At 42.4% G+C, this 144179-nt stretch overlaps 1 protein-coding gene across 9 annotated transcripts; it reads left to right on the top strand.

The window, feature by feature from the left end:
• Positions 1-39946: 39946 nt before the first annotated feature.
• Positions 39947-126730, top strand: epha7 (eph receptor A7). 9 transcript variants are annotated; one of them, XM_034579770.1, is made up of 17 exons: positions 39951-40176; positions 41803-41867; positions 42495-43164; positions 61198-61353; positions 69575-69910; positions 104119-104243; positions 105905-106073; positions 108748-108856; positions 111856-111911; positions 114647-114760; positions 115224-115409; positions 115775-115836; positions 116057-116266; positions 117211-117426; positions 120787-120980; positions 121603-121758; positions 122685-126730. In XM_034579770.1, exons 1-17 carry the CDS (start codon positions 40083-40085, stop codon positions 122797-122799), a joined length of 3033 nt encoding a protein of 1010 aa, XP_034435661.1. In that variant the 5' UTR covers positions 39951-40082; the 3' UTR covers positions 122800-126730. The 9 variants fall into 9 exon arrangements, with proteins under 9 accessions (XP_034435665.1, XP_034435666.1, XP_034435661.1 ...); XM_034579769.1 differs by having other exon boundaries at positions 114635-114760; XM_034579768.1 differs by having other exon boundaries at positions 108748-108892.
• Positions 126731-144179: the final 17449 nt, after the last annotated feature.

Genomic DNA, 144179 nt, shown 5'->3' with positions numbered 1-144179 from the left:
TGTAATTAATTATCCATGTTGCGTTCTACACTTGCAGCCAAGGCCAATGCTGTTGTTCTCTTCTGGAAGATGGTCATGTGATAGGAGCCTGACGAATCAATGAAGGCGTCTTTTACGGCCAAAAATAACCAATCGGCAAGTGCTTGTGACTACATCCCCATTTCCAAACATATCTGTTTCTGCCCGTCCAGACTAAAACACTATCCTGTGTTTGAGTTGACCTCCGTGTGATGAGGGCGTCACTAACATTTTACCCCTTAAACCTTCTTGCCAGAGTGGCAGTCAGTACAGACTCGTGCTGCGCAGTAAAACACAGTGAAACCCTCAGAGCTCTATCTCAGATTGTGGTGCAGATCAATCCCGGGCTCGGAGCCAGGTCATATCAAAGGACAAATCAGGCTTTGCTCGGGTTCTTGCTCAGGCCTAAGTCGGGACAATAGTGATGATCTACAGACATGTTTTGCTGTGCTGGGAGCCTTGTCATTACAAAGCACACGGCAGGAGAGTCGTGACAGCTGCTCTGCAGAGGAATGCATCTTGTGCGTGATGGATGTGAGGAGGCAGGATTCCTGCCTGTGTGGCTCCCTTCACTCCGTCTGGCCATTGAAGAGATGTCAAAACAAATCTGATCACAGTCTGTAACCTAAGCTAAGCATAATGGACTTATTTCAGGTAATTTACTCTCTGGTGTTCATACCAGTTAAACACGCTTGAAGAAATAGCTGACTATAAGCATCAGTCAAGACTGGGAATTGCACTTGGTTTCTTTTGTTATGAAAAGCTCTTCAAGCATTGACTGCTGGCTATCAGATGACAATTTCGGTCTCCTAATGCCCATAAAACCTTGTGCTTTTGAGAAAGGTGAATCACAAATCTCTGAAAATTGGTTGTTCAGAGGAAACTGCAGACAGAAAGGGAATCCTTTGGGTCCTTTGGGTTCTGACTAAAGGCCAACATTTGTTATACTCACTCAGGACATAACATATTATGCATCCTAGTATGTAAACTGTAGGTTACAAGGAGGGTTTTTTGGTTTTATTTGCCTATTACAAGAAGAAGATTTGATAGATTTAGGGATATATTGATTAGCTAACCATAGCATATATAGATATAATTGTTGTATATCTGGCACACTGAGATTGGCCTGAGCCTGGCAGCTGGAAGCAAATCAGTGAATATGAGACAGGGTTCAGATCACATTTTGAACTTTGGATTATTGAAGTGAAATGTTGTCTCCCTCCAACAGGGATTTATACCAAATATCTCAAATTGAATATGGTTATTTTGGCTATTTTCTAGAAAACAGTATTTATTTATAGTGTAGAGGAAATTTGACAGATTTATAACATCGATCAAAGCTTTTAATACCCACGACCGTCCTGCTGGAATGTGAATGTATCTATCAAACTAGGTTCAATGGATCAGCAAGCGCAAGCAGTTAGATAACAAGCAGATGGTAAACAAGTTAACACATTAGCCAGATTGGTGGATTTTAAGCAAACATAGCATCATGGTTAAACAGCTGTAAACTGTGATTGACATTTACAAGTCAGTCTAACATAATTTCACTCTTTGTCTTTTTTTTTCACTTTGAAATCATTTAATATAACCTGGGGGTTTGTTTTCAACATGTATCTGGGATTTAAAGATCTAAACAATTATGTTCAATGCTGTATTATTGAAACTCACGTTGCAATAAAACATCCGACATGTGCTTTAATATTTTATCGATGGAAAGCCCTTTTTTAAGTTTGAGCTTTTGTTTCAAAAATCTTTCTGTACATTCTTTGGCATCACTATGAACTCAAGAAAATGCCTACAAAGCTTTGTCAAGTCTTAATGATTAAAGCTACATTTGTGATCTGAATTTGATGCTGAAGGGAATGAGGGGTAAAAAAAAAACTAATGCTTGGTATTATCCAAATGTTACAGCTAGCAAACTACGGGTTTTGAGTTTAAATTGCATCGTTCTACATATACCCAGAGGAGAAAAAACACTCCTGACTGTGAGCAAACCAAGGTTGGAGAGGACATACTCTCACCAAACACATTACCAAATACAATTTGATACAGCCAGTTGTCTCATTTACACACTTTAGCTGTCAGCATTCCCACACGCCTGTATTACAACCTGACAAACTAATCAAGTGCCATGGGAACAGGGTGAGCCTGGGAGCCATCTGCGGCCGTATGGAGGGTGGGTCTGAGCAAAGCTACTCTATTCTCTGAGCCTCGTTCTGTTTCTAATAAGTCATCAGGCACTCCGTCCCGCAGGCCTCCTGAGCTGTTAAGCTCTTGCTCAAACATGATCCTTGCCATGTTGGTGATTTGCAGGACAATCGGTCCGCTAGGGATGTTAGAGGTCAGGCTGGGGTGCTTGTCCGGTCCCCCCACTTTAAAGCTGATACACAAGCAGCACTAATCTCCCTCAGACCGTGCTACTGGCCACCTAGCTGGGACCGGGAACCTCCACGTCTGAGTTACGTTCAAACCCTCAGTTTGGTTGGTTTCAAAGCAGGCATGTTACAGTCAGTGACAAACAGCAAGTGGTGCTTGTTTACTTGGTCAAACATCGCCCACCTAATACACATCATACACACTTTTAAATGCAACCAATGTTATTATTATTATATTTACTGTCGCAAATACTGCTGGTTTAAGGGAATACTATTTGTTTTTAGCCCCCAAAAAAATTTAATAATAATTTAGCCAGCAGAAATGTTATTCAAGTCCAAATTAAACAATAAAATCAAATAGAATTACTTTATACTGAAATGCCCACTGATATTATAATCAATGCCATGTGAGATCATACTGGGCATGGATCATACCAGTCTTGCTGCTCCTCCAAAAGTTCATAGATGATTCTTCACATTCTTCTTTGCTGGAGGACTCTAGATTCAGGACATTTTGTTTTATACAACAATTTTTTTTCTTCTATCATTGAAAATTCCTCTCCTGTCAGGCTTCTTGAGATTTCATCTTTGCTTTAATAGTGCCATCAATAAATGTCATCTTCCAGAAAACCTACACCTCGTCAAGCTTGATATCAGCACACTCCCTCCTCCATGTCAATCAATCAATCAAATTTGATCTGTATAGCCTATATTCATCTGATCAACAAGGCGCGACACCCTCTGTCCTTAACCCTCAACGAGAATAAGGACAAACGTCCAAAAGAAACCCTATTAACAGAGAGAAAAACATAGAAACCTCAGAGAGAGCCATGTGTCTCAGTCGGCTCTGTCACTGTGGTGGTCCTGGACAGGTCCTCACCAAACAAGCTGGACTCCATCTGATCCAAACTCATTTGTTTTGGTGTCATGTGACCAGAGAATGTGCTGCCAGCATTCATCAGGCTTCTCTTCATGTTCTTTGGCAAAGTGTAATGTGGCAGTTTTGTGCTGCTTTGTGAACAATGGCTTTCTTCTTGGACTCCGTCCATAGAGGTTGACTTCGTGCAGTGAAGACACTGAAACACCAGTTTCCACAGATAATCCTTGTGCCAAGTCAGAAGCACTTACTCATCTGTTCTTCGGTGCATGATTATGTAAATAGTGATTGTGTGAGGATGACCACTGCACCTTCTGTTGTTAGTGGGGCTCTTTCTGTACCTCCTAACTGAAACTGTGTTCCAGCTCATGCTCAGTAGTTTACTGATGCTCTTGTACACTGTCCATCTTTATGAAATCTGGTTTCTTTCTGGTTCAGACAGTTCCTCACCATGTGGAGTCATCTTGCATTAGACACAACCCAGGCCAAAACTGAGGAAACTGTCAGTCAAGTCAGATTTAATTGAAATGGCCCAAAATCACAAAACGCAAATCTGCCTCGAGGGGTCTCGACAATCTGTTCAGCATTACGATACGCTCTGTCCTTAGACCCTTAAATCAGACAAAGAAAAACTTTGACGGGGAAATAATGTGGGATCCTGCTTCCAGGACAGACTGACATGCAACAGATGTGGCATGTGCAGAGTAAAAAAGGAGATTTACAGTGTGGACAATCGGTATGACCTTGGGATGTGGGAGTGGTGAAAATAGGGGGGGTTTGGGTTGGCTGGAGACAATCAATGACTCTACTAACCTAAGCTGCTTTCAGACATGCACTGAACTAAGGAGGTTATCCAAAGTTTCCCAGCAGGAGGTGTATGTGTGAATGCAAATGTCTGAGTGAGAGCCCTCTGGAGATTCCGCAGACTTTCTCTCCCTGGCTCCCTAGTACAAAGTCTGCAGAAACTCAGGAGGAGCCCATGTGGGAAGACAGCAGGAGATCCTCTGCAGGATTCACCACAAACAAGTGGGTGAAAAAGCGCAGCCAGGAGACACAGATGAAGATGTCAAGCAAGAGTTTTCGGTGATTCGAGCCGATGCTGGTGTTGACGTGCTGTAAACACCAACCCTCACCTGGCTGTTGCTGTTGTGAGCGTATCTGAGAATCTCCTGCTGTGTTGTTCATGTGTGAAAGGAGAAAGTCAGCATCCAGTTTTCCACAGTTCCTCAGGAGGTCACGTCTGAAAATGGCTTTATTGTAACTCATGCAGGCTACAATGAAACTGCACTTATACTTTCTCCTCTTATCATTTCCTGGCAACGTCTCTCTGCAGTCACGTCTGAGAAATTCCTACACAACTAAACAAAAATGGCAAATCATTTTTTTTTGTTTGTTGTGAAGGGATTACATTTTCTAATAACGTAATGTTGGTAATTTATGTGTTCGGCAAGTTGTAAATACATTGATGCTGAACATAATATACAAAATATCAGTTGTGTACTTTGTACGCCCCCCCATCCACCTCCTGGCTCCTTCTCCGCAGGTAATACACGTAACACATCATTCAAATCAAAAAATGCCTCTGAACAGCGATTATTCTTCCGTTAAAATATATCTGATGCTGCGGTTCAGTTGTAAAGACACGTCATTTTTATGAGATAATGCTCTCTGACCAAGGGAGACACAAGCGTGTGTGTGTGTGCGTGCGTGCGTGTGTGCGTGCGTGCATGTGTGTGTGTGTGCGTGTGTGGTGGGCTTGCTTTGCCACCGCCCTGGAGAGAGGCTGTGTGTGGCCCTTGTGTTTTGCACTTCATTCTCGACTGAGCGAGACGTGGAGGAGCACGTCGGGAGCTGTTTACCAGAGTAAATTATCCAAATGATATTCAGTCTAATCGGGTCTATTACAGCTCTTAGGCCTGTATTACAATATGTGTTACTGGATCTAAGTGCACTCTCTGTCACAATCATGTAGCATATCCCGCTCATCATAACACACAGGAAGGAAATGTGTTGCTCAGGCTGTGAATTAAGAAAGAGAGGGAAGTGAATTAGAGGCCTATCCCACTGCTGCCAGTGTTGTTTCTCTCTGTTTGGGTCTATTCATATCCCCTATATACTGCTTATATATGGACCTGTTTAAATCAAGTGTGACTGTGGCTGGGCCCCCTGTGCGCTGAGTCTCTTCTTTAGAAAGTCAGATTGTGTCCAAATGTTTGGACTATAAAGATCTTCCCATCAGCTGGTGAAGGCCCCTGAACAAGCAATTAAACTGTCAGATTAATTAGGACCAGAAAACTAAACTGCTTCTTTTTTTTTACTAGAATTTAAACCATTTTAAACCAGTGACCTCGTGTTTACGTTTGTTTACACAGTATATTACTGATTAAAATATGTGATTATAAAGTTTTTTACAAACGGCAGACATGAAAACAATTTACACTTTTTATTGTTATCATTAGAAATACAGCAACCTCGAGCATAGAAGATATGGTAATGTATGTACAGAAACACAAAATATAGGGTGTTATAAAGGGTGTACAGCATAATGGTACAGCTAAGTATTCTTAAAAAAAAGTATTATATTAGAATATATACACACAGAAATGTTTTATGTATACATTCTTACATGCATACACATTTAATGCACATTTAGAAATGAGTGCGGGAAAAAAAGCATAAAATAAAATAAGAATAAAATACTAAATTAAAATGAATTATATAAAGGTTGCAACATAACACTCCGAAAACTGTATTTTGCCATTGAAGTAATTCTGTGAAAAAAGTCCTGAAGTGTTATTGATGTGTGACATATTTGACGCCACTGTAAGGGAAGTGCCTGGTGTGATAAATAACATCTCTGGGCGGATCAGAAAGTGTGTATCTGCTTGTAGTAGTGACAAATATGAAGAGGGAAGATATTCAAAGCAGCGTTTGCAGGTGATGTGCTGTGAATAAGCGATGGAAAACATTCATGTGATTTCCATTCTGCCAGCAGGCGCCCAGCCTGTTCAGAGGAGGAAGGCAGTTCGCTCTTCATATGTTTTATGGATTGCCATAACTCTGATACTGATACTGACTATTTTGAGAGTGTATTTTGTTTCCCCCCGCTCTGCAGCAGGAACACAGCCACTGTTATTCCAGCCCTGCATGCCTCCACAGCAGTCTGCGGTGTGGGAGGGCACCTGCAGGGCTACAAATGATATTGCTGATACAGGGTTCTGGATGTCCCCAACCTTGACACGCCCGGGCACCTCCCTGTGAGCCAGCGCAGGCCCCCTGTCCCCTTCCCCCGCCCATAAACTTTGAGCGAGGGATTATGGGCTCATTTGGCTGCACCTTTAGCCCCACAGAGCGGCAGTTGGCCTCTGACTGGAGGGGACTCCAAACAACATGCGCATGGTCTGCATGCTGAAACCGAGCCCGGGATTCAGGAAGCAGCCCCGTTTCTCCGTGACAGTCCCTGCCCCGGTGCTTGACATGGTGTCAAGCCCGCGTGCCAAGGTGGCTCAGCTCCTCTCCGCGCTCCAGACAGGCCAGATCCAGGCTCTGACAGGCTTGGTCTGTGGGGAGAGGCTGAGTCCAGACGCTGCTCTGACCCCGCCGCCCTCTGCATGTTGTTTACCTTCAGGTGTTGGCACCTGCTCAAAAGGGAGGAAGAAAAAAAAACAGGGACGTCTGCTTCTTCCGTTTCCCAGACAGGATTCAGAAATTGACAACGCTGGAGCTCATAACACCTCAGCCAGACCTTGTGGGCCCTGTGGGGCTGCCAAGAACTGACTGGAGCTTGACCATGGCTTAAGCACGTTCTCCAGGCCAAATGGACCTAAATTCATCTTTCTCCTATAGACACAAAACAGAACTAGTTTAATCACAAGTTTGCAGCTCTAAGGGGGAAAAAAAGCTCTTGTTAAGCTTGAATAATTACAGGTGTATAATGACTGACTTTCAGGTATTTAAAAAACGAAAAGAAAAGAAAAGGCATGTGTGAGCTCATGCTGAATAAACACCAATGTGGGCAGGACCAAACTGCCACCTTTTGTCACCTCACCTCGATGTGAATGGGTTCCTCTTCATTGGTTGATTTGATATCATTTCCTGCATTCTATTCAACAGTGTGTTGTCCAAATGAGAATTTGACAATACAATGCAGATTTAAATACATTTGGCCTTTCAAACCAGGGGGGTTAAAAAGACCGGACGGCAGCAGATCTGCTTTCTTCCCGACGTGTTGCCGCACACTGCTGTATTCTCACTGAGCATTAGTGCATGAGTAATTATGGAGAATTATTCAACGGGAGCATAATTATGCAAAGTCTCTCAAATGACGGACAAATCTGTCGCCTTATGTGCATTGTTTTGCAAATGCGGCTGATGATTCCGTTATCTGTCTCATACTCTGCAACACCTGTTTTGTATAATTAAAACAAAAACTTTGACAAGGGATTTTGACTGAGGCAATCCAGGCATTCACGACCACAAGCCGAGGAGCCGGTGAACGGCTGTCCGCAGGTGATCTCTGTTTCAGTGTGAACCTGGTGTCTTACAGCTGCGTGGGCGCCACACTTCAAACTAGGTCAGGAAGTGTGGATTTGAATTCGTGCATCCTGGTTGGAGACTTCAGAGTTTCAGAATCCCCACAAAGAGGATTTTTTTTTCTCATCATTTGCACATTATGTTTAGAATTATACATGCCTTCATTTTACGTTATGCTCAAAGACGCCCACAGTCCTGCCAACCCAGCCTCACTCACAGGTTTATATAAGGAGAAGAAGGAGTGCTGTTTACAGCCTGGTTTGGACTCTTTGATCACGACAGTTCATTGGCCCTAGCTGCCACTGAGGACACTGAGGTCATGTCCACAGTATTGTGCAACCACAAGATTAAATGTTACATTTACAGACATATTATATATGAACATTTGCATTTATAAGTAAGCAAATAAGTAAGATAAGTGTAGCTATGAATATTTATATTTGTATAATTCTTCCCATGAAATATCAACAAGTGGTGTATTAATTGTTATTAATTCTTAGAACATCACTTGTCACCAAACCTGCAGGGATCTGAATACACAGTGAGTCTACGACCACTTTTAAGTTACGTTACAAAACCTTGAGATCGACAGTAATGGACAGGACAGGACTTGAGTCCCCATTACAGCCTTTCACACAAAACATTTGATCAGTGCATTTTAAGACACTATTTACATATCTAACAATCCTTACTGTGACTGCCTCCAATCCCTACATAGTCTTCATCTGCAAAATTCATCAGAGACTACATTGTTGACGTATGTCAACCTTTTACACTTAAGTGTTTAAGGTCAAACTGAAGATCCACATGTCCTCTCAGGCTTTGATTGTCCTTAGTTGTTTTTATTTACTTTTTTATCCTTCTATATTCCATATTTGTCATAACAAATATGGAAAAATTAAGTCTTTGTAATAGTGAAAAACAGAAATAAAACATTCATGTGGAAGGTCCAGAATGAAGTATGGCCAACAGGGCCCTGCACACTTCATTACTCTCAAATTGTACACTTACATGGTGGTAGAGGCAGTAGTGGTGGTAGAAGTAGTGGACGGCTGGATTTCTACTATTTAATGGGTGCAAAACACATTATGTAGTCCTCTCCAACAAAATGGCTTATCTCCACTTGTGTGTCAGAAACCTAAACGAATGAGAGTAAAGGAGAGAAAATAGAGGTGCAGATCCATTTGGATTGTTTTATTGCTTGAACTGTAATGTAAGTAAAAAAGAAAGTGTCATCCGATGTCTGCAAATATATTCCCCCTGGGGTCAAAGTCAATAACCCATTACATGGATTAAAAGAGCCTCTTCTGTCCTTCACCGCTCACTTCTGGACAGCAAATAGCATCTGATTTTTATTCATTGGTTTCTATCACAAAGAAATAGTTGGTAAAGAATGTGTCAAAGCAATTTACTACCTAACATACACTCCCAAACTGAAAAAGACTCATGGAGGCATTGGATTTCCTCACTCACAAAGAGTAATAAAAAACGAGAGAAAAATCCCATCTTGAAGGAAATCTTAAGCAGATGCATAGAAGAAGGAAAATCCCCCTGGATAAGCTGTTATGGTGTGAAAACCTCTCTCCGGTTATGAGCTGACAACACACTAGCGTTATTAAACACGGGTTTCATCTGTGACAGATCTAGAAAGGTTTTTCAGAGATACACGGTGGGTTGCATCTGGTCCAAGTGGCGGATCCGCAGGTACAGGCTATTCACAGCAATTTAGGTGGTGCTGCAGACAAGTGAGACGAGATCTGTGCCTCCAGTCCCAGCCTTGGAATTAAAGGTTCATGCTTGACAACATGTTTACGACTGAATATATGCTCAATGGACATATCAAGTGACTACTAATAGACTTAACACTTCGCACCAGTGTTACATGCACAGGGTCCAATAATGATTTCAGATCTAGAATGACATCGAGTCATCTTGAAACCTTTACCACTAATCCTCTACATGTGTCATACGAGGGGTGTAAATGTTGCTCCTGAATGTTGGACCCCACTAAAAGGATACATCTGGTTTATTGCATGTAGTCGTCTACTATTATCCAAACTGTCCACATCAATCCCTGGGTAGACAAAGACTTCCTGGTTCGACTTCAGCAGGCGTCTGTAAGGACAGTGCAGTGAGGGATTGTCGGAGTTCAGGTCCAGTTTAAGTGGGTTAGATGACCTGGATACACTGTAAACCTGTACGATCGAGTGACTGCTCGTGTTTTTCTTGCCCCATTGGTTTCCAGATCTCAGCAGGTATAACGTTGTCATGAGAACTGCTGTGGTGAAACATGGAAAGAATTGGAGAGGCGATGCTCACCCTGCATGTGCACTTTACATACCCCAATCAGGCAATGTTCTTTATTCTTTTAGGAAAAAAAATGGTGTTGGTGTTGGAAGTATTACTGTTCTCCCTTATTGCCTGAAAATTGCTGTGTGGCACATGATGAATTTCTGAAAGGACAAATAAATCTATCTATTTATTTTCATAATAAAGTCATCATGACGTAATTTATTCCATGTGATGAGGAATTATTGGTTAATCCAAAGTTTATGCATTACTACACTACATGATGCATTTTCTGACTTCATAGTGATGTCATTCCTACGATTGATCATACATTATTTTTCTATCTACAGTATATAAGCTTTAGGGCATGTCTGTAGTCCTATAGGATGTAGAGATACCAAAAGTAGATTTTTGAACTATGCACGACATTGTGACTCCTTCATGATGTCACTTATCATATGACATCATATGATGGAGAAAAAAATATATAAGCTTCAGATTAGCTCTTTATTATTCATGGAGATAACTTGAAAATTTGTTTTTCGGATCCATATTTGTGTTGTAACCGATCAGCTCCAAAAGTTAATCATGTGGAGATTCGCTCCAAAGTAGTATTCACACCAAATGTGGTGAAAATTTGTCCATGGAGTCCTGAGTTAACATGTAAGCATACACACCCAGAAGTACAGAGAGAGAGAGAGAGAGAGAGAGAGAGAGAGAGAGAGAGAGGTAAAACAATACACTGCTTCCAGCACACAGGATAATAAAGGTTGTGGCTGATAATAGTGACTTTAAGGACTTTGACTATTGGCATTACAATGTTAGCAAAACTCTGGCTTTACAGTCTAAAGGTACTGTGCATAATTTGGTTATAATGACCCATCAGCCAACATCAGCATTGGTCATAGCAGCAGTTCAGACCCAATGTTTAATCACCGACAATTATTCTCTAAAACCCTGTGAGAGCTCAATAAGTCCAATGGCAGCATAATAAGCCACACAAAACCTCAATTATTCAATCAGTAACATTTTATTTGTATCAGCCATATCCACAAATCACAATTCACCTCACAGTGCTACCTCACTGAAGGGAATTCTCCACTGGTTCCCAGCTTGCCCTGATTCGGCCACAAGCTATCCAATTATTTGGTTATTACTAGTTGGAACTTTAGGTCAGATTTACAATATTGAAAACTAACCTGGCCAAAACCAGCTGTTTCTCCAATATGTCCACAATGACAGCGAATTCAATATCTTTATTTGCCTGTTTAGCTGAAGACATGCACCCCACGCCAAAGTTGTTAAAGCAAAGCAGTGATTTATTTAGCCAATTAAACTCTGGGATAATTAGGTGGAGACGGCGGAGGGAGCCAGGCTGGGACTTTGTCCAGTACACAGAGGTTAATGATAATCCTCTTTGAGATAAGTGCCATGTGACCAATGGGAGTTCAGACTGGAGTGCCTGATCCAACCGACATCGCTGCGGCCTCTGAAGTGCACAAATGAGCATTGGGCAAGCCCCTGGCTGATCCACTGCAACTCCTGAGTGTCACGCTCATTACTGTAATGTCTTCTCCGCACCACAGTACATCCTTCCACTTATTTGATCACGCTTATTTCAACCTGATTAGCGCTCTTTTTTTCCTTCTTTTTACACACAATTATGAATAATGGAACATGGAAACGCAATTATTTTCTCAGGGCACATGGTGTGTGTGGATTAATTGAATGAAGAGAGACAAGGCCTGCAGTGTGTTGTGCGCTGGGATGACAACAGCACTCGCCCTCTTTTGCACATTAGCACATTATTGACGGCGGTGGTATAATAATGAAATAATCGTCGCCTAATCAGACAGATGAAGACAATTTTTTTCTGCAGTTAGTCAGGATTCGATGTGAATTTCGTTGATTGCATATAGATGATTAAAATAATAGTAATTAAAAAAACTGCCAAGCTCGGCAAAATTGGCATCAGTCGTAATAATATATCTGAGTTAAGGTCGAAGTTTCAAGTACTTTTACATAATCAAAATTAAAAGCCAATTCATTTACTATGATAGTGGGTAATTTAATTCATTAGCTGACATTAGCTGGCCAACATTCTCCTCAGCTGTTATGTCATCACTGCTGCTGTCAGCTCAAAGGAGCATATATTTTAGCTGTGTCATGCTCAAACATGTTTTATCCCACCCAAGTGATGGTGTACATGTGTGTGTGTTTGTATGTACGTATAAATATATACATCTATACTGTGCGTATATGAATAAATGTATATGTACGTTTTATAGGACATATAAAAGAAACTTTAAAAACATACCTAAGCAAAAGGTTTGTGTAAAGTGAACACAGTATTGCCACTATTTACGAATAATAATCACATAAAAATCGCAGTGACATTTAAAACCCTGACACATACAGTACGTACAGTATGTGAGCGTCTTCATGAATCTGACACGCTGACTGGCCTCAGATTTCACTGTCGCACCCCCACACACACAGCTGCAAAAAACTGAAACTTAGGCAATGCATATATATATATATATAAATATACATTCACTCAGCGAGCACCATACTCATAACTGAGGGAACTGACTCAACCAGATGTTAGAATCTTTCCTTTGAGATTCATCCATGTTGACATGACTGCATCACATCATTCCTGCTGTGTGTGTGTGTGTGTGTGTGTGTGTGTGTGTGTGTGTGTGTGTGTGCATGCATGTACATGTGTTAAAATCTCAGGAGATCAGCAGTTTCACCAACACTCACAGTCAAAGTCACTGAGATCACTTTTTTTTTTCATTCTAATGTTTGACTTGCATGACTTCACACATTAAACTTCAGATATAATTTTTCACATCCTAATTGTTTTTATTTCATTTGCTTATAACAACTTTATAAAGCATCAAACATTATTATTAGGTTATATTATAAGATATAATATAACCTAATAATAATGTTATATATAAAAATATATAAGATATATATTTTTGGGTCTGGTTTAGTTAGACTGTAGAGAGCTGTTTTTTACATTCATAGAGAAAACCTTCAGATAAAATATTAAAAAAAAACATACACACAATAAACAGATTTCTTCTGACACTGGAGGTGATTCCATTGCTCTGCTGTAGCCACCATGTGTACGAGAGAACAACATGTTGAATGATCTAATGTGATTCTAATGTCTTGGCAAACATGTCGATACCTGTTAGTGCAGTGTTACCGTCTGTCAATAAAGCGTGCCTCATCCCAGCTGCTCGGGATCCACAGAGTTCACACTCCCAGCTCCAGAACCAGTGACTCACAGCTTCAGCCGAATGAAGAGGGGACACACCTTGCCTCTCCTGTCACACGCCAACCAGCCGTGGATTCATTTGAGTCAGAGTGAGACAGGTGAGTAAGGAAGGGATCATCATCTTCTGTGGGGACGCGTCACAACTGCATGAGCCGCCGTGACGTTCAAGTGCACGTCTGGACTGGAGCAGAGTGAAACATCAGACTGTCTGCGGTGGACTCCACGCTGTGGGAAACAGCTGATGTCATGTGTTTGGTGTTACTCAGGCTTAAACAGGCACAGTAGCCTGCCTCGTGATGACAGGTTACATGATGCACTACTAAGTACTGATCATTAAAACACACCCTCTTAAGTACACCCCCCTCCTCCTTGCCCCCTGTGGAAAACCTGTAGACCTGCAGCAGATCCAAACAAACGAAGGAAGTGCTATAGGAGGAGCAGCTGCTTATTGGAACACACACACACACACACACACACACACAGAGAGAACACTTCTCTCCTTTCTGCAGGACTTCCTGAACGCCTTGCAGCAACATGAGCACAGAGTGAGAACTTTAATAATAATATCTCCATATTCATATTCCCTTGTTTTTATCAAAGTAGGGAGGAATGAAAAGTAATGCATTCATAGCTGAATAAAAAAACTGGTAATTTACTGAATGAATAATGTGCTTTTTGCATATTGATGTGCACTTATTCATTCCAAAAACAAATGCTAAATTAGCCAAATGTGAGTTAGATTATGATCTGGTCCTGCTGCCGGCGACTAAAGAAATGCAACTATTACCAAACTATTGAATTATTATACTTTGCAAGGTCTTAAATGGGTTTCCACTCACACAACAAGAAGGTTTTCCGGTTTGAATCCCGGTTTGGCCAAGGTCTTTATGTGTGGGCTTTGCATGTTCTCCCCGTACTTTTCTCCAGGCCCTCCAATTTTCTCCCACAGTCCAAAGACATGTAGATTGGGGTTAGGGTAACATGAGACTCTAAACTGAAGGTAAGTGTGAATGTGAGAGTGAACGGTTGTTTGTCCCTGTAGGTCAGCCTGGTGATAGACTGGTGACCTGTCCAGGCTGTACCCCTCCTCCGGGCCAACGTCAGCTGGGATTGGCTCCAGCGACCCCACGACCCTCAAAGGATGAGCAGTATAGTATATAACCATAATGTTATATGGTAGCAGTCTTCTAGTCTTGATGACCACTCAAAGTGCTTTACAGTACAGCTTCTGCCATCTACCCATTCACACACACATTCACACAGTGCATCTCTGGGCAGCACTTTTCTATGAGACGGGCAATTTGGGGTTCAGTATCTTACCCAAGGACACTTCGGCATGCAGATAGGGAAGACTGGGTCTTAACCACTGACCATCTAGTTAGAGGACGACCGCTCTACCCCCTCAGCCACAGCTGCCCAAATTATGTACTTATAATCATGTGTAGTGGCTGTGAAAGGGGACAGGAGACATCACTGTATAGTAATGCATTCAACAGGGCATCGGCCCCCGTCATGAAAGACCTGTGAGCTCCACTACATCTGTGCTCACTGTGGATTGTGTGTGTTGATAAAGCACAGAGCCACCGTGGAAGCACAAGATACTGGGACAATGAAAGCTTTAAAAGTTTTTCTCCGGAGCCTCAAGATAACATATACGCAATTACAGTATGCAATAATGCAGCTGTCATCTCAAGGCACATATCATTTCAGTTTAATGTTCTTTAGTGGTGGCTGCGGTGCTAACAAAACAAGCCGTGGTTAAATAAATGATTTTCCACACGGTGAATCTGGAGGCGTGCAGTGTAAAGTGGGCTGTCAGAACTTTGTCACTGAACTCTGAGCAGAGGTATTCAACAGAGATAGGGATGATTATTTGTGGGTTCATTACTACGAGGGAGCACCTTTTCATTACACTTCATTGATTCATTATTAATATGAAAATATTTAATTGTGCAGCTTTAATCACTTTTAGCTCTCTTATCTCTTAAAAAAAAAAAAAAAGTATTTTATTCCGTAAAATTGATCCATTTTTCACTTTCTAGTTTAGACCACTTTGCTAAAATCAGATCTACCCACTAATTCCACAATCGTCTGTCTGTCTGTATGTTTGTGGAACACATATCTTGGGAAACATTCATTGTTTTGGCTTCACATTTGGCATTAGTAATGTAAATGGCCCAAGGAAGTGCAGTGATGAATAAATTACGGGAATAAACAGCAGTCAGTGGGGGCGGGGCAGTGTGTCTTCAGTCTGTGGGTGAGTTTTCTTCATTTCTTCTACGCCCTCTGATAAACTACAGCAGTGGTCGGTGCCTGGGGCCAAACCACAGGCCTGAATCACAGCCATTCCATTTTGATAATTTGATTATATTTATTTCACCATATGGGACGGAGGCACAGACACATTCTTGGGAGTCTATGCTGCTGAACTCCGTCATTGCAACACCATTCTTAGCATCACTTCCTCCTAGCAATTTGTCTTCAGAGTAAAAGCACAATGTTTGTTTTCTTGCTGTAATGGTTTGAACTGAGCGGAATTAGAGAATTTTTATTTTGAAAAGTTGTGAAATTGGGTCTGAAGATTGTTTTGATTGCTTAGACTTGTGAAATAGCCGAGTGCAATGGATGAAAAAACCCACAGCTCTTTATTAAATCATTCAAAGGGTTAGAACAGTGATAATTAGTTTCGTTTTATGAAAAACATTGACTCTAAAGTTGTCTCACTTCACTCTGCACACAATGTCCAGCACAAAAAAGTGACAGTATATTGTAGAACTGTTTGAAGAGGACCCACTAATGAAAAGGAGTAATTCTGAATTGTATAACAAGTGGAAAGGACACATCTGGCTCGATCAAAGCCATCGCCCTGTCTTCCTGATGCAACATGTTAATACTCAGTGAGTGTACTGTCTACACGCTTGTGTGTGGGGGCCTTTTTTAGACTGGAATGGTAGAAATTGATTTCTTTTCTGTCAGACGGGCCCTCTGTGTTGGCACTCCCGCTGTGCCCCATGCGGTGATGCTGTGTGTCTGAACACAGCTTTGTGGGCCTGATGTTGGTCTGCTGGTTGATCAGTCATCGCGCAGTATGTCAAATGTTGGAAAATATTGACCACACTGCCATGAAATTGGGTGTGGGGTATTTGACACTATTCTCGCCATCGTCATCGGGTCAATTGTTGACATTCTCAGCGAGAGATCACCATCTCTTACCAACAGTCTTTCTTCGAACTAAATCATTTCATAAGCTTTGCGTGCAAGAATAACAATAAAACAATAAAATGCACTCTTGCTCTTATAATAGATATGATTTAACACACTGAGGGGTTCCGCTGTTACAGCCTTACCTGGTCTGCCCAGTAGCTCATGTTGGCTAATGCTTGCTAAAGCTAGCCACATTTGGGAAGACTAGTGCAGTGACCATTCTAAAATGCCTGTGTGGAATTGATTGTTTGCTTGGATTGTGGTGATGATCCGTAGCTACTTCAGAATTATTCCTTGTCATTAGTGGGTTCTCTGTATAGTTATATAGTATACTACAATATAATGGTTCAGTCAGTTCCAGGAGCCTCGTTCAGAATAACACAGCAGGAACCGGTCATGGGTGTCTTAGATCTACAGCAGGTGATAAAAGGATCAAGCACTGACCTCTGTTAAAAGAACTGGAGGCTCTGAGGCAGTGCGGGCTCTCAACTTGAATCCTGCTTTGGGCCCCATAAAGGTTTGCGCTGGCCCTGACCTAAACTCAAACATCATTTTTTAGGCTAAATCTACACTTGTATAATTTAGTTTTAAAACACAGATCTCATCACATCTGATAATGCATATTACATGAGCATTAACTTACACTGAGCATGAGCGTGCCAGTGTAAACAGGAAGTAGCACTTCAGTCAGAAAGCATGATTGTCTTCAAGTCTCTTTTTTAGTCTTTCTAGACTAAAACAAAACCTCATAGGGTTTTCTAACTAAAATGGGGCCAGCAGCGTTTCCAAATGCCTGGGGCTCAAAAACAGGAAAAGGCTACTTTTGCATAGTTTACACTGAGCATCCACACTAATCCAAACTAATAAAAATGATGCTGTTTAAAATCAAAACTTAGTAGTGTGGATTAGTTGCCTAAACCTAACCGAACCTCATGAGTGAATAAATAAATAAATGATTAAATTTAAAGTTATTTATTCAGCAGTTAAATTGGTCCTTTTTGAACAACAATGTAATTTAATGTTTGATGACTACTTTTTTCATGAATCACACCACAGGTGTTACCCTCTGGCGAGCGTGAATGTGCCAATGTCTTTGCTATCAATTCATTATGCTTTGAAATTTTAGCCTGTGGCTGTGCTGTAGAGAGGGTCAGGGGGATCATCAACATTAGCCTGAATGGTCCTCTGGGGATCTTTAAAACCCATATCCTATTTCACGGCAATCTGGCCTGTAACTTGTTGAAATTTCTTGCAGTGGACCAAAGTGCCAGGTGGACACACCAATGGACATCCAACGGACAGCAACATCCTTATCTTATTACTTTGCTCCGAGGGAAGGGTCGTATCTGCAAACCCCTCTGGAGCAGTGCCCTTATAAAGATCGTTTTCACGACATTTTCGTTTTATTACACAGTTCACAGTCCATCGAGATGTAAAGAAAAATGAGAAATAGAGCATCAAAGGTCTAAAGATGAATTTGTACCGTTGACATTACGACAACACCTCCAGGACATCCCACAAAAGTTCCTCAGTAGTCTACAGCTTGTCAGTAAATGCCCCCAGTAAATTTATTTTGAATAGATATTTGTTATTTGGCAGGAAAACATGACCTGGAATGAAATCCGAAGGGGGAAATTTGGGAGCTACAGCGTCTCTCTCTCTCTCTCTCTGTGCATGTGTTCCAGTTCTTGTGATGACAAAGTGCAGGTAAAAATAAAGTTGACAGTAATCTGATGGGATGTCTGAACTGTTTAGTACTGTGAGACTTCAAAAAGAGGAATGATTGCATGAGACAGATGTCAGCGTGGGACATGTGGAATTCTAAACAAATGATTATGAGCTGCAATGAAAGACAAGTGGGGACATGGAAGGGAGCAGAACTCATCTGTGCGAGCAAATGCTGTGGGTGGGACGAACAAAAGAGTTGATGCACCCACTCTCACAGCTCGCACTTTCATGGCTGAGCGCTGGTGACAGGTCATGAAAGGAGAGAATGCTGAGAGATATTTATCAGGGTTTGAAAGACGAGAGACGGTAACAACGATCGGGACGGGGGAAGAAAAGAAGAACAAGGTAACAACAGGACTGGTTAAAAGGGGAATTCCTCTGAAGAATGTACTCATGATGACGCCACGATCAAATGAAATAAAGCAAACAGATACAAGAAAGTTGTTTTTCCTTTTGCAGTGCGGAAAGAGGCACTGTTCAGTTACTTCATGATAATTAAATATTATAATAACTTTTAGTTAAGTCTTAGTTTTACTTGTATTGTACTGAAGTAGACAGTCATCCAGTGAATTTAAAAAGGGAACCTGAGGACTATAATCACTGACATTATGACTGAGAAGAAGAACCTTCAACTGTATTGACTAAATATGATCATGAATATGATGCAATTCATGCAACTAAGAAAAGTAACTTTAACTCTATGTACATAAGTGACAATTCCCAAATTATTTGTCAACACTATTTACCCTAGAACCCATTGAGAGGTTTTTATCCCTTATCTCAAACTGTTCAGTATAATTTGCTGTGGTGATTTACCGCTTTTACTTTGAAACAGGTGGAGGAAGAGTTGAAAATATGTATGTTTGTTACACATCGACAGGTATGGACAATGGAACTGTGGTGAAAGATCCCTGTCACTGTCTCGAACCACATGCGGCACAAGGAGACAACAGGTGAGACTCTCTGAAGTTAGCCCAATAACTGCAAATCCTGCTTCGTAGCACAGGCCTCTGGTTCGAAAATTGCTGGAACCATTAGGGCCAGTGTGACAAGAACAACCAAACAACATATATAACACAATGGATGTCTAGTCGAAAGTGGAAAAGCTGCATATTATTACTTTGAGTCATAAGATATGGAGAAAAAAACCTCGAAGGATCATCAAGCGCTGACAGGAAACCAAAAGGGAATCAACACATTTGAAAACACTGCATCCAATCTATCACATCCTGCAGAAAAGTTTTTGGACTGTGAGACTCTGCAGCAGCAAGACTAATGGGGATTATCGTGAATATCATGTGGTGATGTGGCAGCTCCACTGATGACTAGCCCAAGGGTGTGGAAAAACAATTATTGTGCAGAACCACCAAGGGGAAAAGCCTTTTCTAAAAGTGATGCATTTTCCTCCCTGCTCATCTTCATAAACCTATGTGGCGAGAGATGCTTAGGAGCCGCGGTGTTATAATAGCTGTCACGGGATGTCACTCATGTATCAGCACGTCTGACAGGTCGAACATTATCCCTCAAGCCACGAGAAATGCAGAGCGCCGCGTGTGCCAGCAGCTACTGTAAAGTTTATGAGCTGTTAAAGTGACATTATGATTTCAGATGCCTTATCTATAATGTCAAGGGAACAGGATTTCAATTTAACGGGAAATATAACTTTACAGCAGCTCCAAGCCCATAAAAGTGCGTTTTTCACACTTACTTTGTTATATGGCGGCTATTATTAAACAAAGCTTTCAGAATGAAGACTACGTGGCCGCTCTTGTTCTTTATAATCCTCTGATGTTGTGATATGTCTGGGAAATAAAGTGGCTGCGTCTGCTCTCGGGCTTTTGTCCGTCAGAGTGGCAGTTTCGATTTCACATGTTGAATCCGACATGTGAGAAGATGCCGGGCACAATTGCTTTGAGATTTAATTATCTGATATCATTGTATGAGGTATGCGTTTTCCCGCTGATTGTGGATCCACGCGTGCTGCCCCGTCTTGTAAAGGTCCTGACTCTGGTCAAGCTATCGCAGCCTCCTCTGAGCATCTTTCGGATCGTAAACTGATCATTATCTCTATCTCATCCTGTGTCTGCTGTCTCTCCATCCTCATATTTATCCTCTTAGTCACAAATCATACCGTCACTTTGCTATTGCTTCTATCTCTTAAATCCACAGTGTCTGCCCCCCCTCCAGGTCTTTCTCTGAAACAGAGGAAACTCTATTCTGTATTTCTGTTTTGAGCTGTGCAGACTAAGGTTATTGTCATGTAAACAGAAGCAAACTCCCTAACCTGTCACACACACACACACACACACACACACACACAACTCTGAAAGCTACAGCACTGCAGTTGTGTGTTTCTGCGACTCTTGGTAGCTTGTTAAAAGGATTTTTTATCCAGGGCCATTTACAGCCCCCCCACTGCCACTGATTCTGTTGTACTCTTTTTACACCAAATAAACCTGCTGTTAAAACGAGGGTAAAGCTGCCAATAAAAGGTGATTGACTCCTTTCCTCTTAGATGTATCTTTTTATTTCTTTCCATCTTGAACAAGCTTGATGTGACATGTAAGACAGGGTTAGTAAATAATTACAGCAAATAATTACAGGCAGCACGGAGGCCATGTTATCGTGGTTATTATTCCTTACACAACTTCAAACTCAATGCTGATTGGACAATGTTCAAGTGCTGGTTCAGCGTAGGCGGGCCGGAATTTGATTCTGACTTATGGAGCAAACTTGGTGTGCGTGTGCAGCAGGTGAGCGTCTGATGTGCGCACAGGGAGCGTGTACGCAGCGGAGCAACTACATGAAGTATCTGGTATGACTACTGTATTTCATTCAATAGAAGTAGCCTATGTAAGACCCTACAATATGAAGTCATGCATCATCCTAAAATAACATTAACAAACTTTTTTCAAAACAAATGAATGGAATCAGTCAACAAACACGCTAGAGTGTTTTTTACTTGGAAACAGGTACAGGAAGTGTTGCAAATATTCATGTTTGTGACATTTTCGACAGATAAGACATGTGGTAAAAGATCATTTTCATTATCTATTTTACTGTCAACCATGCGCATGGGCAGCGCGGCTACTCTTCTAGATGCAAGAACAGTGGCCGCTCTAACGTGCTGGTGTGTGCATCGAAGTGAAAAGTACAAATGTTCCGCAACACACACACCCTCTGCTCACACATCCAGTGAGTTGGCAGAGAGTCAGGGGTGAAAATGAGCGCATGAACCGGGTTTCACTTCTGATCAGAGCTGGAGTCAAGACACACGAGCCGACTGATGCAGAGCCATGTGACCTGGGAATGAATTTCTCTCAAACAAATCTCTGAATCCCTCTCACAGAACAGCAGCTGTAGCACCTACGGTAGAGGCAGTGCAGGTGTGTCTTTTTTTTTCGCATTTCTAAAATCCAAACAGGGGAGGAAGGTGTATAAAAGAATGTTTTCTGTAACATGAGCTGCAAAGGTTAGCATGCCTCACTTATTAGCTAAAATGAATGTCAGTTCCCTCTGTACCCGCTTAATGTGTCTCCAATAATATGTCAATGTTGTGTCCCAACTTGTGTCCTCCAGGTGCCTGAACAAAAAAATCTGTCAACCGGTGTTTGTACCAGAGGAACTAAATGATGTCTGTGGGCTGTAGTCCCTGGTCCACAAACAGTCCCAGCTCTGGTGATGGTGTGTGGACAACCAAGGGAACCTGTGGGCGGAGTGTGATGTTTGTTTGTGTTGCTGTATCACTCAGCTCCGGCCTCGCTAATGTGGTTATGTGCTGAAGCAGAAAAACACAACTATTAAAGACTGCTGACTCACTAACTATGTGATGGTGTGCCGTTGTGAGCATTAATGGTCTATTTCAATAAGGCTCATGGATCTTTACATTCAGTGAAATTACAAACACAAGTGAATAAAGGGAACTTTTTTCTTCACGAGCTTCTGAGGAAGATAAAAAAATACACACATAACCAGCTTATTTAGAGAAAATTAGATCTTAGAGAGTGTGAATGAATATTTAGCTTCTTAACCAGACAGTCAGACCTAACAGAGCAGAAAGGAAAGCGGAAGGTTACCACAGCAACAATCCTTTTATCCTCCATCATGGCACTTAAAAAGTATGATGGCGTATTAAGGCCACTTAAAGGTAAGAAGAACCAGAGATATAAAGAGTAATGTCGTAAATGTACGAGAATTAAGTTGTAATTTTAGGCTACGTGTCACTTTTGAGGTGAAATATCAGATAAATATAATATAAGAAAGAGCAAATTGCATAATATTATAACTCATCAGCTCCACATCATCTTAAGTATCAGGACTAAGAAACTGTCTATTCTGAAGAAAGAACCACACAGACTTGGAGGAAATGTTTATAGTGGTCGTCTGTGTAATTTTGGCTTTGTCTGTGTGGTATTCAACAGGGTTTCGTAGTTTCACATTGGTAATCAAGGTTTTAGATCCTGAGTCAAAATATGATTTTATTTCAGCAATATGACAAGTAGTACGACTTTATCCTCCTAATATTATGAAATTAGGAGCGGCGTGTAGCTCACCTGGTAGAGCTGCCGCCCCCACGAGGCAAGGCCTTAACCTTGGGTTGGGTTGGATTCCGACCCGCGGCCATGTATGCATGTCCTCCCCCTCACTCTCTCTCTCTCTATCCCCCCTTCACATTACTCTGTCCTATCCATTAAAGGTGATAAAAGCCCCAAAAATACATTAAAAAAATATATATATATTATGAAATTAGTTTCTTTTTAAATTACAACTTCATTGAAGTAATATGACATTATTAAGTTTCAACATTATATCATAATATGACTTTTTAATCAATAAACTGACCTCATTTTTATGATGTTTTCTTGTTAAATTAGAAGTTTATTTTGATATTATTATTTCCTTTTTCTCATGAAATTACAACTTTTTTCTACTTAAATAATGACTTAATCCTCATAATATGACTTTTCACTAAATTACAACTCCATTTTCATGCTATTGTGACTTTATTCTCAGAATATTACAACTTTATTCTTAAGTACTACTTAAATCTCATATTCGTCTTATTCTCATTGGATTACTCGAAATCTTAGATATTTTTTTTCATATGGCCCTAACAGCCTACTCTGCTACAACACAATCTACAGCAAAAGTTGAACTAAGCTCAACTTCATCCAGCTGTTGCCAGATGCTGTTTCCACAGAGCTTATATTATACTGGCAACACCACGTTATCAACACTGTGACCTCATGGTATTAATGAGGAGGCTGCATCTTTTTACACAGTCTCTCTGAACTCAGCTTCGGTTTGGTGATTTGTGGATCTTCGTAACAGTTGACAGAATTCATCAATTCTAAAGAATAATGTCACAAAGCTCCAGTGTAGCTAGCAGACATTGCTTTAGTGTGGATGAAGTGAAAAGATAGGCTTTCAGCTTTACTCACAATAGTGTGGAAATGGTCTAAAAGGCCCATAGTCATGAGCATTTACTGCACAGGAAGGATCAGGTGCTATGTTCCATTTAAGGGTTGAGTTTTGCTTCGCAGAGTTTTGCCTCTGCTGTCCTCAGGACGGGTTTATGCTAGTTTAATTCTCTTCCTTTTTTTCTCATTGTTTTCTCCCTTTTTTTAAATTAAGTAGCTTTACATCCAAGCTGGGTTAAACACAGTGGACTGTGTAAATCTGCTCCCTTCCTTATCACCATCTTATAACAGTAAACCCACCACTGGTTCCTCTTGGAAAGGCTTATTGGCATAGTGACAGGATTTATTTATTCAACGGCTGAGGTTGTGCGCTTCACATTACTTCACACTGGATATGTTTGGTGTCAGTGAGCTGTAATGGATTGGAAGGTGTAAATCCTAATGGATTTACTTTGGGGAAAGTAATAACATGTTGGTCCGTTCTTTCCTGGGAGTGTGGTGGGTGACCCAGCTGCAGACCCTGGAAGATGAACACTCTCTTTTGGCTTAGCAAATGGGCACATTTACTTCTGCCTTCTATCAAATATAATAAAGACAAGGCCTCAATGGTTTTTACAGTTCTACCGTACAACGTTAGCATTATTATTAATAAAGGTCCTTTATTTAAACTTCCTACATTTATTAATTTAGGATTTAAAAATGAATGTCTCACAATTCTATCTGTTTCTTTATTAATTGTTATTTCCAAACTATTTTTACTTACTGTATTAAATCATTCTTTCTCATACACTGCTTTTACCAGTTAGCTGTGTGTTGGCTTCATGTATTGTAAATCCATCAGTTTTGCTTGATTCTCTAAACCTTTGTCCTTTTTGCTCCCTTGTAGTTGAAATGTACTGTATGTTGGTGGTCAATGGTCAAAGGGCCAGAGAGGTTTCTGTCTTTCACCCACACACTGGTTCACTCTTTCAGTTGTTTGCCAACAAAGTGAAGATGCAAAGCTGTTATTTGAGATTAGAGCACGACAAACTGGGAATAATCATTGAATGACATCGGAGAAAGAAGTAAACTAAAAGAGAAATTAAAAAATCAGGACCTGTTGTTCTTTGTTGGATATCTATAAATATTGTCTACAGTCTGTGAAGGGGTCGTCCAAGGACATAACGTAAATGTTTCCATTGTCTTTATGCAGGTTTTTCTGTTTCAACATCTCATACATTTTTTATTTTTATAACCATGCAGAAAAACATCAGCTGAAATACACTCTTATTTGTGACTGTGTGAACATTTTCCCTCCATCGTTTCTTTGCCCCCACCCCCCAGCCCCTGCACACAGCACCCAGCCCCCCCCCCCCACCCCCCTTTATCTACATCACAAAACAACAAACAAAGTGTTGCATCTGTGCTTCTGTCAGCACCAGCGAACCCAAAGTCACACAAGTTAGCATATTTCCACACACTAATTCAGTCGCTCTGGGAAGTGGGCACGCAACACTGACCTCTCTCTGAGTCAAAGTATGCCACCGGCATATTAATGCCAACGTAAACATAGTCGAGGGCTCAACGCTACAGCTGTATCCTCTGCATTTTAATCAAAATGATGCACTGTTAGTACTTTGTGTTTGTTTTCACTGGAGCGTTCTCTAAATCCCAAAGGTCAGCGTGGTCAATCCCAGCTATAATTGTGAAAGAGGCTTGAGGGTACATCACACATACCTGGCAAAAAGGAATTCATGCAGCATAGTCACTGTATCGGTAAGTGACAATGAGATTGAGATCTAATTTCCAAGGGAAACAAGAAACGATACTGGATGCTGTAAAATGATACTGGATAAGATATATAAGCATTTTAATGTTGTAAAAATTGTGGTGTGGAAGAAAAGACAAAGTAAATAATAGTAAATGGAATAACATAAGGCCTTAATTCAAGTGTAAACCGCAATTCAATCTTCCAAATGTAATTATTTCATGTGTTGTGTAATCAACAGTCTGATTTTAAAAGCTGAATATGTTTCTTTTGCAAAACCTTAGTCTGCAGAGTAACCAGTAATTTTAACTGTCAGATAAATGTTTAGTGGGCTGAAGGTGAATATCTCCCTCTGAAATATATGCAGATAAACGATTTGATGAAACAGAATTTGTAGTTGCTACGTTATGACGTATGATCAAGCAAAACTATATGTAGAGAAGTGCATCTGTATCACATTATGAAAATCAATCAATCAATCAATCAATCAATCAATCAATCAAATTTTATTTCATTTAACAAGGTGAAATATTATCATAGACTGTCCACAAGTGTTGCTACAATGCCAAATACAAGTAGTAGAAATGGATATAAAAGTAAAGTAAAGAAAATTGCACCTCATAACAGCAAAGATACGATACATGTTACACAGAAATACCAGTCAGCAGTAGTGGGTTGAGTTAACATAAAAAGGAAAAAAACAAAACTCCATTAACATATAGTTGGAAATATTCATTACCTTCCCCTTTTACAAAATTGACCACTGCAAAATGATCCCGTTAACCTGGAACGCTAATGTTGATGTGCTAAATGCTAATCCCAGTTCACACTTCTGCATAAAATGAACACCGTATTAAAAGGTATAGCCGTCACAAGCTCCTCCCTATAAAAGTAATTACACGACGCATCAACTCATACCAACTGTAATTGGTCCAGTTGGTTGAATCGCCATCCATGTCTCCCAGTGACAGACAAGCACAGAAAACTGCCCTTCATTTTGCTATTGGTCGTACGCGTCATTCCTCCAATGCCTTCTCTTGTTGATGTGTTATAGTGATTTCAGCTGTTCAACATTTATTCACCCCAACTCCAACATGAGCCACTCAGTTTCAGTTATATTGTTTGAGGAGCTCAATCTCGACAACTAGTGTTTTAATGGTGTAACTTTTTCCATCAAAAGTTGACGGAGAGAAACAGAAGCTCAACATGATCAAGTAGAAGAGGCAGGGAATTTAGAAAGTGAGTTACTTTCCAGAGCTTTGTGTGATTGCTGTCCATTTTACTGCTTCAAAGCCACTAAGCATTTCTCCCTGCGCCCTCCTCCGACCAATAAGGATCCCAATCAGAAGATGAAAAGGAGCGGAGGGGTCGCTGCTAGATGTGGGCCGATCCCTATAAATCTTACATAACCCCATTGTTTCCCTAAAGGGCAAAAACAAGGACTGAATTCGGAGTCAAAAGTGCATGTGGGGTAGTTTAATGACAGAGATGAGCTAAAAAGTTTGGAGTTAGCCAGTGGCGTCTCATTAATATATACACACAGGCTGGAGCTGGTGTTAAAGGATGACTACTTGCTCCAATACTCCGTCTCCGTCACTGCTGATGTACTGCAGTTGAAATGAGTGGTGATGAGAAAGGAGTTTAAGAGAGGCGAGTGGCGATTGATGTTATAATGATAGCGGGTTTGTCCCAGGGCTGCAGTCTCGTTGCTGGAGAGCAGTGAGTCTTACTGAAACCTGCTGAGGACTTCACACATTTCCCCTGAATTGTCCGAGCATGGAGACATTTCTTGAGGGCTTAATTGTAAGGTAGCAGTGTCGTGTAATGTGCGAGCAGAGACTGTCGCGGGTACGGCTACGTAACACAGCGACGATCATGAAATCCTGTTGTGCAGCAATAAAGACACAGAGTGCCGCAGGGTTCATCTTCCAGATTGAATCTTTGTATCAACTTCAAATGCAAATTTTGCAACATTTGTCTGTGTATCACAGTCTGTTAATGTCCCTAAGTGCATAGTGAGTTCAGTGATTTGACACAGAAAACATTCATGTCTATTCACTTCCAGTGTATTTCTTACACTTTTCTACTTCAAGCAACATTAAAGTACATTTGTACATAAGTACCTGTGGATATGTGATAAAGGGATAGTATAGTCATACAGTACTGCACCTTTCAACACCTTGGATGTCATGAACACAACGTTTTATTTGCCAAGTACGTTAATAAGGAAGGGGTACATCTCCTGGAACTCTTAGAAAAAGCTTGACTGTCTCGTTGGCGTGACAGCAAACCGTTACCTTACTGACTGTCATCTGTGAGAACGCAAATGTGCGAGTCAGTAGCTGCGGACAGTCTCTGGAGTTGCTCCTGTCAGAGCCCAACGAAAAGATCCAGAGGATTCACCACGGGTGAGTGGGCACAATGATGAACACAAAACTAAAAGCTAAACAAATATCTTTGGATGAAAAAGGGGTGACATACACATAAAAGTCACAGACAAAGATGTCAACTTGGAGAGATAGGTTTTAGTGATGCATGGCGATGTTATGTCCTGTCTCCTTCAAGCTCGAGCCATCAACTATGCCTGAGCGGAGAATCTCCTGCTGCGGTGTCGGTGTCTGAAAACGGCTTCAGTCTAAATCCAAATCATGATTTAGGTTTCACTCATTACAGCCCTACAGAGGTTCTGGTAATTGAAATACATTTCAAAAGACAGTAATAACATGCACAAGTGATTATACATGTTTTATGTTTTTATCTAAATCTCAGCAACACTGCAACCACTGCTTGCTTGATGCTCATATGTAGTGAGCCCTGCTCAGCAGAAGGTCCAGAAGATGTGCAGAGGAAAACATCTCTGAGTTCAAGGTTAATATTCAAATTGATGTGTGCCTCTCAGCTATATATTTGAATGTCTTCGTAGAAAGAACACAGGGCATGAACTTTACAGTACGTTCCTGGTATTTGCAGGGGCATGAATCTATCGGCATGCTGTTGAGTATGCAAATATTTCACACAGAATGGCCTTTTTCTGTTTGTTGTTACAAAACTGAGAAAAACACTAACATTCAATTTCTCTCCAATGGCAAAATGCAAAGACTCTGGATAGCAGAGCTGGACACGGAATTACATTTTCCCATGCTCAGAACAGCTTCAGCTGCATGTTAAAACAGGCAGCCCATTGTGCAGGCCCATGATTAAAGAGCAACTGTTAAAAATAAATTAAAAAGAGAGAGAGAGACATCTATTTCTCAGGGGCTGGGAGAGCCAGACAAGCAGTGTGGCTGAAGGCTGTGTCTGGGAGGACGACAGCCGCTGGTCAGGCTGCCCGGGGGGGGACACAAGCCAAACATCGCCTAAACTGGATGCTGTCAGCATTGCGACACGGGCAGCTGGAATAAAACACCTTACCGCTCTGCATCCTTCACATTCAAAGGGGCCACCTTCTTCTCTTTCTTGCAACAGACACCCGCAGTGAGTCCTTCACCCTGCAGCCTGAGCGCTGAGCTCTCACTGACGACGTTAACTCAGGTTGAGACACGTACGTAACACAACACTGTTGCTACATTTGGATTTGGGTGATATATGGTACAGCTAACAGTGTAATGTGTCCAGTACCTGAACAGGCCAATGGGAGCCCTGTGAGCCTTGTTAATCCGATTTCACTTCATAAAAAGAGATTTACTGCTGAAGGAGCAGCTGAACAAGCCCATCACTGAACTGGGTTTGCACTTGTGCCTTGACATCTCCAGTGTTGAGGAACTCAAAATTCAATAGGACAGCATGAGCAACCACAGGGATGAATTATCCAGTCAGATTTGAACAAGAAGTATATTATTAACTCTAAAATATTGTACTTATTTCAATGTGAGCAAAGTTGAACTGGAATTTGCTTTCATGTAACTGTTGATTATTTTCAAAGGACCCTGAATGTCTTTTTATTTCTCAGTGGTATTTTTCAAACCAAACACTAAGGCTCTTTTAGTGTTGGATCTGAAAGCTTGAGTGGAATGTAAACTGTATTTAATGTATTCACTTTGTGAATGTAGCTCAGGTATAACCCGGGAAATTATTCTCCAATTATAATAATTCCTGATATTTGCCAACGTCTGGACTGAATACAATCATATGCACACACATGCTAGCTAGCTTACAGCTAACATCCCTACGGACAGAAAAAACAATCCACCATTCAAACAGTACAATTAAAGTAAGGAAATAAATCTACTTTACATTAAGTCCTTGTACACTTGAACACATTTATTTAACATTTATTTAATATTAATATCTTAATATTTCAGTTGTCACCACTTCCCACCATCTCGGCCTCCTCACTAGCCCCTGTTGGCTAGTTCAACTCTTCATTGAGCTGATTCAATGAACTGAATATAATATGATTCAGTCGTATTTCTGAATTAACCGACTTGCCACTGCTATTAGTTTGTCTTTACTCAATAGGGTTCGCAAGTTTGTTAGTAGGCTGAAGCTGTAGCATCTGTTGCATGTTTTAATCGTAAAAACAAGAAGATTTAGTTTGTTCATTGTGTTTGTGCGTCATAGCTACAAATAACAATTCTCATTTTGTCTTCAGTGTTTCTGTATCTAACAAGTGTATCATTTGTTAGGCTGAAGAGTTACTGGGCGCATGTGATTGGCTGAGAGAAAGGGGGTGGGATTAGGGGAAGACACATATCTAAAAGTGACTTGGGAAATAAAAACCTGCAATAAATCCAAATCTTGTGAGCTGTGCTAATGGCATTCTATTATGAAATAAAATTGACTCACTAGACCAGGAATACAATTTTAATCTTACTAATTGATCTTTTTAATATGATTTTTTAAATTTTATTTATAACAATTTACCCCTTTTGGACTTCCATACTAGCATCAACATAGTGTAGAAAACGAATGCGATACAATGCCACATATTATGCATTAAAACCTATCTCATGATATGCGTACAATCTCTGCAGGCATAAATAATTACACAAAATAATATCCGTACCTTTGATTACCACTGTCAAATTTGCAGTTCCGGGCTTCTGGCGCTGCTCGTGTGTCATGTTACTGGGAGTTGTTTTGAGACGTCTCTACTGTGGGATTCTGGGAAAGCTAAAAGGAAGCCATTTTAATCACCCCTACATAAACAAACAACACAATGACCGTGGAAGAGCCAGTACCGTCGCTGTGCATGAATGAGGTTAAGTGAAACTTACCACATTTCTCCCTTAAGTGCGGACGCCTGGATGTCTTCATTTGTCAACTCTGATTTCTACAATTCCTCAGTTGTATTGCAAAGGAAAGGAACAAATGAAATGAAGCAGCCATCAGAGCAGGACGCCGCAGCATCGTGATAATATACTGACTGAAAGTGATTTTTCTGTCTCAGACATTGTATTAGTTTTAACAGAATAAACAGCCACGGTGATGGAATAACTTGGAATCAGACATTTGTGTATTTGTGTGAGCAAGGTCGATGAGTTAATACATTTCCACCTGCATGGATATATCAAACTAGAATTCAAAGGGTTGTCTTGGAATAAATTGTCTCTTTTTAGATGAACATATGAATTACTACAGTTGTCATTTATGAATAGTGATAATGTTGAGTCATTCGAGGCTCCATTAGTCCTGTTTGTGTCTCATTATCCATTCTGGCTGCTGTTCTTTTTGTAATTACAGCAAAATAATTTTCTTTGTGTTGCATCAAAAATTAGTTAGTTATAAAGCTGTGTTCACTGAAGTTTCAAAATCACACATTGTGTGACCCATTAACTAAGAAGCAAGACACCGAACTTCTGCTGTACCCACATTAACTAAAAACTAGAGCAACATGCCAGACAGAAACGTGCTTAATAAATACAACTGCATATTTCTCTCTTTGAATCTCCTAATTGGATGACAAAGAAACGTGGATTTCTGGTGTACTTCCTTGTCTCCTGATGAACCAATTTTCATAATTGTGACCCAAGGCACATGAGTTTAAACACAGGGGAAATTTTGTGTGGAATGATTACCCCTTCCTCAGTGCTTTGCATTTTAAAAACTTCACCAGAGTCGCAGTCCGACTCCGGCAGGAATGTGATTATATCAACAAAACGGTGTCAGGTGCAAATGGCTTTGAGCTGCCCCACAACAATACAAGTTGAATTTTCAACACTTGAGATTTCCTCTGGGATCGCCATTCCATATTACTGATCTATAAAAAGAAGCAAATTGCCTGCTTGCACAACCAAACCGCCATCTGACAGGGCCTCTGCGCTGCCTCTCATGGCCGCTATTAAAGCTCTGGGTGGTGTTTTCCTCCAGGGCCTGACAGGCAGGCTTCAGACTGCCCCCACCCTGCCTGGTGGTTGCCAAGAACAGCCTACACATACACACACACACACACACACACACACACACACACACACACACGCACACACACACACACACTTGTACATCTATCTTAGTGAGGACACTGCCTTCCCTAGCCCCTTACCTTAACCATCAAAACTAAATGCCTGAACCTAGCCCTAAAGTAAACATAATTTTAAACCTAACCCTAAAAAACAAGTCTTAACCCTGACACAGCCCATTAAAAGAGGGTCAGAAAGTGAGGACCGGCCAAAATGTCCTCACTTTCCCAAAATGTCCTCACTTTCCCAAAATGTCCTCACTCTGTAGCCTGTGGGCTCAACATGGTCCTCACAAAGATATCTGCACAAGAACACACACACACACACACACACAGCCCCACCGGCTGTGGTCGCCTTGTTCGCTACCTCCCGACACAGCCTGAGAGGTTCATGGGAACAAGATACAACTGTGTACATAAGTATTTCTAACTTCTTTACACTTTGCAGCAGTCTGTGAGACTCTGTCTAAGACATGTAATTTGAGCCTGGGGGAGGAGACACTGACAGAGGAGTTAAGTGCTGCCTGCTGATGAGGACACTGGATGAATGTTTAACAGATTTCTCTGGAAAGGAATACAATTCATAAGCGCGTGTGTATGTGCTCACTTCTACACCTAGTGCAATTCTTTTGAGAAGGAAAAGGCCTTCAGACATTTCGACCATCATGGAGCACTGAAACTTCCCACTGACACCAGGCATGGATGACTTTTTTTATTTTTCATTGTGGGTTGGAAGCTCGCTGCACAATTCAAACTGGGGGTGACTGGTACGGTGTAAGGGATCACTACAATAGCCAATGATTGGTAAATAGCAAACTGAGTTCAGGAACCTATAGTGAGAATTGTAAATTAAATTCTGCCACTAAGCAAAATCAGTGCAGATTAAAGATAGTTTTAATATTTGGGAAAAGCACATCATGCATTTTATGAATTGTATTCCTTATTTTCTTGTTTTCTGAAATACATTTGGGAAAACATATCAACAAACCTCATCATGTCTTCTGTATTTATCCTCTGTACCCTGGGGGTAGTTTACATTCTATAGTAAAACTACTTATTTTACAGATTGAGTACAGTATTTATTTTCTACTGGAATCATTTTGAACATACCCAATGGGTTTAACTTTGACTCATTTTAGGCCAATAAAATAATGTTACAGTTAATGAATTCAGTAGACCTGCTTCTGTACAAGAATCTTGTGGGGATGAGAGGGTTGTGGAAGCAGTTGGACGTCCCTGTTATGAGATAAAGTTTTACAAGAAATGCTAAAACAACAAAAACTTTTGAAACAAAATACCAAGTTATTTCTTAGTGTTCAAATAGTTTTTGGACTGAAATACAAATATAAGCCGATAGATTGATATAGTGTTATTGTTATACTGTTTATTGAAGCTGTTTATCTGTCGTTTGTGTCCTGTGATTATTTTTATACTTATAGCAATATCCTTAAATACCTTTATCTTGTTTTTATTGTAATATACATTTTCTTCTGTATTCTTTTTCTATATTTTAGCGGGATGCTTTAAAGGACAATACTGTATTTCACTGTAGGTTACATAATAAAAATAAAGTTGAACTGAATTAAAACACTGTTTAACAGTGTTTGATAGGGTTAGGGTCTGTGTTTGAGTTGTTCACTGGTCAATCAAACACAGAATAAAGAACCATAGGTTAAAAGCTGTATGTGACTAAGTACTGTAATACCATTGGTGTCATTATTGAAAATTGATTGTAAATCAATTAGGATAGAAAATTGATATCCCAAAAGAAAAACTAAAACATGTCATAGATGTGAACTGGTCCTGTGGTGGTTATAATTGAAGTTGTGTCCATGTCAGTGATATCAGGCGTTTCCTACAAATGAACTGGATAGTGTCAGTCTGCAGTCTGCAGTGTGGCTCCGAGCGGCTTGTTGCGACAGCCGTGTCGTCCTCTCCCTTGTTGCTGTTGCCATTTATGGCAGATCGCCCACTGAACCTAAACTATCTCCACTGACAGACAGCCGGTTCACGCGGACATGCAGAGTTCCACAGCTCCAGCCGCCTCCGAGTGACCCTCTGACATGTGGCACACTGACACTTTCCTCTGGTGGCCAATCAGCTTGGGAACAACAAGGCAAGACAATAGCAGCTTCATTACTGTCAGCGCGGATCATAGCACTTCTAATGCTTAATGTCACCTCCATACAAAGATAACAGAGATGCTTTAATCAGAGGAGGACGTGGCAGCAGTGAGCTTGTGTAGGTCCGCTACAGTGATGAGAAAGAAACAGCTTCTGTTTCAGTGAGACGTCTCACATTTGTCAAGCAGTAAGAAGTAAGAGCTTCTGAAAGACAGAGTGCTGGACTTCATCTTGTTTTTTCTGTATCACTGAAAACAGAGTGAGCAGCCTCGCGATCCGATGTGTATCACATAGCTCTGGAGATTTGTTACGGGACGACTGATAATATGAACACAGTGTGCAGCAGATTAATAATAAAAAAAGACAGGATCTAATCTGACCAAGAATGGTCTTTTCGATTAGAGCCAAAAAGCACTTCCACTGGTGGACAACGTGTACAGTACATTACAGCAGGGATGTGCAACCTCTGTCCTATCAAGAGCCATTTCAATTTTTACAACATTTTCCAAGGGCCATATTGAACACACTAACCTAACACACTAACCTCTCTAATGCGTCGGCTGGAACCGCTTCTCTGAAGTGAGGCATCTGATGTCAGATGGTAGTGATAATGATGATGATGATAATGATAAAGCTCAAAGCTGGTTTTGGGAAAAACTACTTTCGTTAACTAAAATCCTCAGCTCTGGTAAAGTCATGGGTGGCTTACAATAGTTGCTTCCAGACATGCACTGAACTACGGATGAACCACGGATCTCCTGATATTCTCTAGAGGGGCTGAATGTGAGAACGCAAATTTCTGAGTGAACGCCTCCAGACTTTCTCTGTTGTTTCTTTGGCCTCCGCAGGATTCATCATTAGCAAGTGGCTCTGTTGATGTGTTTCTGACATGTAACAGACTCAAAAATGGAAAGACCCCAAAAGAATACAAATATCTCAGGATGAAAAAGTGGTGCCATATGCGATGAAGACTCCAGCGAAGATATGCTGTAAACAAAATCATAAATTATTACATTATTACAATTAATACGTTACATACCTGCTGCACGACCCCTCAGCTGAAGGCTCTGGAAATATCTGTGTGAAGCCAAGGCAAGCTCCAGAGAAAGTCTGCACCCAATTGTGCGGCCATCCTCTGGAGTTCATGTCTGAAAATGGCTAAAGACAGTATTTCCTCCCTTGAAATCAAACTCAGCAGTGACCCCTCACTCAGAAATGTCGAGATGTTCTGTATGTAATGTCCGTTGTTTAATCACAGGCTATAGAGAAAAATGTCTTGTAGAGTCCTTCAGTGATTTTTCAACTTTCCAACAGACCTTTCTCAATCATGTTTTTGTGATTCTGACATCGATTTCATGAATCAAAGGTTGCTCTTCAATTCAAGTGTTGGAATTTATTACTGCAACAAATGTAATGAGGGCCTCTGTGAATAAAATGTCAAAGTTATAAAAACGTGGGGATCCAAAAGCTTCCCCTGTGTTTAGTGTGAAGTGGGTTCATGCTGAACTTTGAGGTTCTGCCTTGGATCAATTCATCCCTTCTGTACACATTTTCCTGTGGCACTGGCTGGGACAAGACCCCAAAGCAGAATATTTCCACCCCCACACTGAACAGTCAGCACACTGTTCTTGTCATCAAACGCTGCTGCTGCTGTTTTTTTTTTCCTCCACACACACACACCTTTGGTGATTTTTGGTCAGAAAGCTCAATTTTAACTTCATCTGTCCACGGAACTTGTTTGCAAAACATTTAATCTCATTCAGATGTTTCTTTGCAGACTTCTTAAGAATTTTATGATGAGGTGGCAGGTAAAGTTTCCTCCCGTCTGTTCCGTGCAGTTTATGCATCGCTGCTGCACAAAGGAAAGGTGCACCCGGCTCCTGTATCAGCGAAACCTCTCAGCAGCCCTTTGCTTTGCCTGTCTGTCCAGTTTTTTCTTGATCTTCCAGGTATTGTCTTGACTTCCCGTTTCCTTTAGTTGCCCTTTTGTTTGTTTACATGTTGAATTTTGAAAGCTGGAAACACTGATGTGTTTGTATTGCTGCCCCTGATTTGTAGGCATTGGTTAGCTTCCTTTCCACACCCACAGTCTGTTTCTTACAGGAGCCTGTGGCTGTTGAGGGGTTTCACAAGTCTGAGAATTTATCAAACTTTGAAATTGTCATCCGCTGACAGTTCCTAATTTCAATTCTTGACCTGCCTCCCAAGTCTTAATGAATCAAGGAAGGCCTCAGGAGTGTTTCACGAGTAGAAGGGTGTCCAAACTTTTTGCCGGAAAACATCTCAGCACTTGAAGTGATCATTGAACGGAGGGAAGAGAAAGACTCTGAGCTGGCTAATGTGTTTTCAAGCAGTAATAACTTCCAAAGAGGCTGGTCAACAAGTTCTAACTTCATTAGTTGGTTTTTTTCTAACTTTACAAAATATAAAGTCACAGTGGATTATCATGTCTATGTCCCTTCGCTGCAGCGGAGGTATTTACTTCTTCTCATCTCAAGGAAAAATATGCAAATCTGCCCAGCAGTGAGTGCTGCCAAAACTTTTGCATACAACTGTTTTTGGAAAGAAGAAATGCAAAGACGATGGGATTAAACATATAAAAAAAAAAATCTGTAGCTGAATATCTGAAGCACATGCATGTTGCCATGAAGCAAAGAAATCTGATATATTAAAATACTGTTGATTTAAAGCTTGAAAAAGGAGTTCAGTGTGTGTGTGTGTGTGTGTGTGTGTGTGTGTGTGTGTGTGTGTGTGTGTGTGTGTGTGTGTGTGTGTGTGTGTGTGTGTGTGTGTGTGTGTGTGTGCAGTTTCAGTAAACACACACGGTTTTACTGAATATGGGTGTATAGCGGTAGTGTCATGCAGACGCTTTGTGATAAAGGTAGCATTAATCCAGATTAATTCAATCATTACTTATACATTGTATCAAGGGCAAAAAGGATTAGTCACAATTTGCATCATAAATAGGCCAAATAAACAAACAAACACAAAAACAGAGTTAAATAAACCTTGAAGTGAAGTCCTTGTCTGCTTCTGTCCGTTTTATGTACACTCTTTATTAATCAATATTTGTTGGCCATAATTACAGCTGCTTCGCCTGTTTCTGAGGTAATGGAGATTAATTAGTGACCTGCAACAAACGCTGTACGTAGAAAGGGCTAATGAGCTCTGCTCTATGCTTTCATTTTTAAGTGATATGCCAAGTCATCTGAGAAAGCAGGGAATTAACTTCACTCTTTAATTGTGTTTTTTTGTTCCACTGTTTATCTGTGTTTGTTAGTTAAGACCCCCGGCGGGTCCATCTTTATGGTCAGAGTCTCTCAAGCAGCAGAGCAACGATGAATCAGGTCCAGTCGTGTGAACGGCCTGTCTCCGTGGGACTTTCCCTTACTTAAGGTGACCTTCCACTAATAAAACAAACAGGATGCAGTGTCTCTCCGTCGGAAATCATGTTTTATATCAGAATCCCGTAGCTGAATGAACAGGCTTTTACACAAAACTCCATAACTAGTTAGTTATAATTATACATTTGCTTGTTTTAATAATGAATGCAGCCAGTCTGAGGCTCCATGTTGTACTTCTACCTTCTTCACATTCACCTGCTCTGGAGATTAAAATAATAGTGAAATACTTTTTCTTTTTCTTTCTTCACTTGCTGCAGGTTAACAGCGTAACACTGACGTAAAGATAAGTTACCAGACGGTGAAGTCATTAAAAAAGGCTTTTCAAATAGCCTATCAGGACTTCCTGACAGAGTTCGTTTGTAACAGTGACAACACTTCCGGCTCAGAAATCTGGAGATCACGATTACCTGCTCGGACTCTGCAGAAATGTACCATTGTGTTGGCTTAAGTTTACAATGAAAAATATAGAAATGAAAATAAAGTAATATAATTCAAGATTAAAAATTCCTTTGTCAACAAAACAACAACATCAAATTAACCAGCAAAACTTAACAAAACAAGACGAGCCGGCTCACATACAGTAACAAAAAACTGAAAAAGACTCAAAATATCTCTGATAAACAACCTTTATTGTAACAAGAATAGAACAACACAGATGAGGTGGGTTAAGTCAGTGGCTTCAGTAGTGTTCATGTGGATGTGTGTGGACAATGTAGTGCAATGTGTTATGTTGTGGAAAATAAAGTAAAGACCGAACAAAAAGCAGAAGGTTGTGGCTGGCTGGGGCGGGAGTTGACTGCAATTGTTTAATATTTCACAGCAGAGCAGAGATTAGAGAAAAGAAAAACTAATTTGTGGAGCAGCGCTTTTTTTTTCTTTCTCTCTCCCCTCCTCTCACATGAATCATCTCGTGCCCCCTCAGATTTACCTGGCGACAGTTTGGAGGGGGTGTAAACCAGCTGAGTGTATATGAAGCAGTTAAAATGAGCTGCACACAGTAAAACTGCTGCTCACACATCAGTGTTTACAATCTAATAAAGTCACACAGTGTCAGTGACTGTCTACATTTGACTACAGAGCAAGTTATTTGATGTTTAATACTGTGAGAACATTTTGCTGATATTGCATGAAGTAGGATTTTGAGTTATGGGTTGTTTATTTAATATTTATGTCGTGATTATTTTACTTTCACTAAAGGATATGAGTACGCTCACTTCAAATCAAGGCTTTCTCCAGTTTTCACTCTCATTGGCTGCTCATCAAACTAAAGCAGATCATGCAGACATCTCTGGGAAGTGATGAACAAGGGTGTGGAGACCATGTGACAAACTGCAACAAGTCATGTTCCTGTTTCTGTCTTATGGTACAGACTTCAGTCTTTCTACAATCTAAACGGAGCTTTTATTTTGTAAATAACCTGAGCCCGTTTCGTATTGATTGTCAGTTGTCACTTAGATGTGTTTATGTTGTTGGTTTCTAGAAGTGCTGCCTCGGCTCAGGTTCACAGGTTTGCCCCTGCCAACACCTCCCTCCACCTCCTCCTCCCACTGAAGGGAAAACCTGTCACTTACACAATGCAGAATTTGCAAGGAACCTGATTTCTGAAACATAAAGTATGTCAGAAAAATATAATAATAAATCAAAGACTATATGAATCCCTGCTGTAGATAGAAAATGTATTTGCTTTCCAGTGTTAAAGCATGGAGTTTTGTGTCTCCTGCCCCTGAGGACACACAACTCCTTAAAGAGATGGGGAGGTGAGATGGACTTCTGGGCATGAGGCTGCCTCTCTGCTCGCACAATACCGACCCAGTGTTACTGGTTATATTAGCCCTTATGTACATGTGTTTAGTTCAGATTTAAGGGGACGTTCTCTCCATTTAAGTTTTGTATTTTTAATTTATTTTTAGTATTTTTCAAATAGCATTTTGACATTTTCTATTATGTAGAGTATTGTTATGCCTGGTCTGATCATAACTTTGCACTGTCCTCTGTCTGCACTGTCTCATACTTCAGCACTTCCGTAATTCTTGCAGTGTCCAGTTTAACTTTTTCAGATTGAATCTATCTATCTATCTATCTATCTATCTATCTATATGTCTGTCTGTCTGTCTGTCTATCTATCTATCTGTCTGTCTGTTTGTCTGTCTGTCTGAGTGAGTGATAGACAGATGAGCTTCTATTTAACAGAGGTGACATGACAGGAGAAGGATCGTTTGTCTGTGGAGCTGCTTCACACATCTCTGCTGCGGTGTGTGTGTGTGTGTGTGTGTGTGTGTGTGTGTGTGTGTGTGTGTGTGCGCGCGCGCGCGTACTGGAGCATCTCTTGGCCTTTTCCTGGAGAAAACCAAAAATATGTGATTCAAGTTGTGACAACACTTCCTCCGCCGAACACCCCCCCCCCCCGCTCCGCCCTCCCACCCCCCCCGCGCCCAGTGGCTCTTTGCCTCCGTGACGTCTCCTCCTCCGGGCTGCGATTGGCCCGTGCCTCCGCCTGTGCCCGTGACTGACGTGAGCGGAGCCACAGTCTCCTCCCAGCGGCGGCAGACGCTATTTGAGTGGAGCACTGGCGGACTGTTGTACACAGAGCCGGGCTTGGTGTCGTCAATGGGAAGCGTGCGAGACAGTGGCAAAGCGAGTTACGGTCTAGAGTGAAATCCGCAGGCTGCACCATGCTCTCCAGGTCCATCCCGTGCGTGTGGATTACAGTTTGCCTCCATCTGTGCTGTTACGTGGACAGCGGGGACGCACAAAACGCGAAAGAAGGTAAGTTCCCTAAAGTTTCGGACTCTCCTCCATCCCGGCGCATTTGGAAGACATGCGTCAGAAAATGACAAGAGACGTGTCCAGATCCAGGAGACAGTGTCCGCGTTACCTTTTTAATTTCGTCATTCAGATTTTAATCGCACGTAAATGTAACGACCCAGAAATGTGGACGTGTTCCCCGCGCCGGGATGAGGCCGGTGTGCGCGCGGCTGACAGCGCTGTGGTTGCCTGTTCGCGGGCTGTTTGTCAGCGACCTCTCCGGGTTTTTACGCACCGCGATTAAAAGCCGTAGGAACACGGGAGCAGACGCAGGAGCTGCTGCTTGAATTCCCCCCCCCCCCCCCCCCCCCCCAGTGAGCCGTCGGGATAAGTAGCCTGTTGGTTATAGATTCACCAATCTATTACGGCAAACCAAAGGGAATATCAGCGGATCGATCGCTCCGGCCGCCTGGGAACGAGTGTGCCGCGTCCGAGCATGGACGCAGTTTCGTGGGGGTTTTACTTCCTCCCGGCCAGTCCCGTTCACTGGACGCAGAAAATACAGCAAGACTGACGCGGAGTCGTCAACTGCATCGGACGCTCAAGTTGGCAAGAAAACAATAAAAAAACACCAGAGAAAAGAGGAGAATTTAAAAACTCCAAAAATGACACTTTTAATTAGTCGGATTTTTAGCTTAAAATCAATGTCACGTCATGCGTAAAACCCGAAATCGCGATTCTTATTTTCTCGCCAATAAAACTACATTAACCTACAATAATAATAATAATGATAATAATAATAATAATAGTAATAGTAAGGGAGCGAATGTGTTCGCGGATATGAAGTGAACATTCTCGGTGTAAGGGGGGGATTCCGCAGACCTCCGTATCAGACAGTCACCTGTAAGACATTATTTTTTACGGCGATGCGTCCTGACTCCTGCACCCCCCCCCCCCCCCCCCCCCCCTCTCTCTCTTATAATATTACACACAATTAAAAACAACTTCATTTCTGAAGCCGCCGCCGCCGCGGTGCCGCTTTGCGCTCTCTCTCGCTTCCAGAACATAAAACAGACTGGTGTTATCCCCCCCCCCCCCCCACCCGCGCTCGAAAAAAATCTCTTTAGCTGATTCAAACCGCAGAAACATGCCGCCTGTTAACATAATTTCACTGTAGTTTTTATGGCCGCTTTGAGCCGAAAATACACTCGCCCGTGTTCTGCAGCCAGTTTGCGCTGTGGAAGCAGCTGCTGTGGCGTTAACGCACAACAACTTCCACGCTTCTCCCTCAAAAATGAGTTTTAATAAACTGTTGCGCGGAATAAAAGCCCAGTAAGAAGATTCAATTCGCGCAAACCTGTGCGTAATGGTTCCCACCACATTCGTATACGTGTGTTACGCTTTGTTCTTTATTTCTTCTTAATGCGCGCTGTCGGTGGCTTCATTTCCCAAAAAGTTCCCTCCGCAGACAGCGCTGCAGTGTATGTTTATTCTTGTGGGTTTTTTTTTTTGTGCTTTAGCTGCTACAACTAGAAATTGGGTCATGCTTATATGCGCTATAGATATAGATGTGTGGCCTGTCACTAACACCCAGCCCCGGTGCCCCGGTGAGATTTAACCACCTGCCTCTTGGTTTCCTGTCACTAGTGATTCTGCTGGACTCCAAGGCACAGCAGACAGAACTGGAGTGGATCTCCTATCCTCCCAACGGGGTAAGTTTCCAGGATCTGCGCGCCACAGGCACACAGATGTACTCCTTATCTATATTTATATATATTTCTTGCTTTCTCTGATGTCCCACATCTGTGATAGGAATAATAATATTTAAAGAAGGTTTGAAATGAATACATAACGGCCTCGTATTTCTTTGCTCCAAAAATTCCTTTCCCGAGCACGAGATAAAGAATACAGGTGGAAGTTTCTGCCACTAAACTCTCCGGTCTTTTGACATTCAGAGCACAGAGGCCTGAAGCAAAGCGCTTCCAACCAGCTAGTCTGATTAAAAGCAGGCTGCGAGGAACTTTTTAAATAAATAATGTGAGCAGAGGAAGATAAACTGAGCACAGTCATCCTCTTAAGATGTGTTTGTGCGATAAAAATGCAGCCACTAATCTCCCTTAATTCACTGCAGTTTATTGTACAGAGCACCGACTGAAATGACTGTATTTCATATACCTTTGTCAGTTTCATTGCGGAGTAATCGTCCCCCCCCCGTTTGGTTTGATTGCTGATCATTAGACTTTTATGCTATGATGGATAGACGTCTGTTATGTTCGAATTGAACATGGTGAGGTTCCCTGATGGATGTATTCATCAAAATGTATGTTTTCTTTTGACAGTGGGAAGAAATCAGCGGCTTGGATGAGAACTACACGCCTATCCGCACGTACCAGGTTTGCCAAGTCATGGAGCCCAATCAGAATAACTGGCTTCGGACTAACTGGGTAGAGAAGGGCGATGCTCAGAGAATTTTTGTGGAACTGAAGTTCACCCTGAGGGATTGTAACAGTTTGCCTGGTGTGGTGGGCACTTGCAAGGAGACGTTCAACTTGTATTACCAGGAAACGGATTCAGAGGTGGGCAGGAACTTACGGGAGAACCAGTACGTAAAGATTGACACGATCGCTGCAGACGAAAGCTTCACTCAGGGTGACCTGGGCGAGAGGAAGATGAAGCTGAACACAGAAGTGCGCATAATTGGCCCCCTGTCCAGGCGGGGCTTCTACCTGGCCTTCCAGGATGTAGGGGCGTGCATCGCCCTGGTCTCTGTCAAAGTTTACTACAAGAAGTGTTGGTCTATCATCGAGAACCTGGCCACATTCCCCGACACCGTGACGGGATCAGAGTTTTCCTCGCTGGTGGAGGTCCAGGGCATGTGCGTGAGCGACGCCGAGGAGGAGGCCGACAACTCTCCCAAGATGCACTGCAGCGCCGAAGGGGAATGGCTGGTGCCCATTGGGAAATGTATATGCAAGGCTGGATTTCATCAGAAGGGAGATGCGTGTGAACGTGAGTGCCTCTTTGTTTCTATGATCAGAAAGGAACATATTTTTAGTATTACTTTAATTTACTCATTAGCATTCCCAGAGTTGTTTTTCTTGCTGAATTAACTACTGGCAATCTGTCAGGGGATTCCTGGATTTCACACAACAACAAAAAAAAAAGATGATTTGATAATGCAACGCAGAATAATGACAGTTGTGTTGGCAAATGGGATTAAAGAAGCTGATGTGACAGCAGTACAGATGGATAAAGTATTGAGGACAAACATCCTGATTATTATAATTGGAATCCGTGACAATTGATTACGAGGCTCTTAATTTATAGCCATGATTCTGTTGACACTGGGATTAAATAATTGGAGTTTAGCTGCTCGGCGCAAACACTGCTCTGTTTCTTACTGGCAGGCGGCCAAGACAATCACTTGCAGAATACACCGGTCCTGAGGAAGTCCAGCCAGTCAGTCACTATCTTACTGCCCCAGCCAAATGACCAGGACAGGGAGGGGAACAAATAGCCGCCGTGCTTTGGCATTTAGGCCTAAGGATATTTATGAAGAGCCTAACAGGAAGGTCAAACGCAGCCTCGCCGTGGCTCAGTTACGAATACGACGTTGAGTTGCTGCATTGTGCAACTGCCACTAACAATAACATGCTTTCTGTCACTCTGAACGCTCAGAGGATTATTTTTTAGTGGCCACCTGATTTCAAAGATAAAAATCACTATGGATTAAAAGGAGGTGACTTAGGTCACAGAACTTAAGTGGCCTGCCTTGTCAGCGAAGCAAAGCTGTTTTTTTTTTTGTTTTTTTTTGCTGCTGCAAAGAGGGCAGCCTCATTCTAAGCAGCTTATAGGGAGCAGCAGCCAGTAATAATTGAACGGAATGCGTCTAAGAACAAATTAGTGTCCCTCGCAGACAAGCTTTTATGCCACGCTGTCTTCCATTAGAGACCCCTCTGAGGGAGGTGTGTTAATGAAATATATTAGGCCATGTAATTTAGAGCAACACAGCCCACCTCAAGTTGTGCTATGTCTCCGGTGTTAGCAGGCTATCACTGATTTAACCCCACGGAGCTCCTCTTTATTGTTCTTGTTGTTTTAATATGCAAAGATGTAAGATCCAGTTGTGCCCCTAGGTGGAAAGAAAGCCCGTGATTTATTTCCACAGGGAGACTGATGCAGTGTAACAGCAAACAGCTCCGGCTTGTCAAACTAATTTTAACCACCTTTTCTAATTATGTCTTAATGCAAAACCCTCAGAACAGAAGACTGTTGCGTGTCTCTATTAACCAATCAGTTCACGTGTCAATTAAAACAAATGCCTGCAGATATAATGGACCTACCTTTCGGGTGTTTAAAGCCTGAGGAACATGGTTCCTTAATGTGTATGTGGATCAAGTTCCAGTCTTGATGCTGCACCTTTATGAGCTTTATCTCCACCGAGGCATGAGAAGCCTTTGTATTAAGGGGTAGTTAATCTAAATAAAATGAGAATCACGGTGCACCATCAGCACTTCTTCCAGCAGCTCCACTGACATTAAATTGTCCATTCAGTAGTTTCTCCCAGAACAATCTAAAAGCTATTCAGACTATATCTACCAGCTCAACAGCAGAGCAGTAAGTCCAAGTGGCTGTGACCATTAAAAATGGGAGATCCCGGCTTTTGGACAATGGGCCGACTTGTCTCAGTGCTGTAAAGGACATCATCGTTCAGCTTAGGGGATTTTGTCTCATGGTATGTCATGGTGCATGATGCCGCACCTACACTGTAGAGGGTTCAGCCTGCTTCCAACAAACTGGGCTGCCCAGAGTGTCGTCCAAACATGTCTAAAGGCAAAGATATTTATACTTATTCTGAATGTTCAAACTGGGAAGAATAATGATGGACACTTTTCAAAAGCATTTGTGAGGTCGCACTTGGTTGTACACAAAAAAAGGAAGATTTTAGTTTTGTGACAGAAAAAAATAAAAAATGAATGAAAAATCCCAGCAAGATTTTTCACACCCGGCCACCTGGCCAACGGCTGCGTGAAATGGACATGCTTGTAGGATTGTTGGTTTCAAGAAGTAACAAATGTTGTCCCTAATCCCCCGATTCCGACGCTGGAATGAGGGTTTTAGATCCTGTTAGAGGACCCGATAGGCACTTTGTTTGAAGCATACAGTACTGCGGCTTTTTGGGATTAGTGCCACGTTCGTTTAACTTTTCAAACAAAGTTTTCTGTTGGTGTGTTCTCCACATCACGTGGGCGGCAGGGTGTAGCCTCACTAGTTCACGATATCCCAAATTTTACTTCAAATGCAGTTCAGCAAATTTGATAAACGGCTCCACACGACAGTCCTTAACCAGCCCGTTATTTGTTATTGGCAGTTTGCTGTGGTTATTAAAATGGTCACCAAGTGAAATATTCCGAGGGCGGGTGCAGGTGGAGTAAGCATGTAGAGCTGTCGGTGATGACATTTGAGGAGCTGCCTCTGGGGATGCAAAGGCCTCTTCTGAAATGTGTTGTGATCCACTCATTCATCACCGTCAGCGAAGAGGGACCCCTTGTCTTTCACCCCGACGCCCCTCACTCCCCCTGTCCCTCTTTAACCCTTTGTGTGGCAATCTGTGGCAGTAAATGTCACTCATCCTCTCGGGCCTGCTGTGTTCGGCGGGCCTCAGCGCAATGGGTGCTGAAAAAGGCCAGTTGAAGTGTCCCCGCATTCTGCGCAGGCTTCATTTTGCGAAGAAGTGCGTGTTGTGAAAATAGCGCCCATTCATTCGCTGGTCCTGTTTAGCACTGGCCACTGGTTGCAATGGAGCCACAGAGTCGTTAAGACAGAGAGAGGGCCCTTGTGGGAGGACACTGGTCTCTTTGTGCCGCTCAATCCCGGGAATGTATGTTGTCCGATTTTTGACACATCAGATCATTGTGGTGCTAAATAACCAGTGCCTGTGACATGATTAACTATTGACCCTCGCCCCAAAAAAAGGGAGAGGCCTGTATCCGGGGTGGAAAACAGATAAAACAGGCCAAATCGTGCGGCTATCAGCGCATGCTAACAAGAAAATTAATGAGAGGATATAGCATCCTGTAGAAGCTGGCACCATCCATCTTGGCTGTCAGGCAGCTGGACAGAAGTTAGTTGGAGACTGATTGATGATCGAGTCCCCCCCCCCAGGGAAGGGGCTGGGCAGTAAGGGTCTGACTGTGGCACCTAACGTGTTTGGAAGCCACCAGGCGGCTACCCGGCCCAGCGGCCGGCTGGAGACAGAAAGCTGCATTTAGCATTTCAAATGAAGCCAGGACGCCAGGAGTCAGGAGGTCCTCATACAGCTTGACGCTCCCTTGATTGATAAGGTGTGAATTTAATACACCAAATGCCTGTCTTTTACAACAGCTCCAGCGCTCAATTATGCAAATGACAGGTGTGCACAATATCCACAGGAGACCCAAATGGACTTAAATCAGTCAAGACTGAAATAAAGTGTTGATCAATGGGAGCTCTTCCTGTCACTGCCAGTGTCTGCTTCCTGTGAATGGTAGCATTCTTGCACAGCCCACGGCTTTATCTCCTTGTTGTCTCGGCCTGGCAGGTAGCAGTCGGGCACAAAGATGGGCCATTCCCTGCTCAGGATGTTGCTACCAATGCAGCTGACAGGGTCCTGAAATTGATCGCTCAGGGGAGGACTTGAGACATGAGATTTGGAGGGACTGAAATGCTTAGTGCGAAGATGATTAATGGATTGATCGTTTAAGTCATTCGTCTAAGTAAAATGCCAGACACTCACTGGTTCCTGTGTCTCAACACTAGGATTTACTGCTCTTCTCTCTTGTTTTATTGGAGCTGGAATATCTTGGGCTTTTGGACGGTTGGCCAGACAAAACACATTTCATATTTGATAACATCGCCGTAGGCACCTCAGAGTCTGAGACAACATCTTCAGATGTCTTGTTTTGCACAACCACTAGTCCAAACCCTGCAGATATTAAATATATTATCACAGCAAACCATGAAAAAACTGAACTTTGCACTACCTGTTTTTTTGCTATCCTTATTTCCAAATTACTTGAATTATCAAAATTATTAACAAAGTTGTTACATAATAATTCTTGAAGTTAACTGAGTAATTAGCTCAACTTAATATAGGTTTATATTTGAACATGGTATAACTGTCTCAAATGATCGGGTTCCTACTTTTTTACATTTTGCATTTTTACAATTGAGCTTATCTCTGTACTTCCTCCTTTCAACTTTTTCAGTGATTTCCTCCATTGAAGGAGTTTTAGTTTCAGCCCTGCCCCCCAAAAGACTGTCGAAATAATAATGATAACACTACTACTACTAATAATAATGATTGCATTGGTAGGTTTCTGCTGGAGAGAACAATTGCTGTTGAAATTACAAAAAAGGGGGCCAGTCAGAAGGGTGTTACATTTCAATGGAAGTACCACTGAGATCAGATGCAGACTTGTCTTCACGACTGTAAGATTATTACTGTATTACTGTGCAGATCCTTTGCTCTATCTGGTTCCCTCTCATTAGTGGAGACTAAACCACAGCTGCTCCCTCAGAGGATGAAGAGAAAGGCACAATGTTTGAAATCGTGATTTGGCAAGCTGTGAGGATGAACATTTATTTTACTTCCAAATCCAATGACCCGATTTAAATGTACACGTCCAAATAAGAGGTAAAAAAGCAAGAAGTTGTTTCCCGGGATACGCTCACTTGAACCGGTGCCAGCAGCGCTTTCTGCGGGATCCAGCTGCCCTGTCAACACGTCAAATTAAGTACAAATGGCTCATTTTGCTTAAGAAAAACATTCACTGGGAGGCTCATTCACAAAGCCATTGGGTTTGGTGAATATTTTTCACAAAATTATACACATATGAACTGCACTTATTCACATGGCGAAGCAAAGGCAAGGAAACAAAGGAGCTGCCATGGCTAATTATTTGCTCCGGCTGCTTTTCTGCATCTGTAGATGTCACACTGAGGTAAAGATGGATCTGAAACCATCTTCTAAGCACAGAGGGCTCAAACTTGGAGAAGGACTGGAGGCTGCAGGGGCCTGGTCACTGGTAATGGGGTTTGTCTTTCCCCTCTGCTAATAGGCTTCAGCTACTGACTCATGCATACATGAATATCAAGCAGGTCATGGGAAAGCTAGAATCCAACTGTTGTAAGCCCACAAACCTTGTTCAGAAAACTCCACTGGGAACATCTATACTAAAAAAAACATCCTTTTGGAGTTCCCAAATACAAGCATCCTCATGTTTCTTTACTCTTAACTCTTGCATGTTGGCCTGTTGTTTGCTCATTTCCTTTACTCTATTTACAGGCAGACTTTACGGTATAATCACAAGTTGTCTTTACCAGGCATGCCATAGTCTGCTATTTCTGTACTCATTTAGCACACTCAGACACAACAGCAGTTGGCATGCCAGTCCTACAATACATGTTTTTTTAAAAAGAAGAAATACAATCTAATACAAAAACATAAATTTTGCATCATAGGACCAACATCTGTGTATGAAGGGACAGAGGAGAGAAGAACATGTTGATAGGACTTTTTAAGCCTTAAACCTGCTGACACTATGGAAGTTCAGACAAAAATCAACTGGATTTGTTTTGATTCCAAGGAGAAAGGTTATGGTTCCTGAACAGAGGTATTAACAGCTGCCCAAAATAGAGACACTGATATCAGCAAATATGTTGAGTCCAGGGTGATGTTTTGACAAATAGAAGAAAAGCTGTGATTTTAGATGCAAATTGCACCAAGCAGCTATTTAAAGCTGTTTCACGACAGCGCACAGATCATTGTGACGGTCTTGGAATCTGACCTGCCAGTCCAAATTTGAGACCCTACGTCGCATCTTTTGAAAAGGCAGAATCCAAGTAAGCACCCCTCAGTCTCACGCAAACAAAGCCATATGGTCAGTTGTACTGGTGCGGGACTTTGTTAAGCCCCTAAAAGGGAGACCTTTGTGACTTTGTGTCAGATAGTGTTATTTCCAAGGTGACATCAGTGTCCACATTAGAGGTCAGTGAATATTAACTTCATTTACACATGGCTGCAGACCAGTGCAGCGCCACAATGGAGGCCTGCCTCTTGTGTTTAGTAACGTGAGCGCCCCGGCTGACAGGACACTGTCAAGACGGAAGATGGATGATTGCAGCAGTTGACCCTTGATCGCCGGTGGAGTCACCTCTCCGCCCCCCCCTCTCTCTGCATGACAAAGGAGCTCTCCCCATGGTGCAGCGGCCCTCGTCTCCACTTGCACTAACAGGTTCAGACATCTCCATCGATCCCTGCTTCCACATCTCTTGCAGTTCTAAGCTTTTGCCCTTTTTAACTACCCAAACTGTGGCACAGATGTCTTTTTTTGTAATTGCGTGCCAGCTGACTGCTTGAGAGGGATGTGATCAGACAGGCAAACTCCACGTCACATCAGAATACAATGCCCGCGGTGTTCTGCGTGGTGTCCCTGTGGCAGGAGGGCGAAAGTGATATGTGAGTGGGGGCCCAGGGTCTCGCCACCTAAAGAGGCAGCAGGGAGGGCCCTGTTGTCAGTGGAGCTGCTCCTCTGGGAGGCCTCAGACCACTGGTTCTGTACTTCAATCTTCCTTTAAGAGGAAATAACTAAAAATCAATAACTTGTTACATAACTTCACTTTTTTTTTCTCCACCACTTAAATCCGGTGCAAAAGGAAGCAGAACTTAAAATGTGTTTCAGATGGCTCCGCTGGCTGGAATTCTAATGTTGCATCCAGAGAGTGGAGTTAAAATCAATCATTCGCAGCAGGACAGGAGTGCCAGCGTGGGGTTGTTACTCTCCTTCACTGACCTATCTGATGATGATGTTCTAGATTATCTGATGAATTGTTTTGGTGCATAACATGTAAGAAAAACGAGAAGATGAGAAATTCACATGACAAGTTCACATGGAAAAAATGACAAACTCAACTTTCTGTATTTTCAATTTGGCTTGATACCAATTTCCATTTAGTAATTTGGATGAACTGAACCTTTAACAGGAGTGCAGATTAGCACCAGCACTCATGGTCATCAGTGGCCAAGTGTCAAAGTGTCTTTTGTCAGGGCAGGGCAGGGGGGGGGCTGGCTGGCCACAGCAGTGCTGTGTGGCAGGTTCGACATTGTTCTATTTCTACAGCTCTGCAACTGGAGAGGCTGTGGTGGATTTCAATGGGCGGGGGCTGGGTCAGGAGGGTTTGGTAGGAGTTGGCACAATTCGGAGATAATGCTCAGTTGCTGACTGGGGACATTTTCTGTGCCGATTTTGCTTTGGCAGCAGGGGGCTGTGGATCAGTCAGACCTTTGGACCCCGTGCTTTCATCCCCAGAATGTAGAGCCCTTGCTTCATCGGCAGCGTCTTTTAGCACCGCTCCCTTTCAGAGCTGACCACCTCATCCATTAAAGGAAGGTTGCTGCCTGGCTGGCCTTAAGGGCCATCTCTCCTGTTTCCATGTGAGTTAAATGAACTAAACAAAAGACGATTAGGCAGGGACATTTTCCATGTCACAGAGAATCCATTTCAGAATGCTCACTCTGCATGATAAGAAGCAGAGGCCTCTTAGTGCACAGACTTAAGATACAGCTCAGGCGGAGTGAGAGGCCGTAAATTCCCTGATGTAATGAGTTTAATCTTAAAATGCCCTTCATTTTCCACCTCCAAATCCATGCAGTAAATCAGCAGGAGAGCAAAAAGCGAGAACAGGTGTTCGCGTTTGTTGTTTGCAATTTGTATCGCTGTCAGCGGCGACTCCAATGCAGCGGAAGCAGTTGTCTTCTGTGAGATCCTGTTACCTCCTGCTATATATTTCACTCATAACCTTATTAGATGGATTTGTTTGATGGTCCTAAGTATTAAAGTTTGCAGGATTACACTGAAGTCGTTGCATATATTTCCTGTCAACAAATTTCATACAAAAACAATACCAACTTTAGTCTTTCTTTAATACTGTGAATTCACCACTATTTCTGTGGCGCTCAGCCCGAAGCCCATTAGTTCCTACTAAGATGAAAATAAATCATTAAAGATGAGTCATAAATATATTTTTTAAATTCTTAAATAGGGGCTCATAAATTTCCAAAAAAACAGCAGCACACTGCAGTTTTTAGCAAGCATTGCTCATACAGCAATAAATAGTGCATTTGTGGGGCATCGTTAATACACAGTTGTTTCTCTAGTGAGTAGTTACAAAAGCAAGATGGTGTATGAGGAGGACGGCCTGTGGTTTAGGTCTTAAATAGGGTTTGTTGTCAATAAAAGTAGATTATCTCCAGCCATATTGTTTATAGGGTCGGTCCACTCAATTACAAAAAAAATGACATATGTTATCGACCCGTGCAGAGAGTGTTTGGTTTTATTACTTCGGAAGATATCGGCCTCCCTGAATAAATATCTGTTGCGCTCAAATTGAAAGAGGACGTTTCAAAAATGTAATAATTTCTCTCTTTCCTTAAACACTGATCTGATTATTCTCGAAAATCCACAGAAGAACCACAGAGTCGACCACTAGTTCATAAGTATTCAGTTATTCCTTCACTGTATCGGGTTGGAGGCAGAACTCGTACTGGAAATTCAAACTGAAGTAATGTGATAAAGTGGGTGAACTGACCCCTTCAAAGTGACTGTGCTCATTAACAGTTACTCGTTTCATAAAGAGGGTGATCCGAAACCAATAGCCTGCAAATCATTAGTGCATGTGACAGTAATCTTGATCTTGGAGCTGATCGCTGGTTTGCTGTTTAATTCCAAACTGTCCCACTTAGAGGGTAAACCGACTGGACTGGCCGTAGCATTGCTCTTAGCACCGCAGCAGGAGCATTAGCTTCAACTGGAGTATAACTTAATCAGTGTGGGGCTTTGATCTTTGCTGTGTACTGCCAAGCAGGCATTTCCTTAAGGTTTTCCCTGCTTAGAGGGCAAAGCTGCATGCCCTCCAACAGGGTGTAAGGGAATGCTAATCTTCTCTTTGTTTCTCATGGAAAGCTACTTATCTCCTGCTAAGCACAGGTACCCCAGCTGAATGGGTTGATTGTCTGCATGTGTAGAGTGCAGCAGCAGCAGCCAGACAGTCATTCCAAATATGTGGGGGTGGAGGGAGGATCCAGCACAATATGACATCAGATTCTTGAACCGGTCAAACTTATGTTTCAGTGGCTCTCGTCTTTAGCCCCATTGTAACCATGTCCGAGCTTCCTGTCCTCTCTAAGCCCCGCTGGAGGTGTTGGCGTTGCAAATGTTTGGGATTGAGAAACTCTATCTCCGTCCTGTGAACAGATTTTCTGCACCACCTCGGTTCTTTTTTTTCTTTTCTTTGTGTGTACTGCCACTGTATCCCAGAGCGAGGTAGGCGCCGTTGCTTCTCATAAGTGGAAGATAAACATGTCTGCAGGCAAAAACTCAGCTTCTCTATTTTCACAAAGGAGAAAAAAATCGATTAGTGCAATGTGCTCAGAGCAAGAAGGAAAGAAAAAACCAAACACCTGCTGCTACCTTCATTACTCAAGTGATCAGGCTGAAAAACAAAAACATGTTGGAATGTGAAGAATTAAAAGTATACAGAACAAGATAATTTTTTTCAGCACGCTATTAGAATACCCTGAATACACTTTGGATGATGCAATGCTAGAAGTCAAATGTTAAGCAGGCACTGCAGTAGGGTTAAGAAATAAATTCAAGGTGGATTTCTTTAAAACCCTTTGCAAGCTAGAAGAGTCCACACATCACCAGCAAGATGAGATCAGTTGAGCTGTCCTTTGGCTTTTCAAGCAGAAGAAATATACTCAGCTCGAAATTTTCCCAGGTCTGCCTGCCTGCGTTGCTTTGAAATTACTCACAAGATGTACTGCCTCTTACATTGCCGGGGAAAACACCACAGGCTCTAGTCCGTAAAAAGCGATGCAGCCATAGTTCAGCATGCATAAAATGCCAGTAAACACAGCCTGATGAATGTCCACACCAGGCCCTATTTATTGAGGCAAAGAACATAAGTCACATCTAATAAAAGCAACACACACGGGCCTGCGGCTACATTAATGCATAAGAACTAAGCTCTGTGTGAGCTATTGACATCCTTCTCTATAATCGTAACACACGGTCATGGTCCTAATCGTATGCCCTGAAAGTAAAACTGAGAAACACAACACAGGAGCTGGGTTTTTAAATAGTATTTCATGGTTGTCTGAACATCCAGCGAGACACAGGGCATCTTGAAATAGCAGACAGAGAATGTTTATTGCAGTATTAACGTTGGATTGCAGAGTAATAGAAGTGAGCAGACACACGTTTAAAAGAGAAAACGTCTTCGTTTTTTTCCCTCTTTAGCTAGCACTGGATAGCAGGGATGTTTACTGTATTTTGGTACCAACGGAAATGTTTCCTCTGCTCTATTGATTCTTAATTATGTTTCCTGTCATCACGTTGTTTTTCACTAAAATCCAATAATTTCCAATTTTAGACACAGTATTATTAAAGCACATTTATATTTCGAGCTGGTTGTGTTTAGACAATTGTAACATTTGACCCTGGTTTATGACAAGGAGCACTCTCTGCCCACCCGCTGGGCTGGAACATTACCTGGCCACTGCAACTTTAATGTATGAGAACTTTTTGACACTTTTCATGTCAGGCTTCAACAAAGAAGACCCACTTTGAGGCCCCTTTATGGTCCATATTCTCAAATTAGCACATCGAGCTGACACACATGAAGGCTTTCAGGGCCCCTGGAGTTTTGAGGGCCTGGGGCACTTGTCCCCTCTGCATGGTTGGTAATCCACCTCTGCATCGGAAAAGTTTGGCTTCTTTTGTTCAATGAAAAAAAATCTATATTATAACATTCTGAAGTCAAGGTTCAACAATCGTCTTTATCCCAGCAACTGGCAATTGTTCAGCTACAAACATAGAGTGTGTTTGCGGAGCAGAGATCTATATTGCAAAAAGGTGCCACTTACCAAAACTCTGTAATTGATCCTTGTAAACTGAAAAAAAATTGATATAGAAACATTTCAAACAATACCAAACCTTAGGAGGAGAGTTCTGCACTTGGTGTCAGTATCAGACAGCCTCAGAGGAAAGAGACTTGGAGGAAACATAGGTAAAAACCAACAGACGAATGGCTCTTCATGGTACCAGACCATTGTTTAGAGTTGATACATACAAAGACGTGCTCCTATCAGACTAACGGCGGCCATTGCAAGCGTTTTACGGAAAGCAATGGAGTTTTTTGGGAAATAAGAAAATAAACTGTTTCCTTTATCACGCTTGACCCGTTCCACCTGGCATTCATCAGCGACTGGGCCTGCATGTTGGTCCTGTCGGCTGCTCTCCTCCCTCTGCCTCTTTTATCACTCTAATGGGGTGCTATCTCTAGGCTGCTCTCTCCGGGTTTCCGCAGCCACAGCTCGGCTCCCTTCAGCGCGCATTCTTTCCACATCCATCCCGACACATGGGCGGATTTAACACATAATCAGGCCGGACGGGAGGGCAGTGGGGGGGTGGCTGGCCCTGACAGGACTCATCACGCTAGGACTGTTGAGACAGAAAGGCCGACACTAGTCAGGATCACTGTGGCTCTGGCAGTCTGCAAAAAACGTAGCGAATCTCCCACATTCCCTCACTGCAGCGCACATTGACCCTCCCGTCTGCGGCAATATTGAGACAGATGGGGAGAAACTCAATATCAAAGCTGCCCTACATGGACAAGCCAGTCCCCTCCACGCTGAGTCGTAATAGGGATTGCAACCTTGATTGGATTTGTAGGTTGTAAGCAGGCAAGGACACCCAGTGTCCAGGTTTGCGAAGACAGTAATCATCAGAAGCTTTTTGACATGGTTTTATGAAAACAACACTTTACCTTTCTTTCTGATAACTGAAGCTCGAACCTTACATTCTAGATAAGCATTGCCTCAAGGGTCTGTAAGAGATGATGTTTGGCAGAAACTCAATATCCCAGTTGCTCTGCTTCGACAAGCCAGTAGTAATAAGGCTTTTAGCCTTGATGGGATTCTTGGGTCACAAGCATACAAGGACACAAGGTCTCCAGTTTTACCAAGACAGGTTATCATCATCAACAAGTTTTTAGAAGGGACTGTCCTTTCCTGGTATCAACATGTGTGCCGGGTGATCCGATCGCAAGTGGACAGCTCTGAGTCAGTTCACACTCGACATTAGAATGCGTCTCCACATGTGTCTCCAGTGGCCACTTGTGATTGGATCTCACTTCCTCGCTCTATATGCAAATAAACATGTTGCTACATATTTTGTGTTGTAGTCAGTCTGACAGAAGGGTCTGATGTGTCAGTGTGTTTGTATGAGAGAGTGAGAGATAACGGGGGGCTGCACACAGCTCTGCGATGATCTCATCTCAAAAAACAAAACAAATTCTAAAATCAATATTTGGAGGTCAGCGTTGATAGTGTGGAAGTGGCCACGAATAAATCAATGTATGTGAAACATTGAGACGTGTCAAAATATTTTCAGTTTATTGTGAAACTGTAACGGGTCAGAGGACGTCAGATGAGCAGGCGGTCTTCCCGCATCCCAGACCACTAAACGCTTCCTCAGCATGCATCTCAGGTGCATCAATTTCGAAGTTTATGAACCGATAACAAAATGATACCTAACTTACTTATGATTAAAGCTTGAACCTTTTTCAAATACTTCGTAAATCTTCATTGGCACAAGGGAAAATGTTGTCACATGTCGCCATCCATGAGGATACATCCATGGGTTCACACACCCAATGTAGCATAAAGCAGATGACACGAGAATGGTCAGAGTCGCAGTCAGATCCTGACCCAGTATTCTCGGTCAGGTTCGATAGATAGATCTTGAAAGTTGATCCTACGGAAACCTCAAATTTTTCTAGGTTAACCAACCAGTCCCAGTGAGTAAAAATAGAAAACCGCATGGAAAAAATAAAAGACACTTATGAAATTGAATCCGTCGGCAAAGGCACCGGATTAAGATGAAGCTTGGTCCACATGAAGAAAGTAACTGATTAGATTTGTGGGTTGTAATCAAGGACGTTTGGTTTTCAGTGCCTTTGATACTTTACTTAAAAAGCTCAAAATATACTCATCTGTACTTCTACAAAGGTGTCTAGCATTCCTCGTCATATTCAGTCCTTTACAGATTTGATTCTTGATGCCATGGACAGACTTTCGGTTGACTCTCTTCTTTATTAACCAGCCCCAGCATATACATAGAAAAACTGGAACACTACACAGAGAGCGAAAGGGCAAATTTGGAATCCGAGGGCACAAGATTAACTGAGGGAAAAAAAAAAAGAAGTGCCACGGCGTCAGCCTCAGACAAGGAAAATAATTATTTTCTATTTTGGCCAGGGAGGGATATGTCAGGCTGTCACATAAGGAGTCATTGCTTCCCTCCCCCTCCCTGTCTGTCCCTCACCCACAGTGTCATGACACTGCCAAAGCGTGAGAGAAATTGGATGTAATTCAAGAATGTTAAGAAGCTCAGCTCGGAGGAAAAAGAAATAAACCAAGATCTTACAAAAATACAGAAATCCGTTTCACCCCCTTTTTTTTGTGTGTGTGTGCATGTGTGTCTGCATAAGATAAGGAGACTTTGTTTTACTCTCCGGGCCAGTGTGGGTGCTGTGATTGAGACACGACAGTCACAGTTTGATTATCTCTATCCCACTACTCCGAGGTCCTCTGCTTTCCCAGGCCCCTCTTCCTCTCTCTGTATAAAATTGCTGAATGCAACTTGAACCCCCCTCGAAAGTGTTTGACCACTGGAAGGGAAATTACAGATGCTGGTTCTGTAGCCTTTGCGAAGAACTGGCTGGAATATAAGACTTGTGTTTTTTTCATCTTCTCTCTTTTGTCTCTGCTTAACCTCAACCCACGTCTCAAAGGACTGGCTAATTTCTCAGTGTCGTAAATACGACTGCTGGTGTGTCTGCGACTGAGCTTTGTTAACGGGCCCGTGTCAACAAGCACAAGCCATTAGTCGCTCGTTATCTGTGCCTGAAGAAGACCAGACATACATAAACGAGCCCTTTTTTTTAAGGGGTCACACTTGTATGCTTCATCCTTTCAAATGCAATTACACATTGGATTGTTAGTTCCCTTGTCAAAGTAGGAGTCTTGGGTTTTGTGCAATGTTCCAACATGTTTGTGTGTCAGTGTTTGCCAGTGAGGTGTCAGTCATGTTGTCAGTTAAAAGGCTACTGGATAAACGGACTCGGTGTAATTGCTTTGTAGATATTTCCACTCAGATGGGAAGTGTTGCTGCAGGGACGGGCGACAAAGAGCCTCTCACTCACCATCGTTCCCATCTCAGTGTCTCAGACTGAGAGCGTGTCTTTGGCATCTGGTGCCAGGGACGGGAACTCGCCAGCAGCGAGTCAATGTGCAGTCGCTGGGACAGGAATGCCGGGGCCCGAGTATAGAAGGCTGTGTTTGTACTTGTCACTCACTGCACTGCCAGTGGTGGGGAGAGCTGCAGAAACACTGAAGTGCCCATGTCATACAGGCATTCCAGTTTTGAGGCCTCATTTGCCGCCTTGTTGCCTCTGTAAACATGTCCGGGTGCCATTGGCAGTCGGACGCACTGATAAACACATGAGCTGTAACTGAAAAATGAACTGCGCTTTGCTTGTGAACATGAAGGATAAGAGCAGTTTATTAGAACAGGGGCTTTTTTGGTCATCATGGATTATGGTAACACTGAAATTACCAAAGTAATTAGTCAGATTGGTGAATGTGGCATCATGGCGTCAGTCCATTTGAGCAAAAATTACAGGAAGTCTTACAATTTATAAAAGCCAACAGTTACATTAGCATTGATGCTAATACAGAGCATTAGGTGTTGGTGTTATTTCTCTGTTCTTTCCTGTCCATGACTATAGACAATGCCACTTCCTGCATTAACATCTAAAACATGTCTGAAACTGCAGATTAAGTAAAACGTCCTCTGTAAAACAATTTGTTTTCTCTTTTTAGATTCACATGAAAATGCTTTGAAACATTAAAAGCAAAAGTTTAACTTATAAATAAAGTTCAAGGAAAATGGATCATAAAACAAAGACTGATGTTTCATCTTATTTATGATGAATTTCTTGACATCCACATCATGAGCAAAACCTTTTTCCCTGGTGCTGGATCAGTACATTGTGATCAGTATTAAATATATGATATGTAACTTTTCCTTATTGCAATGTCAAAAAATCACTCGACCTGTTTTTATATAGTTTGGAGAGTTGTGCACATCATCCAAAATGCTTATAGCAGTTTCCAAACCAAGAGAAATCTGTAATTTAATCAAAGTAACATATAGTTTTATTTCACTGGCTTCATATTGTCAGTGTTGTCTTGGTCTGGCAGAAGAGTTTAAATGGACTTTTTAATCCAGTTTTAAGTTGCATTTTTACGACACACATTTTTAGATCTTGGTGGTTTTTCACTGTATGATAAAAGATTCTAGTCATTGGACTTTTGAATTTTAAGAAGTAAGAGAAACAAGCTGAGCAAACGATAGCACCAACTCAGTTCGCAGCTCTTCCCAGATGTCCATCGAACAAGTAACACAGATTTTTAACATGAAGCTCATTCAGTGTTTTTACCAGATTGAATCCATTGCTTTTGAGAGGAGGAGACCTCTGAGCATAATTTGTCTCCTGAGCGATACAGAGCATGAAAGGAATTCTAACCGTTAGAGGCCGACTGCAATGACAACAATGATGGTAAAGGCAATAAGTTTCATGATCTCAGTTCACCAAACTAAGTCTTTGGTTATTGTTTTGAATTGAGGTTTGGAGTTTTTTGAATGGCCCTTGTGTGGCTAAGGGAGAAAAAGCAACCTTAACCAATAAAGATCCTTACAAGGCCCGTGGCCCTCCCAGGCTTTGTGCTCGTCCTAATCTTCACTGTGGATCCTCTAGTTTTGTGGAGTGGAGGATGCGGTGAAGATAGCCCAGGTCCCTGCCAGGCTGTCCCCCTCCGCACACTGGCCACCCAGCAGATGAGCTCTCAGAAACCCGAAGGCAAACAGACTGGCTGGCTTATCAGAATGTTTAAACAGCACGGCATGGTGGGAGAAAGCAGTTTCTTAAACGGGATCTAGCCAATCTTTAACCTGCTGGAGATAGCCCTGCAGTGTCATTATAAACAGCCATGGGGGGAGTGCTTACTCAAGTATCACATACTGGGAATGGACATGGTTTTCTTCACTGTTTGTCCAACATTATCACTCATCGGAATTGCACATAGAGTCCAAAGCAGCTGAATATATTGAGTACGCACTTGTAGAATGAGTGCCTCGCCTGGTCAGCGTTCAAGAGCGCCTCTCGCAGCCCCCTCATGGCTCTGTTTTCAATTACTAGTTCAAAAAGGCAACGAAAGGTTCGAGATAAAATCTTGTTTTTCAACTTTTTTCCTCTTGGGGGTAAGAAAAAGTTGCTGCAGGGCTTTAAATGCAGAGTGACAGGGCTTTCTTGTAGCTGAGATGGGGATACCCTGATCCTCAGCTTCCTCATCATGCTGCCCTGGAAGTGTTCAAATGAGAAAATCTGTGCTTTTCATTCCTGACCTGTCACAAGAGACGGTGGTCAAATTACCTCAAGAAAAAAAAGGTGCAGAACAGAGCGGAGAGCCGGAATGGCAGGAACCCAGTGTGAGAACCATCGCTCGTCTTCCCCAAGTGGCTCGTGAAAAATGCACGTGTCAGTTTGTATGAAGAGCTATTTAGTGTTTTAGAAATCATTGCAGTTCTGCAGCTGTTTTTGCTGAGGTGCCGCTGCCCTGCTCGGCACACACAGCCGGTCAGTGCGAATTAACTGACTTCAAGGCTAAAATAGACAGACCCAGAAAAGGCATTTACCTCCTCGCTAGTATTTAATCATTAACTCAACAAACAGATGGGATTCACACTGAGGTTGCTCTGTCTTTGTCTCTACGTGCGTTCATGGGTCTTTTGGGACTAGACAATCAATAGTAACTTCATAAAAATGACAATTGTGTTAACTAGCTGGGTTTGTAATGGTAATTGTGAATTTATAGCAACGGGTCTTTCTTGATCAGTCGTATCGGTCTCAGGTTTGCTATGCATTGTTTGTTAAAGGTTAAATGCTGAAATGATCCACGCACATGCCTTCGATATGTGCACTTATCTGTGGGCTCGGCAGAGGAATGTTTCCTCTCAGAGACGGGAGTTGTTGTTCTAAACATGCCAGAGCCCATTTGCTGACCTGAGGATTCATCAGAATAAAAATAGCCTTGTTATTTTCCCTCTCAAAGTGAGAGGTAGTAGTTTATCCCTGTGTGAGCGCCTCAACGTGATGCCATTTCATGGCTTTGATAAGGGGGCATCTCCATTCAAATACCGGCTGCTTCATGATGTGAAACACAATGGGCTGTGCTGTCATGCCCTCCTCGCGACGGGAATTCAGGAGCAAAGCAGTGACTTCTTCAAAATGTGTTTGCACAAGACTAATATCACCCCGACACACTCAGTGATTGGTTGTAACTGCTGAAATCACCGGTGGATAAAGTCCTGTTTGAACCAGAGTTTACTCAATAAAAAAAAAAATGCTGTTAGAATTGCAGGTGCCTGTTGAATGTGGTGCTGGTTATCTCTTTTGAAAAAAATGTGTTTATAGCATGGGGGTAATAACTCATCAGAGAGCCCATGGGTGAAAATGAGCTGTATCGGCCCCACTGACTCCTACACCCCCCTGGACATTTTGACTGCCACTAAATTGATTAAACATGAGTTTAATTACAATTTCTTTTAAAGAAGATGGTTTTATTATTTTTTGGGCTGTAACAATTATTCAGATGAATCGGTGTGAGAAGTTTTAGCAGGGAATTCACACCTCACTGCAGCTGAAGTTTCATTATGCAGAGATGTTGTGGTTCACTGATAAGTTGCATGAGATCCCCACATTATCCGCTTTGTGCAAACAGGGTTTATCACTGTGTTTTTGTTTTTGTCCTCCTCTTCTTCCTGGGGCCCGATTCTTATGTTTTTCTTGTCTTTTCCCTTTTTCTTCTTTCCACAGCATGCGGTCGCGGTTTCTACAAGTCTTCCTCCCAGGACCTTCAGTGCTCTCGCTGTCCAGCGCACAGCTTCAACGACCGCGAGGGCTCCTGGCGCTGCGACTGCGAGGACGGTTACTACCGAGCACTCTCTGACCCTCCGTCTGTGGCCTGCACAAGTAAGTCTGCCATGCCGTTGCTAGGTAAACACAGCGCACACCACTTGCTGGGATCCAAATTTAAACAGTCACACATGCGAGGGAAGAAAAAAAAAACACACACCCTGGTCCCCCCCAGGCCGGTCCTGCTTAGTCAGTCTGCAGTGGCCTCATGAAAGCCCCAGATGTGTTCCATAGCAGTTCGTCTGCCTCCCAGTATGCCATTATAATTATGTTTGCAGGCTTGGATGTCTGTTTTCTGTCTTCTGGCTGGTTGCTAATGATGAGAGGAGCAATTTGCCATTTCCCGTCTGAAAGATTGCAATTACAGTCAGCAGCGGCAGCCCAGGCAGCACCCTGTGTCTTCATTTGTCCTGGCCAGTGTAACAGCTTTGTGACAGCCATCGATGGCTTACTTACACAGTCTGAAGGCTGGTGCTCATTCGCTTCTAAATCCAAGCTCAAACACATATATATATATATATATATATATATATATATATATTTTTTTTTTTTTTATTCATTTCAATGTGCTTCTGTTTTTTTTTCTTGTTCCATTGCCTACGTGCACAGGGTGTGGCACAACCCAGCAGGGCAATGTAAGCTCCCTGCTTTATCTGGAGGTAGACAGCACCCCTAAACAGAATCTCTGCACCTTATCTGTGTGCCTTCGTTCTGCTGATAATGTGTCAGAATCCTGGATAAACCTACTGGCTTCTGGCTGCGTGATAAACACGTTCTGTCATCCTTTTTTTGATATATCTATTAAGAAAAGCAGATAAATTAACCTTTGGGATTCTGGTCATTTATCTTGTAGCATTTTTCTGCTGATTTAAAAAAACAACAAAAACCCATATGCATATGGAGGAAAATCATCACGCCTGGTTCACATCCTGAGCAGTGCTGCTTTTCTCCCCCCTGAACACCCAAAGTAGGCCAAGTCAGAATCTCTAATGTCTGAGTTTGTGTGTGTGTGTGTGTGTGTGTGTGTGTGTGTGTGTGTGTGTGTGTGTGTGTGTGTGTGTGTGTGTGTGTGTGTGTGTGTGTGTGTGTGTGTGTGTGTGTGTGTGTGTGTGTGTGTGTGCGTGCTGGTGAGATATTATGCAAATATTATAATTTTATAGGACTGCATGGGCTTGTTGTCTGTGCATTAAATCAGAGTATCAGAGAGGATTATACGGATTTGAGTTTGGATTTAAGGTTGTAAATTTCATGTATAAAAAATGTTTGTCATTTATGGGTATCTGCAAAGCAGAGTGCTGAGCAACATCTCTGTCTCTGCCTGCCCTACAGCTCTCTCCATTTATTACGGCACATGCTCAGTGCTCAGGTGTGTTTATGCTGCCAGGCGTGTGTGTGCGTAGGTCATGAATTATTTGGCAAAGCCTCAAATGTTTCGACTTTTTCACAAGATTCTTTAATTCCACTCTTGTGGAAGAAAAATATTCCTGGAGGTTCCTATTAATAGGAAAAATATATTAATTCAAACACAGGGTGAGATAGAGGTTTGCCTGGAAAAAAAAAACGTGAAGATTGCAACTCGGATAAGAAAGTTATCTGCCTCTCAAATATTAATGAGCTGATTTCCCACAACCTTTATCTATCTTCAAAACATCAGCCTTCTATTTTTCTATTCTTTTCCGTCGGCTTTTTCTTGCCTCCATGTTTGATAGATATGAAAGTAATGTTCTGTGGGTCTGTCTCCAACTTCGCTCTCAGGACAGTGGCAGACTCTCTGGACAGGTCCAGAGAGTCTGCCATTTCCTTTTTGTTTCTGGATTCACACTCTACAGAAAAAGTTGCTTATTTTACTGTCTGAGTTTCATCACATACTGAACACTTATCCTAATTATGTTCTGAGTATAGAGTGTGCCAAACTGACAAAAACAAATACAACATAAAATGCTGGTATCCAGTGAAATCCAGTTGTGGTTTGCTGTTCCCTTCAGTGCGATTCGTGTGAGCGGGAGTGAACACAGTTATCACGCAGTTCTTGCACGCGGGATTAGCAATTAGGTTTGAGGCACTTTCTTTTGGTATTTCCTTTCTTGCCCCGGCCTCAGATACATTTGACCAATGAGGAAATTAGCAGGTTTGTAGTGATGCAGTTTGGAACACCTGGATTATTCTCAATGTGAAGAGAACTCCAAGAAAGTGATAGTTAATTCTAAAGGCACAGAGAATGGAACAGAGTGGGGGTGGGGAGGGAGGTCAGTCGGTGCCCAAAGCTTCTGTCCCCCCCTTGCTATGCTAATCCAGTCATATCCTGTTAGAATATAGAACAGAATCATGTTGAAAATAGAAAGTACATTAGGACATAAGAAATGTTGTGACGCTACCATGAAGCCCTGTCTTGCAATCCCCTCTCATGATTGACTTCGATCATTTTAAACAAGCAAGAAATGCCATGTGGTAGAATTGCAGTATCTGGAAATCTCTGAAGAAAGTTATTGAGCTCAACTCGAACCTGTAAAAGTTCTTTGCCAAGCTCAGATTTATCTGTTTTAAATCCATTCCTGTTGTTGTCTAAAACAAACAAGGACATAACTCAGGCTAAGCAAATCTAAGGTCGGCCAACGACCACAAACCACCATCCAACCATACAGATCTTGTTGTAAAAGACAGGTCCATTACTCACTTCTCCAACCATCCTAATCGGATGTTAACACTATACTCCAACATCTCCCACTGATCAAGGGCAGTGGATAGAACCGGAAAAGGTTCCCGCTTCTTCTCGGTGTCCTCTGACTGTTCCCTTCTGGGTAATCACCTTGGCCAAGTAGTGCAGTAATTACTGAAGCTGGCTAATGCACACTTTCCATTATTCATTTTCATTAACTTGGGGTCTACACTTGATGACCCCATACCATTATATGTAAATATGTATTTTTACCTTATGAATAGCTCCGCCATCCCCCTCATTCACCCGGTGCAATTTTTTGTACGGCTTTCTGTTCGTGCATTTCCTCATTCATCGCTGGATTAAGTCAGTGTGACCAATAGTCACTGTGATTTCCTTATTCAAGCCTTATCCAGACCAGGAAAGAATAGTAATTGAAAATGAATTTGCACAGCCTGAACAAATAGCTTGATTGACAGATTTTTTTTTTTTTAATAGGGGTTTGTAAAGCTACCATATTGGAGGCCTTAGCAAAACAGTGAGAGGGATCTCTGCCACACAGAGATTAAGAATGTGTCCATGAGGATTTGAGAGGAAATGAGATGAAGATGTGATGTAGAGACATGAAAAAGCCAAATCCACGCTGAATAAAGATGAGGGAAGAAGTTCCAAAAACATAGTTCCAAATACATTGTTTCCCAAGTGATATGTGCTGGGGGGGGGAGGGCGGGAAAGAAAAAAAAGAGAAGTGCTTTGTCTGACGAATATTTGTCCAGGCCATTCATATGCAAAGTTGTGAGAAAATTAGATATACAGGGACGGCTGTGGGGACGCATTTTCACCGGGGCCGAGGCACAGACTTGAGCTGTTGACAAGCTCGGGAGTGGACATCAATCATGCAACAGCTGTGAGCAGTGCTGGAACAAGCAGGGGGCTGCAAGCAGCAGTCGCAAGTGCTCGCCCCCTCCTGTAAAAATGTGCCACCTCAACAAGTTGATATCTGTCAGAGGGCCCATCGTGCCTCGAGTGGTTGTGACAGGGCTGGAGAATGTAGGGGCTAGTGTTGCCAACAGATATCAGAACTTGTGCTAGGTTCATTATCTAAAAATCTTATGGAATCTTTTTGTTTCGGATTTACCAGCAAGGTGGCCCTGGGGCCGAAAATTTGCTGTGGGGACCTTTTTTTTGGGGTATATTTTAATCGAAAGCAATCTAATAATGAAATGTAATATGCATTGGATGCTAAGTCTAGATTGGCCATGAGGGTGATCAAAACATAAAGGCTGTTTGTTATCTCTTGTTCGTGTTGCAGTGAGATAAGGCCATACAAAGGGAACGCAAAACTGACAACTAACAATGTACAGGTATATGGAGACATCGAACTCGCAAAGATTCGGTGATTGTTCTCTCATTGGCTGAATGTTTCCCTGTCGCGGCACGAGAGCGCCTCTCAGCTTGTAGCTCTGCAGTGTTTTCATAAAATGAAAAATGTCGTAAAAAAGAGAAATTCATGTTTCTTGCATATCTTTTCTCGGGGAAATCTCAGAGCTCTTAGTTTATGCAGCTGAAGTGCACAAACGTGCGTGTATTGTTCGGACACAGTCTTAGTGACAGTTTCTTAAATTTTTTATTCGAGTCCGCATGCCATCGTACACCCTCCAGAGAGTGAGGCTGAAATGGAATTTCCGCTTGTGGCACGCATTTTGTGCGAGTTGCATATCCAATATTGAATTCAGTATGGTGTTGAAGTAGTCTTGAAATTTTAGTTATCATGACAACAGCAGTCGGAAGCCCTTCAGCTAAAAAAAAAAAAACCCCAACTCTTCTTCAAGCCCTCCTCTTCAGCCTCATACAGGTTCTGCTGCAGCCACATCATTAGAGGCTAGGTCACGGGGGCACAACACACATTTGTAGAGTGAGGATTACCTCATGGGCGATTTGAATACCACTCACCCCTGCCGCCCTTCTCCCCACAGTTCCCCCCCCAATTAGAGCACAGCCGGCTAATAGGCTGTGGAGGGTTAAGGCAGCCCTGAGCACATCTCAAGGCCGATAAGCGCTGGATTCTTCTCTCCTAAGCTTGGATTTAGTCAGGTCTCACAACTCTGCACAGAGTAGAGATAGGCTTTGAATAATGACCTAAAAACGACTGGTATGTTTCCTATATGGTAGATTATTAGATGTAGTGGTTACCTCTGGGCTTTTATTTTTTATTTTTTTTACCACTTTTACACATGGAAGTTCTTTTCCACAGATTCAGAGTTGAATCTGAACCATACACATTCTGAGGCAGGAACCATAAACTGTGCATGCGCGTATTCCATATGTACGCACAACAACAAATTTACCAGCACATAAACAAATTTACCAACACACACATGCTCACTCATGCTTGGTCACAGTGGCAGTGTTGGAAGGAAGCTAGCAAGTGATTGAGACGTTTCAGGCTGTGGGGGCTGGCTGGCTAATCCGTGAAATGAAACTTGACTGGGAGGAGGGGTGAGAGGAGCGAACACGAAAGATAAGACAGAGTGGGGAATGGGGGGGGGGGGGGGGGGTGAGGTAGGAAAAAAGAAGAGGGAGAACGACAAGCCCTTGAGCTATGAGAATGAGCAGACAGACAGACAGACAGTGGAGGGCTCAGGATGCGGCGCAAATCTGTGCTGCAGGTGAATTGGGGGCAGAAGAGTTTCGTATTCCTGAGTTCAGACAGAGGCTGTTTGGAGAAACAAAGAGACGCCAAGGCAGACGAAGAAGAAGAAAGAGAGCCGAAGGATTGAGTGTGCTTCAAACCAACTGGGTTGTATGATGTGTCATATTGTTTGAAGGGAAAAGAGTGTATACCTTTTTACAAGTGGGCACACTTGTGGCTGGGTAGAAGACCTACTTTCTCCCATTCCCTTTTATCTCTCTCCAAGACGTTTGTGTCTTTTATGTTTATAGTCTTCACAAAGTCTCCAACAGCAAGTCGTCTATTCCTACAGCCCTGGAGAATGGACTGGCTACACCCATTGTCATTCTGTGACAGGAGAACAAACTATTCACGATCATCTTGGGTGGCGCTAAACCCAGGATGCAGCGACTGTGCCGCCGCAAATCAGTGATGGGGCTGAACTTGTATTGAGCTGCTTTCAGACATGCACTGAATCTCCTGACGCTCCTGCCAGCCCCCTGGTAAAAACTCTGGATAATGTCCGAGCGAGGTGATTTTAGCGTTGATGTCGTTCCTAACATGTAGCGACTGAAAATAAGAAAAATAGAAAAGAGGTGCCATACACATAGAAGATATTGATGACGACAGCCAGATTTAAGGGGTTTGGCAATAAGGGTCAACGCAAGTGTCGTTGTCAGAGATTCCTGTGTTGTCGTGAATGCATCTGACAGGAGAATCTCTCTCTGCGTCGTTGATATGTGAAAGGCAAACAATTGTGCGGACATTCTCCGGAGTTCATTTCTGAAAACGACTTGCACATGAAGAAGCGAACACTGGTCAAAATGGCAAATGCCCTGCAAAAGGAACTCCAGAACAGGTAGCAGCTCAGAGGTCGCTGCAGTCTTATACCCACAGTCTCAATCCTGTAAGTCAGACTAGTCTTCATGCAACCCATTTGGGAAGTTGTCAAACCCAGCCCTTGTTCTTGCTATCAGAGCAGTTCTTTTCAGACATACTGATAGCGGTGAGGGAAGAATGACTTGCAGGGTACAGCGTGCATCTGAAAACAAGACAAAATACAAAGATTACACAGATCAAGGAACGGTCTAATCTAATTTCCTTTTGTCTCTTGTTGCTCTGAAATCACCACTTTGATCTTTGGCACCTGAGACCTAAATGTGAGTGGCACAGGGAAATTGATGCTATCATTACCAACTGTGGCCATAGAGATGGCAGAATAAAAGACCCCTGAGGCTTGGACTTGAGGTGGGAGGTGTGTGTGTGTGTGTGTGTGTGTGTATGTATGTTTCTAAGTACGTGTAAAGGGCACACCTTCCCTATTGTCTGCGACAAAGACTGAGATCATGGGGCTGAGAGTGTCAATGCCAAGGCTGAAGTCGAGTGGCGCTATCGGCAGTCACTCCTCTCCACTTCACCTGCCACAGGTGGCTCTTTCATCTTCCACGTCCACAGTCTGTCTCTTATCTTACCCGATAATCATGAATATGGATGTCTCCATCGAGGCCTCACTTCTAAAAAGGGGGGGGGGGGGGGGGGGGGGGACAAGGAAAAACAACCAAGTGCTGCATTAATGAATATTGGGATAGCAGCTTTGGTTTTGTGCATATGCATGACCTATTTTGTTAGTTAATGTGACAAATTTAATGAGTTGAGACGTCCCTCCCCGAGATTCCCTCAAAGAATATTTCCTGAGAAAACAGAACGATTTCAATGAATCTCCCAGAGAACAAAACCAAGATGTTCTTCACAACCTTCATAAACAAAGAATACAAGTCATATAATCTTTACTGTGTTACAGGGAGTTTATTTATATCAACATATGGGTCATAAAAGCCAACAGCCTGGAATTTGAAAGATCTAAGCAGCAATTTGGTATTCATCGTTTTACGAGATGAGCTAATCTCCCTGCCGTTACGTTTACAGGCAAATGGTCCGTGTGGCCGTGTTCACGTTCGATGCCGTAGCGCTGGTGGTTTTTGTATGTCAAGTGAAACTGTATATGGCAGTTACAGGACAGCGATCATCCAGGTTTAAATCTCGTGCATAAATTCTGCGGATCAGGCACTTCTTTTTTTGGGAGGCATTCATTTTAAGTGTCCTGCTGTCAACATGATATACAGTACCTTTCCAAAGAAAACCAGTAAAGCCCCTTCCTCCAGCTGGGGGATATTTGTATATTTTTGGAGGACAGGAAGAATTCGAGAGTGACTGTCTGTGGCTTCTGATTCCCTGCGGAGCATTTGTCTGACCATGTAACCATGTCTCAGTCATTTCCAGCAGCTGCAGATTTCATGCTGTTAACAGTCACTATGTGAGCAAAGCCTTTATAATCTATCTGGATGAATCACCAGCTAAGTTTGCATGTGCGAGTGCACTGTTAAAAAACATTAGGTTGCTTCCAAATCAAAATACGAGGCTGCTCTAATCATTATTTTTATATTTACAATAGCTCTTGTTAACATGACAGGAAAATTATAGCAACCATCAGCTCTATAGAGCTATTGGTTCACGCTGCTCGCATAACAATTACATAATATGTACAATTTAATTCCTTTATCTATCTATCTATCTATCTATCTATCTATCTATCTATCTATCTATCTATCATAGACAGTTACATAAAAACTACTGACTATTAAAGTTATTCTCCCTTTGGAACTCTGAGCTCCACTGGCTGATTTCACACCCTTCTTTGCACTGACCTTGGTGTCTGCCAGAGCTGATTTCCTCTCTGTGTACCTGCACCTCTTTTTTTCTGGATCTGAGTCTTATTATAATTGAGTGTCAGTGTTTGGCTCTAGGGCTGAAGCTGGCATGTCCCGTACTGTTTTTTCTCTTCTTACAGGGAACAGAGAAAACACAGATCCAGTCAATGCACAGTCTTGGCTGTCACTTTCCTTGGCACTCAGTTATTTAATTCTGGTTTCCTCCGTGTCCACCTCTGACAGGACCTCCCTCGGCGCCACAGAACCTGGTCTACAACATCAACCAGACCACTGTTAGCCTGGAGTGGAGCCCGCCGGCCGACACAGGCGGCCGCAATGATGTCAGCTACAGGGTAATATGCCGGCGCTGCAGCTGGGAACCTGAGGAGTGTGTTCCGTGTGGGACGAATGTGGGATATTCTCCTGCACAGTCAGGATTAGTGGACACTTACGTGACCATCGTGGACCTGCTCGCCCACGCCAACTACACGTTTGAGGTGGAGGCTGTCAATGGGGTCTCGGACTTGGGCCGCACACAGAGGCTGTTTGCAGCGGTGAGCATCGCCACTGGTCAAGCAGGTAAGGCGTGTTTATTTACAATGATTATATTGAGGATGACAATTTCTCTCCAATGTTCTTGTGTGGGGTAAAAGCAGGTATTCATGGAAATTAAGTTTCTGTAAATTATTACTTTAGTCTCAACCACAGTAAACACTAGAATGGCACTCAGTATAGCACATTCAAATTTGGAATGATCCTGAATTCCTTCCTTTTAACCCTGCACCAAAATTCGTATAGGTTCTTTTGTGGCCTGTGCCCCATCCTTCTACCGACTTTGGTACAAATCAGTTCAGGATCTTTTGCATAATGCTGCTGATAAATAAACAAATAAACCAACAAACAGACACAGAGAGAACATAACCTCCTTGGCAGAGGTAATAAAAAGAATATATTATGAGCAGGTCCTCCAGGTCCCTACTACAGCCAACCCAGATTCCAACGTTTCCAATGTTGTAGAGCATTGAGTTGTTTCTTTCATTTGGGAGAGATAGTTTAACATTTGGGAAATATACTTATTCACTTTCTTTCCGAGAGTTAGCTAATAAGATTGATAACAATCTCATGTGAGTGTATTAAGTACAAAGGTGGAGCCAAGTGTCAGTCAGCCTAGCAATAACCTAAAGACTGGAAATGGGAAGACACGGCCTAGTTATTAATGTTAAGAAATACACAAAATGACTATTAAAATGTAAAAACTGTCTCCTTAAAAAGTATCAGTATAGTCAAAGTCACCTTCTTTAAATCTAGAAATATTTACTCCCCCAAAACCTTAATCTCTTTTTAATTTCTATTTGATGGATTAACCAAACAAGGTAAATCATGTTGATAAGTGAGCTTTAGAGGTATTAGCTACTAGGCTAACCATGTCCTGATGTATGTTTAGTATATTATATGGATTCTAGACACTAGATTGATCTAGAAGAAAATTCGCCATATTTCCCTGGGTGTGTCCTCAAAGCTTAAGTTAACACATTGGGCTCAACCTTTGCTCCAGCTGGGAGAGCATTAGGCATTGGCAGCTTGGTGGTTTCATTTTGAGAACCTCTCCATTAGCATTAATGACCATAGTCTGAAATGAGCCATAATGTTTCCAGTAGGCATATTACCCAGATTAATTTAATGTTTATATCACAGCGGTAAACATTATTAGCTCGGCAATGATGCAGACTCCCAGTGGCACCTAAAGAGCCAATGCAGTATTTGCAGCTCAGTCTCGAGGGGATCTACCGTAATTAAAATGGTGTATTTTGCTGTGACTCCAAAGCCTTTAGTTGTTCATTATTTCTATGGATCCACCCAACAAGAGTCCTTTTTCATGCTCCAGCATCCATAACACAGTTGGTCCAAAAGACTATGATTTGAAAAGTAAAGAAAAGAAAGCCACAAACAGATCACAGAATGAATAGCTTCTCTTTCCGCTAACTACACCGGTCCCTGTGCCATGTGATGGTTAATTATTATATTAAGTATTCCTACATCTTCCTCATGGTTTAGTTGTTATAGTGTTACAGTAAAGGAAAAGGTGCTCACGTGCCAATTTTCTCTTCATCACATACTGTACATAGGTTGTTGTTTGTTACCCAGAACAGTTTATTACGCAATAAACCTGTCAGTGTGTTCCCTGTGTGCACGTGTGGGAGGGACAGACAGAGAGAGAAAGAGATGCACCGTTGAGTAAATGTGTGTGGGAAACAGTGTTAGGGATGATGTATTTCTCAAAGCTCGGTTCGTGACAGTGACGTGAGCTGGAATGTGCCGAAGGGTTTCCCAGCCAAGGACACAGGGGCGGTAGCAGAAGGACGACCTGCAAAGGAAAAAAAAACCTAAAACAATTAACACATGCTCTTTTAGAGTCGCTCATAATTATACTTGTCATGTTGACAACAGACAATTACCCTGATAACCCAGCTGAATATTTAGTCTTTAGCTATTTTGAAAGAGGGTAGCATGCTCGGCCAAGACAGTGTCATGTTCGTCACTTTGAAGTAAGTACCATTTAAATCGCTATAACACTATAATCAGTGTAATAGGCCCGGGTGGAACAGGTCGCTGGAAATGTTGTCGATTCTATTAAGTTTTGATACGTTGTAGTTTATGCCAGTCTTCAATACATTTGATCATTGTCATTTAATTAATTGCGAACACGCCTTGATTTCCGGAATTATTTTGTGGTAAAAGGGTGGAACAGTCTCTGAAACAGTATTTAGAGGATGATGCAAAACTAAAACTCCTCTTTGAGACCCAGGCTAATTAAATTCCTTTAGGGTTAGCAGCTTTTCAAGTCAGGGCAACCCAATCCATCTGTTCAATGGGACAGAATAATACATTTAAATGAAGGCTGGATGTTCAGACCGCATTAAAAAGGATAAATTGAATATGCTGAAAGAGAATCAGCATTGGCACATCATGCTTTTTTATGCATGGCATAACTGAGTTTATCTGTACTGTAGTTAATGCCAAATGGCAAGTGAACCCTGAGGGTTTTTTTTGACTCGTATACCAGATTTCTGTCAAAACGTTTAACTTGTGTGAGAAGCATGGAGAAGAATTAGTCTAATATAATATCAATTTGAATCTTTATTATACCATGTTGTTCCAACTCAGGGCATTTGAAAACTTACTGACCATTCCTGGTCATTTTGGGTAGGTTTCAGAACAAAAAATATTTGGTTGGGCCTTCACTCAGGGACCACTTACCATCTTTCTCCAGAGCTTTTAGATCATATCACACAGTTTTTATAAACGTCTGATGATGTGAGCTAAGTATTTAACATCAGTCATGTTGTGAGGTCAGGAATGACTTGCTTTGGATTGAGGTAGGGAAAAAGTCACGATTTGGGTTCAAATAAATGCTTCAATATAATTAGAAAGCACTTATTGTCATGGTTAAGTGGTTAAAAGTTGAGGGAATATTTGCAGCCGTAGTTAAAAACAACTAGCGTTTCCCTTCAGTTGGCTTTGCTGATCCATCCATCCCAGCTTCCTCTACACGAACTCTGTGGCAGGTCAATACCCAGCGTTGCGTTGATGCCGATGGCAGTAGGTCTCTCCTATTTCCCATGTAGAGCAGGCTTTGGCTCAACGCTGCAGGGCTCATTGTCCCGCTCACTGGACCATCATTGTGTCCGGCGCTCTCTGGTTGTTGTGGAATGCTTGAGCGCTTTGTAATTGGTGGGTGGGCTCTTCCTAAAACAAACGTTTCTTCCTGAGTAAGCATGCAGGACCAGTCATTTGAAAAAGACTGCATTATTAAAGCTTTTATGGCTCATCATTCAGAATTGATTAACCTTTGTGTGGCGGCGGGGCACCGGAGCCCCGTTGCACTGAGAGAACCTTACAAAAAGAGAAGCCCTCTCCTCCATCCCTCCCATCTCCACCTCACGCATGATAATCAGCATGAACATAGGGCTTGTAGCCGGAGAGTGAAGGAATGAACACGCACTGTGTGAATGCAGATGGTGCTCCATCTAATGAGGAATTCACACCTCCCCTAATTACACTAAAGGAAATGTCTGGAGCGAGGCTGGAGCTTCACAAGGTGCTGAGTGCTTATTGTTCCCAGAAACCTAATTACGCCTCGGCTCTGTCTTAAATGACTTTAAGTAGAGGCTGCGAGTTCGTAAGCTTGATTTCTCCATCCTCGCTGCGTTTGAATCGAAATTCGTCATGTTGAGGATTTTTAACTGTTTTTCGCCGCTGCCATGAGCTGGAAGTTAAGAGCGCGTTTCAGTCAGCACTCCATTGTGAGTCAACAGTGCCACAGAGCCACCCTCCGAAGGGCCCTCCCTGCTTTAGCTTTCCTCGAGCGCACTTGTAAACAAGGCCTTTTGTTCTTCCGGCACACTTGTGAGTGGGCACTGCTCGTAGAATAACCATTAATATTTATTCAAGCGGGTGTTCACATCTCTGAGCCAGAAGAAATCGCTGTGGAGAAGGGCACAGAAATAGGATTTGAAATTGGTTATGGGAAAGGCTAGAAGACCTGTGTGTGTGTGTGTGTGTGTGTGTGTGTGTGTGTGTGTGTGTGTGTGTGTGTGTGTGTGTGTGTGTGTGTGTGTGTGTGTGTGTGTGTGTGTGTGTGTGTGTGTGCACATGCTGTGTGTACACATTCAACTTGAGACCGGTGGAATGGGGTTTAGGTGCAATCAGTAAGAGGTACAAACAATGAGTGAAAGGAAGAGTCTGTGGAAATTGATTTTAATGTTAACCGCTTGTATTAGCCAGCAGCACAAAGCCCGTTACACTCAGATAGCAACTTTTACTAAAGTCAGGCTGGGCTGTGAAATATTCCAGAGCACAACATGGGGAATGTAGCCAGATGTCGCTCTTTAGATTGTGGTGAGTTTGACTAGAAATGTCTCGGAATGCCAAAAATCCCATGGCTGTCATTTGAAAAATTCATCTAGTAATGTAGACACTATATCAAATTTCAGATTCTATTTCTGACTATGTCTATCTGTTCCAAATATTTAAGGTTGTAGTAAAAGAAAATCGACTTCTGAAATATTTGACTATTATCTAATACCTACATCTATTGGTCGCAGGGGAAAAAGCATATTAAATCAAGCTTCAAGCATTAGAAAGTCGATGGAGCTTCCCCATGCCGATAAGTTCACTGACTGGGTTTAGATGAGGTTCCATGTTGTTGTTTTTGAGCTGTGACACACAAACCGCTGTTGGTAAAATTTACGCTCAAACTCTTTTCAGACATTTTAACAAAAGGCAGCCACAGTGCCAATTTGTTTGGAGTCGAATCGGAGTAAATGTTAAAAAAGTAAAACCTTGCAACTCTCATTAGGTTGAGCAAATTGAAAGTAGTAGTGGAAGTCGCCGCCAAAAATAATGGATTAATCCTGGAAGGCTATTGATGTAGCTCTTTCCTCTTTAATAATGTTGCACCAGCAATTGTCTGTTCAATGACAATTTGTTTGTTATCCATGATGTAAATTAAGGGGCTTTTATGGAAATAGCCAGACATCTAGTATGCATGAAAAGTATATTATAACAGCATATTTTCTGTTAAGATAATTACTTTACCCCGTTTCAGCCATAACACATCCCCTTCACAAATAATAAAAGAAGCATTTGACCCCTGTCACACACCAACACTGCACTGTGCGACACAGACACCCCCCACCCCTCCCATAGCTCGGATTGTTGCTCCATTGTTCCTCAACCGCTCACCCCATCTGAACCGATGCATTTCACAGATAACGTTTGATGGTCATTCGAACCTATAGAATCTTAGTTATGTATGCAACAGCTTTATCGGCTGGTTTTTCATTTCACTCTTTCGCCTGAGGCATCTTTTATTAACCTCAGACGCTGGGAGCAACATGTAAAAACTGCCATCACACTTACGTAACCGGATGAGTGTCTGGAAAGAGCTTTAGGCCGCGGCGACTTTGACTGGATTGTCTCTGAATGCCAGGCCATCCATCCAAACCATCTGATAAGAAAGTCATGATATGGAATTTGCAATCATCCTTTGTGTGAGATACAAGCGTCACACAATTGACACCGGCAGAATTTGGCAATAGAGTTATCATCTGATTTTATTTTTAGCAATGCTTTGCCTCATTTGTTGCGCTACACCGACTGCAGAATGCAGGATGGTGTTATAGTCCCCCCTCAAGTACAAACCTACTTACACATTCAAAGAGAACAACAGGATATTCCCTTTGGTTCAATCTCTCAGTGCAAAAAGGAAGAGAGGAAAAAAAAAACACAAGAATGTAAGCTAAGCATTTGACTTTGATCTGAAAAGCCTCGGTGCCCTCGCATTGCATGAGAAGCGAATAGTTTCCCTGCCTCAGTCAAAGTCGGCTCCGCTGTCCTCCAGCAGTTTAGTGTCTGGAGTTCAAACGGAAGGAGAAGCGAGCGAGATCGTTAGTCGCATTGGTGTGATGACTATTTACTGCAACAAGGGAGCAACTCATTAAGATATTAATTGATCTTTGGTGTAAATTGATAACCCAGCTCCTAAGTAGGAATCGATACGGCCACTTTATTGACACTTTATCGTCTCTAAATGGATATTATTCATTACATTTGTGAAAGTAACACTTGGGGAACACTAAGGCCATTGATTATCCCTTTTTGTGTTCTGATCTGCCATGGTGGCCCTAAACAGAAGGATTGATTGATTCCGAGGAGTCCCCAGTGACCAGTGGCAGCCAGTGTAATTTTCTAGTTAAGCGGATCCTCCTTTGTAGCATTTGTCCCCCGGTTTTACGTTACCTGGGAGCCCATTCTTTTCACCACAGCCGCTCCACCACCACCCACCACCCGCTCCACATGCTCACAGTAATTTGATGAGAGCTGGGCAAAGCGCTGAGATTCAACAGCTGCAATAAAACTGTGGTGGTCTCAGAGCAGCAGCTCGGAGCACTTAACCTGTAGCTTTTCCGTAAATGCCTCCTGATTTGTCTGTCACCCAATCCGTCAGCAATGAATAATTTTCATGGAAGGTGCACTTTAATTACTTTCCCATTTAAATGGCATTATCATGGCCTATCTAGGTAATTAATCTCACCAAGTATCCTGTTTCAGCCTTTTATTGCTGGCAGACGAGCTCCCTAAATCCCCCTGAATCTGCCGTGCTTGAATGAGTCCTCCCTCATAGAAGCCGGTGTTGTCTCTTTCCCCTTCACTTGGTCCCTATCGCAGCCGTTGGACAGTCCTTTTCTCTCGGCGCAGGGAAGCCTGTCAGAGCAATGGGCTGTTTCACCGCCTTGGAAAGGACACAGGCAGACACATCCATGCGGGGTTGTAGTCAAGAATAGGCCCCGACTAATACGGCTTTAGAGGGCTGATAGCTGCTGATATGCTGGGGATATTCTGTTTTTCTTACTGTCAACAAGTCTCGTGAAGGAACAACACCAACAATAAATGTCTCCTTCAAACAAGCATTGTGTTATTATCCAAAGCTTTGCACGAGTGTCCAGTTGTTACCCTTTTTTAAATGAAAGTATACCATGTATCTGTGAGCCATTTAAAAAGCTTCGCACAGCAGTCATAGGATTTGTTGATGTTGTAGAAAATATAGAATAAAACCAGCTTCGTACGTAAAAATATGCACATTTTTATACCTTAAAGATTCAGTGTGCGCATGCTTGATTTTATTCCAGCCAAGGTTGAAAAGTCCCATAAATGTCATTAGTGAGAACTCTTTAACTTGTTAAAGTTGATGTTTTAGTGTGACAGCATCATTAGAGGAAAGGTCAAAGATTCTCTTTAGCATTGACCATGGATGTGATTAGTGAATTGGAGAGGAATCTTCAGGTGGTTCTTTTATTTTAAAGTTTGACATTTTGTGCATTAAAAAAAAATAAGAATCTACTGCAGCCATCTAAATAAGTGAATGACAGTGGATGAAACAGACTTACATCTAAAACAAAAAAACTAGGGCTGAAGCACATCAGTCTGTGCTCACATAACTATCATCAGGTCCCAGGACCAGATCTAGTTTCCCCTACCAGAACAAATTGAGTCCAATTATTTACATTTTTGGTAAATAATGGAAAATAGCAAATGCAGATGTGTCAATAAATATTACAGAGGATCTGGACCAGTTGTGTACCAAAAGAAAAAACACGACATTGGCAATAATAATAAATTGAAGATGTGCAGTTCACTTACAGACAAACAGCGTGAACTCATTTCTTTGTTCCATTGTCTCCCCTAAAAAACAGGTTGTTGTGTTCCAAACTTAAAGCAGGTCAAATACCCACATAAATAATGTGACTGTTATAAAGTATTCATACATATATCATTACCTACTGTAGATGGATGTTCATCATCATTATTATTATTATTATTGTTATTATTATTATTATTATTATTATTATTATTATTATTATTATTATTATTATTATTATTATTATTATTCATGGAACCACTGTTAATACTAGAATTCCATTTACTGGATTTTGTGTTTATCTGTGCCTCGTCCATGTGTTTGTGTCTGTCTCCAGGATCCTGTCTCCAGCCCTGTTTATTGGTGTTTGGATGCAGTGTTATTAATTTGGAACATGTGTAGCGGGCGATATTATTTCATAGTGAAGACTGTCAGAGAAGTTCCAACATTGTGATGTTTTTGGCACAGCTGGGAATATATGGAAGTTGAAAAGGGAGCGCTGATTCTCATTCAGCTTCGTCCTATAGGCAATGTTCCCCCAGAACAGACACAGACACGGCTTTAATTATTCAGACCTCTGCGAGGCAGCAGAAAGAGACTCAGGCAACGCTTTTTTCTTCTTTCTTTTTTTGTGGGGTTTGGCAGTCAATCTGGTGTTTACCTTCCACATAACAGCTCAACTTTTCAGTCAGAGCCTCACCTTTCTGAAATCATTACTTTTTCTCTCACAAGCGTCAGCTCATCTCATTTTTCCGCCCAGACATTTGACAACTCAGTCTTTGCAGAAGTTGGCCGCTAAACAAGTTTCCCCGAGCTTTGTTGCACTTATCAACATTTTAGGATATTAAATTGTGTGTGTGTGTGCGTGTGTGCGTGTGTGTGTGTGTGTGCGTGACATCTTAAACTGCTCTAAAAACAAACAAGGATTCTCTGTTGGAACAAACTTAGGAAGCTGAGACATTGAAGAATGCTGACTGGACGCCACTGCATGTTTACATGTTGGTGACCCGCGGGTCGAGTGGTGAGGGTGACAGCCCACAGAGTGAAACGTCGCCCTGAAGTCACCCCACAGAGCAGTCTGTGTTAATCTGCTGCGTAGAGCGATGAGCTAAATGCATTAAATGTGCCAAGTTATCAATGTGTCAGCAGGTCTGAGATTAATACGATCCCTCTATTAGTAAATCTGTCTTTACGAGGAAACTAAATTCAACTCCGTGAGAGGGAACGCTGGAGCTGAGCATGTGTCATTTTCTGCTCTGGACTCTTCATGTTACTCAATGATATAGTTGTGAAAATGCAATTAAACGCTCCAGCACACAGGCTTTAGTTCTTTGTCACTTTATGTGAATTAAAATTTATAACAGATCCTACAAATGTCCAAAATAAGATGCTTGTGTTAGTAAGTATGTTAAAGGGACAATTCACCCAAATTATAAAGCTAGGAACATTACTTACCTCTTGTGTTATCTATCCCAAAAAAATATCTCTTCTGTGCATACAGCTTACAATGACCCACGGTTATTTATTTATTTAACTGTGTGTTTATTGTAGTAAACATGATGACACAAGTCCTCTAACTCTAAAGATACATTATCCACAATATTTCCCCAAACCTAACCAAGTTGTTATTGACAATAAGCTTAACCCCTTTTATCATTATAACCATGATGAGGAAGGTCGAGTTTATTTGCCATTGTAGGGGCTTTGTATATTAGCAGATGCTGCTACACATAGAGGTCATCCTCCAACTCAAACAACCTTATACTGTAGGTTATACTGTAGGTGGCTCGACCCTACCCTCAGACAGGCAGGCAGTTTTTCAGGTTTTCCAGGAAATTTCGGGACATTAACTCTTCTCAAATCTACTTTAGGTGGAACTACTTTCTGATGGCGAAAGATGTTGACAGCAGATTGGTATACACCCTTTTCTGTAATTTTCACTTTCATTGTATCGGGCCTGAGGTGCATATGAATATACCAAAACATTTTGATGAAAATAGGTTATTTGTTTTTATAATCTGGGTGAACCAGCTTTTAATATATTTAAATAAGCTTGCGGTGTGAATAAGCATCAGCTCACCATGCTGCTGCCTTCATCCGGATCGTATTCTCCATATATGAGGGAGCAGCACATGAGCAGATTAAGGTACGCGTGCCTGAGCCCTCCCCAGCCCCGCCACCACAGGGTGACAGATCACGAGCAGAGAGCAGTCGCTCAGTGAAATTACAGACCTGAGGGGTAGTTGATGAGAAATGTCACTGTCGACAAAAATGGAACTCTAATATATTCCGTCTCAGGTTTGTTGGACACATATTAATGTCTCTGCGTGAGTGCCACTAATTGAGGTAGTCAGTCTGGTGCAGCAGATGAGGCGTGGGACAAATAACAGTGTGACCTGCAGAACAAAAGAGCTGCATTGAGGATGTACATATTTAGCAGCGCTGCGAAGCACTCGGAGCACACAGTGTTCTCAGGTTGAGCAACAAAGACCACATTGTAGCACCAGGATGCTCCTGATTAGTCATCACCGCTCCTTCAATGGGATTTTTGTTTTCATCGCTTGTGAGCGACTTTTTATTTCTGGCAATAATAGTCTGGCAATAATAGCAAAATTCAGAAGCCAGGAGATGAAGCTGCTATATTTAGTGTTCGGCCTTACAGATCAGAAAAATGCATCAGCTGCTAAGCAAACCCAAAAGATAGAATTTTTCCTCACTATGTAACTATAGCTGTGTTTAATATTCCCCAGGAACTATACGAGTCTTGTGCATTTCAACCACAGGGACCAAGTTCTGGGGAAATCGTTTTACCACCCCCGATAAGTCCCTGCTCGGAGGGTAGAACTACACGAAAGTACAGGAATCTTTGGGGTGGGGCTTGCAGTGAGGGAGAGGCCTGATTGGTTGAGGATTCCAGTGTTTTATTTGTAGCAGGTCAGTCTTCACAATAGCTTTTCCAATGTTTGGAGAATGCTTTGTCAATAGTGCTTGATGGTAAACTTTAGATGGAAAACCTGAAGGAGATAATACGAGCCTTGTAACCGCCACTTGTGGCCACAATGGCTGCGGCTGAGGAAAGGTTTGGCGGTCTGTCAGTGTGATGCTATGAGCTCGTCGTGCTATTTGTCATTCAAATGATTGAATCAGGGCTGAGAAGGTGTCAACACAAGTTGTCTGTCTAATTGACAGTGGACTGCAGTTCATTTCTTTGTCAGATTAATTATTTCATGTTTATTTAATACACATGAACATCACCATATTGTGATATATAATATATCCCACAATGACTGTGGGGAATAATTCTAATGATTTGATCTGGAAAATATTCCATTGTCTCTGGAAACAGTAGTTTGACAAATAAAATAAATAAAGACTTAAAGTCTACTTACAAGCTTGTATTGGTGCTTTCAGCTCCATTGACTGGTCTTCAGTGTTTTATCTGTGTTTGTCACACACATGATAAAGCTCTCATGTAGAACTGAGATAAAACTCGAACTGAACTTTACCAAGTCATGGTGACCCTGCTGAAACAGCCAATGAAGCAAATACGTGATCATCGGGAAAATGAATTGCTATTGATTTTGATCATATATTAATCATTCAAGTAATTTGGCAAACAAAATTCCAAGCATTCACAAGGTTAAGCTGCTCAGTTGAATGTTGAAAATGTAGAAATCAACAGTCACCGTCCTCCCTCTCCTCTCCGACACGTTGAAAATGAAAAAGCACCCTTTAGCGTCCGTGTTTAAAGGTGCCTGTGTGTGTTTTCACGTGTCGACCGGTCAGTGAACGCAGCTGGCTTCATGTACGGAATGCAGCAGCTCTCCGTTCTTCAGCCCACGGGCGAATGTAAGGCCTCAATAAACACCCAAATACTTTCTTTCCTGCTCCCTCTTTATCTACTCACTCGCTTGCCCTCCGTCTCTTCCCTCGTGCACATTCACGCAGACGCACAGCCACATACCGCACTCGCCCTGTCAGCGTGCACCTGTGACTCCCACAGCCTCCCTTGATATGGAACACATGCTGGGGAATCTCGCGGCCCCGGCTGCAAATGGCCCCGGCACTTTGCAATAGGGCCGTTCGAGTGTTTCATTTCCTGCCCAAGGAGTTAAAAGGACTTCCAAGGGTAATAAAAAGTTGAGCGAGGCTGCATTCCGTAGGTGCCCGAGAGCAACGAATTCCCCCTACTGGACAAAACAAACACGCACGCACGCACGCACGCACGCACACACACACACACACACACACACACACACACACACACACACACACACACACACACACACACACACACACACAGCAATCCCAAGTCAATAGCTAACCTTTGATGGCTGTTTCCTGCAGGCAGTGGTGTTTTGTCTGGTGGTGCAGATGTATTGTCCGTAGCCCAGACAGTGTTAGCGTGTTAGTCAGAGAGGGCACGTGTCTCTTCTCACACACGGGTAAAGCATCAACATCAACTGCGTCTTGGTCATGGTCATTGGCGTCTGTTACCTCACCATTATTCAAAGTAATGGTTTCGCTGCCCCACTTTTGGTCTTTTTGTAAAAGTAAAGTTATGGGTATCTGGGTGATGGTATCCAAGCAGCCTTCATCACAGATCATTTTTGCTATTTTCAGCAATTGACCTTGGTTCAGTGTAACTTATCGATCGGAGCACACTGAGAAAGGCGGACACATACTCGATGAGCAGTAGAAAGGGACTTACTTGAATCTGCACAGACTTTGTTTTAATTTCAGTTCTTTGGATATCATTTATATGTAAATACGAAGATGCGTCGCTGTATTTAATGATCTCTGCTTTTCTTCCAGCAGCTCTGTGCTGAGCTCTCAGTTACTCTCTCATCTTCTCATACAGGGTAAATGGTGCAAATCAACTGTAAGGGCTGGTTTCACAGTGAGTCCTCGACTGGAATCACCCTTAAGTCACCTTCTGAGTTGTACATTAAATAGCCCTTAATGTTTAATAATCAGCTTTTGAAGTTATGATTATTCATTTCTGTGAAGTGATAAATGGTCTGTTTTTATACGGCACTTTTTTTAGTCTTCATGACCTCACAAAGCGCTTCACAGTAAAGTTTTGCCATTCATCCATTCACACACAAATTCATGCAGCAATTTGGGTTCAGTGTCTAACCCAAGGACACTTGGTCACACGGAATGAGGGAGACTGGGATCACACGTTTGGCAGTTTCTACTAACTCTTGTCGTGATTTGATTGATTGATTAATTGAAGCACCTACCTTCTGGTTAGTGGACGACCCACTCTACCTCCTGTGCCACAGCCACCCCATTACATTTCTACTACAGCAGCTAGTGATGCTACGAGAGCAGCTGCCGCTGGAACCTGTGTAAAATAAACAGGTGGCCCTTGAGTTAAGTTGTTATGAGGCCATTTCATTTAAACAATCCTTTTTACAGTTGTTCGACTGTGAAGAGGCTTTGCAAGTATTGAGAATATCAACCCTCAGACTTAATATTGTTTAACCAGATTAAGTTTAGTTTCATGTTTATTTCTTTAGGTTTAAGCAACATCCTCTGATAAATCCCCAGGTAGAAGCAGTTTTTTTTTCTTACATTTGTCAATAGGACACAATTACCACTAGAAATAAACACTAATGTTGCTCCGTGTCTGTTTAATGTGCAAATAGGGAGCGTGTTCGCTTTAACCATTCTTCAACTTAATTAGGTGACGCTATGTTGTTTCGCAGGTGTTGAGTTGTCAGTTTGCTCAGCTGCCCGCAAGTGGCCTGATAAAATCACTTACTTCATTTTAAGAGCCTCTCCGAGCTTCAGACCTGGGGTCCTGCATTACTGTCCTAGGAGGACGTGCAGTCACTTCTCAGCACAGACCCTCGTGGACAATCTCAAGCAGATGCCCCTGAATTTCGGCTCCCATCGGGCATACTGCTCACTCCATTTGCTTATTAATCAAATTAGCACAATCTGTTTTACACAGAGGACTTGGACTGTGAAAGAATTGAAATGGAGCCAGTTGCCCACATTGTCCTGTTGGCAATGTAGCCTCCTGAGACACACATTGGAGTGGCTTAATGGCCAGTACAGCATTGGTCCTTTGGCCCCGATGTATTTTCTGAAGCAACATGTGTAATTGAGAATGGGATCGTTTTAGCTGACTCTGTGTTGGTTGCAACTGTGAAAGTTTCCAGTCTGATGAAATGAACTTGAGGAACTAGTACTTTGAAAGAATCAGTGGCAGATGTTTGTTGAATCTGCGTCTGCGGTTGGCTCCCCCTACGGTGAGAAGAGTACATGTAATTAATCATGCGCTCCGTGAAAAGCTGCTCCTGCACTTAGCCGCGAGAAGGAATAGGTCGCGTGATAAATGTTTCTTATTTTTCACAAACAGGGAAGAACCTCTGCTCTTTTTCGAAGACGTGTTGAAAGCATCCTTTCCGAGTTCTGTTTGTAGAAAGTGAAGGAAATGTGCGGCGCTGGAACATTTTCTTACTCATTTCCAGCACTTTGACTGAACACGACCTGGATTTTGTTTGCTGGAGAGCCTCCTCTTTCAAAGCGTTTGCTTTTTCCTCCCGGGTCGCGGACGTCCATGAAACGGTTCGTGGCTGTAGAATTGGCAGAGATTTGCGTCTGTGAGCGTTACTCACTGGAGCTTTGCGAGATGAAAGAATCGCGAGGGGGAGATTGACAGCTCGGCTTTTTTCCACTCTTTCATTGTCTCATCAACATACTGTCTCCTGCAGTGAGGAAAACTAATTATGTCTCCGACCCCCTGCTTCACCCCCCCTTCCCCTCCCCTCCCCTTTTATTCAGATCATCATCACACTTGGAAATCATAATGAGTTTGTGGCCGACCACTTTGGCTTTGGAGAAAGGGAGGGGGGGTGGGCGGGGGGAAACTCAGAAAGTCCATTTGCCTCCACTCAAACAGGCCGCTGGCAATTACGGACCACCTTTTGACCCCCGAAAGCTGTGGCCTCAAATTCTTTCGGGCCCTGACCAGGACTTGGTTTTGTCCTGCACACCTGCCAACTCCCTCAGCTGTACTTCCACTGCTTTTAACCAGTGCTGTACCAAATCCATTTTTTGTTATCAAAGCAGAGAGAGTGTGTGACAGCCATCTGGTGGGCTTCTTTTCATTATTTGGTGTAAAACAACCGTAAAAAAAGATGATGGCAGCCGAGGATCTGAAAAGGACGTTGGTGTTAGACGCAGAGCAGATGGCGCTTCACATCTGGGCTTGAGGGAGTTAGCGAGGGCGAGAGGGAGGCTGTGACAAGGCAGCGTGGCCGCGTCTCTCAGTCCCTTTTGTGCTGGATGATCTCCTTCACCCGTCCGTCCTCTCCGCTCATTCTGCCGCAGCCTCGGACAGCTGGGACAAAGAGCTGCTTTGCAAGTGTTCAGATCGGAATGAGGCGCGGTGGGTCCTGCTGGGAGAATATGAATGCTCATTTAACCTACAGCGATTCAGGGTTTGTTGACAGAGTGAGAGGAGAACATAAACATACAACTAGATGTTACCTTGAGAGAAACACCTGACATCAAGGAGGATGTGCAGGAAAAAACAGGGTTTATTTCCTTATTGTATTTAGATGAAAAAATTGCATCCTTGGATGTTTTTTCAGGGTCTCTTACATTGTTATTTTGTTATTTTTTGATGGATTCCATCCTGATGCCTTGACATCTTCTTTGATTGGTTTATTCCTGTATGATAGAAAGTTACAACTTTAACTGAAACTTTTCTTTTCGAGAATTAAGGATTTGCTCTTTTTCTTACTTGATATTAAACTGAACAAAAATCTGAAGTTTGGACTTTTGGTCTATAAAGATGTCACCATGGACTTTGAGGAAATGTTGTTGCTTGCAAGTTTTACATGTTATATATTAAATTAGAATATGAATCAGATTATCTGTTAATTAATAAATTAAGAAAGAATAAGTAATCGTTAATTGCAGCCATAGAGCTTACAGTGTAACAGTTGAACTGTATTTTGTTCAGAGAATCTGGTCAAACATACTTCCTCATCTCTGCATCATATAAATGAGCACAAGCTTCACTCGTCCAGGAATTATCCTGTCCCCTGCCGATGCTCTTTCTTCACCAAAGAGAGAAAAGAACAGCAGAATTGTGGTGCAACAAAAATCTACCAAAATTGAACTGTGATCCCGAATCGACGTATGTGAATTTTTCATGCCATTGCATCTCTTATTCATTTTACATTTTTTGCAGTTTTGTTCATGGTGGGTTTGTGTACGCTACACTCCCTGGGACGAAGCAGCCACTGTGTACTGCGTGTGGAGAAGCACCGAGGCCGATGAGAGCTATTCTTCTGTGTTGAAATATATTCTCCGAAGAAAGATTACATCTAAATGAAAGCTGGAAGAGCTTGTATCCTTAGAGACCGAGTTAATTAAATTTGTAAATTCCTCCCAAATCATCTCCCTATCACACTGGTGACTCGCCATCGAACGCTGCCAAAAAAGTGTGTCACAATGCGTTAAGACCAGTGTACTTTGGCAGCAGACGTCTGGATGAGAGATGAAATTAACGGCCTGCAGAGACCCCCGCGTTTTTCCAGCAGGTCTGGCTTTTGTGAAAACACTCCTCCAGTGAAGAGAGATAATCACTTATTAATGTCAAGACGTTATTTGATTTTGTCTGCCATGCAAAATTAAATTACATCGAGCTCGCGAGATCCAGTGACTTAATGCACCGACTGGGTGTATTTCAGCCGCACGGGCTTGTTAATCTGACACATTACGGGTAACATCCTGTGCTTTTCTGGCTTGAAATCGCAGCTGATAACACAAGGTGGATTCAGGCTGGACGTCCAAAATGTGGCAGCTGCTGGAGACAAGTACAAGCTGTAGACTCTTTGCCCCCCCCCCGACACAGTGAAAGCCAAGCGGGGCGTGCTGCAGGAGGGGAAGGCTCCTCCCACGCAATGTCAACACGCTTTTTTGTTATTTTGTCACCTCCGGCTAACCCAACGGTAGCTTGCTTTAAACTGTGTGAACATGCCCGGCATTTGCATGAGAATAAGTCGCTGCTCTCCAATTAACTGGTGACAAAGTGGATTGGAGATACGCTAAGTAAACACACCGGACGTCTGACACAAAGAGGCAAAAGCCGCTGTCTGTCATTGTTCCTGGGGTAATTGGGAAGCGGTTTTGGGAGACGGAGCTCGGCACCCTGAAAAGCAAACGCTCGCACGGGCCACCTCCCCCCCCCCCCTCCCACTACGTCTTAAGCCTCCTTCGCCTCCTATCAGACAAAAATCACCAATTACAGTAATGGCAAATCCCGTAAGCCAATACACAAAGGCTGACGATGATGTGACACCTTGCCGGGTCTTAATCAGGATGTCCGGGCTTCATCTCTCAATTTGGAGGCTCTCCGTCACTCTCCTTGGTTTTACATAACTTTTAAGTTTGGCCCAGTTTCTCATGCTGCTGTTTCGCTTTCGGGACGGAGTTAGGAGAGAAACTTTCCGTAAAGAAGTTTGTATAATCACGGCCGGTTAACCCATTCATTCCTGTGTGGCTGTAGTATACATACTCTACATCAACACAAGGCAGTTTTTGTCTGGAAATAATAAAATTGGATTATGAATCTGATTAAATCCTGAACGAGGTTCCATCACATCAGCAGGGAACAGCACCGAGCGGCTGGTAGATGACTTCTGCCAGGCCCGATATACTGACAAGCCCAAGTAACGTGTGTGTGTGTGTGTGTGTGCGTGCGTGCGTGCGTGCGTGTGTGTGTGTTTGTGCTCCACACTGCTGGTGGTCCGCTTCTAGTAGGGCATCTGCATCACAAACAACAAACTAGCCGCCCCACCACCGCCTCACCCACTCTCCTCACCCACCCCCTGCTGCTTCTTTCTGAGCCTGAATCCACACAGCTCTGCACAGCGCAGCCGTCTATATAGATATGAATGGTCCCACCAACTATTCTTGAGTTTAATAGCAAAGGATTAAGGCAATTCAGACAGATTTACAAAGGACGGACTCGGGCAGCAGCTTTTTAATTGTCCATATGTGACTAATGGCAGTTGTGGGCATTACGGGAGACAACACAATGTGTCCGTGGCATCGGCTGCTGATTGTTTCCATGTGGAGGCTGAGAATTGATTTGACCAGAGCTCGGTATATGTGCAGCAGGGATAGATTAAAATGGCTTTTTTATTCCTTCTTATAATTTCGTCTCTGTAAAGAACCACTTTGTCAGCTTCTCTTTGTGCCCTACCTGCTTCCTTCTCCGTCTCAAAGAAAATAGAAATATGATTCTGAGCAAAGGAAAAAAAACACAGTTAAGCACAGATTGGGCTTTTTTTTCATTTTGTCTGGCCAGTCTCCAAACTTTAATCAGTTTGCTGACTTCAAGGAGGTACAATACTTTCCAAAGGCTTCTTTCTTACCCAGTAAGGGAAAGTGATTGGTCTGCTCAGGCTGCAGTTTTATGTAACCATTCCCTGCTTCTGCCGTTTTAAGCTCGCAACAAAGTCATGAAAGAGCCAGAATGAGAAAATATTATACATCTAATAGAGCTGTTATAAAAAAAAAAAAAAAACGGTGGATTGCTTAATGCCACAAGGTGCCACCTTGAGCATGCTGGGTGTATTATGTTGCTCTGCTCATAGTAGTGTTGAAATCCTTCTCAATATCACCGTCATTTTCTCTCCCCGGCTCCGCTGATGAACTCTGACATCTCATTAGAGTGTCTGTTATTCGTATTACTCGCACTAAGGCAAAGTGATCGCTCTGGATAGTGTGAGGTAAATTTCTGTAACCAGCCAAAGAAGAAAAGAGTCATTATCAAGTCCAATATATAGTTGGCAGCAAAACACAGACACTTTGCTCGAAGGAGAAAGTACAAGCTATGAGATTGTTTCCCAAGATACATTTTCAAGGCTAATTATCTCCCAATAATGACATCATTATAGTGGTAGTGAGCCAGGGCTCAGGCTGCTCGAGAAAAAAGCTTTTTTTTTTCACACGACACTCACACATGAAGCAAGTTACAACACTTTCTTCACATAAAAGGAAAATTCTAAGAAGCTGTGGTTATGTTTATTTAAAATTCACATTTCTGCTGAGATTTAAGCTTTCAATGCGAATACCACCCGCAGATACTCCACCAGCACTCCACGTCCGGTACGGCTGTTAATTTATTCTATGAATATATTTAATGAAATGTTTATTTTGGGATGTTCACTGTTAAATTAGTTATTTCCTCACAGCCCGCTGGGTTGGGTGTGAACTTCCGCTGTCAGCTTCGGGTGTCAGGCACAGGTGGCGGGAGCAAGTCGAGTCGAGAGCAAGTCGAGTCGAGAGAAAGTAAAGTCAGTCATGACCCCGACTGAAATAGTCTCGTGTGTGCGTCTGTGGCTGGAGAGAGCGGCACCTCTGTCTCCTCTGTGATTGAATTTCTCCACTGGGTCGTTCATTGACTGTTTGTGCACAATGACAGCTTTTCATGAGGAGAAATGTTTTAATGCCCACGATGCAGGCACCGACCAGTTTTCTGTTTACGTACAAAAAGTAAACCGGCGAGCAACAGAAAATGTGAGTTGAATATGGCTTCATACAAAAAGTTATCGGTGTCCTGTTAAAATGTAAAAATTCTGTGTCAACATTTGTTTAATGTTTGAGGTTATTTGTGAAAACCACAGGTTTATTTTTGGAAGATTTGGCCTGTAGGATTTATAATGATGCTGTGAGATGATTGTAGGTTATGTTGCTCATTAATGAACAGGACAGTTTTATGAAGACAATAGATTTTTATTTGTGTTTCAGGTGTTTTATTTACTGGAATAGCCAAAAACAAACATTAATCTCTAGACATTTTATGCATAACTACAGATGAAGTGTAACTTTAATGGTCCTGAAACCTTTTTCACAAAAAAAACAAAACAAATCAAGCACGAAAACTCGCCGGTTCGTTTGAAACCAACACTTCATCTCAAAGCTGAACACACGGCAGTTTTTCTCAGGTCATTAATTCACTAAATAAAAATTCGCTGCAAATGTAAATAATGCAAAATGTAAATTTACATTTGCCACAATTGAGGATTAGATTTGTTTCCACCCATAGAACCCTGTGATCGCAATGCAAGTTAAAAATCCCAAAACTTTAATTCTCTGTCATAGGTCAAAGGTCATACTTGGTCATCTTAAAAAAAAAACCTGGTGTCGTTTATTTTCCCTTTTCCCTCGGAAAAGAATCGGACAGAGGCTTTTGGCTCCCGCTTTCTCCCTCGTGTTTATTTAGTGCCGGTGCTGCAGCATCACCGGGTCTATCTCCATGCAGCGGATCTGACTCCGTGCCCAGCGACCGGGCCAGTTACTTACAGTGGTGGGGAGGGGGGGGGGGGGGCAGGTAGGACAAAGGACAGTGAATATGCCTTTGTGGGGCAGAGGGAGCCGATCTGGGCCGAGTTCAGCCGGGCAACCTGAGAGCCGGCTTTGTCTCTGCATGCAGGCCGTCACTCAGCGCAGTTTCGGCTGAAGCCCGTCGGGAGGGGCGGCGGGCCGGCTGTGCTGGTACGAGCCTGAGAATACTCTTGTTGGACTCTACAGCACTGAAAACAGCTTTTATAAGACACTCCATAATAAATCATAGTTATGAAATTGATCCTAACAGAATGTTACGCGCAATGAGTTGTGGCAAACCATCTCTGAAATTGTTTCAAAAGCACCATGTGTATATATATATATTTTTTTAAAACCCACAATTTCCACAAGCCCCGTAGAGATGGAGTCCCTGCTCGTCTCCCTCTCTGTGTTTAGCAGTCATTAATCTTCATCACTTAGCTGCTTCCGCAAGTTAACAGAATATAAAAATGAAAAGATGTGGCTCAGGAGGGCGTTCATTTAAAGGGTCGACACTTTCGTCACAGCGGTACTCATGAGCTAATACCGCCGTAAAAGTATTCTAAAGGACAAATATGTCTGACGTTTGTGTTTGTCGAGTGCGAAGCGACACACCCAGTCGTGTGCTGCCGTCTGGTTCCCGTCATGTCCTGTCATTTGCTTTTTGTCTGGGCATAAAGAAGACATCAGGCGAGCTCATGGCAGACAGATGAGCGATGGAAGAGTTCACTGCTGATGACAGACATGCACGCACAAAAAAACAAAAAAAAGCCAATACCCAGAACTACAGTCAGCCACTAAGCAGGCCATTGTTGTTTTTCCTCTTCCACATGCAGTCTGGCTGCAGGCCTGTCTGGAGTGCCTGGCCTGGGGTTTACTCATCACGAGCGCAGCTGCCAGCATCAGGCTGTCCCCTTGATTACAGGGCTGCCGCCGAGTCGACTGGGCGTTCCAGTCTTATCCCTTATCACCAGGTGCATTTGCTCCGACTGTGCGCGGCTCTGCGTCCACACATTTATGCGATTGACTCAGACCCGAACGCCCATTAAAAGGACTCGTATGCTTCTGCGCGTTAGGCCATTATCGACATCCAGTTTCTGTTCTCTCATGCGGAGTTGGGTGTTGCTAGGTGGAGGTTTGAAGCAGGCTTTTATTGGATCAGTGTGGGATTTAAAAAGTGTCTGAGTGTATATCTTATTCCTGGCAGCGTGAATGTGTTATTTTGATTCAACGGGCCATGAAGAGTCAATGCTTCATTGGAGATGTTCCTTCCTCCTCGTTTTGCAGCATTTATTTCCCCTCAAGTATCTTAAAGGCTGTTAACATAATCCTTCTCCATTTACTGTCATTATCACACACTGTATACTCTGTATTGTGGATGGGAGGCCATGGCAGGAAACAGGGCCGGAATGACCCGATCCTGTTGGCCATCTTCCTAATCCATGCAAATATCGCACAAACGTTTTATGTAGGCAATATTTAAAATCTTTAATCTCTTCAACTATTAGTTTGGTTGTTTTATACAAGTAACAACCAAAAATCCAAAGATTTTAGCCTCTTATACATATACACATATACACGTATATATATATAAACACAAAAAAATGTACAAATAGTTATACAACACATACTGTATACAGATACATAGTCATATACCAAAACATGTACAAATGCCTATACATATACATGTACATATACACATACACACGTGTATATATATATAAACACAAAAAAATGTACAAATAGTTATACAACACATACTGTATACAGATACATAGTCATATACCAAAACATGTACAAATGCCTATACATATAAATGTACATATACAAAAACATATTTACATAAACATGGTGGCAACATAAACTTATAAATTTACATATACACACAAAAACAGGCATATACATGTACATAAACGTGTAACGAATACAAATATTGGAGTCTGGAGTCACAGAGAGCTCTGTTTACTAAATGCAGACAGAACATCTCCAATGAGTTGCTGAAAACAACATGTTATTATGCTGCGTTCTTTTGCATCTGTCAAAGGCGTTCCAGAACGTTGTGTGAGCTTTGGGATCAATTGGATCCCAGAAATGTGTTTTCTTCTTTTTTAACGTGCAGCCTCGGCGCTGTATCCTACTGGAGTTCTGTCACTCAGACGTAGACCTGGAAGCGATCAGGATCATTTAGCGGTTCCTTGATCAGAAGATGAAATTCTCCTTGTTTCCGTCGGCCTCTCAGGATTAGATGGACCCAATCTTTTTTTCTTTTTGTGTGAGAGGACCACAAAATCATCCTCACTGCCCGACTCCATTTGATCTCCTACTGCGAATTTTTTGTAACAAACAGAATAATAAAACACATCAGACTCAAGTGTGTGCAAGGTTTCTGTGCCTGAAAACCTGTGCACAAAATATTTGTGATCTCATCTAGAATTGAATGAGTTTGAACTGAAGGGCCAGTGGAGCTGTGTTTTTTTTATTTATTTTGTATTTTATTTGTTTGTCTGTTTCTCGGTTGTCTCGGCTTATTTTTTTACTGTGGGGATGGGGGCGATCCTCTCAGCGTGAGCGTGTGTTTGCACTTTTTGCAGAGTCGTCCCTCTTGATGTGATCGATGAGATTGTTTTCAGTCCGAAATATCAAAACATCAACCCATTCTGACCACACTCAGAATGCTGACACCTTATCTGGCGGCGCACCGAGCTTGTTGACAGATTCAAAGTGCTCAGCAACCCGACTCTGGCACTCGGGGGGGAGGGCTGCACCTTCAGCACCTTCCACAGCTGTCCACAGCAGTTGAGCGGGGTCATTTCCAGTGCTTGTTGGACTTGTCTCCGACTCCGACTCTGATCTGATTTAACTGTACAGTGTCTTGGAGAGCTCCGGGCCTGCCCCAGATCTGTTGGCAATCAGCAGCGTGTTGGACTAGACTGCTCTGTGCTAAATTACAGAGGCGGCTGGAGGGGCCCTGGATATGATTTCCCTGGGATGGAGCCTGTCCAAGACTGTGATTAAAGAGCATATGAGCACTGATTAATATGATCATCTTCCCTGATGACAGAGATATTCCTATAATAAATGGATGTTTACGATGCCAGACCTCAGTGATCATACTATGCACCCGCATTCTGCAAAATGGCGGTGGTGGGTTTAATTTGGAATTTTAATATTTCTCGTGTCGCGTGCCAAACATTAGATTTATTTCCTGATGATAAGGGAATGAGAGCGGTGTTAGGAGCAGCTGCCTCTGTGTGAAGCTGCAGATAAGTGTGACTATAGAGGTTGGAACCTCAAAATAATAGCAGAGCCTCAGGATTCCGACCCGGTGCGCGCGGCACAGTGCATTTTGTGAATTATCTCACTTATCAGTCCCCGGTGAGCTCAGATGTCCAATCACGGTTTCAGATTGGAGCGCAGGGCCCTCGGGCTGTGCTTTGACATTTAAGGGAAGCAGAGAGGTGGAAGGCCATTTGGCTGCTTAGCAGCCCCTGTAAATATCCACAGTCACCGCGCCGGGTTTGTGCCGTAATCGGCTCCGTGCCTTTTCACTCCATAGTCTTTGTTTTATTAAGATAAACGATAAAAGCCGCTGTGTATGCTCACGCGTATCTCTGCTTAGCCTGGTCATGTATTTGAAAAGACATGCCTTGCAGCTGCTTGTAGCAAAAAGGTCAGCGAGGCAGCGGATAAGCAAAGCCAAGCGTGCACATTATAACAAGTACCAGTGCTTTCATTTCTCATCTGGCCCGCGCCTATTTGTTTCACAGTGTATTCTGTCCGACAGTCCATGTGCTGAGCTGGAGTTAGATAGCATCATTACAACACAGCTCACCAGCAGAAGGGATTTGGACAAGCATGGCATGTTTTTATGACTTCATCAGGCTGCATAGGCAATGCTGCACATTTCAGGAAATTCAGCAATTAAGGGCGAGGATATCAGGCGGGTGCATCAAGCAGCCCGGGCACTTGGGGATTTACTCTGATTAAGTGGGTTCAGATGAACACAAAAAAAAAAGAAGGTTTATTTACACTCTCGCAGAGCTTTTCCTCTGTTGTTGACCTCCGTCGTTTATTTCCAGCGACCTCCCGGAAACTAGTCTGCATCTCAAAGCGTTTAGGTCCGTCCCGCCACGCCACCTTGCATTACATCCTGCACACACATGCTGGCCTGCTGTGTGTTGTCACATTAATTATGATTGCCAGAGTAAGTCAACAAGTGTTCTTATTTGGCAGCCTGGGATGTTTTATCACAAACAACTGGGCCGCTTATGTGAACAGTTGAGCATTTTAAATTAAAAGGCTCAGTTTTATGTCTGTGGTAGATCTGCGGTTTTGGCTCAATCAAGCTGCAGTGCACATTTAGTTTATGTCCCATGTCATTGTTCTTGGAGTCATATTGCCGTTTCCCATCTGCCCAGCTGATCGCGACCTTCTACAACATGCCCTGGCTTCAGAAAGACCCAGGAGGAAATTACATTTCACACCTAGCTTTATTAAAGTAGGTGTCAGCTGATTGCCAGTGAACACATTTGCTTCACAGCTCATATATTTATGCTTTCTGTGGAAAAACTGTGAAAAGGGGAAAACATACATTTGAATAGAGAGCGAAGCCAGAGGGGAGGGTTGGCTTGGGTTGGCTGTAGCCGACATTGTGTGAGCACATGAGTCCCTGAGCCCCTCAGAATTTGACTTGAGACGTTGGAGGGAGTCTGGCACGTTCCATAAGTTCATAATCAGCCCCTGTGGGTTTCTAAAAAAATATTTAATTTGAAGTGTATTGTTAATTTTCCTTACCACAAGAGGGCCCCATATTTGTCAGCAAAAACGTGGAAATTAATCTTATCATGAGTGATTTCAGGATATTTACCACTCCACCAATGACATGTGTTAACCGTCAGAGAATTAGCTGTACTGGTCAAATGGATTTCACTTCTATGACTCTGCTTATATACAGCCCTTCAGGACTTATTCAGAAATTATTCAGGACTGTTTTATGTCTAAACATCAGTTTTACAGATTTGTTTTTGATGAATGATGGAAACATTGACTAGATTAGTTACTTTCTCATGAGGATATTTATAAATTTACTGTTTGTCATTTAAATGATCCATAATGCCACTGACTGATAACCTTTAGCAAAATTTCCCACTGAGCACATTGTTGATCACAATTCTTAAAAAAGGAAATTTACCTTGAGTATGTTGGACACCGCAAGAACACCAATATTTTGACTACCTTATTTAGAATAAGACATTATTTTAATGATGGTATTTACATGAGTTGCAGAGCATAGTCTGATTATGACTCATTGCATCCGTTGTTATTCTGCCAGTTTTAAAAGCCCAGCCGGAAATAGTTTATTGTACGACACTGATATATTCCATTTTGATGCTGTCTTGTTATTTCTGCAAACACTACAACTCATGTGTCAGAGAGGTTGCTAACTGCTGTATGTCGATGTTGCAAAATGCTGTGAAAACGTTGTAATACCATTAGTACCTATAGAGGTCTATATAATACGACTGAGGTCAGAATACTCCACATGTCTTAATTTGATTATTTATTATTCGAGTATGACATGCAGTTTCTTATTCAGAACGATGGCCTATAATCAGGTTAATATTGGAATAACAGTGTCCATGTATACATAGTGAAGATGAGCACAGTTGACATTTTGATGTTGGGTATCAGTATCAGTCTCCATTAGCCAGTTTTGGCTGGACTCTGACTGTGACTTAAAATGAAATACACAGCAACAGAAGACTTCATCCATGATCTTTCCAGCATTTAGAGTTTAAAACTCATGGAAATTGTTTGTATGTGTTTTGAGTCCCTCACCCCAGTAGGTAGACCTGCCCATTTGTGAAATTTCCACCCCCAAGTTGCATTTCCGTGCCCAGTGTGAACAGGCCCGTCGTTTCTCCGCCACTGGTATATGATTATGTAAATGTAGCCCACGGTACAATGGACTGGAAATGACTCTATTCTTGCCCTACATGAGGGGAAATAAATACGGCTATTGCAGAGCCAATTCTAGCTGACTTGAAGAAATCAGGGAGTGTGCTAAGAGCCACTGATGATAGGCTGCCAGCCCTGCTCCCTAATTTGGATACTGACACAGGAAAGCCGAGTGCTTCTTAAATAAGTCCCTGCTGGCTTAACAATTATGTAACACAGCTGACCAATGATTTCTGCGTCTGTTACAGTGCTGAATGGCATTTCGATGTCATACATGAGCATGCAGCGTGGAGCACCACTGCACGTTCAAATGAACTCACTGTCAGGAGGCATTGGAGGAGCAATCATGCACAGTGGTGCCTTGTGTATTCATGTCAGTGTAGCATGAATGCAATTTCCCCTCGCTGACCTTCCACTGCGATTCCGATTCCTGGCTTCACCGTTGCGAGCAGGGCTATACTTATGCTGTTAAGTGTGGGTGATGCACTCTGCAAATCACTAACCCCCAAAAAAGGGGGAAAAAAATGCTTTAACTTGCTTTGAGCGCTGGGAGAATTCAAGAAGGGATTCAATCAGCTGAAGAAATTCTTATGGACATCTAATGTGCTTCTTCTGTGGCCAAACACATCCCAGCATCAGTTGATTAGCACATTTCTGTCAGACCTCGCTGTTGACTGTTATTCTTAAGGCATTTTTTGGGGGGGGGGGGGGATTTGATACCTCTCTGCCGATCCGGGGAATTGATGTGAATGTATGATAGTGGGGTCCTTGAACTGGAAAATAATGAGGGGAATTCTGATGGCTGTGTTGAGCTGTCAGCGGGGAAAGCATCCGAGTTGTGTTAATAATCATCTCGTCACCTCTGGAGCTGTCAGCCCTACAGAACATGAAACATCTCTCAACCAGGTCCCCGTCAAATCAGGCCGTGCTAATTGCTTTCAAAAAAAGAGCCACCTCTGACCCGCCCTGCGTGGTCACCAAAGGTGTCCCTGCCATCGACCCGCATTGCTATGCAGCAAGCACTCCGTCCTCTGCCAGGCTCCGCTTTTTCACAGTTGGTTCAAGGGTATTCCATGCCCCTCGTCTGAAGTACTGATGAATTGGAATCATCAGAATGATACCGCCGTTCTTTGTTGGGAGGACAAAGCCTTTGCTGTCTGTAGCCATTATAAAGGAATTACAATGACGGGCGTGAGTTTGGTTTCAAAAGAGATGGGGGCAGATTTAAGAATTTAGGAACAAAACACGTTGAGCTAAAACAGGCAACGTTTTTGTAAAGATTGATATTGAACAATTCCCCTCTAGCAACACACAAGCCATTTTCAGACGTGAACTCCTGAGGATGTTCGCAGAATTGGGTCTGGACTCAGAGGTTCACACATGAACACCGCAGCGGGAGATCTTTCACTCAGACGCAATCACAACAGCACAGAAGTCTCTGGAGCGTTCAGGTGAGGGGCGGTGCAGACGGCAGAGGCAGGATGAAACCTAATAATTCTGCTGCAGAGATCACATGTTTTTATTTACAGCACATCGACACCGTTGTCGGCCCTCATCACCGAAAGCTCCCTCGACATCTTCGTCGGTGTTAAAGCCACATTCCCCTCACAGTAAAGGAGTCTTGACCCTGTCCTCCTCCTGTTTGGGTCCAAGCAGAGGTGACCTGGCACCGCCTGGTAGTGGCAGGTGAACTGCAATGCCTCAATGCCACTGGCAAGGCACTGGCTCTGTCGGCCAGGAGCAAATAACTGTTAGCAGTTTTGACAGTTCCCCCTCACATTCATCTATTACCGTCCTTCATCCTTTACCCCGAGTGCACATGCAGGATAGTAAAGGCAATTCTGCTTTTTATACAAGTACTTGGGTAGTTTGTGATGCTGTTGAATTGCACTGCAGTTCATCTATGATGAGAGGTCCTACTAATATTTAGTTCATCACATTTATATGAATTACGTATGACAAAATTATCCAGTGCTTTTCAAAAGCTCCACATATTACAGTTTTAAAAAATGACCATTACAATAAATCAACACCTCCGTCAAACTAATTCATTAAAATCTGATCGTTATAATATACTGATAATTGCGAGCCTGTTGGCAGGTGTCATGGTAACCTCCTGAACTGGAGAATCGCTATTTTGACTGAACAGCTGGACTTAGGGGATGAGGTGGGTTTCATTCATCACTGCAGTCATATGTATTAAAGAAAATATGTGAAACTATATACAGGCTGTGAAAGGAAACAGAAAAAGTATTTTTGTTTGAAGAAGCACGATATAAAGTTATGTTGCCATATAGAGCTCTGGTGTACACATGGTGATCCTGTGCCAAGTTGTATTGCTGCAGCTTGTTTTGCAGGGAATCTTTATTTGAGGAGATGAAACAGTTGTAATCAATGGCATTTGTTTTGCGTGGAGGTGTCACACCAGCCCTCACTCGAGTTTCTCAAGAACTACTCGTCCAAAATACTTCACAATTGACACTGCACTTGTTTGAGTCCTGAGTAATACACAGAGGGTTGAAGTCTAAAGTTTGAATTGATAGACAGACATGATAAATATAGAAATATATACATTATAATTAAATTCTCATGGTACGTTGCCCAATGAGTGGGTGAATGGCCTTCAGAGGAAGTATAGGACAGTATGGCCATCTCCACAGTCAGACAGGTGCACAGTAGCTGGGGGGGTAGATAACTTCCACCCACTCACACAAGCACATGCACATATTTGCTCCTGGTTTCACACAGGCATGTAAACACCCACTCACCCACACACACAAACATGCACAGGCGCTGCTCCAGCTGTAAAAAACAACCCAGCTGAAGTCACATGAAATTTGGCAAAGTGATTGCGCTGTCTTAAAATGTAAATTGCATCCTCGGTGCAAGGAGAGACAAGCGTTTCCCCCCCCGTGAGACGATTACACAGAGAGCGGGGCGACAAGGAGCAGGCGGCGGTTTGACACTGAAACGCAGTGGCGGAAAGTGAAGGGGGGGGTACACTTGCCTTTTAAATCCAGCGACCCATGAGCAATTCTCAACTCACGCGAGAAATTCCTCCACTTTCAACCTGAAATGGTTTTTCATTTAACCATGAGCACAACTTAACTAAACTGCCCGGCCTTGACTGTAAAAGGGAAATTGCATCAATTTTACACGTACAAGTCTGATTACTGTTCTTCTGTGGCCTCTGTGAGACTTTCCCAGTCTGAGAAAAAAGAGAAGAAAAAAAACTCCTGTTGATGTCATCGGGATTATCTTGGCTTGGGCTTGGAGAAATACCGGCGAGGGCGAGGAGATGCTCCTGGCTGCCACAACAAGTAGCCAGCACTTTGAGGCTATGAGGAGGAGGCCGCTCCTTAACCGCTCCTCCTGAGCTGCCAACGCTCAACATCAGTCACTTTCGACTCTGTTGGGGGAGTCACAACATCAAGTTGAAGTAATCTTGATTATGTCATACCTCGTTAGTGTCAGCCCAGCCCGGGACCAAACCGTCGCCAGGCTTTGCTTTTTTTCCTTTCACCGGCTGCTGTGAAAAAAATATCCAGACTCCACTGAACTGTAAATGTTCAGCTCTGCTGCGATGAAACAGGAAACTGAATGGAGCCATACATGTATGTTCATGTCAACGTGCAAGATACTTGATATAACGGGGAGGAAAAGGAGGATTTCAAATATGTTGACATAGATTTCTGATAAAGCCAGAACCGCACAGCCTTATGATGATAAACAAACTTTCATTGATTTGTGAAAGTTGTTTTACGTGTGTGTTTATGTGCCATTTGGGCCTCACAGGATGTTGTTTTAATTATTATTATTTCCTTAGAGACATAGCAATTTCTAACTCGAATTAAAAACCTGTTCAAATGAAAGAAAACTCTGAAAACACCCACCATCTTTTGCACCTCAACACAGATGGTTTCCGTAGGCGTTAACGTACACGAGCGCATCCTGAAAATAGGACTAATTCATTTATGGGTTTAAAGCATCGATACGGTCTGCGAGGCGAGCACGGAGGCGGAGAACGACGCTTATGTAATGAACTACCTCCTCTGTGCTTTTTGCCTCGGAGACGAATCAGGCAGCTGAGTGAAAGAAGAGGATATTAAAAAACGCACTGCCTAATGTATTCATAAGATATTCAAATGCAGCGCACGGCGGAGACAGGCTTCTGGATCAGTTAGCGGTAAAGGAGGTGCTTTTCAGGGTCACTAACACATTTTCTAATATTGCAAAATGAATGCACAAAATGCATTTATCCAAACAGTCTCTTTAAGACCTGCATAACAATTATACAGTTTCCAGCCCCGCAGGTCTGAGAGTGGCCTAATGTCAAATCAGTCATTAAGGGCTGTCGCGCGGTGCCTTCCGAGTGAGACGGAGAGAGCCAGAGAAGCAGGTTCTTCCAGAGTGAGCACACCACTCTGGTCTTCGTTGGCAGCCCCTGAACAATGGAGAACGACTTCTTCCCCCGTTCTGAAAATCACCTTCCCCCGGAATGAGCCCCCTTTTTAGCCCGTGGAACAGCACGTCTGCTAATACTGTTCACTGATCTCATGATCTCTGTGGAAACACAGGGGCCCCGGCTGCCTGTCACCCATGGCGGGGCAAGGGAGGGAAGGAGGGGGCGGGCCACTGCTACTCCAGCTGCAGGCCAAAGGGGGGTAAATGGGGCAGATCTGGTGCCTGAGCCTGCGTCACACTCTTCAGAGAGCAAGCTCTGTGGGAAAGTAGCTCATCTCCGGCAATAACACTGCTGCCACTTGAATCAGTGAAGGCTGCTGCCGAATGAAATTGGAAAAAGAGCTAAATTATTAATTGAAGTGAAGTTCACTAATATCTCAGGATATCTGGAAATCCAGATCTGTCTCAGGGATCGTTGGTTTGAGACAGTACCGACCTGCTTATGGGGTCCAGCACATTTGGAACTTGCCCCTTGCTAGGGAATGAAAGTGAGGATATGTCAGGGTATTCAAAAGGCCACAGCGTGTCCATGGGTCCACACACTACAGCACCATGGGAAGTGCAGAAACCAGTGTCTTTGAAGCCTGTCCCATGTAAAGGAGTTCACTGTCACTGCAGCATGAAATGTCTCTTGTGAGTCCTCCAAGTTTATGGAAGTTAAATACTCAGTAGCTAGAGTTTGCCCCTTTCACTTCATAGTGATGTAATAACATTGGAGGGAATAAATATTAACATTTATAGGCTGGGGACAAAAAAAAAAAGACAACAGGAACAAGTCCACAGTATGTTTTACCCATAGTAAGAAGCAAAACAGGAAAAAGTAAAAAAGAGAATTTGGATTTCACAATCAATTGGGATGAATCAATGTTTTTTATTTCTTTTTACATCTCTGTTAAAACAGCATGTGGATCCTTTTCTTTCTAACTAATTGACCTGAGAAAGAAGAGTGAAAGAAGTTCCAAAACCCTCGGGGGGAAGAGAAAGCAATGTATATCAATGAGTCCAAGAGTTCTGAACAGTGTAAATATATACCCTGAACTAGTGTCTCTTTATGCACATGCAGGGGAGAAAAATACATCTGCAGGGCATGAAAGCGAATGTCAGATTAAAGCAGTAAACACAGACAAGAGGCAACTTTTAGTGCCGATAAACCCCAACCAGAATTAGATGCTGGAAGAGAAAGGTCCGTATTTCAAGGACACGTTCTGGACGGGGGGAAGAGAGAGCAGCCAAATTGGATGGAGTTAAGCTGCAATAACTGCTTGTTATGACTCTGGAGAGAAAGCTCAATCGTCCCTTTGACCGGCCGCTGAGAAAGGAAACATTGTCTCTGTGTTTTGGGCGGATCACAGGGGGACATGTCACAACAGCACGTTTCTGACAAGGTCTCGGGTTGTCCGCTCTCGTGTGCCTCACTGTCAGGAATGCTGATGAGGCTTAATGAGCTTTTAATCCAGCCGGAGTTATTAGTGGCGGGCCATCTTAAAACAACCTGGGGTCAGGCTGCGTGAAGGCTGCGGAGGTCCACTCCCATTGGATCACCGAGCACGGCACTTCAGCGCCTCAGCAGGTTGTGCTCGTCCGGGGGAGAAAGCACTTTTGTCTCCTGTTGGTTGTTGTTCAGTATCAAGGCAATTATAGGATATCGCTGTCTCTTGACTCGTGGTTAAGAGTGGGCAATTTCAGGTTTTGGAACATGGTACTCTGCCAAATGCTGTGTCAGTGGGTAAAAAGTAAGCTGGATGTTCCACCTCATCATTTGTAAGTTGCTCGAGATGAGATAATGAACTGAAGTCACGTGATTACTGTCATTTTAGGATCCCGATCTTCTTTGGTGCTAAGTCTTCATTCGTAATCTTTTCTTTTCATGTGAAAGCACTTTGCTGTGTCGTGACATGAAGCGGTTTCTACCTCGGAGTTCAAGCCGTTCCCGGGACAGCGTTTCAAACTTGCTAAGACATGTTAATTAATACGTTTAGCCCCCCGAGCGGCATGAGTCATCACGTTTTCACAGTGTGTTTACAGAAAAGATTCGGGGCTGTTTCGAGTGCAGATTTGCAGTAAGCATATCTTTTGAAAGCATAGTCTCCTCAGGGTGAGGTTTGCTAATCCAAAAAGCTTGCCATCTTTTTCCTCTCCGGGATCCTTAAGAATAGTGCTGGTACAAATGATGCTGATTACAATTAAGATAATGATGGTAATGACGGGAAGGTAATGGAATTTGTTCTAGAAGCAGCGAGCACAGCTGCGAAACAGTGATGCAGGGGCCAGATGCACCAACTGGTTTTTACTAAGCCTGGTTCTAACTGATAAGTCTTTGTTTAGACTAGTTTATAGAATTGACATATTAAACCTTAAAGGGGAATTTCTGTGTTTTCTGACTTAAATCCCTAAATGTGGCTGTGTTGATATTTTCGTAATCGCTCCAATAGATGGTCTCTCCTGCTGCAACGGCACGACAGCAGTGGCTACAATGTAACTTATGGGACGACTGTGACAGTCAACAAAAAGTCCAACTAAAAACTACCTTCATTTTACTAAATACTTACAAACTATTTGGTTCATGTAAACAGGTTGAAATATTGCTCCACTAGGCCTTTTCACTTTGTTATCAACAATGTTAATATGAGCTGTGTCATGTGCACGGACAAACACACACAATCCTACCATTGCTTATTGCTGCATGTAGCATTTTAGCATCTCTGAGATCATAGTACATTTTATTGTATTTGTCTATTTTTAACTCTGTCTTCTTTGATTTGCATGGAAATGTAATTGTGGATTTAGTAGTTCCGAGAGGAGTTAGCATTAGCGGTAAATGTGGTAGTATTAATAGCAGTAAGCTTAGCAAGAGCAGCAGCAGTAGCCGTGTTATAACCTCTGCCAAAGAAGTTAGCACAAAAATGCTCAGATCAAGAATGTGTTTCTCTTTCTTTGAGTTTTTCCAAATGTTTCTTTGATTTCACAGAGAATAATTTCTGGGTCTTGGAAAAAAATCAAGCATATTTAGGGAACTGATATTTATGAATGTGTGCAATTTGGTGCAGATCCAATATCCGAGTGCCATTCTAGTAATGATTCGCAATGAAATCAGCAGTGTGGTCGCAGTAGCTGGTGCTGCAGCTGTGCCAGTACAATAGTTCTAACAGGTGTTTCTGCAGCAGTAGCAGCAGCTGCACTTGTTGTTGCAGCAGTAACATTAGGATGAGATCAAATGAATGACAATAACCGTGCTTACACCCACATTTGTGTCATGTGATAAGATCAGTACAACCATTTACCTACAGCTAAAAAACATAACTTTGTATGGGAGCTGTTTTGCAAATCTAAATGTGATAGCACTTAATCTGGCAGCCAGACACTTACAATGAGTCATTCAAAGAGCCTTAGATAATTGGTGTGCATAAGACTGGTGTCACAGGGTTACAGGTACACCCCTCTCCCTCTAACAGGCTTTTTTTCAATAGCTCTGTCATCAGGGAGAGTAAATGCCTGCCTGTTCCGCTGGAAATGTTGGAATTAATCGAAGTGAATTGTCATTCATAATCTACATGTTGCAGTTTTCCACGGCCTAGGGTAACGCTATCTTCCGCTGTGTGCACTGTAATTGAAATTTCGATCAGGGGGGGCAAACATTTAGAAGCATCCCATGAATATTCATGCGCTCGTGAGTGTCTCTGAGCGCTTGTGGCCGGCTGTGTGTGTGTGTGTGTGTGTGTGTGTGTGTGTGTGTGTGTGTGCGTGTGCGTGTGTGAGTGCAGAGAGGCTCTGCCCTTCACTCACTGACATGTTCTTGTCTAAACAGCTCCATCCCAGGTCAGCGAGGTCATCAAGGAGAAGGTGCAGCAGCGCAGCATCCAGCTCTCCTGGCAGGAGCCGCAGCAGCCCAACGGCGTCATCACGGAATATGAAATCAAATACTATGAAAAAGTGAGTGTGCAGGAGATTTGTCTGTGCCTTTTGTTTCTCTCCGAACCCTTTTCCCTTCCATCTCTCTGTTCACACACACACACTTTTGCCGACTCTTCATTTTGTATTCCGTCTGCATGCCGCTGTGAGTGGAATTCACAAGATTCTGCAAGTACCGTCCTCGTCTCGTAATTGCAATAATGAATGAGATGCTCATAAGATTTTAATCAGGCTATAGTCCTCCACAGCCACCCCCACGCTCAGGTTAGCACACGCACAATCCATGGCTGCTGCACTGCCGGAATTAGCAAATCTCTCCTCTCCCCTCCGACATAGATTATAGCACTGCTTCCCCGTGTTTCAAGTTCGAACACATCAGCTCTTTACAGCAAGGTTTAATGGAGCGAATTTAACCCAGCAAATCACAAGCAGGGCGATGCCAGTCCTGCTGGCCACAGCCTCTCGCACACACTGACAAATCAGTCTCCTGTGTCACACACTGTGGCTGTGGTCCGCCCAGCTGTAAAAGTGGAAAATTGGAAACAACGACTACACCCCTAACAGACCCTGGCATTCCATTTGGGCTCTGAGCCGAGCAAAGCGTTTACAGTTCAACAACAAAGTACACAATGCGTGTGGCCTGTGCATCCAAATGGATTCCTTTATGGAGACGATATTTTCCTACGTGCTTATGTCCTTTATGTGGCCGGGCATCTAATGGTAATACAAAATAGGAGGTTTTCCGCAATCTACAGTGAGTATCAAGCATAATGCGAAAAAAATGTAAATGTAATTTCATACAGCGACATCATAAATCTCGAATATGTGATTGAAAGGTTGGGAGGTATAGATTATAGCTATTTTCAGCATAATGTAGATTTCCACAGTAAGTATTCTTTCACAGAAATCCTGGTTTCCTTTTAGCTAATCAATTCCAACTGATTGAACTTTTTGTTTTCATTTGAATCTGTTGTCAACACCTTTCTTCCTAAAATCAATCAAGAAAAGGTTCCACTTAAAAAGCCACTGGGAGTGTTTCGATATTTAACATCTATCCAGGAAACCTTACCTCTCACTGATGGCGGCTTTAACAGCAATTTAAAAGAACCAGCAAAGTAGGAGCAACTGGAATTAAATAGTGAATGAAAACAGTAACTCAGCGTGGCAGTGACATGACTCTCCTGTCGTGCAGGTGAAATTAGTGCTGTAGAAATGCATGTAGATATACTGCACGTTATGCTTTATTCATCACAGCAAGTGAACACAGGGGAAGCGTTCAGGGTGCATCCACAGCAAATTACAGCAGCAGCAGAAAACATGGGTGCGTCTCACTGAAGTTTGAATAATTCCACTGAAACCGGGAACATTTGGAAGAAAAGCCCGTCTCCTGTTAAAGCTTGTCTGCAGCTGCCATAGATAAAGTATTAATAAGCTTTGCACTATTTTAGATGATACAGTATACAGACTGAATGATACAATGGACACTGTTAAGCCACACACATTCCATTTACAAAGTGCGGGTAATTACATCCTCTGAAGTCTATCTGCTGTATATTTGAAAGACGTCGAGATAAAAACACTTCAATAGGACTCAATTATTAGCTGGAGGTTCGCAGCAGTTTGGTGATTGTTTGTTTTTCTGCCAAGCATCATTTGGGAATAACACAATGATTTATTCACAGGATCAGAAGGATAAGATTTACTCCACGGTGAGGTCCAAGTCCACATCGGCCACAGTGAACAACCTGAAGCCCAGCACGGCCTACGTGTTCCAGATCCGGGCCTTCACTCAGGCGGGTTATGGGACCTTCGGCCCCAGACTGGAGATAACCACCAAGGAGGAGGCCACAGGTAGGGGGCTACACAGAGGCTAAATATGCAGGGACACACACTTTTTCATTTGCCGCCGCTGCTGCTACAGTTTTGCAGTATATGCGTCATGTGTGGCAGGGATGTAAACAGATATGTTCCACTATGAGCAGATGTAAACAGCATCCGGCATCTGTGTTGTGATGTTCAGTTCAGATCCAGATGTTTCGCACGGTTTGTCCTCAATGACCTTCCATTAGGTTTCAGGTTTTTTGAGCCCGTGCAGAAAGAAAACCACTTGTGATTTTCATCTTAGGATCTGATGTGATCCAACTGCAAAATCAGACTCTAGTTCAGAGACACAGTTTAGATGCAGTGTAGCAATGTTCCGCATTAAAGTCCGCGTGACCCTTAATGTATCGTATGTTTCATCGACAGCCTTTCTGCTGAGTACTCGTTGCCGAAAAAAGAGATCAATGTGTTTCTTTTTCCACTCTCACCAGTCAAAATCAATTTAATGTCATACTCAGTCCAGCCATCTTTTCCATTGATTTTGTGTCAGGTGTGTTTCATTCATTTCACATGGCTGCAAAAAGAACCTAATGTTTGCATACGTGATCCAACCCAATGTGTTGGAAGCAAATGGATGCAACAAAGATGTGTCTATGATCTGTTAGGGAGTAAAAATGGTGAGAATTAGCTGTGAGAACCGATGCGTCGTTGTAATTCAGTCTCACTTGTGCTTTTCATTCCGTCGCGTTTCACCTCATCCCTCTTTTCCTCGCGAGCTTGCCCCTTGACCGCAGCAGTATATCAGCACATCACTCTGGAAAAACCACCTGTTAATGTCTCCCACTCATTACAGTAACAGCCCAGGGAAATTATTTTCTTTGAAGCAAAGGAAACACAAATTGCTTTGACTTTATGCTGAGAAGACATCATGGGAAAAATCTCGAAAGCATAAGGACAAGCTACTGTGGCGTCGTGAGGATAAACTCATTTAAAGCTAATCAGTTACATCAGCTCTATAGTCTCAGTGTGATACTGTGAGGCTCACTAGCCTTATATATATATATATATATATATATATTCATATAGATGCTGTAAACATGGACACATCTGGTAAGGCCGAGGAGTTATGACTGTCAAAGTTCAGACTACAATAAAGGAGGTGCTATTCCTCCCTTTCTTAAATGTTTTGGTAATAACATGACATGTGCTACGTTAGAAGGATATCGACATTATGCTTGTTCACGTTCTTACCCAGACCAAGATGAGAAGACTCACAGTCTCATATATGTGTGCTGTAATCAGGACACAGTAGCCATTGCATGAGGGGAAGTCAGTGTGATATATATGTTCAATAATTTAGTATGGCCATCAAACGATGTTATAAAAATTGAATTGGCCCGTGATAGGGAAAAGGTTCTGCACCCTTGCTATAGGCTAAACTCTTCAGTGTAAATTATAGAGGATGTAGGCAACTGGTGAACAAGGGAATGATTCACAGCCCAACACTCTGGGGTGTTGTGCACAGTCACCGTGCTCAGCTGGTGGTTGCCAAGAAAAGAGTTCCTGATTCCAACTCCTTCTCAAACCACAGAATGTTGTTTTAACATGTTCTGTTCATGTGGGACTCAAACAAATTGCTCATACGCTGTTAATTACTAAGATTTAGAGGCTGTATATGTTTTTTTTTGTTGTTTTTTTTCACTCAGCACAGAACCAGGCTGTTTATAATACTTAGTAACAGCAAATGTTAGTAAGTTGTCTGCAGTCACAAATGTCAAGGATTCATTAATGCAGAGTTTGGTTCAAATGTAATCGAGTGGATAATGAATAGGTTTTGCTCCCCTATTAGTCACCTTTTTAATCCGTTTTTCTTTAGTGCAGAGGCCCACCATTCCAACCTGCCCACCATACTGCCCCCCCCCACCCTCCTCACAGCCAACAGTTCTGCACAAAAGGACACATTAATTACTCATACCACACGCAGAGTGTGCCCTGTAACAAGGTTATAGTTTGCAGTCTAGTCAAAGTGTCCTTGACCAGCACAGGGAACCAGCAGCCTCCTCCGTGAGAGCCTCAAGAGTGAAACCTGCTCGCGTGACTGTGACAGTTGAGTCCTCGCACTTCCTCCCAAAATAGACAGTTGGTGAAACATTGAAGGTTGATTGAGTAACAGCTGATCAAATGTCACCAGGTTTTTCATCCCCACTCCTCAGACAGACAACAACAACAAAAAAAATCATTATCTTCCCAAGTATTTCCTTCGCCTCAGATCCACTCGATTTAAAATGCATGAATTTCCCCCCCCCCCACATACACCGCTTGCGTTGACTTTATACGGCGAGCCGTTCTTCTGAGCAATCGGCAGCGTGTCAATGCAAACAATCTGAGCACTATGAGAGCTCTGAATGGGAAACAATCCAACCTGAATGTGTCTTTGTTTGAGATGAAGGGCATCGCCGTTGCCGTCTGGGACTATTAAGCCCACTTTCTGAAACAGTAGAGCCGTGTGTATAAGGACGGCTCAAAAATAGAAGCGTCCCTCCTCCACTCTCCGAGGGAAGGAGAGGAAGGCGGGGGTGGGGGGGGTTATCAATCTCCATGCTGCTCATTGGGCTCAATTATGCCCTGCAGATTTTGCTCTTTTGATGTGCTGACGTTCACACTGTGCATTTCTGTCTTTCTGCATGTCTGTCCGTGTCATCAGCTGCGATTGTCTCCAGCGAGCAGAACCCCGTCATCATCATAGCAGTGGTGGCCGTGGCGGGAACCATCATCCTGGTGTTCATGGTGTTCGGCTTCATCATCGGGAGAAGGTACGCTCTCGCGGGCCCCATTGACTCTCCGCTCCTGTGAGTCTGCGCTTGTCAATTAGCCTTTCTGTCACTCACAGGCCTCCACGTCTGTGGCGTCGTCACGTGCACACACACACATGCACACACGTGCACCCATCATCTCGTGGCATGCTGTGCTAATGGGTTGTGATGCATCTGTTTTTTTTTTTTTCCTCCAGCCCCAACCACATTTTAAAGCTGTTTTTGCAGAACCATTATGAGGCAAGAAGTCCTGTGTGACTGAGAGAACCTGAGGGCAGGATGGAGTGTGGCACTGATCACAAAGCACCCTGCCCATTGTCATTAGCACCATTCCCTCTCATCTGTGTTTTCATCTGCACGAATGGCATTTCATCAGAGCTTGTTTTAAGGGTGGATCCTCCAGATGCCCCAGATGCCTCCTCTTGGGACACATTTTGTGTCAAAGAATTGTCTGTCTTCTTCTCAGAGGCATGACTTAGTCAAAACAGCTTGTACAGATGTCGTACACATCCCTCTGGAATCAGTATTAGCCCTATCTGTGTAGAGATGATCTAAAAACAGAAGATCAACTGGAGCTTAAAGCAGATAATGCCGACCATTTCTCCCATGAGCCATATAAACTATATACAACTATATACAATACTTTTCAAAGTAAGGTTTATCAAAATCTAATATTTGCTCTAAATGGGGCTCCTGCTTGGCATGCATCCCAAAACTCTCGGTAAATTCCCGTTTCAAGAATTTCTTTATTTGATATTCTCAGTTTTCATCTACATTGAAACTCTCACATCTGAAACTAACCCTGACCCCTTAATTGTCACAGAACCCATAATTTTTGTTCAGCAATAATTACGTTCCACACACCATGAGCTCCGCCTGTAGCGGCGTTTTTAACCTTGAATGTCATAGTTGACGTCTCTCATTAAAGGATAATCGTTGTATTTTGCAACCTGGTGTATTTCCCATAAATGTGACTCTGCGGGTTGTTCTAACTTTGCCACCTCTGTCGTTGGGATTTAGGGAAACAAAGGCTTGCTGCATATATAGGTGCTTTTTTTTTTAATCATTTCAAATACTTTTCAAATCCTACTTACTGTCTGATTCTGAACAAATGTGATCACAGACTGTAGCTGCCCATAAAGGCCATTATGCTGACGGATCTACATCTGGGGCTGGGGCTGACCTAACCTGATCCACACACAGTCATTTGCTTAATGTGTAGGTTACAAGTTTCACTGCAGTTGTACTGTCCTTGAAGGGAACTGAGGAAAACTTCTGTAGAAAAAGCTAAAAGCAATGGTGGATTTCGCCGTGGACCAGTAAGAGGATGAGTCATTTCACAGTGATGGTTTATCGTATTTATATGAAAAGTAGAAAAACAGATGAGGGGATAAACCAAACCGTCCTCAGAGAAAACATGCCTCAAAAAGCTGCTTGTGTTCCTGCGGTTGCTGTTCTCCACAGTCGACTGAGGAGGAGAAGTGCTGCTGCAGAGAGTGAGAAATGTTGTTGACTGTAACTCCAGCAGTGAGTCCACAAGAGATGCTTTTGCAGTGCTCACCAACATTGTCGTCGCTAAGGCTTTTATTTCCTCTCCCGAAAAGCGGCTGAGGAAAATACAGAGGCCGTATGAACGAACCGATGGAAATTATAACAAATATAACACGTTAAGTGCTGTAACACCAGCAACAAACACTAGCATCTGGTTGTATTCCTGAAAATACTCATTGTGTTGGATAATTAGCCCCAGTTAAAAAAGATAAATCCCCAAATAAAAGGAATGTGACAGCTCAGAGCGGAGTTAAAGGGTGATTAGCTCGACCAGCAAACCAGATCTTTTATGTGGATCCATACGAGTTTGAGCTTGACGACCGAACCCAGCAGCTACAGTCTGTGTTTACTTTTGGTCACGAGTGTTTGAGATGAATCAAGTTAATTTGGAAAGCTGTAGGAGGCTCGCTCGATTACCCACAAGTCCTTGTTTCCCCCCGGTTTTCTACAACTGATGTGGCAAATGCAAAGCATGTATGGAAAACACACCATGATTAGCCTTAAAGGGCATCAAGTTTCAGATCATACACTCTGTAGTTATTTTATATGACAAAGAAAAAACACAATGTGTGTGTGTGTGTGTGTGTGTTGTCTTTATCTATAAAAACTGAAGAAAAAATTATAGTGATAATTATTATTATCATTAGTATTAATATCATCACCATTTGGTGGGGAGAATAAGTAAGGAATTTCAAAAAAATATATTATGATACTAATAATTTATAGTGATAATAACGTAACAATCTTAATAATCGAACCAATATGATGATGATAATAATCATAATAATCATAATCGTAATTGTAAAACAACAATAATCTCAACAAAAAAAAAATATTGGGAAAAAAAGAGAGAAAAAAATGTGTATTAATAACAATATGTGTCGCCACCAATATTATTTATAATTACATAAAATTGTTAATCTTTAAAAAAAATTACATTAATGTCAGTTGATGTCATTTCTTAGTAGTCTAACCTATTCTCAAGATCAAAAGAGAAAAAGAACAGCCCGACATGCTGAGTTAATACATGTAGTCCCAGTGGCTGTAAGCGCAGGCAGTACAAACAGGATGGGGCTGTAAGAGTTAAGAATGCAGCATGAACACATGCTTTTCTTTCTTCTTTTCTTCATCGTAAGTGCATATCCACCACGTGCGTCTCGCCACCTGCTCGAGGGAACCTTCAACACATTGATATTATAAATTCATATTAAAAGACATGTTGAACGGTCCGTTGCAGTTGATGTGTTGCATGATGAGATACTCGAGCTACTTTCCCAGGCTGCGGCTGCTGGGTTCGCAGCCTCTCGCTGCTCAGCTGGGTGTCTTAAGAGATTTGTCATGCACAGCGTTAGTTGCCACATTAAAATTCTTGTAATTTAGGGCGTTTATTTCTCCCGCACCAATCAGTTGATTTTTGCCACTCTCTTCCTCTCCCCCCCTCCACGCAGGCACTGCGGGTACAGCAAAGCGGATCAGGAGGGAGATGAGGAGCTCTACTTCCAGTGTGAGTGCCTGCATTCATCAGCCCAAACACACACACACAGACACACACACACACACACACACACACACACACACACACACACACACACACACACACACACACACACACACACACACGGTATGTGTCTATGTATAAGTATGTGTCCACACACACAGACAGGGAGGGTGCCTTTAAACCCGTTAGCACCCACAGGCATGACTGTTTTATCCCAGTTCATTTGATTTGAGTTGAAGCCGGAAACAATCCGGCCCGACATCTGCTGCTGATTGGCTGGATTCAGTCCGTGGAGATGAAGAAGTCAGGGAACTACAAAGACATGAATGTGACAGCCGTCAGGGAGGCAGTAGAGGGCTGACCCATGAGGAAGGAGCGTTCTCTTAAAAATGTAAAAGCCATAACTTGGCTGGTTTTTAGCGAGTGACAGAGTTTATGGTGTACACTGCTTCAAGGCAGCTTCTATCAGTAAGAGGGGTTTTTTTTAAACACTCATGCACCACCCCTAATGATGCCCCTGGAGAGACAGCTTCCCCGAGTGGTGCCATAATGATCCACGCTGTAGGCAAACTGCTGATTTGGAAACAAAGGGTCAGGGGTGTCACGAGGCGTACAGCTCGAGCAGAGGCAGCGCTGGCGAGCCCAGGTTGGCCACTGCTAAGTGTCTGACAGATCCACCTCGGCAGCTCACCACGGGCCACATCTGCTGAGGAAGGAGAGAAAGACAGGAAAAGAAAATGGAGAAAACACAAACAAGATGAGTGTCGGGCTTAATGGAGGGACCTGCCAATGCGATGTCAAATGACGAGACGCTGCCGGGGCGACAGAGGCTAGATAGCGCGCGCGTTCAACATATGGACACAATTTGTCTGCCGTGTCGCGGCGAGGAAGTCGTGATAAGACGTCTCCTATCAGATCCGCTGACATCTGGAATGGACAAAGCAATTATGGGAGCAAGTGGAGTGAAATCTCTCCTCGCCACAGCGGGATACATTTGTTCTATTTACGCTGTCGGCTCGGCCACCATCACGTCTCTCCTATATACAGAGGATCGGTTTCTTCCCAGCTCGCTCTCCGGTTGTGCTGTTTTGTCCACTGTTTATCCAATGTGCTCCGGCTGCACTCTTTTCTCTGTGCTCATTAAAGTTTAAAGTTGACAGGTTATATTGTTATCAGTGAAATTTTAAACGCACAGTGTAATAGGACCCATGGGTTGTATGTTCAGTAAATAGTGCATAATACTGTAATTTGCTGTTAATTTGAGGAACTGTGCAAAATGTTAACCCCCACTTAACCGTCTCTGGCCTTTATCTAACCTTGTTGGTTTTTTCCTTCTTTTTTGCAAACTGCTTCCCACTCTCACCTCATGGATATTCATGAACCAGTCCCATATCAGTGTTGTTTGAAATTGCATGGATTTCATTTTTTTGAAAAAAAAGAAAAGTCCTAAATGCCTCGCCTGAGGCATCAGTCAGGCAAAAGAATTAAAATACAGTCCCTCATTCCCGCACAAAATCTCATTTAGTTTCATTTAGTTACTTCATGAGAGATAATGCAGCATCTGTACTGAACAGACCTCTGTCCTTTATTACCTTATCTGTCACCAGTGTTCAATTCTAGCGTCATTGTCAGATTATAATTACTTATTGTCATCTTTAAATCAACATACACTCTCGGATAAATGATTTATTTATTATAAATGAGGTATTTTGCTGCTGTAATATTGTCGGCAGTGTCAACAACCACCACCACCACCAGTCAGATGTAAATGGTGACGCAACAGGAAAATTTGAACTCACTACTAGAGAGGGATCAAAACCTATGACCAATTCATTTAAATTTCAGTGAAATCCAGCCAAACGTGATACTATAGATTTGTACAACAGAACAGGACCCAACCAGCACCTGTTTGACCACAGGAAATGGGGACAGGTCCTGGGGTTTGGGGATGGACCTATGAAGACAAACATCAACATTAACATAATGAGTTCACAGCTTCATATTGCATTGCCTGAACAAAATCAGTTAATAATTAACTTTGAATACATCTAGTGTATTCTGATCTTTGTAAGTATCCAGAAGCTCATTTCAAGTGGGACAAATTCATAAACATGATTTTATCTACATTCACTTTTGGGTTCACAAACTTAAATGTGAGATTCCACAGTATTCGTCCTGCGTAAAGTCAGACCCCAAAATGTAATGTGATCTTGAAGATCTGCTTCAGGACTAGTGCCTTAACAAACTGATAAAAACACAATACATTTAAATATGTGCTTCCATTAAAACATTATTTAATCACTGTTGCTTGTACAGTTTATTTCCTTGAGCACATTGATATTTTATCAACATGAGACACTGTAGAGGTTTAGGAGAAAATTAAACAGCTCTGCATCCCTGAATGACATCATGTGGTATAAAAACTCCCAAGTATGACGAGTACATGACGTAGTGTTGCCGGTGAGGCAGCTTCTCCTTCCACAGTGCAGTGGTAAGGGGAAAGGTAACTTGCAGCCTCATAAAAAAAAGGCCCCTCGTACGGGTTACTCAAATCTTTGCTGCCCCTTTGTGATGAATTTCCCCGCGTGAAAGCCCTTCTGACACCGGCCGCTTACTGCTCAGCAATTCCCTTTGAATCACTGGTCTTAGCAATCGTTTGCCTGTCAAGTGCCCGATGGTGCACAGTGTGCATATTTAATCGTAACAGTAATCCTCTTACCTTTCTACAGTCAAATTTCCAGGCACCAAAACCTACATTGACCCTGAGACGTACGAGGACCCAAGCAGGGCTGTCCATCAATTTGCCAAGGAGCTGGACGCCTCCTGCATTAAAATCGAGCGGGTTATTGGAGCAGGTGAGCCCATCCTGTGTCTTTCAGCCTGCGCTGTTTAGCCACTGCATGCTCTCATATATCACGCTGACAGCCAAATGTTTACACCTTGAGTAGGGACACAGCTTCATGCATTGTATATTGATAGTGCAATTGCAAAGAGGAGAAAAAGTTCATTGCAATTAATGTGTGTCTGGTGGAGGCAGTCGCAGAGATTCCCGCTGCTGAAAAATTGCTGCCACATGGGTTTTTACGGAGGCGGTCAATGACAGTATCTATGCATCTCTAGCATGTCTTATTATAGGTCTTGGTTACACTCCCCTGAGTATAACAAGATGTCGCACTCCAATTTGTATTCCGCCACAGCGCAGCTCCTTTGTCTCAAAATACACTAATAAATTTGTCATTGTGAGGGGCTTGATTTTTCTTTTTTTTTTCAACCTACCCAAACCAATCGCTCACTCACAAACGGTTTCACCCCCCACAGGGGAGTTTGGGGAGGTGTGCAGCGGCCGGCTCAAGCTGCCGGGAAAGCGGGACGTGTCGGTGGCGATCAAGACGTTGAAAGTGGGCTACACGGAGAAGCAGAGGCGGGAGTTCCTTTGCGAGGCCAGCATCATGGGACAGTTTGACCATCCCAATGTTGTTCATCTGGAAGGTGTTGTGACAAGAGGTAAATACGCACCAAAGGCGAGAGGAAAAAACGTAAAGTCTATGTTTATTCAAAATCTAATCATCAGATGCATGTTTGTGTTTGGAAGGTAAAGGCGTCAAAGCTAGAGTGGCATTATATCTGATTAAATTTGCCACACTCCCTGTTTAATATGTTCTCATTTAGACACTGTAATAAAAGGAGCAGATGGTAACTTTTAATTAAAAGCCAATGAAACACGCAACTAAAAATAACTAAGAAGCTGCTTCGGCGCAGTCGTTTATTGTAAAGCATTTTGTAAACAAACAAAATGTAGTTATAATTAAATTAATCGTCTCCCTTTTTCTTCTCTGGTTCTTTCTCTCTCTTTGTCTCTTTTTCTCCAGGAAAACCAGTCATGATTGTCATCGAGTACATGGAGAACGGCTCATTAGATGCTTTCCTCAGGGTGAGTATCACCTTAGAGGCGCAGGAGGCTCATAGCAGCATCTTTTATAACTTTTCTGTACATTAGAAAGTGTCCCAAGGAGCAGGCGGTCTGCAGTAGGATCCGTGCGTCGCATAAATATCATAAATCTTGTGCTGGAGCTGCTGCAGTGCTGTGACCTACATTTCCCCCATGGTCAGCGAAGATGACTGACCCGCCTGTGCTTCTTTGTACCCTGCAGAAACACGATGGTCAGTTCACAGTCATCCAGCTGGTGGGGATGCTGCGGGGCATTGCGGCGGGAATGAGGTATCTCGCCGATATGGGATACGTCCATCGAGATCTGGCTGCGCGAAACATCCTCGTCAACAGCAATCTCGTATGTAAAGTGTCGGACTTCGGCCTGTCCAGGGTGATCGACGATGATCCGGAGGCTGTCTATACAACATCTGTGAGTCAATTAAAGCAATTACTCTCTCTACTTGTCAAAATTCCTAAATAAGTCACAGCCGGCGCATGAACATAGAGCAGAAGTCTGGATAGAGTAGTAGTCTGCACCGCCTATATTTTAGCACAAAGCTCTCATAAAGCACCATTTTATAAAGGTTTTCTAAGTTTTAGCTAATGCTTTACTAATGCTAGTAATCATTTACTAAGGATACGTTATAAGCCATTAATAAAAAAACACAGGTAACACTGAGTTTATTATAAATTCAGTGTTCCAGTCAAGTTTTTAGTTTGCATCTTAACATTGTACTGGAGCCATAGACCGCAGGAGTCAGTCACAAACACCTGTATACAATTACAATATCAATCACTACAAAATAAAATAAAATACAATTGAAGTATATTCAATTTAAATAAATCCAGTAAAAATAGAGAAGAAAAAAACAGGAACAATGTAGGTCAACATACAATATTGACCTATCAAAACTGTAACTATTTTCATAGACTTTAAAGGGAGGATACAATTATTTTCATAGTCATGATATGGAAATAGGACTAAATTGTTATCTCCTTTGATCTTTAATAGAGTAAATGAATCAATCAATGTAGAAAACAATGGCCAGATCAAAAATAACATAGTTGCTGCTTTGCTAATACTGCAGTAAGTTACTTCAAGTGATAAATATCTTGAATAATAGCAGTAATATCGGTCAAAGGTGCCAATGCAGTTCATCCAGATGAATATTAAAAAGCAGAATCCGTTGTCTTTAAGTTACTGATGGTGGGTTCTGTGTTTCTTGCTTTCTGATAGTTCAGTATTTTAAGGTGTTAAATAATTTACAATAACCCAACAAGCCTGCAGTTGTGAACATTTCCAAGCTGTTTATAAATGTACTCTGTTTCTGACCCTGTGTGTAATTTCAACACTCTCTCCAATTGGCGTTCTAGGGGAAGATGCAGGATGTTATGAATTTGATCTTTGCTCCAGCCACTGACCTGCGTTTTTATGGACAGGGCGGCAAAATACCTGTGAGGTGGACCGCGCCCGAAGCCATCCAGTATCGCAAGTTCACCTCCGCAAGTGATGTGTGGAGTTATGGTATTGTCATGTGGGAGGTGATGTCCTATGGGGAACGGCCTTACTGGGACATGTCCAATCAAGATGTGAGTTACTGCCCCATAGAAATGTGTCATGTTTCACATCTTCATATAAGGAAAAACTGTATTTCCTCTCACTCAAAAATGTCTGAAGTGAATTTAGGATTTTACCTGATTTAGATTTATATAGGTATTAGAAACTGTATTTTTTTTGATCGATTTCTCAATAACTTGTCATCTTGTAGATTGTATCTGTTTTATATTATTGAACATATAATTTAAATGCCTTTTGGACTGTTGGTCAGACAAAAGATGCATTGTTTTTGGTCTTGGAATTTGAAAGAGTATGTAGACGAAGCAATCAATAATTTTTATTGTAGAAGTATTTCTAATAGATATAGTTTATAAATGGACAGATTTAGAGACAATGAAAAACGGTGGGGTCTCGTGTTTCTGAGTTTCTTAAAGAATCTCAAATTTCAAAACCATCAATAATGTATTGCTTACAAACGACAAACCAGTATAAGGAGTGGTGGTACAGTGGAGGATATGAATTACCTCTGATCTTCATCTTATCTATCTACTACTTTCTAAACTAAGGATAATGAAGGGGCCAGAATTATAAGAAAACAACATTATCTGTAATTCTCCCTGATGAAGGTGTCCCAGTAAAACAGAGAAAATCTCTGACAAAAACCCAGTTTGTGGCTTTCCTTTTAGGCTCTGGTGCAGGACTCTCATGAGAACAGCTCAGCGGGGATGGTAACCTTGAGTTTAATTAGTTCAAGAAGTCTTGCTTGATTCTTGCAGTCTAAATCCATTTGAGGGAGAAAGAGTCCTGAAATGGGACAGGCATAAAAATGAAGTCCTGAGAACGTGGGTTTGATGGCGCTATTAATATGAAGAACAGGAGTGGAACGCACTTGTCATGCAGGATGCTTCAGATTCAAATTTAAGTTCATAATGACTTATGGTAATGGGAACCAGTGAGAGTTGAACCAAGAACACACAACTCGTGCATATTTTGAGGTTTACCCGGACTTTGCTGATTGTGTTTCCCTCGTGGATTCCAAAATGTGTGAGGTCATAGATAAGCTCTGATGTTAAGGTGCTACTTCACATATCAGGTTTACCTGTCAGGGTACGGCACAACCTGTCACAACAGCTCCACGATGTCCTCTGTGTGAGGAAATAGTCCCTGCTGATGTCATTGTGATGTCATCAGGCTTAACTTAGCCTGAGCACGAAGACGCAAAAGACGACGGGGCTTTAATGGAAAGTATGCTCCAGATTATGTTTTTAGAGCTACACCCATACAAGCAACAATATCCTTCTCTGCAGCATTCATTTTGACCATTATTTTTTAAGTCCCCCAACTTTATGGAAGTGCAATACTAAATCATACAGTACCTCTTTAAGTGCCTAGGTTATAGTTGTTTTGACACCTTTAAATGAAATATTTAGCACACTCATTCCCTGCAAGGGAATTAGTTCACATCTTTCTAGTTGTACGTCAAACAGTGCAATCATTGGACAAGATTAATATTGGATGAGTTCAAAACCTAAAAAAAGATGAGTCAGCAACATCACGTTGCACTTGTATCCCGAAGTAACAAGATCATAAGTCTTGTTGAAATATTAGAATCACTATTGCTTGTATCTCTAATACAATCAAAGCACAAAACAGTGCTGTTGCTGCTGCTTCCCCTGCTAACTCCCCCTGATGGAGTCCAACCGCGCCAGACCACTTGAAGCTTTTTCTTATCGTCTGACTCTTGACACATTTTGATTGATGGTGGAAGGCGAGTGATTGTGGCCTTTAAGATTCCTACATGGCGCCCGGTATTCAGTACCCACAGCACCGGGGCTTAACATGATTAAGATTCTTTGGGGCTCCGGAGCAGTGGCGTGCTGATTGAACAATCAGATGTTAGAAATGCTAAACAAGATGTCTGGGCATTGGAATGGAGTATGTGGTGTTTTGCCACTCCAGTACTTGACAGACATCAATGTCAGAAATTTTTTGCGCTTTGTCAAGATGTCAGCAAACATCCTCCGGGGATGCTGGGAGAACATCATTTGCATTTTCCCCAGCAGTTTCAGTGTTTTGACACCTTTTCCCTCCATGACTCATTCTTGTATGCGAGGTCCTGACAGGAATAGCTGATGAATATACAGTTTGCACAAACACACACACACACAGCCGCTCATCCACACAGAAAAGGAAAGGGAGGAAGGGGCTCAAATCAAGGTGCCCGCTGCACCTACTGTTGTCATGGTGTTGACTTTTAATGAACTCTCTGCTAAACTTCCTGCATTAAGTGGCGTGACAACGGAAATCGTGGTTCTGTTATTCATCAGAGCCTTTTGTTTAGACATATAAACAATTAATCTCGGCTAAGACAACACTTTTAATTAAAAGGTAAAACAACTGTGGCATTGTGACATATACAGTGTCTTAGTAAACATCTACAAATGATTCTCTGCAGCTGCATAGACGATACGTAAGGACATTGTGACTAGTCAGACAAAGCTTTACTACAATACACAAGCAGTTTACCTACATAACTGACTGTTACTGTGCAGACTCTGGCTCCACTTGCAGGATTCTCTTCCAAGTTAGTGGCCCAGTTAATTAGAATGAACAGGGGGATTTGTTTGAAAACCTGTCTGAATGTGTGACAGTTAATGTGCTTACCGTTTTTGGAACTCCATTGTCAAACTGAAAACAGCCCAGATCTCAGAATTCAAACTGATTAATGAAATGTCACCACAAATGATGGAAATTACCATGATATGGACATGAAACATAAACTTGGTTAAGTGGGCTTTCAAAACAATGTCTTTCAGGTAGTTTTGTTTTCAAGTAGGCTTCACAAACAGAAATGCAGATCATTAGCTATGGTCCTTGCAGGGAGACATACAGTAGGAAGATCTCGGCAGCCTCATTCAGGAAGAGAAAACTGTTGGATGTACTTGGTATGTGATTGGTGTGTTGGTGTGATGGGATCAGGCATCAATCAGTCCAATTTTATTTGTATAGCCCATATTCACAAATCATAATTTGCCTCATAGTGCTGAACAAGGTTCATCTGCCCTAAACCTTTACATGAGTAAGGTTCATAAGGGTATGATCAGAAATGTATGGGTCCTCAATTACTCCCCTAACTTATCAGTGCAGCTACTTTTACTTATTATAAAACAACTGGCACTTAATCACCCACTCCAGTTCGGCCCTATGTTCCTTTGGGTAAAAACACTAAAGGTTTTTTACTAAAGGGGTTGGAGATAAAGGCTGATTCTTAATGGTTTAGGGGTTGGGTGATTGTTAAAGGTTATGGCTGGGGATTAATACCTTTAAAAGTTTGGGGTTTAGGGGGATACTTAATGCTGACACTAACAGTCCATCTGTTTTGCATTCTCCAGGTCATTAAAGCGATAGAGGAGGGCTACCGTCTTCCCGCCCCCATGGACTGTCCGCCAGGCCTGCATCAGCTAATGCTGGACTGCTGGCAGAAAGAACGAGCCGAACGGCCCAAATTTGATCAGATAGTTGGCATCCTCGATAAGATGATCCGTAACCCCAACACCTTGAAAACCCCAGTGGGGACGTGTACAAGGTAAGGAAATAAAGCCTAGTATGATTCATTTTTAAAAATGTGTTGTCATTCAAAAAAAAGAACTTCTACCTTTTATTTTTAAGTGCATTAGTGGATGATCCAAAGTGTCCACTTTATGATTTAGCGTCTGTAGTTCACAGATGAAAGATAAATCCCCGGGGATCGATACCCCAAAGCAGCTTCCATGGCTTTATGGTCAGTAGCAGGGCTTTTAAATCAATCTCTATAATGAGTTCCTGGTACTTTAAAGTGCAGCGGGGACTCCAGACCTCGCACTGACGTCTGTCAAATGAATTCTATTTGCAGTCAGAACATATTTTCCAGAGGTGAGATTGAGACTCGGAGGTTACAGCTGGTTAAAAAGGCACTTTGCAATATAGAGACCGTATGAGGGGGAATGTATAAAGATATTGACCAAAAATATTTATCAACCAGAAAGGTGACAAGCTACATCTGTGAATTCTGTATTGATGGAAGCCTCCATTCGGCGACCTCTCCCCTTGTTGCAATTGACCGCACCGTCGGATGCCTTTGGTCGTTGTTTTGTCTGGTTTGACTGTTGTGCAGCGGAACGCTTCCCTCTCACACTCGACACAAACATCTCTCTCTGCTCATCCCACAGACCAATTAGTCCACTGTTAGATCAGAGCACACCAGACTTCACCGCTTTCCGCTCGGTGGGAGAGTGGCTGGAAGCCATCAAGATGGAACGATACAGAGACAACTTCACAGCGGCTGGCTACAGTTCCCTGGAATCTGTGGCCAGGATGTCAATCGAGTGAGTAGATACGACGCCCTCAAGGGGTTAAGCATCAGTGGAGAACATTAATGCCAGTGATCTCACTTACACGTTCCTTCTAAACTTCGGTAAACAGAATCTACTTTCTTCTGTTTTACATTCAATTACGGCTTCATGGCTGACTTGTAGTCTCTGCAACTCTGTACATTTTCAGATATTGGTTTCGACCTTTATTTACCTCAAGTGCAGAGAGAACAGGCCTTTGTTAGAGACATGGCTTTATTATTAAATTTCCCTGTTTTATTACTTTACTTAATCATAATTTAGTCATAAGTCTCCCTGTGTATTGATCCTCCTGCGCCTCCTGCTCTAATTTGCTATTAATGCAAACTAAACACTTTCTCCATGTTTACTTGTCGTGTTGATGAATTCAGTGAAGTTAATGTTTCCACAGAATTATTGCAATCACCTCAAAAACAGGGTCAAGCTCTAGTCAATGCTTTATAGCTGTGTCATTGCTGTATAGATAAATGTCACTGAATCACTTCACACATGTTTCACATTTAAAGTCTTTCAAAGGGCTCAAAGGAGCATCGTTGTTCATTTCCTTGGTTGACTTTTAAAGTAAAGATTTACACAAAGTTAAAAATACATTGAGGAAATTATTAGAATTAATTTGCAATCATCCACATGCCAGAAGAACTCTATGGCTTATCAATTTACAGATTTTCACGACATGATTATTGTGGCAAAAAAAAGGAAAATGGATCACACTTTCCTGCTGCACCATGTTTGAAATTGGCGTTAAAATGCATAATTGAAATTCACAGCCAAACCTGTGTGATTGTCTGCCTTTGTCTGTTCCCCTTACTCACTATAATGAAAATCTTGAAGCTGTAAATCTCACTTGTTCCGTGCCGTGCTGTGGTCCAGTGCGTTGATTGATGTGTTGTCCTCTCTTCCAGGGACGTGATGAGCTTGGGGATCACGCTGGTGGGCCATCAGAAAAAGATCATGAGCAGCATACAGACTATGAGGGCCCAGATGCTCCATCTCCACGGCACCGGTGTCCAGGTGTGACTGGGACCGGCCACCTCGGGCAGGGGCGATCACGAAAACCAGAGCGTACCTGGAGCAGCGCCTGGGACGTTTTACCGGGATCTTCAAAGTAAACAGACATCTGTTATGTCTGACTCTTCCGGCTGTGTCCGGAGTGAAATCATTCCTTTGTTCCTCAGTGAAGGATTGTGGTCCGCATCTTCGGAGGGCACTAAAGAGAGGAAAAGGGCAACAAAAAACAAAACAGTAACAAAAAAAGAAACTACCTGGACAAGACTTTTCTTTGTTCTTTTTCTTGTTTTTGAGGCGCTTACAGACTCAACCACATATCAAATGGCACATTGGAAAGAAGTTTGACGCTGACGTTCCTTTAACTTAATGAATGATTTGAGTGCACACCATGGCCATGGATTTCCTTTAATGAGAACAAAAAACAAAAACATCTTGCAATGGTTTCACTTCTTTGTTTTTCTATCTGTTCATTTTCTTTGTATCTGCCACAGTGACATGTTGCTGCGCATGCAGCGATGCTTTTTGCTCTTCTATCTGGACTTGACAACAGGGTAAACTCCTCTTTTATCCAAAACAGAGGGAAATCTCTCGGCACAGATCCCACGGTCCCCGTCTGTGCCGAGACACGCTGGGCTGTTTGAACTATTTGCAGTGGTTGGTGTTTTCATGCTATCCTCACGTGCTTGTTTGCGGCCGACGGGCGTTTTTGACGTGGTTTCAACCTCTCACATTTTTGTATTAGGTAATTTTCCCAAGAGTGCAACACTCGAGGAGACGGAAGATGTGAAACTCTTCTTTGACTCGCAAGACTTTTTTTCTTTATCCGAGTAGCAATATCCTTTGTCTTAGTGTTCACTACAGGAAACACAGAAACAATTACTTGGTTGTTGAGTAGAATGTTTTAGCACTGTTGAAAGATTGTATTGAAATTGAAGCCAACGCATATTGTTTTGCCATGATTTTGCCTAAAATGTTGCACACAGGAATTTGTAAGGGGTGGATCCAAGAAAGGTGTAGACGTAATACTGCCTTAAAATACGTTACATTCATTTTGCCACTATTTTAGGCACTTCAATGGCAACGCTTTTTGCGGTTCATTTTGAGGGCGGACAAGCTCCCTGTTGTTTAGTTGTTTTCTTTCTATCTGGAACTTGAACAGACACGGTTTAACGCCACAAGCGGCACAGTCAGCGAAGAGGAGATGAACTTAACAGAGCAATAATTACCAGGTAGAAATGGTCCTCACCTGAGTTTTTTTTTTTTTAAGGTGCTAGGTATAAACACATATGAGAGTGCTGTGCTGAGACAAAACCCTTTGGAAAGATTCAGTCACCGCTGGAAAGGAAAGGAATGTACCTCTTTAACCTAAGAACGGTTTTGGAACGTGGTCAGACAAGAAAAAAAAAAAGAAGAGAAACTGCTGTGCCAAGTCATCAAATGAAATAATCATGTCGTACTTTGCCACTATGATAAGCTGAAGGTTTGATGAAAACCGAACATGGCAGGGAAATGTTTAACTGAGTGGCTGCAGAGATGAAAGAGGCAACATTCGAAACACAAGAAAGGTGCCAATTAGCCGTGCTGATATTATCTTACACCAACGCCGCCGCCCAGAAATCAAAGCGCCCCCTTCAGGGTTTGGGTGTTAAAGTGTGGGAACGTGTGACAAGCACTGATCGTGCCGCTTAAGTTCACGGCCCTGCCTCTGTAGGCAGCCAATGCAGCCACCTTTGTTTATTCATGCATCTCCACCGCTCATCCCTCACAGGCATAAATGGAACATGCATTAAAGTGTCTCTTAGGATTGCTGCTCTTTTCTCCCATACGCGTACGGTGTGTACTGAGAATAGAGACGAGGGTTTTTTTTGCAGAAGACGTCGTCCTAAAAGCCAATCAACCTATTTGGTGCCATCTGTCTCCACTTCACATGCAAAAAAAGGCATGTTTCCATGTTGAGTGTGTTTTTTGTGCAGTTTGAATAAGAAAAAAAACACTTCACAGTAAACAGAAAAAAAAACACTAGCATTTTCTTTTATTGCTACTGCAGCCTGAGATATAAATCTATATTTTCACGAATGCAGTCATTTTGTTAAAGTTTTTCATTGAATTTACATTTAAATTAAAAAAAATTCGAATTAAATTTTAACACCTTCAGAGCAGGTAAAGCTGAACTAATATGAAAAAAAAGAGCAAATATTGTCACGGCAATAAATGTGTTAGTTTAATGTGTACTGCACAAATGGGTAATCAAATCACATGAACATTTCTTGATCTCTCAGCTTTTGACCTGTAAAATGTACATTTTGGTGAACTTCATCTAAACTCTCTCTGGTTAGTGTCGTCAGAACAAAAATATGGCTTCGTAGCAGAAGCAGTTTAGGTGCTTGCAGTGAACCACCACAGTCATTCACAGTGTTGTACAGGTTATTAACTCTCTTTGACTTCAGTGCAGTATTGCCCTGACTACGTGTAGAACTCAGTAAATGTTTAGTGTCCATATGTGTAAACTGTGCTGTCCAGTGATGTGGACTCTTGTCCTGTGACGATCACAGGTTGGAATCCAGCCCTGCAGCTTCAGTGTGTGACCATGTCAATCACTGTGCCTGCACCATTTACTTAGGAACCATATTCAAAATGAAACCAGTTATTAGAACCCACCAAAAAAGCATTCAGCTGTTCTATTGATCAGGTGTTTCAGCATGAATGGCCACCACAAACGACCAGAACACACTCGAACGCACATTCGGAAGCTTCAAACTGTATCGGCCTGTCACGGACGCACGTTCAGATCCATTCTCCCCGTGGGACTCGCGCTGAGCGGCTCCGAGCCCCCGTGTCACACACACAAACACACACACCCTCACTTTATCCATACAGCAAAGCTCAGCAATTGGGTCTTAGCCAGACCTTTGAATTGAATACCGGCATAAAGTCATTCAGTCAGCACAAAACTCCCCAGTTCACAGGCAGCTCTCTGTCTCACCAGCCCCCATCCCGGCTCTGATTTTCAAACCGGGCCCCTGGAGGCTGCTCACACCCTGAGGTATAATGCCTCTGATCCCCTCTTTCCTCCCCCCTGTGCTGGGAGAAACAGCAGTTTCGGCCAAATTGAGATTAAATTGATTCATCGTCCAAATCACCTGCAACCTTCACCAGCGAAGTCACTTTACTGTCTGTTCTAGCCTGTTCCATCCCCATTCTCAACTTAAGCTTACTCAGCTTTGGACAAAAACAGGTTTTGCTGTGGCTGTATTTTAGCAAAACGCACACACACACACACACACATAATCGCATAAAACGATAAAACACAGGAACCTGCAGGATGTAGGCCGTTGGTCGGAATCAGGAATCGCTGATAGAGTATGAAGTTATTTTTCAAATCTTGTGGTACAGCAGTTGGACATGAGTTTCACCGCTTTGGCGAGGTGGTGGATAGTTCCAAAGAGTGCAGCACTGTTGATTGTGTCAGACAGAGTCGAGATGTGAGGGAATCTTTGTATATGTTCTAATTGTAAAACTTGTACATTTTATTTATATTGTTTTTTACACATATTACTCAGTAGAGAGCTCTGAATACATTGAAAATGCACTATATTTTTATATCTTGCTGATGAATTATTGTCACCCACAAGATTTCAGTTGTACATAATTTCTCATTTAGGACCAAAGACAGTTGATAGGATCTCCATCTTTACTTTGACTTTGTCTTTATTTTTGCCTTTTAGTTTGTTGTACAGTAATACAAATTGTCAATGTATTATTTATTTTTCTGTGATGAAAGTATTGAGAATATTCACTGGTCAAAAGTATTTTCCCCCGACGGAAGAAGATCATTTAATTAGACAATTTCTTGTTACATAGACAATTCTTTTTGCTTTGTAACCTTTGTAATAGACTGTACATATATTTTTGGAAATATAATACAATCTCTATAGAAGTTGTGTGTGTCCTTTGCTGTGCTTCTTACAATCTGGCTGGTGCTAATTTCATTACCTACGTTTAGGCTACATCACCATTGATGCAGATACATCATCATCATGGATTCAGACAAAAGAAAGCCTGGAGTGCCTTTAATTTGAAACGGGTAAAGGAAGTGTTGCAAATATGTAAGTTCAAGTGGCCAGTGGCCCGGACGTGATGCAAGATGGTTTTCCAGAAGAGGTCTACTGTGAGAGGAGCCTGACCAATCAGTGAAGGCCATATTGTGCCCCAAATGACCCAATCAGGAAGCAGCTACGAGTGTCAACAGCATAGTTTCCTAACATCTCCATTTCTGCCCAACAATGTTGAGGGTTTTTCAAACGAAAACGTAGTACCGTGGATGGAGCCTTACATTCATGATCCTGAGAAGAGAAGTCCATACAGGTAGAAGCATTTTGTTAGAGGGGCCACCATCTTTTCACATTTCGATACTGTAAATCTGATCAGTCTAACAGAGGCTGTGATTTATGATTCAGTTAATGTATTTGATTAATTTCACTAAGTGCTGTGTATTAACAAAGGATTAATGCAATTACTGATGATCGATCCAAGATTTAAATTATAAAGATTGTTTAACTATTAGCTGATAAAATGGACAATGATGGGAGATGATCAGTGATCAGTGTATGTGTTTATGTTTATACTACCAAGAGATGCTTAGATGTCTGTGAACAAAATGTAATAATATTAACTTTACTTTGGCATCAACTCACGAGTCATGAGTAGAAAGGAAGATGGATTTACCGACTACAGCGGACGATTGAAGGAATTTTTCACAGACTGGCAACCTTTTCGTTGTAGAGGTTTATAAATGATTCATCAAACATTTTTAAAGTCAGTAAATTCAACTTATAATCTTTTAGAAAGGATCCCTTAGTCAGAGACAGACACCACCTAAAATAATACATCTTAACATCACATAAAACAATGTCATAGGGAATACTAACTGGAATATAAGAGCTTTTTGTTCTAATCAGGAGAACAGAGTCATGCTCAGATGAACAAGATCTAAAGACAACAAGAGCTACGGAGAGTAGTTGTTTTCTAACAAACTGTATTTTTGTACTTCTGTTCTGTCAAATTGAAGAAAAAAAAAATGTGTTGAGTTTTACTAAATTAATACAAAGCACAACACCTTGAAGAAACCTTTCTAATATTCTTTCAGAGCTACAGACCCAAATAATATCCAAATCCCGTGGCGATCCTTCCCCGACACCGCAGCACACAACCCATTTTGTTTCTGCCAGGCTCTGCTCTTACTGTGATTTATTCATCGGCCACCTTCTCAATTGGCCACACAGCTCTTAGAGGATGTAGGATGCAGCCACTTCGCTGCACTGCAGGTGTGCAGCTGCATCACGGCTGACAGACGAGAACATTGACGGGAGACAATTCTGCAAAAGCCAGGATTACATCCCAACCTTTTTAAAAATGACCACTTTCTACGTTGTCTGTGCATAACAACTGCCGTGTAGTTAAGGTATAAAATGATTATGGTTGTGACGAACGAACTATGGTTAAGATATGGTTAGGGTTAACTCACTAAACCATGAGGATGAATGGAAGTATTTATCATTTAATTCATGATGTTTGCTTCCTTTTGTGAATATCTTTGTCCTGGATACATAACATCCCAGTTACTATCAACATAATGAATACTAATCCTGTTAAAGTAGTTTCCATCCTTTATCCAACAGCTACTATTGAGAAACAATTGCGTGCACGGGCTTACTGACTTGTTTGTGCATGCACACATGTCAAAAGACAGTCACAAGTGTCCAAACAATCTTTCCCATTTTGTAATTGAATCCTGCCGAAATGCCGCCGCTTTGAAGGAGCTTGGATGGATTTCTTCTGATCACATCATTCAGCAGTTCTGATATTTATTTTGGGAAGTCCGTGGCTGTTTCCAAGCCCGCTCAGCTGTCTCTGTTAAGCAATGGTTTGGCTCTCGCATGATGTTGGCTTCCTTCCATCAGTTTCTCTGTGGCTCCTCCACACTTTCCATTAATTTAAGCTACAAGCCTGATCCTGCTTAAATGGTGAGATCATCTTCAGGGGTATTACAGTGAGAGTCTGCGAGGAGGAAAACATTCTGTGATGCGTTTGTCTTTCGAGCCTGGCTTTAAAATCCAAAGCTGGATACTTAGTTTAATAGTCAGTGGTTACCCTTGAACTGGGACTGCGTGGGACTCACTGTGTGTGCCTCCTTTTTTAGTTATTACTGTCTTATCAAATCTCAGGGTGAGAATTACCAATGGCCGATCTTTGTCGGACTGGATAGTTCGCAGAACACACTTTCATCAGGTTTTGGAGGGACCATATAGTCTTGGTGGAAATCTACTCATACAACCATGCAAACAGAGAGAAGGGAGAGCAATGCTAATCATTCAATTCAATGGCAGCTGTACAAACTTCAGAGTGACTGTAGTGCAAAACCACATGAAGCCGTGCAAAGAGGTGCCATGCAAGTGCCTCTGATCCTCTCTCACTGGTTCAGTCGTAATTTTTCTGTGCCGCAGCCACATTGAACTGTGTTGGAGGCATTTTTAAGAAAGCCTGTTCAAACTAGAGAGACAATAGTCCATTCGTCCCTGGTGTTATCATATTATCTCTGAGTTATTAACACCTTCACTTCTCGAAAGGCCGCAGTGAGAAAGTTACATTACGTCATGTTCATATTCATATTCTGAGCACATACAATACAAAAGGGGTTTGTACGGTGTTTATTTCTACAGGTTTTCAGAATTTGGTCCAAGCTGAAATATGGTAAGACCAGCAGCCTGCAAAGCATGAATACTGCAGAGAACGATTCATTTGAGGGTAGAAATTAAATACATTTATAATACGTAAAACACAAATAGTACTTTTTTTACCATTAAACACCTGCATGGCTCTGTACAGACCTGGTAGAACAGACGACTTTGGAGGCTCGTGCAGAACTTTGAACTCTTATCCAGCAGCTTGTGACTGAACCACAACACACATTAAACAGCTGCAAGTGTTTTTCTTGTTTGAGCAGGACCCAGTCTATTTTGCCACTTACTTCTACAGCAACACAAGCACCTTCATTCATAACAAAGTGCCAGACAAAAGGCATCAGTGGCAGTAATCATTTGATCAGAGATCTAATGTGTCGTTATTCCATACATGTGGGTACGAGCCCAAAAACTGACCAATAGATCTAAAAGTGTTCAATTTATGAAGCTTGGATTAAGAAAAATATAAATATTTATATTTTCTGCTTGATTGTCTAATCTGTCTAATTTTGCATTTTTAGTTAATGTCATGGTTTTGTATTTTGAGTGTTTATTTTTCCGCCTCTTTATTAAGAGTGTTTTCTGTTTAATTATTACCTCGTGTTTCTTGTACATCCCTGTGTTTATGTTTGTATATGAGTTGTTTCGGTGTCGCATGTTTTCCCACTCCCTGTGTTCTGTTTCCTGTTTTATTTTGTAGGCTCTGTTCCTAGTGTGTTTTCTTCACTTCCTGTCTTTGTGATTGTCTGCGCCAGTCCTCATGTGTTCCACCTGTGTTCAATTGCCCCTGCCTTCCCTGTGTGTATATAAGTCTCTGTGCTTCTCCTTGTCGGTTCGTTGTCTTAATGCCTGTCTTCATCCCTGTCTTTATGCTTCATCTCCTGTGCTCGCGTCCCCTGCTTCTTCTCGTCTCTTGTAAGCTTCCCCCCGTGTGCTCTGTGTTTTTCAGTTTAGACTTTTTTTGAGATTCCTCTGTTTGTTGTTTTCCTCTGTTTGTTTTTTTTTCTTTCTGTTAAAGACATTTCCCTATTAAATGGACACCTTTTGTTTAAACTCTGCATCCTGGGTCCATCTGCCTAACCGAATCTGACAGTTAAATAATTTTTTGTCACATTGTCATGATATAGCAGTATGGTGTGGCTGCATGACAACCAAAGATGCATCTATCTTGGTGGGAACAACCACTGTGTAGGATTTAGGGGGTTTTAACAGAATATCCACCCATTATCTATTCAGCTTATCCTTTGAGGGTCGACATTGGGCGAGAGGTGGGGTACACCCTGGACAGGTTGCAAGCATATGGCCGAGCTTACGTATAGAAACAAATAACCATTTACCAACCAAATGACTCACAGTCATAGCTATGGGAAATATTAGCGTCTCCAATTGACCTAAGCTGCATGTTTTTGAACTTTTGAGAAACCCAGACGATACCCGAATAGACGCAGATGTCCGAGTGGAAGGCCCCTAAGTTTCTGCAGACGTTTTTCTGCCTGGCCTCCTAGTATAAAGTCTGTAGAAATTCATGAGAGTTCTATGTGTGAACACAGCAGGGATCAACCGCTGGATTCACCGCGAGCAAATGGGGGGGGTTGATGGCACTTCCAACATGTGACAGACGCAAAAACTAAAAGGAAACAAATATCTCCCGGTGAAAAAGCGGTGACACACGTGTAGAAGACACAGACGAAGATGTCAAGAGAGTTTGTGGTGATAAGAGTTGATGACGGTGTTGGGTTACTGTAAACACGATCACGTGATCCGCACAGCAGAGTTAATACGTCACTTCCTGCCTCTGTCTGCTGCACCCGGCTGCTCCCCCTCTCACCGGAATGATGCAGAGGATTTGTTGCTGTTGTGAACGCGTCGTGCATGTGCGAAAGACAAACTCTGGGTGAACTCCAGACCCAAATCTCCGGACCTAAACCGCAGGTCGTGTCTGAAAACGTCTACAGAGAGAGCCTGCCGACTCCACAAAGAAAAGGCCCAAGCCGGCCGTCAGGTTAAAACCCAGGATCTTCTTGCTGTGAGGCGACAGTGCAACCAGCTGCACCTCTGCGCTGCCCAAAAGTAGAAAAGAATATTCGTAATTAAGTTTTCATTAGTGTATAATCACCTGAGACTAAGACCAACTGTATTTTCAATATCTTTAAAATGAGCCCTTTATATTAACATTGGCCCTATGGGGGGGCCTTTCACAATTTTCTGTGGAAAGGGGAGGGGTGTTCAGTTCATTAAAAACATGCAGCTTCTCCACTAGATGTCACTAAATCCTACACACTGAACAATTAAGGAATTCTTACCGAAATGTATTAATGATAATAACTGTAGATGTATCATCAGCAGAAGTGTGGATACAATTTTTGCCACGGACACAGCTTTTACATTTTTTTTGAGACAATTTTATTTATTGACGGCTACCTAGCTGTGTTTCAGAAACTACTTACCCTACCTTTTTTAATTACATTTTATTTGTATACCGCCAAATTATAACATACATTATCTCTAGGGACTTTGTCAAGACCTTTTAAAAATTAAAAAGAAACCCGACTTTAACCGCCATGTTACTGAAAGCCATCCATTTAGATTTCTGTCAATTATATTAACGTCTTTTTTGAAGCCAATTTCCTCCCTGCAATGCGTCACTTATTGGATCTTCATGAGTACAAAATGTCTTCATCTACATCTCTCCAATACACTGATGCCCGCTCCACAGAAAAAACCGAAGCAGCCGGCAGACTGCCAGAGGACGACAACAGGGAAAGAAATCATTTGTATTTGGCGATTCTGCAATAATCCTGAGCCCTGCTTCACCGTTATTACAGTATCTGACATTTTGCATCTAATATAGAAGTCAAACAGGGATATGGAGATGAATGGTTCTAAAGTGTGTAAATTGATTAGGAGGAGTGTGGAGGCCTGACTAATGGTTTACCTGTTTGACTCCGCAAGGAAAACAGATCACGGCCCATTTAGAAAACAAAGGCTTCGCTTTGCACAGTGCAGATGTGTCCTCTGGGGAAATATAATGAGGTATTTACAGTTGCGACCATGTGCACTTTTCACGCCTCATCTCTCGCTCGGGTCTTGAAGAGAACTAGGGGTGACTTCTGGGGAAGGAGGACGCGTATTCTGAAGGGAAAAGCAGTCGATCCATCATCAGAGGTTGAGCCTGAAGGAAGGGATCATAAATGTATACGCATTTTGTTCTGGATAAAGTTTGTAAATCCAGTGTTTTTGCTCATCAGACCAAATTGTAAACACCGTTTGCTTTGGCCTGTTTCAGATTAGCTGACGACTGGTTAATACTAAGATAATTCAATAATGGACCTTTGCATCCCGTGTGCCACATTTCCGCAAATAAACCATGTTGTTAAAAAAAAGAAACATCATTAAATAATTGCCTCTCTTACTCCTAATACGTATCCTCATAAATTAGGTCACAAGATATTGAGTCCAGATTGAGCATTGAGGACTCACAGATCTCAGTACTTCTACCTGGACCGTGCAGCCTGCAGGACAACCTAGATAGAGACCAGTGTGGGACCCTGCGTGAACCAGATCACTGACATGCTTTTAAGTTCAATAAGTTCCTGTTGCAGGGCACAGTGTCGTACAAAGTTCGGAGTGCTTTACGGTAGTAAAACAACATGAGCAACATCAACATTAGATTTATTTTCAAGGTGACAACGCCCACTGTGCAGCCCCTACAGCGTCATTACTTACAGCCACCAGAGCAATGTAGCTCTCACCTTGAGCAGCATTATGCGTGACTATAACATTCTGCATAGCTAATATTACACACACCTGACGATAATATGTGCACTGTTTTATAGCCTGTGACATATTGATAAATAGCATGACATGTCAGATGCCATGTGGGGACAGTTTTTGAAGTTGTTTTAAAGCGCAGTTGCAGATTCCCGGAGAAAGCAGCAAAAGTAGATGCATTTTGAACGTATTCAAGAAAAACAAATCCAAGCCCGTCCCTTGTTAACTGAATAGTCATTGCTCATTCCCAGGTAGGAAAGCAGCACACATTATCATAATGAGCGTAAACAACGAGCATTAGGTAGGCCATTCAATCAATTCATCTGGGACAGATAAAATGATTAAATGAGCTTTTTACAGCCCCACAGTTTCCACAGATGACAGATTTCTTCCCCTTCTTTTTATCCTCAGAGCCTCTCACTCACTCGTTATCATCGGAATGTAAATGGTCTGTACTCGTATAGAGCTTTTCTCGTCTTGATGACCACTCACAGCACTTTGCAGTTTTGTCAATCACCCATTCACACACACATCCTAACGGTTCATCTATGCGCAGCTCCTTCTCTATCATACATTAATCACACACTGCAGGCACAGCCGTCGGGGGCAATTTGGGGTCTTGCCCAAGGACACTTTGGCCCACAGACCGAGTGGGGGGGGGGCTGGGATTAAACCGCCAACCTTTCAAGAGATAAAAAAAAAGCGCTTCTGAAATAGAGCTTTTGCTGCCTTTAACCTGGTCCCATGCATGACCAAGTGGTCCACTCTTGTGGGCTAAAACGTGTCACTGCATGAACTCAGGTCCTGTGTTTAACCCCCATGATCACTGATTGGTGAGAGGTGTACTCCTTTGCATTTGTGACTTCACTCAGTAATATCACAGTATATTGATACACCCTTGTGTTTTTTTACTACCTATATTGGATAGTTGATGTTGTGGAAACAGACAGGAAGCCAGGGGAGAGGTTGATATGGTAATGTAGGCTGGTATGACATGCAATAATATATCTCATAGACGTTAACTACTCAGCTACTGACACCCCTTTTGTACATTATACAATAAGATATAACATTTGAACAATAACGTTTTTTATGTATGATCATTTATTAATTTAAAGAAAGAAGACTGCCATGGTTGTAGGGGAATTAGGCCCTGTTAAGACCTGTTATTAACATGTGTCCAGAGGGATCTGATCACAAGTGGGAAGCATTATGTGTTTACACCTGGCAATAAAATGCATCCTTAATGTGTCCCCTGTGACCAGATCTCAGCTCCCTGCTCTGTATGTAAATAATCATGTCCTTCATTTCTGTTGATGTGAGTTTACAGATGTTTCCCCCGTGTGTGTGTGTGTGTGTGTGTGTGTCAATGCGAGCGAGAGAGAGTTAGAGAGAAAGAGATCAAGCAGAATCAGGAGGGACTGAATGAATGCGTTTATCTACGAAGAAAGATTTGGACCCATTTAACAAAAGTATCGTACGTCACTGAGAAGCGTTAAATTTGGACACATGCGGGCTAGACCAGCTCTGAATGTGGTCCGATTGATCGGATCTCAGGACGGATTAAGGTGCATCCACAGCTGTAGTCAAAGCTGACCACTTGTGATCGGATCATCAGGACGGATGTTAATACCAGGTCTGAACAAGGTCTTACACCACACGCAACTCCACCCTTGTTAGCTTGTGTTAAGTGTCTCCAGTACTGTTCAATAGACATGGATATGAACGCCTTTAATTTAAGGATGAGAGTCAGTGGTTTGACCTCTAGTGACGGGAGGCCACACCTAAAATGACTATAAATGCATTGCATCATTAAAAATGTCTTTATAATAGTAAAGGTCTCCCGCTTTGACAGTGGAGCCACTTTTAACAGACCTGTTGAAGCTTTTTGATTCAGCAAACAGCAGAACTTTGCCTTCATTTTCCCTTTTTATGTTGTGTAATCCTGGGTAAAGAGCCACTCGGGCTTCATGTGTCAGATGTCAACAAAATAATCTGAAAATCAAACAACATCTCGTGGCTTAATCTCCTCTCCACTTTCATCATTATGAGGGTAAACATTATATTTTCTGCACGAAGTACTTGCATTCCTGCGAAGCCACTCTATCGCTTACTCAACAAGTCAGGATCCATGATGATGGCAGAAGTAATTAAGAAGCCTGAGTGAAAGTTACAAGGACATCTGAGCAGCGACTCAAGATTTAAAGACAAATGAGCAAATAACAGGCAGTGGTTTGAAATCCAATACAGCCCGGAGAGAGGAAATGTGTGATTCCCCAGAAACGTTCTTTTCTGGGAAAAAGACGATACATTTATTTAGATTTGTATTAAAAAAAAAAAAACAATCTGAATTTTCAGTCAAATGTACTAACTCACCTTTGATAAAATTCAACTAAATCTCTTTACATTGTGTTGCAGTATTTGAAGACTCGCTTGTTTTCTAGAACAACTCCAGGGGGAAACTACAGTATGTTTGTTAAAGTAGTGATTTAACTGGCAATAGAAACATTTTTTTTTGCTTTACCTTTTCATTACACAGTAAATGTTATTGTTCACAGTGTAATGGCTACAGAATAATAGAAGAATACAGAATAATGCCACCATCAGCATTTACACCCATTCCCTATAGGCCTCACTTTCACTGTGCCCCATACCAAATCATGTGGGAAGGTGGAGGCTTGATTTAGAACACAAAGGAAGCAATGTCTGCCCCTGTGCAACTGAAACAGGAGGGGGATAGTACTTCTTGTTCTCCCCAGGTAGAGGAAATGGTGGACAGTAGAGCAACCACAGCAACTGTGGAGCCTTCACAAGGCAAAAGAAGAAGAGCCCCTCACAGCAAAGATGGAGAGGAGGGAGAGTGACAGAAGACGAATCACTCCTCCTTGCACGAGCATTTACTCGACGGTGAGAGATCTAGGACATGAGAAAACAAAAACTCAGCTCTATGGGATCAGTGGGTAACAAAACCTGCAACTGTATGTGTTAGTCTGCCTTCATCATAGCTATCCAGCAGGCAGGCACCACAATTATATTTCATTTAGTTAAAAACATAAAATATCATCCCCTGCTAATGCAAACAGCAATACTCAATATGAAATGATGCCAATTTCACATGACCACTACAGTGAACGTGCTTTCCTTCTCTTCTACTTGCAAAGTGGTGTTGATTGTTCCAGGGTGTTGCTATCAGCTCCTAAAATGTTGACTTTATGTATTTCAATTACATATTAAAGTTCCATGCAACTTTGTTTCAATACATTGTGTTTAATGTATACATTTTTGTATAGTTTAACTTTATTTAATCAAATCCCTCTCAATGGATTTGATTTACGAACATGACAGACACTTCCTTTAAATTGAATTTATGTGATAAAGTTACTTACAGGAGAGCAGTCCAGGCTTCAGGAAAACAGCACCAGCAGTAGTAGCACTTGACTTGGGGCAGCTGCGAGTTTAATAAAACACACATGTTGATTGCAGGTCTTTGAGGAGCTGCAAACTTCTGTCTCAGGCCTGAATGTCAGAATTGCTACACGGTCATAGGATGCAAATCATGGTTTCAGAAACATACCGGCTTCCTGGTGGGAGACTTGACCTAAAGCAGACATTGCTATTCATGCAGGCTCGTACAGATAGGTGCACCACAACTTGATTACAATCGTTTGTTCCTGGCAAATCCAAAGATAATGCAGTTCTAATGCAAATTTGCCCGCCCTACCTTGAAGAACGCTACAGTCCCATTTCTCTTCTCTTCCTGAAACCGAATTCCATCTTGATTAAGTGTTGCAGCTCCAGTCAGATTCATCACATGTCTGTGTTCAGAGTGTCTCAGGATGCTTTGGGCTGATTGAGAGTGACCTGGCCAACTTTTTATGGCTGGGCCCATGGCACTTTCCTGCATCAAATATTTAAGAGGGCTGTAAAATATGTCTCCCCCTGCTATGGTCCTCAGTCCCCAAGGTAGATGATCAGTTTCACAGGCTGGCAAACGCCTCTGTGGGAAAGGTTGATGGATTTGGCAGATACAATGGTTTCTTCAAAGACACAGCAGAGCGGAATGAGTGATGGTGTTGCCGCTATTAGCTCGGTGCTTGCTGAGAGAATCTCAGCTCTGTTTCCAGCTCCTGAGAGGCGCCTGGAAAACTAAAAAAACAACATGAAAAATAATGCACTACATGGGGAAAAGATATCATTTTGAAAAGCTATTTTTTCTAAGCAGGACTATTGTGTAAATAGGTTTTTAGGTGGTCATGTTTAAACTTCGTGGAAAGCATGTTGTTTGGGTTTCATGCATTTTTCTAAACTGAACTCAAACTGACAACTCCCTGTAATAAATCACTCAGCACGCTGGGAAAATGCACTGTGATTCTCCAGAGGAAACGCTATTTGGAATATCACCGAAAGCCAAAATGTGCTGGACTCATCATGAACATCTCACTGCAGATATTGTGGAGTCGCATTGTGAAAAACAGTTTACCTGTTTGCTGTGCAGAAAAGCATCCAGCTCGATAAGGTTATCGTGAGATCATACTGTCGTGTCAAAAGATTTCAATAATTAATGAGGTTAAGCTGCTGCCACATGCCTGTATTGCAGTTTTTCGCAATTTTGAAGACACACACGTGGATCCTGCTGCTGTGCGGTGGCCACAGTGATTTAACAAAGTCAGAGAACAGGAGGAAAATTAAGAATCTTTGCACTTAAGCTACAACAGCCCATTTGGTTTGCAGGAAGCGTCTCTGTGTTCAGAGGTGTAAAGAATGACCACTGAGCAGCTGGAGGCGAGCTGTGAAGGCTGAGGCAGAGAATGGTGCAGACCAACCGTTTGGTGATTTATCCACCAGGGAGGAAACGCAGAGTGGCTGTGGAGCATGTGTGGCGTCCCCCAGCAGCAGGATGGGGAACAGGCCCAGGAGCCTAATTTACTGCTGCCACCACAGGGAGCAGTCATCTTTTTACAGATGACTGTTGAATGATGTGACACATCTGCATTTTCTAATGAACAACTAAAATGTACTTAAACACCAAAACTAAATAATTGTAATATTATTTTCATGAAAACAACTAAACACCTTTTTGATATCAATCAATAATTTGATCTTGGTAGTGCCAAGGCTTTGTTTTAAAGGAAAATGTAGATAGAGTAGCCACTGTAGCATCAGATTTACTAAAAGTTCAAATATTCAACTAGAATATCACTAAGTTGAGCACATACATTTGATAAGGCCCAACAGTCTACTTAGATTTAATCAAGCTGCACCAACTCACACAAACTCACAGAAATCAGTCTACTTAATACTCCTTATTTCCCTTATCAAGATCGATGTACTGTTCCCTGAGAAATTGGGGAAAATGTCAAAAAATATTGCGACGTGAAACTGAAAAATTATTCTTGAATCTGCCTCTTTGCCCAGACCATGGTAAGACTTGTGGGTTCTGTCTTGGTCCATGTCCCATCCGTCCACCATGTCTTCTGGAAATCTGTATGGGAGTTTGTGCGTCATCACGCAGACATACAAACAAACCAACGGACTGTCTGCTTGATGTCATGCAACTTTTAAAGTTCAGAGTATATTTGCTTTTGCAGTTAAGTTGAATAGAAATATCATTTCTAGGAGACAGGGTTGACATTCCTCTTTTGTTTGGTCGGTGTGAGACTGCGTCTCAAGGTGGATGTTCTATGCCAGCAGTGTCAGAGTTGGCACCGCTGTGATGCTCAAGGAGACGGAGCTCAGCCCTGGCAGAATGCCATTTAGATGTCAGGAGGCAGAGTTCGGCTGCAGTGGGCCTCAGCTTCAGTTCAACCCCTGGCTATTATGTGTGTTTTATCAAACTTGGTGAAGACTAGGAAGTAAAAGTTTGTTTTTACCCAAAAACTCCCAAAGGACAAGAGTGAAGTACAATCAGGGAATCGGAATCATTAAGTAACACCAACAAACACAGTAGAATATATCGTGAGCAGCAACTTTATAAATAATGATGAGAGAAAAAAATTATTAAACTAGAAATATATATATATACATACACACACAGGAGTCACATCTGACAATAAACAAATATCTGACTATAACATAGCTAACACTAGAATAGAACAAAAGTGTTTCAGTCAAACCACACAAAACAATTCTGCAAGAAATAAAAGCCACAAAAAAAGCAAATCATCCACTCAAGGCTTCAATACCTGGGTGAGTAGAAACACAAAAACATTAGTGGATGACGCTGAGAAGCTAATCAGAAATTAAAAGTTATCACACCTTAATGTGTAAAAAAACACATAATTAAAAATAGGGCTAATACCTTGTAGAATTAGTGTTTTTGTTCATTAAAGTGCACAGCAACAGGAGGGTCGGGGTCATTTTTGCATACTGCACTGAATTTTCTGGTGGTTTTATCCACTTCTGATGAAACACAAGGACAACACAACAGTCTAGTGTCGTCTTTTCTAATGAGTTAAATGGAAACAGACTGTGGGTCTGAGAGCCTGATAGTTTCTTCTCTCTGATTGGCCGCTTTCAAGGAGGTGTAGCCTATACAAGTGTTTGAATGTCCTTTGTTCCACTGTTTAACTGATGAAGGTCCACAGGACTGAAACATTGTACACTGAATAGTTTTTGTTTGCCCGTACAGGACAGTGTGCAGGATTCCTGTTCTCTCACAGGGCTTTACAAGGTGCGACATCCTCTTTCCTTAACCCTCAACAAGAGTAAGGAAAAACTATCAAACAAACCTATTAACAGGGGGAAATAAACATAAACACCTCAGAGAGAGCAGCATGTGAGGGATCCCTCTCCCAGGACGGACAGAAGTGAAGCTGAACACATACACAAAATTACAATATTTACATCATTGATTAGTTGATAGTTTTTAACATAATGGAAAGCTGGGTCAATGTTTAAAGTATTTATTATTATTTAGTATTTGTGTGTGTGTGTATGTATAGAATAATATGTCATGCGTCCAAGGCTGAATTACAAACTGCGCACAAGGGACAACTTCATCTCTAAACGCACAATGTCGATGACACGGGTCTTAAGTCAGGTCCTATTTCATTACCTAATCCTGAAACCACGATCTCCAGGTTCGCTCCCCGTGTCAAAATCTAGTTTTAAAAGCTTCACTAGTTCAGCGTTATGCTTTTGCGCTTCTGATCAAATTACTACACAGCAAAACTGGGGCCAGGTCACATCCCGTCCACAGACAGACCGCACACACACTACACAGAGAGGAAAAGAGGAATGCTGGGTGTTATGGGGGCTCAGCAGCTCATGCAGGTTAATCCCACAATCCAGAGAGCAGTGATGGCTGCAACGGAAATACAATTATTTCACTTGTGGCCGCGAAACAGAAGTGGGTGAAGGTCAGTGATGCGGGAGGTCCATAGCTGGACGGTGGGATTGATTGAGTGATTTGTGTAGTTAAAGCGAGGATGCATATTGTTGTGTCGTCAGTCGGCGCAAATATTTCTGCCTATTTACTCACCGGCTTCCAACAGCTTGCGAAGCAGCAGTGTGTGTTGATGGTGGGATTAAGTAACTTCGGTAATAACAAAGAGTGATTTTGGGGAAAGTTCAACTGATTCACTCGGGTGGCAATAACGCACTGACATTTGGGAAAACTAAATAGATTATGTGGTGGTATTTACTCTAATTACAATCGCTGTGTGTTTTGGTTTGGTTCAAACTTTAAGTGAGTCTCGGGAAACCCCCCTCCTCTGCTGAGTCAGCACTGTCAGGTCTGTGTGGGACAGGTTACACTCTGTGGAATCACATAAGCAACACAGGAGTAGTCTAGAGGTAAAACTACGAAACCTCTACAGGAGCCATACTTTGTGTTGTGCACAGTTTCACAGTGTATCACAACGTGTGGTGCTGGGGAGGAGCACATTAGAGAACACTACAGACACACACATTATGCTGTGTGACGGAAAAAAGATGAGCCCTCTTAAGGCTGCACTGTATTCAGCATCTTGCCATCAGAGCGGCGGGGAGTGAACAAAGCCGTCCAATCAGGAGGGATCAGTGGTCACAGGTCAACGAGAGTGATGTGGCCGAGCTGCATGCCTGTGTATGGCCAGTACGTGCTTCTCTGCAAATCACCCTCTCACTGGGCAGCTATGTGAGGCACGGAGTGGCAGAAGGGCCTATTGTAGATTGTGCTGATGAGGAGATGTGGGGCCAGCATTGTGACACTGTTATCTTTCCATCTGACATGAGATGTGCCACATTATTCACGGTGAATGAATAGATGGAGGATCCCAAAGGCTTGGGTGAGTGGAGACAGGCAAACAAAACAATAGATGAGTATTTATGCAGCCGCTGAAGTGGTCGAGCCGCCTGGAGATAACGTACAAGCTGATATGTATAACGTGCATGATACGCCATTGTTTCAGCAATGATTAGAGAGTGCGGATCTTCAAAAAAAAAAAGGAACAGCAATTGTTAACATCTGTCCCCTCTGTCCTTTATTTTGCAACAACACATTTGCGGATAACATCTGACTCCTCTCAAATCAGACACAATTCATTGCGACTCTTTACACTCAATTTTCAATAGTCTGGTCCTACTGGCAAACAGCTGCTTGGATGTCCTCTCACACGAAGCTTGATTTTCGTTTTATAAACACAGCTGATAAACGCGCCTTGCAAATGATCCTGTAATTACGGTTATAATAACTGGGGTGCAGTTAGAAAGTTAGTAATGCGTGTGATGCACTTGGGAGAGATGGGCAGCAGAAGCGGGAGGGGCCCATATGGTCAGTACAATCGACCAGGGCGGGTGGGTCGATGCTCCGAAGCCAGATCCAATAGGGGTCCATAATGGGGCCTGTATTGATCCTAGCATGGTGTTCACCATATGAGCCTAATGGAAACGACTGCTGAAATACAAAAAAAGACTGGAAAAGTGCTCTCCACTCTCGGACTTTGGATCCTCGGGGCTGAAATGTCCACTTTATCGTGCCCTTCAGACGGACACAACTTTTCTGGAAGGTGTCTATCTAGGAACTAAGAGCACAGACGTCGCTGGGAGGTGAGCTAATGTAGTAATAGAGCTAGTGAAGAGGCTCACGGTGGAAAATGCTGTCCTTGAATGCCTTGCTCCCTCCTTTGAGTAAGTGCTCACAGCCACCAGCTACTGTATGATGTATAGCCTACACGTACCCCAATGACCTTGATGCAGTTTATTGAATGTAAACTAGATTTCAGCGCGTGGTCGCCGTGGTATATGGTGCTACAGGGTCATTGTCAGACTTAAGGCCTGATAAACAGGCAGCCTTGTTTTGATATTGATTGGTCTTGGGTGGCAAATACACTGGGAGCTGAGGCATTTCTGCTGTTGTGTGTGTGGCACATATCACCCCAGAGATTCATGTGGCAGTTCTGCAGTGCACTATTTGTGCCATTGCAGGAGGTAATGTGTCCCATGCATAGGGAAGCAGGGAGTTCGGGTGCAGTCACAATTTATTGTTATTGGTGGCTTTTTTGAAAACTATAATCACGCTTTTTTTCCCAAACCACAATAAAAACCAACTAGATTCACAATTACTGTGACTTGCGAGACATTTTAAAGACAATCTAGTGAGCAGGAGTTCCGGTGTTAAATACACTGTTGATGAGAAAGGTCAGAGGGAAATGGCCAGACTGGTTGGAGCTGATGAGAGGATGCGGTACCTTGTCGAACCCAGAGGTGAAGGGTCAACAACAGAACAGAAATGTGAGGCCGCAGTGACACAGACTCACCAACACTGGATGGTTGAAGACTGAAAGACGGAGCCTGGTCTGATGAATCAGGATTTCTGCTGCGGATGATACGAGTCAGAATCTAGGTTCAAAAGCAATTAATTACCAATCACCAGGTTTGAATGCCACGTCTGTCTGTGTACTGTTCCATCTTGTTATGGATACTGCCTGCATCATAATGCACCATGTCACACTCCTTTTAAGATGTGGTCGAACAGGAGAGAGCAAAACCTTAAAGCAAAGTTTCCAGCCTCTAGTGGAATTGATGATATGGAGAAGTGAGGCTGTTATAAGAGCAAAGGGAAGAACTACTCAGTATTTGTATGGTGTTCCTTAGTAGAGTGCTTGGTAATGTACACTGTATATCAGTGTAGTCAGTAAGGACTGATGACTTTCTTATTTCCAACGTGGTCAAGGTTCAACCAATGTGAACCTTTCTGTTCCTATTTGGAATATTGACTGTACCAGATAACAGGCGCAATCATAGATACCACAATTAATTATAAGCAAATAAATCAAATGTCAGTATTTTCTCACCTTAATGTTTTATGTTCAGTTTTAAATAATTGACATTCAAGAAACATTATTTCATTTTGATTCAATGATAAATGTCATTCTTTACTGCAGCTATCATTACAGCACATTCCCTGATTACCAAATTAACCTTCAGATCACCATTCAACTGTAATTGTTAACAAGAAATGTTTCCCTGCAATTGCTCATTCTTATTGCAGCCACTTGCACAGCTGTCAGCTGCAGTGCACATCTGCAAGGAGGGAGAACAAGCCGCAGCCAGCAGAGACTCTCCGACGCACAATAAAGGCTCATGGCATCACACTGCAAACTTTTCCACATCCTGCAGAGTTTGATCACTCGGCTGTGATTTATGCGGAAGGTCAAGTAAATGTAAATTTCTTCCAGCAGGTTTCACTACAGTGTGACTGTCATGGAACCAGTAATTTCCCGTCCATCTCCCACGTCTCCCACAATGCACAGACATTGGTGTTGAAATGTTGAGTCTTTCCAAAAAAACAGTGATTTGTTATATCGGTATAAAGATTTGACAACTGTGAAAACCTCATAAATCCCATTCTTTGGTTTTTACAAGTTTTGAAAGGGAAAATTAGTTCCGCAGTAAAAA

Source organism: Hippoglossus hippoglossus, chromosome 24 (genome assembly GCF_009819705.1).
Source record: "Hippoglossus hippoglossus isolate fHipHip1 chromosome 24, fHipHip1.pri, whole genome shotgun sequence".
In the NCBI taxonomy this organism is placed as follows: Eukaryota; Metazoa; Chordata; class Actinopteri; order Pleuronectiformes; family Pleuronectidae; genus Hippoglossus; species Hippoglossus hippoglossus.
This window is presented reverse-complemented; position numbering and strand designations above follow the sequence as displayed.

What these genes read in the sequence shown, in the direction of transcription:
- epha7 (XM_034579767.1), top strand. Translation starts at nt 40,083, where the DNA reads ATGCTCTCCAGGTCCATCCCGTGCGTGTGGATTACAGTTTGCCTCCAT. An exon ending in GGAAGGTGTTGTGACAAGAG is followed by an intron (nt 115,410 to 115,774) that starts GTAAATACGCAC and finishes CTTTTTCTCCAG; the next exon opens with GAAAACCAGTCATGATTGTC. An exon ending in CATTAGATGCTTTCCTCAGG is followed by an intron (nt 115,837 to 116,056) that starts GTGAGTATCACC and finishes TGTACCCTGCAG; the next exon opens with AAACACGATGGTCAGTTCAC.